Source organism: Doryrhamphus excisus, linkage group LG3 (genome assembly GCF_037039965.1).
Source record: "Doryrhamphus excisus strain RoL-2023G ecotype Guam linkage group LG3, RoL_Dexc_Guam_v1.1, whole genome shotgun sequence".
In the NCBI taxonomy this organism is placed as follows: Eukaryota; Metazoa; Chordata; class Actinopteri; order Syngnathiformes; family Syngnathidae; genus Doryrhamphus; species Doryrhamphus excisus.
In genome coordinates this window covers 9,114,096-9,258,274 of record NC_136359.1, presented here as the reverse complement: position 1 = coordinate 9,258,274, position 144,179 = coordinate 9,114,096, and the positions used below count along the sequence as shown (strand labels likewise).

The window sequence follows — 144,179 nt, the reverse complement described above, 5'->3', positions numbered from 1 at the left end:
AACGAGGCAAAAAGTGCGTCATGGCGTACAGCAGGAAGTGGTGCGTGTTACGTCACATACGAGCTTCAGGGGCTTGTGGGAAATGTATTTTGAGGTTTCAATATAAATGTTTGGATCTTCCAGTCTCAGTAAATATTATTTAGCGAATCCACTGCGTCATAAACTCTGCTTAAACAAATATTAACATGTTGATTTGACATCACGTGATTTAAGAATACAAAATGTGCTTTTAAAACAGCCATTCTGCTCAAATACATTTATTTATTGGCTTTTCCTTACAGGTAACCTGAGCAGCATCTCACAGAGATACATCAGGTGAAATGTGATAACAAAGGTAAATCTTATGAATGAAGATAATACATATACAATGTGTAGTGTATCTTCAGATCCTTGCCTGTGCTACGTTGGCTGTATTATGATTACATTTTCTTGTGCTGGTTAGTCAGTGTTAGATATAAGTGTTTTGTTAGGAAATCACACCATGTTTTCATACCTCAGTCTCTTTCAAAAGATGAGACAATTCAGCCGGCAACATTCTCACAGAGACTCCTTTTACTTACTAAATGTAAGCTATGACAATAATTGCAGATTTCATCATCTAAATAAGCTAGTGTACCATGATATTCAACATACTGTAAATGCCTACTGCTGGACAGAAATGCAATTCTTTTAAATATAATCTAATCTTGCCTCAGATATACAATATATCAAATCCATCGTATCTAGCGTAGAACATCAAGTCACAGAATCACACAGAGTTTGGATGTGTGCTGTAGACTACGGTAAACCTTTAAACGTTCCTTTTTAGCCGGTTTTGGTCCAGATGCTTGTGTGACCATCGGCATGCTCTCCACTGTGCGTCTCTTGTGAGCGCCGTGCAGAAGGATTCTATACACTCCTGTGATGGAACTCCTGCAGTCCTTTCCTTGGTTGTTTAGGATATGTTCAGACGTGATTCCAAGCCTCTCCAGTGCTGCTTTTACTTCCCTCTCCTCCACCCCCAACTCAGATGGATGGCTCTCTGCTAGGTGGGATGGGTCCATCATAAACGACTCCATGGGCCGTGGAAAGTCCACATGACGCAGCCAGTCACTGCCCATCATCTGCTCTATTGAGCAGCGGTCGACCGGTAAAGGCTGGAGTATTCCCCGAATCAGCTTCTGGCATGCGTCTGGGAGCCAGGAAGGCAGAATGTAGGCCCCGTCCAGGATGCATCGCTTCAGTTTGGCCACGGTGTCTGCCCTGAACGGCATGGTGCCGGTCACCATGAAGAACACCATCACTCCCAGCGCCCAAATGTCCACAAAGACACCAACATAGTTCTCGTCGCGGAAGAGCTCAGGAGCGGCGTACGGCGGAGAGCCGCAGAACGTGTTGAGGGTCTCGTCCCGCCGGCTCAGGGTGCTGAAGCCAAAGTCGCCCACCTTGATGGAAGAACTGCTGGTGTAGAAGACATTTTCTGCCTTCAGGTCACGGTGTATGATGTCGTTTTCATGCTGGGGGACAAGGATACTCAATATCAAATACCAAATACCAAATACCAAATATCAAAACATCAAGTCTGCTTATCATAAAACCTGTCCTGCACAGTCGTAGTCATGTACGGTCATATCACACCCTTTCCTTTCTTTGTTATATATCTCTACAGTCATAAAAATCTATCATCAGTATGACATACAGCATTTGCAGCAATTGGCTTTTTCGACACAACAGCACCATCTGCTGGATGCGTTTAATACTGCTGGAATCTGCTGAGAAAGTTCCATTTTAACAGTGGGGCAGGATTAAACGACCCGAGTGACGTAAGAACAACAAAAACGCACGAGACAAAAACAAAAATGATAATGAGAATAATGATAATTATGGAGCACAGTGTTTTATCTGTTGATAGACGTTAAGACATTAACGTTGGGCGTTCAGAGTTGAGTTTGACCTTGGCATGGCTTATGGCCTTGTGATCAGCGTAGAATACATCTCATCACTTCTTTGAATGAGACTTCTCAATGTCTTATTTGTATTTCAATTAGACATTCTTGATGCTTGATTTAGTAAAAATATACAGGAAAAATAGCTTAAATATGTATATTTTTGACTAATAAAAGGCCACAATCAACTACCAAATGGCATGATTTATTAATGAACCAAATTTTGAAGCACAGAGTAGTGAGGTGTGACTGTAGTGAATGATGCAACAGGAGGAAGTTGCCTTTGGGCATGTAACGTATATTAGGGAAAATAACACTGACCATGTGTTTAACAGCAGAGAGGATCTGAGCAAAGACATTTTTTCCGTCCGTGTCAGAAAGTTTCCCTTCGGTGGTAATTTTGCTGTAGAGCTCCCCTCCACCGGCGTACTCCAACACTAGGTGTAACCGTGACAACGTCTCCACCACCTTAGGATTTTGGAAGGTGGGCGGGAGGGCAAGAAATGAGCATGATGTTCTGATGCGTCACTAATTCTGAATGAGAGTGTGTGCACGAGTCAGACCTCATAGAGGCGTATGATGTTGGGGTGATGTAGTTTCTCCATGCTGGAGATTTCTCTGGAGAGTAGCCGCTGGGTCTTTTGATCCAGCTTGGTTTTGTCAAGAATCTTTATGGCCACTTTGTCTGGTTGTAGCAGGGAAACAAAAAAAAGCCATCAGTAGAAATACATTTCATGTATCAAATTAACAGCTGCTTTATTAAAATGATTCATACAGAGGACTGAAATGGCCTGAAATGAAAATCATCTCATGTGGCACAAAATGGTGTTGCGATATCTAATTGTGCATCTGTAAGCATTATTCACAGTGGCGTAGTACCTAATAGAGGCATTTGGAATCCAGCAGGGTTCATATTGTTAAAAGACTAAACTATCAATTTGTGCATAACCAGATATTGTAGACTCAAATAACGAACCATTCACAGGGGAGAACACTAAGGGCAAAACAGACTTGGCCCCCTCTTTAGCTCTGATGACACGCCACGGAGGAAAGTGAAGATCCCTAATCAATCTCTCTTCAAGGTCAGCAGACAGACAATCATGCGGATCATCTCAACATTTACTGATGAGTTAACTGCTGCAAAAGGACACCTTTGTTATGTTCCAACTCGGCAGGAGCTGACCTGTTATTTATCTTGTTTTATTTTTGGATTACAGCAGAGCCTCTACAGCAGAATGCCCCTGAGGTTGCACAACCTGGAAAATGTGTTTGTATGCAGGACATCATGTAAAAGCATAGCAAAAAATGCATTTGTGTTTTGCTTTATCTTTGGCTTTGTGTGTCTTTCTTTCGCAAGGACTAGATTTTAAAAAGCATCACCTTGCATAGTTTGTGGCAGAGGGCTTGTTTATGCTTTAAACGGAACCTATTACCCCTTTTCTGACCTATAAATGTAGTTAAAACATTGTATTCTCGTGTTAAGCCATGCCAAAGTTTCAGATAATTAGGTTTGCGCATTTGGAAGTGAGCCCTGAAAGAAATTTGGGATGGCTCAAAACGCTCGGTTTCAGAGGGTGGGGCAAATCTGCCCCTTTGTGATGTCACAGAGGAGCGGACTTCCTTATATGGGTGTGGCTGTAAGCCAGATAAGCTCTTGATAAGCTCTCTGCCCTCCCCCAAGCTCTGCGTCTGTGTTTACGTTGCTAGCAATGTCTCATAAGGCAAAGCCACATTTGATTACAATTCCTAAAGGTGCCACCATCAGGCAATCAGTTCCTGATTCCCTACCAGTAAAAGAAAAACATTTTAATCTGTCAACGACATTTCACACTGGACCGTTTTGTGAACATGGGCCAGACTGCAGCTGGACTAGCTGACAAACTTGCTGAAGCCTGATGCCTTTCCAACATTACTTGGACGTGTAGAAGAGTCAGAAAGGAAAGCAGTAAGTAACAATTTAGCAGTGTCCTAACTGTGTTTATTTTGTGTAAGTCATGGAGCAAAAGTGCTTGTTTGTGTAGCATTATAAAGTGTGCATACGGGGAGCGAGGTTGCTAATAGCCCGCTAATAGCCAATAATATTGAAAGTCCTCCCTGCCTCTTACAACCCCCGGGCAGTTCACCATGCTCCCCCCAGGAGAGCCCGCCCCACTATTTTAAAAGCACTGCTAATGGTGCTATGATGGCAGCAGTTTGACCATGGAACATTATTTCTGCTCCTTTGTTATCCTGCAATGCATTACCTTTGGTGAGTGCATGTATTCCAAGTTTGACACGGGAGAAATTTCCGCAGCCAATCTCTCCTCGAATTTTATAAAAGCTGATCCTTCTGCCCACTGTAATTTCCCGGACCACCCTGTCACCAAATCACACAACAAAATTGTAAACTAATGTAGTGAGGTCATGCACTGAAATGTATTTCGGGCTTCACCTGTCATCCTGGCACATATCCAGGTTGAGCCTCTCCAACGGAGTAAGACGGCGGACAGTGGTCCCTTCATCATCTGTGTTGATGTCGGAGCTGTCCTGGGTGCTGCAGCGTGCATACCTCTGGCCGTGGGCCACCCCAGCTGTGGCCCCGACAGAACCAACTGTGAAATCTTCATTAGACTCCCCAGTGTCGACCCCGGAAACAGAGCTGTCTCCTGCTGTGGCTCCCGCTGCCCTAGCCCCTGCTTCGGCCTCCTCCGGGCTGCTCTCTGGAGGGCAGATGGCCGTCATCCTTAGAAGGGATACCCGGGGAGTGGAGGGGGACTTAGCTCATGGCTGCTCCTGAGGGTAGACTGCAAATAAATAAATAAAAAACTTGAAGGACCTCGAAGACAACTCATTTTAAGGACAACCCTTCCATGTACTGTAAATTTTATATAATACAACGAGAAGACAATAATTACATAGCAAGGACTACCACACAAGGAAAAAAAACATTAGTAAAGAGTTTAGCCTCACCTTAAGATATGCGAGTCATTTAGTGGGTGAATCCTGTCGAGCATCATAAAAACAAATGGATGTATTTCAACCACAATGGTCAAAAACTCCTCTCAGATTTAGGCACATCTTGCATCACCAAAAAACAACGCAATACATTTCTAAGCATTTAGAATCCTGAGTGATGGAGAGAAGACTTCCTGCTCACTTGATGCATCAGCAAAGAAGCTGCAGATGGATAAGAGCAAGTGCTATGGGAATCATACACACCAAGCTTTCTACTGAAGAGGTCAGTGCAGCCTAAAAATGGGCTCGTTTTGAGTGGCCACGGTTTAAATAGAACACAGATTGAAGAGGAGGGTTTAGAGGGGCTGGGCTGGTCAGAGAAGGGGCGGCGGCGGAGGTGGAACAGACGATAGTGTCAGGGTGCAGACATTGGCAATAAATCTTGGCACAGATGGCTTGTTTTATTTCAATTTGTAATTCGTACATTTGTGGTGTTAGTAGGCCAGGGGTGGTGTGTGTGTGTGTGGGGGGGGGGGTTCAGATTGTGCAGTTTGCATGTCCGCACACGTCCAGCGCAGGCAAAGGTTGCTATGAGAGCCAGAATCAACAAGACATGCATCCTCATCATTCTTATCCAACCAAGACAACAGCCCCAACGAACCAGACAGTCCTTGCTACTGTGTGAGGTGGGCACAAATATATACTGAGGTGACAACTGTACACAACCACCAGTATAAACGCCTATGGAGATGGCTTTTTTCAATAATGTCGGCAGTCTGTACAGCCTGCAAAGTTGTATTATAAGTACGCAACATAACCTTGTTGATACAAACATTGAATGGTGGTTTAAGAGATATTCTCTCATTCATCTCTATATTAAAATGAGCCCATGTTAAGTTACATCTGTGGCTGTGAATCAAAAAAGTGCATCAAACACCGTCCTGAATATGCCAGCATTGATCTCAGGCAACCTACAAGGACATATAAAAAGGAAAACAGGCTTGAATACCAGTCTTTTATGTGTGAAATTCTGAAAGGATGTAAAAGGACACAATTTATTTGTCCTGTCGGATGCAATTTCACAATGGTGGTGTCAAATTGGTCTGCACGGAGTGTGTGCAGATGAGCGGTAGTTGTCTTAGGTTGTATTGTGCTTTTGGCTCTTCCTCAACAACGGGTTGCTTGGTGATGGAGACTGTGTCGGGCTGGAGCGGCGACCATTAGGGAGTGTGTCAAGAAAGAGAGCACACAGTGCCGTGTTTGCACTAGTTAAAGAGCCGCATTTAACCTCACGTTAAATACCAGTGTAAGCAGATAGATGGATGAAGACACACAGACACAGACGATGAGCGCTTGAGTATTTCAACGTGCGACGCCGTTGCGCTTGCCATTTCTTTTTAATGAGCCTTGGAAGACTGAAAACATCCCTCTATTATCAGCATTTGAATCTTTGGTAAACAGTGAACACACAATAAATGCAAGTGGGATTGCACTGTTGGCTTTTACATATTTTTTTAGAAGAAAACAATATGATCTTATATATTGGTGTCAACATGAGAAGAAAAGTCGAATGTACACCAGAAAGTGAGCTGTGCTCTTATATTTGTGTCAGATAACTTTCAGGGGGTGCATAAACTTGGAACATTGTACCATGAAAACTTTTCTTCTCATGTTGCCGTCACTGCTTTAGTAACCAAATGTACATTTAAGTCTAAGACACAGTGGACCCTCGAATAGCATGTTTTTCGGTTAAGCTCCTAAATTTACTACACAAGTTTTGCCCCAATTTGCGTGCATGACTTCATTAGAGGTTCCACATCATCTTTAGGCTGTAAAATGACACCTCGTGATGGTTCACAAGCAGTCCATACATCAGCCCCCAGTAGCAGCTAAGACAAAAAACAAGTGCGGAGTCCTTACTCACCAGACATTTGCTGATTTGTCTGAGGATCCCAGAGGAGGATTTGCACTGCTGAACACACTGCTGGCATCAGCAGCCTCTTCACACGCACTCCACCAATGGAAAACACTAGAGCCCATCCGGCGCAGCTGTGGATCAAAAATAAGTCACTGTTTCCATCTAGACACCATTTGTATTGTCTGTCTTTTGCTTTGCCCTTTTTCCACCACCCCTTCTTTACACTGCCTCAATTGGAGCCATCGCCATTTTTACCGCAGGCATGGCAAGAAAACACATTCAGGTGCTGAATAAGTGCACTTGTGTAAATATAGACACAAAAGTGGTGGTGCACACATGTGGGAGCCTCTCTCCCACACAAAGCTGGCAGGCGTGTTAATTGAGATGCAAGGTTGACAAGGATTAAAAGCTCAGCCGTGCGACAATGGAGACTGTGGGCCCCCTCTGGAATCCATAGGGGAAATATGTCACACACCTTTGTAAGAAATAGATGATGAAACATACTGCAGGTACAAGCGTCAAATATGACTTTTATTAGTCTGCACCATATTGAACTCATATTACAGCTGAGTACAGGATCATGCGTCCTGGACATGCTCTGTCAATTGAAAAGCATGTTATGCATTTCAAAGAGGTCGCCATCAAACAAACACCACCACCAAACACAATAAACCATGTGCTCCAACTAATCAAAAGCATAAAAATCACATTTCCTTCAGGCAGACATCAACGGCTGCCGAAAGGGGGCTATTTTCTGCTTCAAAAAAATATGGAAATGTATTCAGCATCTAATTCAGGCATTTTCTGTAGGGAATTAACACGATTAGAAAAGGGCTTAATGTATCAGTCTCACAGGAAAACTCAACCTACATACTGTGTATATATAAGACAAAGGGTCATATGGTAAAAACTAAAGTATTAAATACTGTAGTGGGGAACGATAAGCTATGATGATAAAGTTTGATGGCACATTTAATGTAATTGAGACTGTAATATCATGCATACACAAATAATACACACAGCCTTGTAACTCTTTCTTGTGCTTTAAACTCATGTTGAACTAAATAAAACAAGTTATTCTTCCAAAAGATAGCATCACTGTGATTTAGTGCCGCCATTAAAAAAAACAAGCATGTGTTTATAACAACATCAGCATCAATTAGGTCCATGTAAAAAATGTACCTTCATAAAATTAGCAGCGTTTGTGTTTTCCTCGGGATATTTCCATCGCTGTGGTTACTAAAAAGATAAAAGAGGAAAAAAAGGTCACAGTGGATGCTGCAGCCTTCAGAGAGCAACAGGTGCTAAATTCAAACTGTTAGCCAGCCAGCTAGCTGAGAAGCTAGCGCTTGAATCACGGACAGTAAACCCTAATTTGATTAGCGCGTCAGCTGATGTTGCACCAATGTGAACGAAATCAACCGTCAATCTAGCAAGGAAGAAACACAGACACGTATACTGAACTATAAGCTTTAAAATATATGTTTTATCTAAATGGATAGCATAGACGTTTTGTCTAGTTACAGTGCATCACTAACGTGATTTAACTATGTCCACTCACTGGCTGTTGGAAACTCGAGAAAGCCAGGCACCGTGAAATTACCATGTTTTATGCAGATGTTGGAATTTGTTCTAGAATAAGTGCTTACCTTAAAAGTGCTGTAAGGGAAAGGGATACAATTCCTTCTCGAAACATCTTTCCCTGTGGTCGGTGACATTGACGCTGCAGGCGCAGCGGCTACCAGGTTGATTTTGTTGTCAAGGGGAAATTTGGAGTGGTAGTCGAATCGGCCAATCAGCGCCAGCTTCGGGGTTGCGACTTTCGACTTTACAACCAATGAGGAGATAGAAAAGACAACCGCGACACCAGCGTCAACCTATAAAAAAAATCACGCCTGTCTGTGATTTTTGCCCTCACATTTTAATCAAATACAACATAATGCATAACTTACCTGTTTTTTTTTTCACAAACTTACATCAATAAATAAATAATAAAGTAGTATTATCACCACCACCTGAAATGTTTGACAAACGCAAGAGTTCCTTAAAAAAACACGCGCGCGCGCATTCTGTAAACGGTTTATTTTTGTTATCTTTTACTACAAAAACGCATTCAGTTAGTTGGTCAAACTAACATTAATACCAAGCAGTACCTGGTGTTTATTATGTTAGTTTTAATGTGAGCTGCAACATTTTACCATTTGGCAAGACAAATGAAATGAACTGATTGAAAAATGTACTTTATCACTGAAGGCTCAACTTAAATAATGTATGTGAGTTCATGATTTCCTCACTTTCATGTGAACAGCCTGAAAATAAATATTTCTTACATGGCAAATACACTTGCTGCACGCAGGCCTCACAGCTAGGAGACCAGAGTACAATTCCACCCTCGGCCATCTCTGTGTGGAGTTTGCATGTTCTCCCCGTGCATGCGTGGGTTTTCTCCGGGGGCTCCGGCTTACTCCCACATTCCAAAAACATGCATGTTAGGTTCAATGGCAACTCCAAATTGTCCATAGATATGAACCACGCCTCTCGCTGAAGACAGCTGGGATAGGCTCCAGCCCCACGACCCTCGTGAGGATAAGCAGTAGAAAATGCATGAATGAATGGCAAATACACATCTCTGTCCATTTATCAGAGTTCAGGGAATGAGAGTGTTGAGTGTGATGACAAAAAAATAATATCTGGATGATGTTCAGTATCCTTCATGCAATCTTCGGTTCTCAGAGTGAAACTCATCTGATGCACTTGTTCATACAACCACCGCTTGTATTGTTTCCTCCACGTTCATATCGCCCTCCACCTCTACTTCCACCTGAGGGATGATCATCTGCGGTTCCACATCGCTGGAGGACAGGCGCACCACCTGGATCTGCACGCCGGCCTGTTTCAGTCTCTCCATGTCCTCCTCGCACATCTCGGCCACTCCCCCGTCCTCCACTACGACCGTAGTGGCCTCTTCCATCTCCACCACTTCTATGGGGTCCACTGTGACGTGTTCCACCTGGATGCCGTCGTCCAGCAGCACAGTTTCAGTCGCCTCGATGTTCTGTGAGGCGATGGTGAGCCCTGCGGCGTCAGTGACCACCAGCTCTTGGTGTGACTTGTCCTCGATGGAGTGAATGTCCTTGAGGTGGGCCTTTAGCTCTTGAGAGTCAGTGAACCACACGTCACACATTGTGCAATGATTGGGCTTGTCTCCAGTGTGGCTCACTAGATGGTCTTTGAACTGGTCCCAGCTGTTGAACACGCTGCTGCACACCTGGAGAGGGAGGAAACCAGTAAGGACTCTTTTTCTACAACTCTGAAGCTGTCAAAATACTCAAAACTAGTCAAATATTGGATGTTGATTAAGCCAAAATAATTACCAATTTATTTAACTACTGAATGAGTTGTATTTTTTCATTAAGAATAGTTTTAGTGACATATTTCCATCAGTTTACAGTAATATAGCAGTTTTATTTACTTGACCAGATTGATATTAAAAACATTCGGTATCTGCTTGCTTTTATCATTTAATTAGTGTGCTTTATGTATTCTTTACAGAGAACTCAAAGCAAATAGACACATTTGATTGTGAAAATCTGTCAGGTAGTTTTTGCATGATGCTGCCAACAAAAAATGAAAAGAAAACACTGACAAAAATAAAACTTAAGTTGTGTTTACTACATGAAAATACAAAACAAACGACACCCATTCTTTACTCTTATGATCGCTCTGACTCTACCTGGCATTCGTAGAGTTTCTTGCGTCCTTTCTTGGCCCCAGCCCCGTTCTGACAAGCCGCCATATGGCACTTCAATGTGCTGTTCCTTGCAAATCTTTCATGGCAGTCTGGACACTCGTATGGTTTTTCACCTACAGAAAAGCCATAAAAAAGGTGAGCTGTGGTTTTTGACAAGACAGCTTCATTCTTGTCTCACCAGTGTGCTTTCGCAGATGCTCCTTAAAATGTCCAAAGTGGTCGAATTGCTTCTTGCAGTACTCACAAACATGTACTCTCTTTTGGGATTTCTGGTGCTGGGCCAGCTCCTCTGCTTCAAAATGGAAGGCGCTCAAGTGCTGATTCAGAGCGCCCTCCCGCGTGTAGCCTTTGCCACAGTGGCTGCACACGTGCTGCTTTTTCAGCATGCCCAGGTGCGTTTTCAGGTGCTGCTTGAGGTGGTAGTACAGCTTGAAGCTGCGGTCACACTTGCTACAGCGGAAGGTGTTATCCACTTGGGAAATCTGGACTTCCACCACCTCAACATTTTCAATCACTTTGGAAGCAGTCACAGTCTCTTCCTGATAGAGCACTTCCTGCACAAACACAGGCACAAACCACTCACTCAAGTCTTGGTTCCATATTATTGATATGACAAGGAATAAATAAAACTACAATCGACTGCACAATAAAGATAAATGTACCTCTTCAATGTCTCCCTTCTTGATCACCTGTAGTGAAGGCTCCCCCTGCTGGTACTTGCTGGTTATGTCCGCTAGCAGCGCCAACGCAGAGTCGTTTGACTGGGCGTCCTTTGCCACATCGACCACCTCCTCCAGTCCCGAGTCCTCCACCTCAACGGCACCTTCACTTATCATGTCTATCTCCACCTGTTGGACACATTCAGGCGATTTCATGCCAGACGTTTGAGAAAGGCCCTGCTTTGTATTGACAAAACACATACGAACCTGTTCCCCTTCAGCTTTCGGCAGGGTTTCTGTGATGACGTAAGATGTCTCAGTAATTTTTCTTTGTCTACTGTTGGTCTTAGCCATGACTGAAGGTGACTCGCTGACCCTGGAATAAAAGATATGCAATTAATGAGGGGCCGTCTACTTGAATAAAGAACCGCCTTCATTGGCTTCGCCCAATAGAGGTGTCTGGTACTCTCTGCGGTTAAATAGATAAATGCCTGAGGCCACAATAGGACAACATTTGGAAATTTAATCGTCAAAACAAAACCCTTTAGAGTCTCACTTGTTGCTGAGGGCCTTGATGGCTTCCTGCATCTGAAGGTATTCCGCAGCTTTCCACACATCGTGGGCTTCTTCTTTTCCCGCTACAACTAACGTGGCGGTGTAAGTGAACTCCATCAGTTGTCGGAAAGCCATGTTGCTCACACCTGAAGTGACAGACAAAGCAGAAGTGGTGAGACTGTCAGCTTTAAGAGATTTACCTACTGTGCTTCCTCAAATAGTGGTCTCTGCATGAACACACATAACTCATATTAATAAACCTCATTAACAGAATTCCAGTACCTTCAATCTCCACTAAAGGCTCCTGGGTAAAATCCTGGAAGAACTTGTGGAAGAACTGACTGCATGCAGCCAACACTGCTTTATGTGCTCGGAATTGGTGACCTACCAAGAGGAAAAACACTTGTTTGGAAGCTCATTGACGCAACAAGTCGCTGCATTTTTCATCTATATGGCCAAACCTACCATCTACAATCAAAGTAATGTCTGTGAACTGGTCCAACTGCCGCTGTTCGTTGAGTTTGTCCATCATGACTTTGTAATGAGCAGGGAACTCACTACCTCCTATTACTTCAGCCGCCATTATCCACCAGATTCTTTCCTATAATCACCAGAAGATGGTGTATTTGTGAGAAATAGCAAACATCGATAAGGCTCTGTGGTCATTTCTGTATGGAAACTGCAGGAACTGATATTGGCAAGGGAAACGAGGAATTTAACGAGAAGGAAATCCAAATGACGGTGCATCATTAACAGGTAGTAAAGCATAAAACTTATGTTAAAAACAGACACATCAAAGCTTGCACATCGTGACTAATGAGGCAGAGGCAACAAGTCCTGCTAGCTATGATCCGACGTGTTTATTACTTGTTAGCACATTTGCTAGTTGCCTTCCATGTTAGCATGCACCAAAGTGCCCCAAAAAGACGCATATAAAAAAAACACCCGGTATCCCCAAACTTAACTTACCCGAGTCCAGTGTGTCTATGTTGCTATCGTTGTTATTCACCGTGTTAGAAATAAACACAGAGAGCCACCTCAGTGTTGCACATAACGTTAACGGGCCCCTTAGCATGCTCGCCATTTCACGTTTGACAATCAACATTACGTCATCAAACCGCGCATTAAAATACACTTTTTCCCGGGCAGTTTTTCTGATTGTAAGCGCCACGGGTCAAAACACACGACGAAAAGCGTCGGTTAGCATACCTGGAAGTGGTTAAGAGTTGTTTAGAGGGTCGTTTTACCGTGATATTTCCTTCGACGTATGTAGCGCTGGCTGTGCTTGTCTCGCTGCTTTCAAAGGGCGGTCGTTCAACATTCAGGCCTCAAATTCCCACAATCCTTTGCGCCTATCCGCTCGTTGCTTAGTGACAGCGGACTGACATGTGATAAAATATCAAAATGTATTCAATCAACACATTATACGACGTACGCATATGAATCTATCAAACTAATGATAGATGAATTAACTAATGTTAGCAATGAAAAAACGGGCTCTGTAAGGCATGCTTTCACAAACGTTTTTGCAGGCATCACCTTAAATATATTTTACCCCATTCCAAACTCAAACTATCATCCATCCATTAAGTTTGTCTTTGTTTGTGATAGCAAATAGGAAAAGTGCAATGCTAAACATAACATTGCAATGACTAAAATGCTAAAATGTTACATTAAAAATCAACTGGAGTGCAAGGGTTGGCTCAAAGTGAGGCTCCGGTGTCCCACGCCTCTCATCTTGCTGGCCTACACGCTAACCACTCGGCCACTGTGACGCCCTCTCAATCATATAGCCATAAGTAATTGAAACATGCATCATTTGAAATTCTCTAAATAAATGAAATTCACTTTCACAGTGAAAAGCTTGTGCACCCTGTCAATGAGTTACACTGAGAGTTGCAGGAATCATCTAGTGTTGGCAGGACACTCTGGATTTCATGCCTTCCACGCCTGGATGTTTGGAAACGGATTCATGCTTTGCAACTCAGTTTTACAACACGTACAGCATGAGCATGAGAAAGCATGTCTAAACTTTTGACCTGTACTTTAGTTCTACTCTTGTTGGCCTATAAATGCTTATTTTGTCACCACTGTACATTGCATCTGTATTGCTTTTTCAGCTAAAAAGAGCGATCAATTTGTATGCGGGAGGCTGCTCAGACTTTTGACCCCATCACTTCATCATTTGTGAACATCACGACCTGTTTTTGCACAGTAACGTCGCTTGTCAGGTCAGACTTTTAGCTTTTTTATTAGTTCTTTTTAAGCAATCTTTACTGCTGTCAGAACCCTCTAATGCAATACTGCACGCATGCACGCAATATCCACTTGCACCCCCAAAACAAAACCAAAATACTGTATTATTATTATGCATAATAGTGCTTAATTTCATGCTGACTAGGGTTCTTTTACATGGACTTTGCTTCACAACATGTTGGCCACTGACCAGAGTTCCACCCTCTTGTTCTTTTCCAGTCCCCCTCTCTTTCCAAAATGGCATTGCACAACCTGTTTTGAACAATCTGTGCACCTATCAAACATTAAAGTATAAAAGTATTCCTTATAAACTTCAATGCAAGTGCATGGGCAATTTACAGCCCTCCATAATAAACCGTCTGTCTTCATTTGCCAGATTGCTAGACCAATAAACATTTACCACCTATAAACTGGTTGACAATTAAGGGGATGTGAGTTTATAAAGTGAAAAGGAAATGGAGGCATCAGCGAAAAAAAGCTCCAAGTGACCTTTGTTTCCCCTTTGGATTGACAAAAACAGCCCGAGTATAAAAAGGAGGAGGGAGCGTCCGAGGGACAGACTTGTTTTTGTTCAAGAAGCTGCTGCAACTCAAAGCTGTGCAGGGGCAGCATTTCAACTTAGGTAAGATTTCACATAATAATACAGTACAAGGTTTAATGGTGTTAGTTATACAGTTTGCGTTACTTCATTACAATTTTAGTTTAGAAAGTGTGTAAAAAGGGGATGTTTATCTCTAGAGTTTCTTGTTTGCTTGATTGTTGTGTGCATTTACATTTACTTTGTACTTTAGATGTAGTTTAAGTTGAACAAGTGTTTGCATTTAGTACGACTTGGATATTCTGTCTTCCAGAAAACAGATTGGGGAGGCGAGGAGGCGTAGGAGAGATGAGGACGTGCCTCAGCCTTCTCCTCGCTCTCTGCCTGCTCCAAGGGGGCGGGGCGGAGAGTGAGGGGGGCGGGACGCACTGTCAGACACCGCCCAGCTGGAGAATCGGGGCGGTGGAGCCCATGAGTGCGGCGATGGGTCGGGTGACGGTGGTGGCTCTCTTGCAGGCTAGCTGATTGTTCTGCTTGGTGCAGGCCTCCAGGTTAGTACCCTTGTCTCAAAGTGGGCCTCGTTGCATGTAAAGGAAATTAACGTGGAGTGGAACTCAGTCAAACAACCCCAAAAGTGAAAAAAAGATAGTTCAGCCAAAAAATGCATGGAAAAATAAAGGGTACCAATCAAGAGTAGAATTGTGATGATAACCATAGAACAAGGTTCTCCAAAGTGGGGCCCAGGTAGCCTCTTTTAATGGCCCTCGGCACATTCTCAAAATACAATTTAAATAAAAACCATTTTCATGATACCAATACAGACCGATATCACATTTTTATGCTGATATCGAGCAGATAATTATTGATCGGACATCCCTACTTAATACCCGTAGTGGATTAATTTCCTTTATATTGTTTACTATAGAAAAATTGTTTTGAAATTTAAGTCATCACCACAAAACAACTTTGGAACTTACACGTTACATAATATAAGATTTGACAACCTATTGACTAAACCAAACACAACACACTCCTCTAGAATGGATGGCCTGCGCCAGAAGATGGAGAGCGCGGGTTTGAGGGATGTGACCTACATGGTCATCAACCAACAGGGGGCGCAAGCACAGAGCCTGCACACCATGCTGGAGCAGAGGCTGTCACAGAACATCGCACTGTACAAACAGGAGGAGGAGCAGCCCGACATCTGGCAGCTGCTGAAAGGAGCCAAGGATGACTTTTTCATCTATGACAGGTTAGAACAACAACAAGGAATCTGTTAAATAATCTTGGGCAAAACAGTCTCAGCTTCACAAAAACGATATATTATGTTCACATTTTTCCACGTTTCCACAATATATATATATCAAACATTAATAATATTTGTTGTGATTCTAACCATTTAAAGAACATTGTATTTAATAATATTTATGTATTTATTGATTGATTTTATAATTTTATAATTTCATAATTGAATTTGATTATTTGATTATTTGATTATTTGATTATTTGATTATTTGATTATTTGATTATTTGATTATTTGACTATTTGATTATTTGATTATTTGATTATTTTATTATGTTATTATTTTATTATTTTATTATTTTATTATGTTATTATTTTATTATTTTATTATTTTATTATTTTATTATTTTATTATTTTATTATTTTATTATTTTATTATTTTATTATTTTATTATTTTATTATTTTATTATTTTATTATTTTATTATTTTATTATTGAACTCCAGTTTTTTTTATTACAGCACACACCATTAGCAGCCTTCACATTGTATGGAGTCAGCCATGGCATGTCCGACATGACAGTGAAAAAAACATTCTCCTCCCATTCAGTGTGGAAGTGCTACATTTTAAGGCTTTACAGGACTCCAATAATGATAAAACAATGTACTGAGAAAATAATAAACAGGTTTCCTATGCTGTAACTATACCAAAATATCAATAGCTACTTGGAGGAAATTGACATGGTCAGGTCTGAAACCAACAAGGGACCACACTGTATGTTGCTTTTTGTGCAGTGTTGCCATTTTATACTTGAAGGAATTCAAGGAACATGACAATACTAAAAATGTTTAAAAATGAATATCCTCAAACACACGACACCTTGTGAATAAAATCTAAGACCACTTTTTGACTCATGTCTTCTCAAAACATCTTTCCCATCAGATGTGGACGCCTCACTCACCAGATTTCCCTTCCATATTCCATCATCGGCCAGGGCCACATCGAGGGGGCCATCAAGGATGCCTACTGCAAGCGCTCATGTGGCGCCTGTGAATATGAGGTATGGACCATACTGTATCTTATCTGTGTGGCATTTCCATGTTCTCCCCATGCTTGGATGGGTTACTTCCTCTCACACTGGGATAGACTCCAGCTAACCCACCACCCTACTAAAGAGAAGCACTATGGGGTGGATGCATGGATGGTATCCTCACTTCTCTATTTAAATTTCCGCAGAGTGTTGAGATCCCGAGTGAGTGTCAAGTGAATGCAGACGAAACGCCTGCTGGACCAGCAGTGGAGACAGACATGGGGCATCATCACGGGCACCATCACGGGCATGGCCACCATCATCATCATCACGGGCGTCACCATGGAAACCATGACCCCAGTGCGGGTCATCACCAGGGTGTAGGTCATCACGATGTAGGACAACAGCCTAGTGTGGACCTCCACTTGCAGGAGGCACAGGGTCCCCTGTTGCAGCGCCCGTGAGCGCCCGAGACGTCCAGGTGAAAGCACAGCTGACTGCGCACAGACACCCCGGACGCCTCCTCGCAGGCCAGCTGATGCTGACACTGACGGAGGCTGTTCGGGGAGGTGGTGGCCAACCAGCCCCTCAGCTTGTGACACTGCGAGCAGGCGCTGCCCGCCTCCTGACAGTGACATAGGCTAGATGAGGTCAATCACGTCAGCGAGTCCTGACAGTGACGGCCGCTTCCTGCTGACTGACAGCCGCCACCTCCTCAGCCAGAGATGTGAGCCTGACCCCCGGGGGTCGTGAGCTGAGAATGAGGCCACCTGTAAGCTGACTGTCAGCTGAAAGGTTAGATGTCATTGCCATGTTCCCAAATGATTGCTTCCCTTTGGGTCTTGCCATGGTTTATGAAGCCAGGCGCAGAAACTACGCTCTAGTGGCGTCTGGCGGAAGCCACCATGGATGGATGGGAGACGGTCATTAAGGAAAATGGCTGACGGGTTCATTAAAATGATTACAATTGGGCACCCCAGAATATTTGAGCAAATATATAAACGATTCATAATGCAAGATAAATGGGAATTTCGCATGGAATCTTTAGGAATGCACTGGCCCATGAAGGGACACAGCTTTTGCTAATGTAAACACAGCACAATAAGAACCTTTTTAAACTCTTTCATAATCACAACCACTTCCGGCATTTACATACAGTAGCTACTTGTTCTTGCTTGCACAATTGCACACGTTTATACGAAGCTTTTTATGGAAAGTCTCCACTGAGGGTGAACGGAATACAGTCACTGCTTAATGATGGTTTCTGTGGGAAGGTGAATGGTCACCCAGAAATCTGATACTTGCACATAGATATGTACTGGAAAGGTTTTTGGATGGACAGTGGAAGAAATAAAAGTCAATTTCATTGCTTCTTTGGATGTGCGTGTGTGTTTCTTTGGATCAAATGGGGACTGGTTTTGACAGAATTTGAATATCTGCAATATAACAGAAATAAGTAAGTAAGTAAATAAAATAAAAAAAACAGTCATTCTAAAAATACTAACAATAATACTAATAAGAAGACTAGACAACAGTCAAAAATAGATAATAATTAATTTGTATTCTGTTCCAAATATACATATTTTTACATACATACAGTACTCTACTGTATTTTGTTGACACGCTAACACGCATAACCAAACTTTACCAGCAGGTGGCGACAAATGCGAATGTGAATGAAACAAAAACACCGGAGTGTATCTGTCCGAGTTTTGCATACTGTATAATAAATCAGACATTTCCACAAATAAAGCAATTAATACAAATAAAAAACAAAACAAAGTTATAAAAAACCCCCAACGATTCCTATCCATATTTCATGAGGTTTAGTCTAGCTTAATTAGCAGAATATATTAATATTGTGGATATAATATGGCTTACACTACATTGCCGGCAGATGTATTTTAAGGTACAACAATTAAATGTATATTAATATTTCAACAGTTTTATTATAAAGCATCCTCACAAATACTACATATTACCAGAAAGAAAGTGATGCAGTTATGTAGCTTTCAAGGTACATAGCCTCATTAAATGCTTTAAATTCTCCAAACTACACAAAGTATATATTTTTAATTCTTCAAGATTTCCGTTTTTACCACTAAAATCCTACTAAATTTGTGAAGGATATGTTTACTTGTGGATCTAATAACGCAGTTTTACCAAAACTGGCCAGCAGATAGCGACAAAGGTCTATAAAAGTTTTAAGCGCCAAAAATCATTCATTCATTCATTCATTAATTCATTCATTCATTCATTCATTCATTCATTCATTCATTCATTTTCTACCGCTTGTCCTCACGAGGGTCGCGGGGGTGCTGGAGCCTATCCCAGCTGTCTTCGGGCGAGAGGCGGGGTAAACCCTGGACTGTGGGAGGAAACCGGAGTACCCGGAGAAAACCCACGCATACACGGGGAGAACATGCAAACTCCACACAGAGATGGCCGAGGCTGGAAATGAACCCTCGTCTCCTAGCTGTGAGGTCTGCGCGCTAACCACTCGACCGCCGTGCCGCCCCACACCAAAAATCATGAGAAAGATTTTTGTTTTTCCTTGAAGACTTCTTATATAAAGTATATATATATATATATTTTATTTTGTAATGTACAACTGTAAAGCTTTCTAATATATTTTCAGCCAAATGTTGAAAACGTTCTCAATATGGTGCAGTTCTATACTACTGCAAAGCCAACTATAGTGTAGTAATGTGGTCTGTAATGTACTTTAGTACAGTAGTAATGCACATGTACCGTACTGTATGTGTAAAAGTAGCAAAAGGTTAATTCCCAGTTTGTTTAGTAATGATATCAACACACAATGCTCTTCCAGCCTCAAAGTGCATTACCTTCAGTGTGAATCGCCTGTCAGACTGTATGTCAGAAAAGGTCAACAAGCAAGCGGAGGTAATAAATTAGGACAATGTGCACTGCCTGTGTGGGCGTAATTGGCCTGAAGATCCAATACAAAGCGGAGGGAGACTTATGGGTAATTACCTACAATGTCCCGAGACCAAGAACTGTGAGTGGCTGTCTCTGTTATTCAATCAACCTCATAGAGAGCAGCAGTACACAGCCTCTGTCTTAATTGGCCGATAAGCTTTCTCCATGCTTGTGCAGTCCACACTTTTTTTTTGACCTCCTTTATGTCAAAGTGAAAGAGTGAACTCATTCGCACTGTACGTTTCTCTGTGGACAACAAATAAGAACAATTCAGACCTGTAGAAGACTTGTAGGTCAAATGCATATTTTTTAATGATTTATTATCTATCCATAATGGCTGCATAAAAAAATCTGAAAAACTGTAGAATAAAGTAGTAGATTTACCAGAATAAGTTGTACATTTAGGAGAAAAAAATTTAAATGAATATGAAGTGGTACAAATATGAGAAAAAGTTAAACATTTCCAAGAAAAAAGGCATAACATTACAAGAATAAAGTTGTAAATTTATAAGAAAAAACTAAGAGAATAATGTCATAAATTTATGAGGATAAAGTAAAAATTAATGCGTATAAACTTTATACTCATATTGTTTTTTTTCTCGTAAATTTACGAGAATATCCAAAATTTACAAAAGAAAAAGGTCTAATATTACGAGAATAAAGTCATAAATTTACAAGACAAAATCTAATATGACTATAAAGTCGTGAATTCACAAGAAAGTCAGAAATTTTAGAAAAAAAGGCACAATATTACTGGAATAAAGTCATACATTTTAAACACACACCATTTGCAACCTTCATGTTGCATGGAGTCAGCCATGACATGCCCGACATGACAAATAAAAACATTCTCCTCCCATTCCGTGTGGAAGTGGTACGTTTTAGGCTTTACATGGCTCCAATAGTGATAAAACAAGAAAGTCATAAACAGGTTTCCTATGCTGTAGCTGCCAAAATATTAATAGCTACTTGGTGGAAACATTTACAAGTTCGATTCCACCCTCGGGCATCTTTGTGTGGAGTTTGCGTCTTCTCCCCGTGCATGCGTGGGTTTTCTCCGGGTACTCCGGTTTCCTCCCACATTCCAAAAACATGCTAGGTTAATTTGCGACTCCAAATTGTCCATAGGTATGAATGTGAGTGTGAATGGTTGTTTGTCTATATGTGCCCTGTGATTTGCTGGCCACCAGTCCAGGGTGTACCCCGCCTCTCGCCCGAAGACAGCTGGGATAGGCTCCAGTACAGTCCAGTCCTATGGTCCAAATAAAGACCCAGTAGTTGTCTGTGGCATATTTACATTTATTTATTAGCTTTTTAATCATAGATACCGACACTGATAAGAGAACATCACATCACAGAAGGCGTAAATTGCTTTTAGCTTTAAATGGAACAGCATTGGATTCAAACATGTATATGAAGGAACACTCTACTGCAGCAAAATGACAAGACACAAAATCCAGGGAGTTGATGTAGGCCTGAAGAGTGCCATTTATCAGAAGTCATGATATTCGGATCAAAACAACAAGAACATCACACAACAGAATTATTTCACCAGCAAAAAAAACCAACAACTCTAGAGACTTCATTTTTTTTTTTAACTTTATTCTTGTAACATTTTCATTTGTTTCCCCCTCATAATTTTGCTATAATATTTGCTTTTTTAGTGAGGCCCTAATTCACCTGTGTATTGTATTGGCCATTGCCTACAGTAACTGAAAAGCGGGTAAACATGAAGGGTAGAAGAAGTACTGTATGTACAGAATGTAACAATACAATGAGGCGTCTACACTGTACATTTAGCACATTTATGTGCTATCCTACTAAATTCTCATAGCGCACATTCTAATGTACGACTGAGTATTTGGGCCACATGGGTAAAAAAAAAAAAAATCAGAATTTCGAGAATAAAGTTGTAAATTTATGACTTAATATTACCTTAACAAAGCTTTGGCCTTCCTGAAGAGCTATGCTCTATTTTCCCTCTGACATGTAAAACTTTAGTCTCGTAAATTTACGACTGTTTTCTCATAACTTTGCAAACTAAATCTTGTAAATGTACTGATTTTTAAAAAAATCTATGGCTTTATTTTACTACTATTAAAACTTTTTTCATCACAAATTTACAACTTAGTTCTTATAGATTTACAACCTTTTTTCTTGCAAAGTTATGACTTCTTTTCATGGCACGTATTCAAACTTTTTTCTTGTAAAGTACGATGTTATTCTCGTAATATTATTTTTTTTTTCTCTCATGAATTTACAACTTTATTCTTGTCGATTTCTGACTTTATTCTCCTAATATTACGACTTTTTTTTGGTGTAAATTAACAGTCATTCTCATAAAATTACTGACTAATAATGACTATTATTGTTGTTATTATATATTTGTTATTACTATTATTATTGACTTTTTCTCATAAATTTAAAATATAACTTTTTTGTCATAATGTACAACTTTTTTTAACTTGTAAATGTGTGACTTTACTTCTGTAATATGACTTTTTCTCGTAAATTTACAACTTTATTCTCTGAAATCTATTACTTTATTCTGATAATATAACAACTTTATTCTCATAAATTTTATTGCTTTATTTTCGTAGATTTACGACATTGTTCTCATAAATGTATGACTTTATTTCTCGTGAATTTACAATTTTATTCTTGTAATAGTACAACCTTTGTGACATAAATGTACAATTTTTTTGCCATGAATTTACAATTTTATTGTTAATTTACAACTTTTTCTCATAAATATATTGTTGTAATATTACATCTTTTTTCTCATAAATTTTCGATGATTATTTTTTTCAGTGTGGCCCTAAATACTCTGTCATACTGATGTACTGTATGTGTTCAAAGTGCTTCTTGTAAAGTGTCTGAAACATTTGGAAAAGTTGAAATGGATTTGATAAACACATGGTGAGCTGTCAAAGAAAGAAATCGACACAGTGACATCTGCACAGAAAGCTTCAAGGACTTAAAAGAAAAAAACAAAAAACAAAAACAGCACCGCATATCCAAACTCATCCTCTCTCCTCACTGATAACATATTCCAGTTTGCACACATTCACAGTGTCTTTTCTGGCATCGCCATCCTTCATTTTCACACAGAAACTTCTGGAAATCTTACAAGTGTTAGGGACTTTTCCGTAAAGAAAACATGTCCTTGCATCCCTGTTCATTCATCACAGAACTATCCACGACACAGTCATACATAGACAAGATCAGGTTGTACCATGAATGCTCCAATTAACACCTCTCCATCCACCTCTTTTGTTGGCTGCACTACTCAGCAGCGGAATTCATGCCGACTGAACAGTTTACTGAACAACATACTTTTGAACAGTTGACCATGTAGTCAAATGGAGCTACTTTGTCATGCACTCAAAGTCATTATTCAAGTTAAAAAATAAAAATTGTAAGATATATTACAAGTTTTCACAAACAAATCCCTCTCCAATCATCGCCCCGGCTTCGGTTCACAAACACCTGGGTTACGATTAAAGCATTTAAGGTATTAGTGATTAGCTTAGCAAATGCTAATGAACACACAATACCGTAACGCTTGGTCTCCCTTAAGTGAACATTCAATCAATGCAGAAGTACTGAGCAGCAATGTATTGGGATTAATTACAACATACGTATATGTATACTGTCCACCTATCTGGCATAACAATAGATAAAACTGCATTCAAAGCATCCAATACAAGCGCAATCGTAAACATATTATTGCATTCATTCATACAAAATTTTGCATTATGTTTGTTTTGTTTTTTTTTACACCTCTTGTATTGGATATCTGTATCATATTTCTGCAACAGCAATACCAATAACATGGTAATACATGATTGATACATGGCACAAGTGTGCATCATATTCACATTAGTGAAATGCGTTCGTGTTAAGGCTCTTTATGGATTGGCAGAGCTTTTTGATCATGGCAATAGAGCAATGTGGTTAAATATCAATATTTTTATATGCAGGCAAAAACTGTTGAAAGATGGATTTCGAACGAAGGGAGTTTCAGGGCCACACTGAAATGAAAAATAAAACCTATTAAACCTAAGACTATATGGGGTTATTACAAAAAACAGGTCATTTTATGAGTATAAGGTTGTAAAATTGCATGATTTGAATGTTGTCATATTAATAAAATAAAGTTGTAAATATTACCACAAAATATTACAAAACATTTTTTGTAATGGTAACCATTACCATTACAAAAAATAATTCTTACTATAAAAATAACTATTACTAAAAATCATTATTTTACAGTGGCAAAAATCATTTGATTTGGGAAAAAATGCCAGCAAAAATTAATTTCATGAGAAAGAAAGTCAACATTTTACGACTTGTATCATGCAATGATAAAACCAGTAATTGTACAAAAATAAAGCCAACAAAATACCAACAAAAGTCATAACTCACATAACATGAAAAATGATGTCATATTTCATATAACCAGAAAAAACTTGCCATGTCTAAAAATAAAAAGTCATACCTTTACAAGGAATAAAATCGTACAATGAATTAGAATAGATTATATTAAAATCATAAAGATTTGAAAAAAAGAAACTTTTTAAATCTGAAAGTCAGACTCCCCCGCCTTCAATAGTTACACTATTCTCCTACCCTTTGTGGTTTGTGCCCATAACATTGCTTTATTTTGTTTCAGTGTGGCCCTAAAACGCGGTGGTACTATGAGGGTTAATAAAATAAAAGAGTGTAAACATGAAGCGTAGGAAAAGGTGAAAGAAAGAAAACGGTTCCAGGTCATTACCGAAGCAAACCCTTTTCTTATACGCTCCATGTATTGTTTGAGCCATGTTGACTTTAACAACATTAGCTAATTAGCATAGCGTAAACACACCTATTATCAGTTACAAATGCATTAGCACAGACACGATTAGCTAGCGACACGTCGCTACAGCTAGCTAACACTGTGTTTACTTTAGAAAATAAAGCTAATGAGCTAATTACAAACCTTCACATTCTTTTTCCACTCGCTCCAGTCGCCATCCCTGAATTATTTTGACGCGTATCAAAACATTACAATATAATTATGTGTAGTTTAAGAGCAACTTGCTGAGTGTTAGCGTGTCCATCTGCTACATGTACAGCACTATTGTTGCTACGTGTTTACAGAATAGAAAAGAATCCTTTGTCATGTGTTAATATGTGAATACACTGATAACAAAAGTAAAAGACAAGACTAGTAAGATATTCCCGTCCATAAACTGCGTTGTGCTTTCCTTTTGGTCAACATCGTCGAGTTCAACTGGCATTTTCCTGAATGTCCGTGACCGCCTCACAGTAGCATCCCGCAAGGCGCCATGACACCTTGATGTGTAGAAGCTTGTTTGTCACAGTTTATGCTCAATAATTCTGTGCATGTGTATGTGTGTCTGTCCTTTTGTGATATACAGTTAAGCACAAAATTATTCATATGTTAAAAATCAGTTTTAATGTTTTAATCTCTTTTGAAGTTGCAGGTTTTCATGACTCTTATAGAAAACCTGGTACCTTTAATTTCTCCAACATGTGTTTTTACCCCAAATTTGTCTAGGGGCATATAATTTTGTGCATAGCTGTACAGTACGCATTTAAAAAAATAAATCTTAATTTAGCTTTGCAGAAAAATAACATAAAAACACTGTAAATCACTGGTAGCTTGTTGCTCTGATATAGCAGAATATTAGTAGCACGACCCAAAGGTGTGCAAAAAGTGGGTCAGTTATAAAGAGCTATACTGTATAGAAACAATGGCAGATGGTGCTTCTTTATGTGGCAGGGGAAAAAAAATCTCATGATGGCTGCATTATGCTTCCCTCTGCAAGGTTAAGACTTCAGCAAAACATCAAACCGATGCTTATTGCTTCTTTAAAAATGTCTCTTCTTCTCTGGAACAACATGCTTTGGGTTGTGAAGCATAAAGTTGAAGATAATTTAAGACAGTGGGCATATAAGCTGATTTAACTCTTTTTGCTTGAAGACAAACCTGCAACTACACATCGGTTTGGGTTGCCACAAGCTGTTTGGGTTCCAGTAGCCCTCACCACGCATCCTCAGGGCGAGAGCACCTCCTGTAAGTCAGGGGTGACGTACCCGACGGGCATGGCTGGGAGGGCTTTGAGAGGGTGTTGTGACAGGCACGACGGGGTGGTGGACTGGGAGGCGGGAGGCGGATTGAGCAGAACACTGTGCTGACTGTCTAGTTCTTGAATTACAGTGTAGTCTGCGACGGGGGCAAGGAGCTGGGGGGATTCCGGAGGGACGTAAGGCGACTCTGCTGCTGGCTGAGGCTCAATGGACTGGTAGCCCTCGTTGGGCATGGTGCAGTAAGGCGGGGTGTCATTCTGAGCGTCAGGATCCAACACCAGCAGCTGAAACTGAAGCTCCTTCCGCCTCTTCTCCCCAGGTTCCTCCTCGCCATCGTCCTTTTTCTTTGCGTCTTCGTTTGAAGCCGGGCCGCCCTCCTGGATGCGGGGCTGCTGGCCGGGCGACAGCACCACACCTCCATAGGGCATGACGTTGCTGACCTGGGCGTAGAAATCTGTGTTGACCCATGTCTGAGGTCGTCTGCTTTGAGAGGGGACAGTTGGCCTCTCCCCCCTCTCGGAGTCAACGCTAGGTTCTCTGTCGTCAGGTTGGCCCGGCAGCAGCGTGGACAAGAGCATGGCGGCATCTTCGTCCGGCTGGTCTGAATCGTAGCTGCCAGCCTGGTCGGCGTCATCATCAGGAAAGCTGATGAGGAAAAGATCATTTCTGGATGTTTTAACTCATTCAATCCACAGTACCCACCATTTTAGACTATTTTGACTGGTATTTCAAGGGACACAGATCATTGTTTTATATGACCATACTGTATAAAAAATGAACCTATAAGAAGAAAGATTAGACTCCTGTCTTTCATCAGAAAATAAAGTTTGTTTCAACCATTTTCTGTTCTTTAGTAACCAGGGAAAAAGCCGAAAGAAACAAAGTAATCAACAGTGGAGCATAGTAGGTAAGTTTCAGGAAAATATCAGTTCCCGTCAAAAAAAAAAAGGGAGAAATTAATTTACAAATATAACACCATGGAATATTTACAATTTTCCCATTTGGAAATGACGCACGTGTTAAATTTCCCTACGATGCATAACTTTCCGCATACTACACTCCTCCACACTCTCTCACTCCATCTTTCCCGTCATCCTGAGTGATTTTTCCATCTATGATCCCTGCCGAGCTCTTATCAAATTCACTTCTGCCACCTTGTGGCCATTTTCATGGCTTAAAATTGCTCCGAATGTGACATGCATTTGTGGAGAGCTGCATCATCACCTCTTTTTGCATCTTGCACAAAAAAATGTAAAAGTTATAAAACCGTATAACTACATCTTTGCTTAAATTCAATCTCCCTCGTGTCCTTGTGTTGTGCAATATACTGTACTTCATATATGACCATTCCGAATTATACGACTTCAGGGGTTGCACTGTAATCGGGGAACATAGGCATACCTAACGTTGTTGGAGCAGCCAGCTCGGTGTTTGACAGGCTGCGAGGACCCCAGGAGCCTCTCAGTATCGGATGCATGGTTGTCTTCCTTCTCTCCAGTGTCAGGATCCTTCACATCTACCTCAATGAATTCCACCCAAGGCTCATCCTGGTAGAAATCTGGTGAATACATGGGGCCACCAACCAAACCTCCACCACTCAGAATGAAGTTCAGTTCATCCAGCTTCCCTTTCTGCATGGAAACAGAATTGGATATTGCACAATTTATTAAAATCCAATGCAATATACAGTATGAATATACAATTCTGCCTTTAGAACGATACCAATGCTCACTTCTGACTGTCAAGAGATGTATTAATTTACATGTGGAGAGGAGGACTGTAGGTGCAGGTGTGTGATTACAATAGAAATTCTATATACAGTATTTAAGTAAAACATTGCTTATGCAACACTAAACATGCTATGTTGTTAATGTTGTGATGGGGGACCTAAAAATATGTAAAATTAAGTATAACATTCCATATAATGTACAGTTGCACTACAGATGTGTATAGTGTAGGTTTACAATAAACTGCTCCAAATGTAAAAACATCGCAAATCAATACAATTGTAATATAATCTAAATTAAAAACTACAGATATACAGTACATACATAAAATAAATTACAATTGTAAAAAACGGCACTAAGACTCTACCTTTGTACCTTATACGTATGTCATGTAAATGTACCTTTAACAGCTCTGAATCAACGCCTTTAATTTTGGGCGCTGGAACCGGTGGCAACAGAATCATCATTAATCTGCAAAGGTAGAGACACCATTTTATTCATTATTAACAGGGTTAAAGTGTGAGAGAGAATATGTATATACCTGTGCTGCTGTGAGACAACAATCAACATGACGAGTATGATGGTGCCCAAAATCCCTAAAACTATGACCAATGTGAATAGAGGAAATGTATCTATAAAGAAAAGAACAACATCATCTCATTACATCATACAAGAAGACAAATAGATATGTATGTTGTGCAACAAGATCACACCGTGGGTCTTACCTTGGCTGGGAATCTCGGACACCTCAATGAAAATGGACTCACTGAAGTCTCCAAACTTAGTGAAAGCTTGCATCCTGCAGCGGATGTGGACCTCGTATTCTTTCTCTATGTGGAGACCGTAGATTGTCTGCTGGGTGTGAGGCTGCACCTCCAGCTGAAGGAACACAGACACACAATTTTTACTAATTGTTTTACTAATTTAAAGTAATTTTTTATTTTTCAAGTTTTTAAATCTTTAATTTTTATTTATTAAATCCCAGGCATTCTTGAAGACAACCCCTTCAGTACCGGCCATTCTGACTGATTTTTCAAGGCATACGGCAGTAGAACATTGGTAAGTTTCAGGAAAATATTAGTTCCCAACAAAAAAGGCAGAAAAACAGCAATAAACCTGGAATAAATGCCTGTTCTGACGAGCATGTCTTGTGCCTGTCTCAGTTCCTGACACCTCGTGGCCAATGTAGAACATTACATTCACAATTAGAACGCTTCTTCTAGCTTCTATTTGTATTTTACTTCAAAAAATACTTAATGTAGGCCAGGAATAAGTAGAATTTAAAAATAACATGCATTTCTTTTACTAAACAGCAATCATTTACTAATGGTCAGTGTGCAGGCCTCACAGCTAGGAGACCCGAGTTCAATTCCACTCTCGGCCATCTCGGTGAGGAGTTTGAGTGTTCTCTCCGTGCATGCGTGGGTTTTCTCCGGGTACTCCGGTTTCCTCCCACATTCCAAAAACATGCTAGGTTAATTGGTGACTCCAAATTGTCCATAGGTATGAATGTGAGTGTGAATGGTTGTTTGTCTATATGTGTCCTGTGATTGGCTGGCGACCAGTCCAGGGTGTACCCCGCCTCTCGCCCGAAGACAGCTGGGATAGGCTCCAGCAATCCCGCGACCCTTGTGAGGATAAACAGTAGAAAATGAATGAATGAATGAAGTTTTGATGTTTGAACCACAATGCAGCAATACATCAATATATATCAATACATACACATGAATTTTACACGTGTCACTACACAGTGCCATCTGTTGGATGCAGTTGGAAGAACTCCATTTAGCAAAGCAGACAGGAATGCCACAAGGTCCCCTGACCTTTGACCTTCACCTCCCTTCCTTTGCGTCCTCCAGTGTTTCCCAGGGGGCTCTGCTCATGCTTCCAGTACAACAAAAGCGACACCACTTTGGGGGAAGGAAACGTCCCGTCTCATCTACCGCTGTTCCACTTTTAGCTTCACAATTCATGTTGGGATTGTGCACTAACTATGTGCTGGGCAATGTGCCCGTAAAAGACAAACGAAGTCGGGAAGGTATTTAAAAGCCTTGAGCAAAAAAAAAAAAAAAAAAAAAAAAAGACAGGAGACTCACTGCCTCCCAGTTGGTGCTGTTCCTCTCTCTGTACTGGACCTCGTAGGCCAGGCGCATCCAACCCGCTGCAACGTCTGCAGAGGGGGGCGGCTCCCATGTGACCATGACATCATAGCTGAGTCCAGAAGGGCTGACATTCAGGCGGGTCCAGTTAAGGGACACGGGAGGGTCGGGACGTACTGAGAAAAGAAAAAGCCAATATTTGTTTGTGAATTTGTTAAATAAAGCAAGTAAACATCCATATCCACATACTATGCCAATGTATGCATGGAAGAGGATTCCCATAAAAAGTACATGTTGACTACAAACCAATGTTTTCCACAGTGAAGCAGTCATCCCCGTTGAAATAGGTGATGTTGTCTTGGCTACGCAGTTGCAAGCAGTAGGTGGTCCAGATGGACGTGTGGTTTCCATCAAAGAAGCACTCTCTTCTCGAGTGGAGATACTCTGGACACTCTTTCCACTCTTTCTTGGTGGGGTAGCTGAATAAACAATAGCAGTCACACAAAGAGTATATGACGGATTAGAGTTTTTTTTGTGTGTAGTAACGCTCACTCTCTCTTCAGGTAGAAGACTCGGAGCGCTCCGGGAGCCGACAGGTTGCGGAAGTTGCCGGGACTCCACCAGCAGCGGAATGTCATCTGGTCTCGGGATATGCACTCAGTGAAGTGAGGTTCAACAGGACCTAAGGAAGGGACAAGCAATCCCCATTGAGATTCATATTTAGACTATTTCCCTCATTGGGAAATTTATATGACATATAGATTTACTCCTCATCACCACTGCACAGTTTCTCATCAAGTCGAGAGTCGTGAGCTTTGGTGCAGCCATAAATAAGTAAGCGGAAAGCACCATTGATTTCTCCAGCGGTCGCTCTCTTCTCAGTGGTGGCAGCGAGCATGAATCACACATTGGCCAGAACATAAACATTCAAGAGGAGCCACTAAAAGAGCAGAATGTTGCTAAAATCTAAATTTAAGTTGATAAAACAGCATGAGGATGTGTACACAAGCAGCATGGATCTTTGTACTGTAAAACCAGGGTAATGTTTTTTTTAATATGGACATCTACAGTACTCTTCCAACAACATCCTTTGTCATTCTTTACAAAACTCAATTTTAGCTCTTCTTTGTCACATTTTAGTGACTCCACTTTTTGTTATAAGCTGACTTATTTATGCCTGAAACTCCCCTACACAAAAATGGACATATACATACATATGTATACATGGACCCAAATATTCCAACTGCATTCGGTTTATTTGCTCAAACAGAAAGAATTGAACCTTTGAACCTCTGAGTTTAATTATAAAATATTAGCAAGATTGAATTTTATCTTTTCCTGTTTAAATTTATCCCGGGTGCTTTCTTTCAGCACATGCTCAGATATGATGTAACACGCAGCTCAAGACGGTCTTCAGTTTTAAAAATGGAGGCAAGCAATCGGCACTGGACTGCTGCGGAAAGTTTGTTTTTGATCCAAACTAAATTTCAAGACTGGACTGGACGAACGAAAAACTGGCAATACTTAGTTATTTCAACAAGTGAAATAACTACATGTCCAATTAAAAAACACACAAAAGTTTTCTACACGATTGAGAAAAAAAAGTGAAAAAAACAAATGACAAAATTTGGAAGTACATGCTTTTCATTATGATATTTTCTTGGAAGGACAGGAAGAGCTGACATGAACATGTCTGACAACCTAATAAAACAATCAGCATATTGACACACAATGTTTAAAAAGACATTTTGTAGTTTTTGTATTGTATTATATTTTTACTGCAAGTCACTACATTCCCAGCCGCTATGCCATACCTCCTCTTTGGTTCCCGCCCCCTTACTCAAGTGGTTCACAGAGTTTTGCTCTTCCCACTCCCATCCATGCAACAAATTCCAGCTGCTGCAACCCAAGGACTCTGTTGTGTACAATCTCGATGGTGATATGTGGCTTATTTATGCACTGCGCATGAAGTTAAGCACGTGTCCTCTCACTGCTTCGGTCAACAGTTGACCTCTGCAAGAATGTATAGACCTGTCGGTTAAAAGGGTGAGCATGGCTCTGGATAACTCAAGGGTGTCAGAGGTGAAAAGGGTCATGCAGCACGTGGAGACGCTCCCACTCTTGCTTTTCTCTCTCACTCCAAACATCCCCAACACTGACATCTTTCTTTTCTTACAGTCTAAACGAATAATTCTCACAGAGCTCTTACAGGTGCTGTCGCTTTAATGTCGCGTTTTGTTCAAGTTCAAACCGGCTCCACCTAGGGGGAGGGTAGACAATGTCAACGCCTTGTTAGTATGATCACAAGCCAACTGCCTAGCGGGTTGAACCTGTTCTCACAAGAATTTATCCCAAAAAAAAGTGAAGCTTGGAAGTTTAATATTGCTTAAGCGCTACTATTCCTTGGTTTGGAACAAAGAATAAGACAACATGGAGGAGAATGAGCGTTTCCTGTACGAAGTAAGGACCCATGCTTTTACCCTAGAGGAGATGCAGGGCAGCAAGAAAACTGGTGGCTGCAGCAAAGTGGAGACTGTGGATTATAATATAGTGAGTGTCGTATATATATATATATATATATACGTATATATATATATATATTATAAAATAGTGTGCACAGCTAAGGCACAGTAACAGGGTATGCTAATAATAGCATGTGTGTTTATTTTTGTCATTCATAGCTGTCACAAACTTTAGATTGAGCGATGTCATCTTCATTGTTTAGACATGTCAGATCAGCTATTGGAATAGTATTTTTTTAATCATTTACACTTATTTTACCAGCATAGTGTGTGTACTTAGTAAATAAAATGATAAAATGTCTGTTAATTAAATGCAAAGATCCTTACATGTTTTGATGCAATACATTATTGGTCAAATTTGCCCAGTATTTCAGAAACAGTGTTGTGGTATAGTTATTTAGATATCTGGGGGGGGGGGGGGGGGGGGGTTTAGTATCTTCGATGATTACAAGAGGATGGAAGATCGAACCTGCAACCTTCAGGTTGGGAGATAACCACTCTACCACCTGAGCCGCCCCTAATTTTGTGGAGTTTCACATTTTATTTCCACCAGCTTTTGCTGTTGTTTCAGGTCGCCGTGTCAACCTGTTGAGTTCGGTAGGGGGTTGGCTCGAGTTGAGCGGTCCCTCCGGGAAACACTTCTCCACACAAATGTTCCTTCTCCTCACTTTATTGACCAATTCTGCAATTCTGTTAATGTGGAAATCAAAGGGCCCTAGAATCGTACCTGAAACATACTGTCGCTCTCTTTTACCATGTGGTCATATTTATTAGGTATATTGCACAACACAGCAGCAACAGAACCAATGTGGTAATAGTGGTAAGGAGCAAACTAACAGCTGTAAATCTCTATCTTCTGGCTAATGCAATATAACGCTTTAAAGGCACCGAAACAGGTCGCGTCAATCGTCCTTGCAACCGGATACAAACAAACAAGGCAATGTAAACAGGTGATGTACTGTAAATAACCGTCATGTACTCCAACTTTAGCATGCAAGTCAACTTCCATCTTCTGAACGAAACATCACCAAGGACAACAAAAGTGTCATTGTACAGTTAACAAGGACGCGCGGCCAGGAGAAGCAAACAGGGCAAATGCCTCGGGGTGGTGCGCTGCCCAAAAAAAGCTCCCTGGCCCACCAAGAGTCCAGATATATTTTTAGACAGTGTGTGTCCCAATACATCTGGCGTAAAAACATCATACTAAGAGTAAAATATGGTGGCAGAAACTGCTCATGTGTGAGTCATTGTTATCTTATTTATGTCTAATGTGTCTTATTTTCTTTGATTATATCTATTATATGGGGTAATACAAACGTAAAGGTGACTATAGAGGTGTTGTTTCATGTTGTGAGTGCTCTAATAAATGCGTGAATGCGTTTATAATGCATTAATAATGCGTTAATAAATGTGTTTTCTCTTGTTGTAATGCAAGAACCACTTCTCTTCAGACATCCTGGTGAACTTCTACAGATGCACAATCGAGAGCATCCTAACCAGTTGCATCACAGCCTGGTATGGGAACTGCTCTGTCGCGGACCGGAAGGCATTGCAGAGAGTAGTGAAATCTGCCCAACGCATTGCCGGAGCCCCACTTCCTGCCATCGGGGACATCTACAAAGACTTTGCCAATTGCCAAAGACTCACACCACCCAGCGCTGACTGTTTGCCCTCCTACCCTCAGGGAGGCGCTATAGGAGTTTACGGACACGAACCACCAGGTTCAGAAACAGCTTTTTCCCAACAGCTGTCTCCCTGTTGAACTCTGCCCCCCATTGCCCACCCCTTCCACTACTTACGTCCCCCCGCTGATCTATGCCCTCCCCCATCACTTCATTGCACTACTTCATTGCACTATTGTACAGATTGCACTATTGTACATATTACTGTAATATATTTTGCATTCATACATCATACTGTTTATAATGTATATAATCTGAAATAGCCATACTCTAGTCACTCCATTGCAATACTGTATATATTACTGTTATTATATATTGTCACATCCATACTGTTTATAATCTGTATAATCTACAATAGCCATATTATAGTCATTTATATCCCTGTACATATCCTCACTGTATTATAGTCATAGCCTGTCATAGTTTTTTTTTTTACATAGATCTGTCCATATCTTTTTTTTCTACATTTACTTAATACCAAGGTACTTATATAATTGCACTTCTGGTTGGATGCTAACTGCATTTTGTTGCCCTGTACCAGTAACATGAGCAATAACAATAAAGTTGAATCTAATCTAATCTAATTTAATCTAATCTAATAGAAAAAATAAATAAATATGCTTCATGTTTCATTGTCAACAAGGACTGTCGATGATGGGTAAGATATTCGGGTCTGGAATCATTTTACCGCGACAAGGGACGACTTATACTATACTTACTATACACACACGCACACACACCAACTTACTCCACAAAATTGTGCAGGAAGATGTCATAAGTCATAGGACCTATTATTATCACATTAACACTGTGCAAACATCTACCGTATATTATTTGTGTACCGGTCAAGTCTTGCTCCAGGACACTCACACTTCAGTGCAGAATGCCTGATGTTAAGACACGGGTCTAGAGCATATTTAATATCCACCCAAACCCTAACGTATGACTCCAAGTCCCTCCTGAGAGTGTTTTATACTCTTCCCACCGCAGCTTCATATATCATATATCATATATCTAGTTGACGTTCGGCTTCTGATGCAATGTCGGCCCAGGGGTGTCACTTCCAGGCAAAAGTGTCACGGTTCGGCATGTCTGTGTTGGGATGCGACCCTAGGACCAAATGCAGGTAAAATATTTATTTTTTACAATTGCAGCAGCAGGAAAAAGGCAACTCAGGAAGCAGAAGGACAATGATCCCACACAGGGAGACGCACACACCTGAACTAAATAGACGGGACAAATTAGGTGTGGGTGGCTTTGGCAACGAAGGCAGACGAGGCAAAACAGGAAGTCCAATACAAAATAAGAGCGTCAACGACGGAAACCAAAGCCCAAGAAGGTAACTCAAACTGTCACGTGGGAACCCACACAGGGCGTGACAAAAACATTTATAAAATAATTAATAAATGATCACCTGAAAACACAAACTATTTCAATTATTGTGTTAATTGAAGTGGCTTGGACTGGCAAAATAGCCTACATATTACCGGTAGTTACAATTTTTAGCATATCAGAATCATTTATTGACAAAAATTTAACTTTTTAGATAATTATGGGTTAGTGAATAAGACTGCCTTCAGGGAAGAACTAGAAATTACCATCATATTAGCACTTTACACAATACAGTACACACAAAAACAACTGTACACTCTGGTGTGGTAACACCACATCTTTGGTCATGTGTCAACGTGATAATCCAAAATGTTGGGTCAGGTCAAATCCTGTTGCGTCTTAGTCCGCATGCAAGTGAACTCTGGTACAGCTCGGTTCACGTGAGCTCAGATGGACCAGTGTTAAAAGGACAGCAATAAGAATGCAGGAATGATACTGTAAATAAGTAAGAGAAAATGCATTGGAAGTGTTGTCTCTTTTATAAAAGTATATTTTAGAAGCTATTCAGGAAATCCAACCTGTTAAATAGGGTCAGGCAAAATGATCTGACACATTTGTAGGTTAAATAAAATGCAAATAAAGTAAAGAATCAAAAAAGTCTTTTTATTTTCGAAAAGTACATATAATGCCATTTTTTTCATATAGTGCCATTTTGTCAATCCCACCCTTCGCCATCTCTGCGTGGGTTTTCTCTGTGTACTCCGGTTTCCTCCCACATTCCAAAAACATGCTAGGTTAATTGGCGACTCCAAATTGTCCATAGGTATGAATGTGAGTGTGAATGGTTGTTTGTCTATATGTGCCCTGTGATTGGCTGGTGACCAGTCCAGGGTGTACCTCGCCCGAAGACAGCTGGGATAGGCTCCTTCGACCCTCGTGATGAAAAGCGGTAGAAAATGAATGAATGAATGAATAGTGCCATTTTGCTTTGTTTCCTTATAATGCCATTGTTTTTTTCGGTTCTTTTTCAGTTGCTGCCATGAATTGGACTGGTGAGCATGGCGCTTTCATTGTGGAAACTTTTATCAAAACAAACAAATCTGAAACTGCAACACAACGAGCGTTCTGTTTGCACTTCAATCTCAGTAGACATGATCCCGTACCAGCTCCAAACACCATCTTGTTATGGGTTACCAACTTCAGAGCTACTGGATCTTGAACTGGAAGGAAAATCAACCGGCTGACCTTGCACTGCCAGAACTGATTTAATTTTTAAAACATAATGAAACAGAATGCCATTATGTGTACTCTTTGAAAAAAAAAAAATGTTGATTCTTTACTTTATTGGCCTTTTATTTAACCTACAAATGTGACAGCTCATTTTGCCTGACCCTGTACATCAGAACATACAGAATAATTGAATTCACCTAATTTGTTACAAAACCCACTCGGTCTTTACTTTATGTACAGTATGTATTATTTACTGCACAGCCTTTGGTCACAGAACAAAAGTACAACTCAATGCATTTGTGAAATAATTATTGTAAGATATTGCAAATTTGTACTACAATTGTCGTCTGCTTCTTGTCTGTGATATATATGTCTGTGCATATGCAGTGGCCAGGCGAACTGAATGGCTCCGGTTGCTGCTGGTTACCAACCTCTGTGCTAACATCAATCATTAGGCCTGATACATGGAGGCAGTGAGGGTTAAAAAAAACGCCGCCTTGGAAATAAACAGACCTTAGACACATCCTCTTGCTCCACAACAAAACACTTAGACCAGTGGTGTACAAAGAGTGGCCCGAAGGCAATTTGCAGCCCAAAGCTTGTTCTTTAATGGCCTGCACTGAAAAAAGTGAAATGACTGTCTCATTCCTTTACATTCATTCATTTTCTACCGCTTATCCTCACGAGGGTCGCCGGAGGTGCTGGAGCCTATCCCAGCTGTCTTTGGGCGAGAGGCGGGGTACACCCTGGACTGGTCGCCAGCCAATCACAGGGCATCAATTAGTTTATAACAAAGCAAAATCTATAATTATATGTAATAGTAAAAATTAGTTTTTTCCAAAATGAAAAATTAAGTTGTAACAAAGGATAAACATTGTTTACAGTCTTTGTTATGAATTATATTTTTACTTTGTATGAATGCAGTTTCTGTCTTTTTCTTAAGGTCAAAAATGAATTTCCAGTAAATCAAAATGTATGGTTTCAACCACACCATAAATTTAATTTGGGAAAATTAATAAATTTAGGTGTAACAAATTACAGTAATTTTTTTTAAAGTTGATCCAAAGTATCATTTTTTTCAGTGTGCGCAACAAACATAATTAGGCAGGAAAATTCAAAGAAGAACAGCACAAATATGAATTGATTATGATGCCACTATCTACTAAGCAAATACAGTAAACCTCGGATATATCGGACTCGGACATATCGGAAATTCGCTCACAATGGACAGATAAAAAAGAACCAATTTTTCTGTAATGCATTTCCAATAAAAATTCATTGCATATATCAGATTTTTTATAACGGATTTCGCCTATTTCGGACAAAATCTCCAGTCCCGTTCCAATTTCCCTCGCATATATCGGATGGCCGCATCGTGGCCTTTGATCCATCTTTGATCCATGTTCACAGCCAAAGCTGAAGATTATAACATCTTTGTATGAATTACAGACATGTACATGTACAACGAAAAAAAAAAAAAATCTCAAATCTGTAGAAATGCTTTGGCTGTGGACATGGATCAAAGAAAGTTCCCCCATGGCATTGCGCGTCTGTGTAATGAATGTGGCAGGAAGGGTGGGCCCTAGGTCTACATGAGGCCAAATCCCAAAACAGTAGTGAGGTTAAGATCACGTAGGCCTACGTTATGCTAATCTTGTTGATGTCACTGGCTATTGTCTTTCTCCTGGCTCCAGATTTAGGACAAATATAAAAGTGAGTGACGTCAATAATACTAGCACAGCAGTGAATGAGATCTTAACCTCACTATTGGAAATAACGTAGGCCTGACGGGCGTAACTTAGCCTAGCTTAATTAACAATTTGTTATGCTCAGAGTCCAATAAAGTTAAATTCTCATTACCTTACGTCTCTTTTCATTGCCCAGTCCAGGTACATTGGAAACATAGTCAATGAAGTGCCTTTTTATAACGGATAAAATCCGATTTAGGCATATACCGGATATAAATCCGATATATGCGTAAAACGGACATTTTCCGGTATACGCATATAACGGATTTTGCTTATATCGGACAAAACCAGTGGGAACAATTGAATCCGATATATCCGAGGTTTACTGTAGGTGGACACAGGCGTAAGCTTGGGAAAGACACAAGCTGTTCGTTTGTTTACTTTCCGTATCAGTGCCCACTTTGTGTTTACTGACGCTTAAACCAGGGGACGAGGCTATGGCGGTGGACGTGTCCAAATGTTATCAGCTGTTGTCTGAGAGCTTATCAAAAGAGTCAACACAAACTGAAGATAAGGATATGTGTTCTGCATTTTAGGGAACACGTACAGGAGAGGTGGGGTTGAAACACTTTAGGGGAAAGATGTGCATGTGTTTCTTATGTGACGTCTAGCCACGCCCATTTTGTACATCAGCCAAAACATAAGGCACACCTGGACAATCTCGTGAGAATCAATACAAGAGTTCATAAGAATGAACACAGCTTAAAACAAGGAAGATCAAATAAAATCTAATGAGAAGACATCATAGACTGTAGCGTGGGTCGAAGGGAGTTCCATAGCTTGGGGGCAAAGGCAGCAAAAGAGCATCCCCCCATTTATTGGTCGTCATCGGGACTTGTGTGCGTGCAGGGTGCTGGAGTGGTGACGGACAGTTAAAAGTTGAGCTAAGTATGCTGGGGCAGTTTTGAAAATTATTCCAAATTGTATCAGGAGCCATTGCAAAGAAGATTTTGGTTTTTGTTTTGGAGCATTAGCGAGAAGGCAGGGAGCTGCATTTTGCACCAACTGGAGCTTGAGAAGGAAGGACTGATGCAATCCGGTTTAAGCCTCGAGCTAAAACAATCAATTGAATCAATTAAAAAAGTTATAATATGAGAAAAAAACTATGGTTGCAATTTTAGAAAAAGTAGGTTGGGTAAAAGTTATAATACTATGATATGAAGTCAAAACATAATATGAATAGAAAAATGTATGAGAAAAAAGTAAAAAAAAAAATATATGCAAAAAATGTACCATGAAGAGAAAACTTCATAGTAATATTGTGCTTTGTCACCAATAACATTAATGACACAAATATACAAACACCATATCTACATGGGTTGGTTTAAAAAAATGAAAAACTGACCCCACATCCTTTGATTTTTCAGCAAGCGGCCCTTGGTGGAAAATATGGACACCCCTGTTTTAGCCCATGGCTGAAAATGATTTATTCACTACCACAATGGGCTCTGCATGTCTCGGTAAAACCACAGTAGCCAGGACTGTTTTATTTTGACAGTTCAGACCAGGCAAGGAGGAAAACACACAGCACTGAGAGAGTCTGCCAGTCTTTCAAAAGTCCATCACTATAGCCCAAATGCTCAGCCGTATTTTAGAACACACCCATGAAAAGTAACGGGTCTGGCTGTAATATTCCTTCACAGCTGCAAAATCTGTAGCCTTTCAACCAGTCTTTAATCATAAAAAATATTCATACCTCCAAAGAACGCCCAATCAAGAAAAACCTGCACATTCGTTTGTAATAGGATCTTTCGAATGCAACAATCCACAAGGTACAGAAGTGTAACTCCTACTACCACAACTACTGCGTAAACAAATACAGTTGAGCACAGTTTTTGGCTAGCGGAAGTCATCGTTAGCACTCGTGTCAAGGGGAAGACGGAGCATTATTATGGCATATATTCATTCATTAATTTTCTATCGCTTATCCTCACGAGGGTCACGGGCTGTGCTGGAGCCTATCCCAGCTGTCTTCAGGCGAGAGGCGGGGTACACCCTGGACTGGTCGCCAGCCAATCACAGGGCACATATAGACAAACAACCATCCACACTCACATTCATACCTATGGACAATTTGGAGTGGCCAATTAACCTAGCATGTTTTTGGAATGTGGGAGGAAACCGGAGTACCCGGAGAAAACCCACGCATGCACGGTGAGAACATGCAAACTCCTTCAGGCCTAAACAGAACTTTTTGTGCTCTCAGGCTCCCTATTCAGTTTCAAAGTCCTAAAGCTGCATTTTGACAATGGAAATCCAGCCAACAAATTCAAGGAAACATGTCCGTGTTCTTCTATTTGTGCATACTTCAAATCAAACATTACAACGTTCAGATGCCCAGAACCCTTTTGGCACAATGGATGCTGTCCATTTGGGCTACTCTGGCATCGTGGCAGCCTGCTTGGAGTTGGTTTGGAGATCTCCCAGACTTCTGTCTCATAGCATGTGGATCACTGAGACACACACACTTACAGAAATCAAAAGACAACTTTGTCTTGCTGATTGTCAATTGGAGCTGTTAAGTGTAATGGAATTGAACCCTCATTTATTTTTCAACTGGAAGCAAAGAGACAAACCCCAAAGAGGTAACAGAAAATAAAAGAACAGCCAAGCCACTAAAATGAACGACTCTGTTTTTTTTCCTCCTCTTTCCCTCTATGTCCAACAAATTCCATGAAAATTGCCCTGGTGAGTTTGTGAAATCCTACTGTGAGTCCAGCAGACAAACAGACAGACAGACAGTTAAAACAACATAACCTCCATGGCGATGTAGTCATCACTGACATTGATTTTCTACATTTGGGAAAGGACTATACTCTGTATTATAATAATTTATTCTTGAACGGACGTCTTTTGTCTTCCACTAAAACAACAAAGAATCCAAATCTTCAGTGTATGTTTCAAAAACCTGAGTAATGAAGCTTATAAGCTTCCCCAAGGCTAAATTCAAGCACTTTTCAAGCTCTACAAACATCAGTTTTCAAGCTTTTTCAGCACCAAACAGCCATATATCCTCATACGGTACGTTTATTCACTCAACTGCAGGAAGTACCAGGGATTTTTTTCAGGTATGACGGTCATTATGGGTATTTGGACATATGTATTTTAGAGTACAAATATTTTTCATAGATAAATTATGGAATATTACAATTACAATGGGAAAAATACAATGGGTATTGTTAAATAGTAGACTAAAGTTCAACTAAACTCAGTGTTTTGCTTCCGTTGCACTTTTTTCTTTTTTTTTTTTACACCATGTAGTGCTTGGGGGTTGCTACACAATTCACCCTGGAACTATTACAGTTGAGGATGTTGCCACCCGAACAGTTCAGGCAGTAGGAAGAACCAGATTGTTGCATTTTCTGGCCTCTCCTATGAATTTATTGAAACAAAAATAAAAAAAATCTATCAGTCAAAAGGTCAACCTCTCCCGTCAACTTTTGTTCTTTGATTTCCAAATCACCGCAAGACTTTTTCTGCCTTTAGCATCCCATCATTCTTTCACCTAAATACTTCAACTGGTTCACTGGCAGCTGGACTCGCTGAATGGAGTTGTCCCTGGACTTTGACAGTGCAGGCTTGAACAGCCATCTGTCTGTCCATCCATTCCCCCGCCCCCAGCTCGCCACTGCCCTATTATCGATCACGAGCCTAACCAGGGAAAAACGCTGCGTTCGCTCAACAGTGAACCTTTCCACACACATCTGAGCAAACACAGCATTCTGCAACTCACGTCTGACATAAGACGTGATAAAGCATCAGCCTTAAGCTCTCTCGTTAATGTTTTATAAGTCACGTGTATACAGACTGATGACTGTTGATTTCAACTGACTGTTGATTTAGGAAATGACTCTTTGTCACCTCCAACAAGGAGGTTGTCTTTTCACCTTGCATGGGCTTCTTTCGTCTACATTTTTGGGATGTCAACCTGGATTAGTAGATTCTTTGCAGTTACTCAAGTAAAAAAAAGTAATATATTCATACCGCATTGAATTGATGGCAACTGCAGTGTTCAGTTCATGCTCATAGACTTGATTGGACATGATCGATTCAATTCTTAACAATACCATTAGGGATAGTGTGGATCTTTTGACATGACGTTGCAACAGATTTACTGACTTACCTCCCACTTCGTCCCGTGAGCAGAGGTCTGGTTGGATTTCGGTGATGAGGAACATAGTTCTGGTTAGTTGGTGGGGCCATTTAAAGGGCTATTATGCTAATTTTCCGGCCCTTTGTTTTGAATTGTGGACCTCTACAGAGCAGCTACACACAATAACCCACACAGACAGCTTTCTACTTTTTCCAGCTTTATTACCTTGTCTTTACAAAACAGTCTGTTTTAATTTATTCCACCCACCAGGCATACTCCCACTCCCAAGTGTTCCTGAAGACTTCTGGACGACTGCCGAACCCCACTTTCTAATTTTGTTGAAAAAGGAGTTGATAATAAATGAATAAACCCTGTGGCGCGACTAGTAGTTTTTGCAGGACTACCAGTGTTTACAAAAAACTCAGGCAGACGTTATTGGAGCAAAAGTAAAATATTTTCATCTGTCATGAACATGAACGTGAAATAACCGCCAAACTCTTGCTGAAGCCACAAGCAGTGTGCTCTCGCCAGGAAAGGTATGATCATGTCGGACACACTGTGCGTCTACATGGTGCCCTCATGCCCGGCTTCTGAGCTCCACAGCGCCAACTGTGCCTCTGACAACAATGACTGTTCCTCCTCAGGCAGGCCAGGTAGACACAGCGCCTCCACATCCCTGGTCTCCTGAGCTGCAAGGCAACAGCAGTGCCTATGTTCATATACGGTAAGTATAACTTGAACACCTGAGTGTAGCGCTACTGTAGTAGTAACAGTCTGTATGTACTTGTTTCTTCTAGTTAATTACAATGAACTCCATAAAAATGTCCTACAATCACCAAGGCAGACAATCAGGCAGCAGATAGCTACTTCTCGTCAGGAAATGGAGATCTAACTAAAGTTGCCAAAGAAATGCAACACGAAAGGCTCAGTACCATAAACTTAGCATAACTGTTTAAGTTATGATACCTAAAGGAGCATCCTTAATCTGTATGATCTGTCTGATCTCTAGTAGTTCCTCTCCTTGATGATACATGCGTTCATAATTTGCCAGTACAATGATCACGACAGCACAAATGAAATCCCTTTAGATAAATTGTGAAATGAAATGTTTTTTTTTATTAGTACTATAACAAACTAACTGGGCATATAAAGATTATGATTAGTTTTTGTACTCTGAGTCTCAGAACTACAGTCTACCACTAGTCTATTTCTATTGTAAATAAATCCATCATAAGATGCTAACTGCATGTACCTGTAGGCTGCAAAATGAAAAAATGAAAAGATACTCACATGAAAGTATCTGTTTGGTGGGGGTGGGGGGACCTCAGAAATTCGGTCAAGGTGGAAAATTAATTAAAAGTCATTTTAATCACGTTTTCTCAACTTATGAAAGGAAAATGCATTTAAATGAATTTAAAATATTAAGTTTATGTAATTACCAGCATTAAGTTAATACAACTCATAACAATTAAGTAAGAATGTATTTAATTAAGTGATACTATTAGTGTTTACAGTACATGGGAGAACATGCAAACTCCACACAGCGATGCCCAAGTTGAGATTCACACACTCCATCTCCTGAATGTGAGGCCATAAATGTAAATACAAAAGAAAAACAAATAAGTAATTATAAATGTATTATGCTTATCCAAAATCTGATTACTCCCTTTGGGTCCATTAGTAGGAGATCAGTGTTTAAGCCTTGGAGGAGTTCTGCACAACAAAACTGGTGCGTCACCTACCCGATGCAGTCATTTGGTCCCAGTCTGCAACAAAGGCCAACCCCGGGGAGGCCATCCAGGCCAGGAAGGACGCCAGGAGGAAGAGCATGAGGCTGGAGCCATGTAAGGACGCCGCCATGATGCTGGGGAGAACAAAAGAGTGAAGGAGTGACAGAGCCGCTATGATTTTAATTATCAAGTGAACTCTATGATGGCATGTCAATGTGAAAAAAGAAAAAGCCAATTCGGCCTTCCCCTTTCCTGTCCCTCTCTCTCTCTCTTCTTGTACAATGCCATTTTTCTTCCACTGTTTGGCCTAAACATGTCTAACTTTTAACCTTTTACTTGCCTGAGTGGATATAATCAACTGGCTTATCAAAATAAGCCATTAAAGACACAAATACAACTCCTGCTTTAGCAGTGTCACAATAAATGTCTTCCTGAGGGAACCTTAGTGATACAGTAAGTCTGGTACAAGTCTCACAGAACAATTACTGACACCAAATGGCAAATGTAGATTATATTACTACTTCCAAAATTAGTATGCTTTTTCTACCTTGCACAGGTATTTGTATTTTAGTTAATCTAGTTATTTTTATGCTTGATAACTTCAACCGCTAAACTGTGATAATTTTTTTTTCCAAACCGTGCTGGAGTGAGGCGATGATGTTTGAACCACGATGTGTACATTTTCCAAGATCTAATTCAATAACAATAACAGTGGGCCTTATTTTACAAAGTGAGAATCGGGTTCACCTCCAATTAAAAGAGATTAAGCTTCACTGGTCATCACCAACAGTCCCTCTATGGTCCAAGTAAATAAGCGCCTGCTTGGAAGTTCAATCAGTCAAGTCCAAATATAGGCCAAACTCGGTACGCAACCACAAGCTATTTACAGCTGTGTGTCCACTTAACTTTTTCTGGGAGGCCAAAAAAAAAGAGGCTCCATCTCTTCTCGTGCCACTGAGAATTTATTTAACGGAGTATCTTACATGCAAGAAACACTACCTTATTAGTTTCTTCTCCGAAGTGACAGTAAGAGATATGGTTGTAACGATATGCCATAATCACAGTTTGGTGTCTGCTTTGGTTCAAGGGAACAAAATGCTAAGTAAACATAAATTCAAACATAAAAAAACTGTAACCTGCTGGCATTTATTTCTCTAAAATTGTCAAACTAAAAAAACCCATAAAATAATACATAAAAATAAAATAAATACATTTTTTAAATAAAACGAATAATAAATGTATCAAATAAAAAAAAAATCTGCAAAGTAGGATTCAGCATTAACAAATTGAATGTTTTTGTAGTTAGGGCAGAGAAAAGCTGTAAATGACTTTCCAAATACAATTTTTACCCTTCATAGAGCCCTGTAGACATGAAATAACACTCTATAGTCACCTTTACATTCCTATTTTTCATTGTTTACAACACACTGCTCAACTGTAATGTGTAGACTATGGGATAACTGCAGGGACATAAGTTCACACAAGTAGCCACAGCTTCAATCATTAGCAAACTAACCAGGTAACTAGTTAACCTCTCATGTATTTATTCGAAACTTAAGAAAGGGTTTCAAAGGGTAAGCCAAAATAAGACACCAAAAACATACCACTCCCACACAGAATGAGAGGAGAATGTCTTTTCACTCTACCATGTTTGCCATGCCATGGGCGACTCCTTGCAGTGTTAGGTAATCTTTGTTTGGCTTTTTAATCTAATGTAATGTCTCAATAAGGTAACATTACTGACACCAAGTGGTCAAACTCCATACTACAACTTGTCTTGACTACTTTTTGACTAATAATAGGCCATTGTCAACCACAAAACAGCAATCCTTATAAAAACATTTTTTGGAAAAACACGAGAGAGCAAGGGCAATGTTCGAACCGCTGATATTGATCTGACATTGACACAAATCTGACACACTTTTGCTACTTGTTTAATATCAAGGAAAAAGTAACGAAGCTCAACGTGATGACTAAAACGATTAAACTCGACATTACAATTACCACCGACAGTGGCTGGCTCTTTTCTGTTAGGGCCAATTACTTTTTGCCGTCCCGTGGGAGTTTCTCATGCTTTGCAAATGTGTGAAACTGTGGTGTTGCGAAAATCCTTTTTTTAAATGCGCCATGAGGTTCAGTTGTATTAAACTTGTGTGCCACCTCTGCAAACTTGTGCAGGACAAGTTTTGCACTCAGACATCAACGAAAAAGACACACAGATGATCACTCTTACTCTTTGCAAAACATGCGAGCATGCACCTTTGTTGTGATCACGTGGGTTCTGCATGCTGAATAGAAGCACTGTTGTGAGTTTGTACTGGACTGAATTCAATATACTCAGATACTATTTTTTGGCTGACATAGAATCAATATTTCAATCCCACCCTCGGCCATCTCGGAGTTTGCATGTTCTCCCCGTGCATGCATGGGTTTTCTCCGGGTACTCCGGTTTCCTCCCACATTCCAAAAACATGCTAGGTTAATTGGCGACTCCAAATTGTCCATAGGTATGAATGTGAGTGTGAATGGTTGTTTGTCTATATGTGCCCTGTGATTGGCTGGCAACCAGTCCAGGGTGTACCCCGCTTCTCGCCCAAAGACAGCTGGGATAGGCTCCAGCACCCCCGCGACCCTCGTGAGGATAAGTGGTAGACGGGCGAGGAGCAAGCCGGAATAGCGTACGGTGGCAGCTGTAATCCGGGCTTGATTACTGTATCAAAAATAGACATCTTTATGAGCGTCTCAATTACTCACGTGTTATTCCAAAGGGTTCTCGCAACGTAACTCCCATGAATACCGAAGATTCACTGCACCATTAATGTACATCCCTAATATGGTTACAACACACTAGTGTGTGAAAAATATGCAAAAGAAAAAAATTGCAGTGAGTGGGCAAAACTTCCAGAGGCCTCACAAGGCAATTGAAGAATTCTAGCCAAGAAGCTGTCTTGAGCTCATAAGGCCCAACAGAAAAGCTCCATTTAAGAACAATTATTCACAAATTAGTGGCCAGCTCTTTCCGACTTTAGAATCTCACTGCCAGTCAAACAGGCTGATGAACCAAAGAAAACCTGTATGCAATTCAAGCAAGCCAGATACGGTGAAAAAGAAAAGAAGACAACTAGCACGACCCTCAGTATTTGTAGAATTATCCATATCCTCATCACAGCTAGTTCTGTGCCATGGCTCCACGGAATTTCATGTCAATTGGCTTTACTTAATGCCCAAAGGAAAGTGGAAAAACAACCCTTTGGTTTCATGTGTAAGTTTGTTGCATTAGCACATATAATGACAAGGATATATTTCTTGCATGCAAGAACGAGCCAGCGAAAAACCCACACTCCTGAAAAAGTCGGTGTGAACCAATTACAGAAGAGGGAGGCTCAAGCAATGGTCTCATGGGGGTACTTCTGCAAACATGCTGTATGGTCAACTTTACTCTACCTCTTCTACACACACACACACATATTCATGCACTTTAATTAATCATGTGTTTGTCAAATACAAGCATGCGGAGGAGGAGGCTACCAACGGGATGTTAAGATGGAGTAACGGCGTAGAGATAGAAAGGTTAGGGGGAAAGAAGTCACATCATCTGGTGTGTACACACTCACACAGGGCAACACTGCAAGTAAGCTAGAGTTTATTTTGAGGTTTCTGCACAGAAAAATATTTGCATTGTAGGGATTAGCGCGATAAGCCCCCTTTTCCATTCTATGGCATAAACGACAAGAGGATGTCCGGTGGCATACATTGTGGTCGCCTACAACCATAACAGGGTTGTTAGCAGGAGTGTTAGCCTGTGTTCCATAGTGCATGCACGAGGTGATAAGCCACCAGCTTCACACTATGCCAGTGAGGGTGTTGCTAATGTGTGAAAAAGTTGAACAATGTGGCAGTTGAGGCGGCAAGGTGGAAGACTCCTAGTGGATTCTTTGCAATACTGTAAATACTTACATTATTTATAAATAGAATATTTATAAATATTTATTATATTTATATATATATACATATATATTTATATATATATATATAAATATATAAATATTTATTATTTTTAATAATATTATTATTAGAATATAATATAGTTAGAACACAGCATTACTAACATTACAAACATTATAGAGACCTCATGACATTAAACAGCACCCCTATAGCAACCTTTATCCTCATATTACCCAATGTAGTAGACATAATAAGAGTAAATAAGTCATTTAAGACTTAAATAGTGTGTGTTAATATAAATGTGTTCCCTGGGGGAGCTGAAGGTGGACAGGAAGTGAAGAGGAGGGTTCAGAATGGAGTTTTAGCTTGTCATGGATTAATGCAGCAGTAGTAGCCCTCGTTTTTATTATTGTTGTGAGATCAGGAATTGACCTGCAGTTTGAACATAGCCCTGGTGACCAGTGTAGAAGGCTATAGTCCAAATCATTCACAGTGTCTTTGAATGCCTCTTCTGAATGACTTATATTTGAATTTTAGTCCATTTAGTCATTTGTATATTGGAAAATGCTTAATTTAGGCAAAAAAAATATTTAATATCAAAAATATTTAAATACTTAACAACCCACAAACCAGCATGATTTATGAATTCATATATTTTTTATAAACGATATAGAGTGAAACTGTAAAATTGAATTTAGACTTTAGACTGTTAACAGTGTTTTTAGTAAGTTCAACTGGTCCCACACCGTTTTGTGTTTCTGTAAATGACAGACGGATCATTTTAAGCAGTGTAGTGAAGCCTTTATTTACTTTTTACAAATCTCAGTGAAGCATTGGGTCTACCTATTTGGTGTCGGTGGATATTATGTCCATGAATGTCTTGAAAAGGCATGTTGTTCTCCTAAAAGTGGACCAAACAAGTGAGGCAGATGAAGTTAAACAAGCACAAAAACGTTGCAAGCCAGTTTACATTGTTGCTCTTGTTCAAGTCAGGTCATTTTAATCATGCAATTTTGGACTTAAACTATGCAACGAATGAAAAGACATACTGTAGCAGTTTCCTTATGAGTTGGTTCGGGTCATTCATCAAGATACTATGGCGTCATTTACGTGCACACAACAAAAGTGAGACGAGAGTTATGACACGCTGTCAGCTTTAATTTGTGGGCATTTCCAGGGATACACACAAACATCTTTATAAATGTGTTGAGGTACACTTTAGTCTGGATAGAGCGGGGTGGGCAAATATTTTGACTTGTGGGCCGCACTGAGTTAACAAAATTGTCCGGGGGACCAGAACATATATTTAACACACAAACTAACAAGTCATGTTGCCAGTTTGTATGTTAAAAGTTGAAATACTTGGAAAGCAACTGGCGGGCCGGATTCAAACACTTGGTGGGCTGTATGTTGCCCCCGGGCCGTAGTTTGCCCACCCCTGGAATAGAGGCTTGAGGAATTGATGTACCATTAGTGATCAGCATCCGGTGACTTTACAGTATCTACCTCTGCATGCGCTTTAAAACATTGCTTGTGCTATTCATTACTATACTGTTGTTAACTATAAAGTCATCGTCTGTATTAATGCTGGCTGAGCTGTTTGCCTCTCACCGCAGTTACAACCTTGGTTCTGTTCTTTTTGTGTTGTGCATTATACTTGTTAATATTAAATGACTGTGGTCATAAAGCTACCGCACAGTTTCCATTCCACTTTCTCATGCATTCCAAAACATTAATAAACTTTTCAAGAAAATGGACCTTGCATTGTTCACAGAAGACGTCTATCCTTGGACTGCTCTGAAAATGTAAAACTAAGATTCACGGTTGAAAGGGTGTAGTCCAACCCAACTGATTCATTATTTTATTAAGATGTGTTTCTCTAACTATAACTGTAAAAATGCATGCAGGCACGGACACCAACATAAGGCTCCACATAGGCAGGCCTGCTCCAGAAGGGGGCGGAGCCCAGAGGAGAAGCAGCCAGCAGCTCTGCCCGTTCAATGTATTTACCACTCCCTTCATACATGCATTAGACCTGTATTTAGCATGCATATATATTATGTGTGTTGCACACAGACTGCCACACAGGAAGAGCATTTTGAACCCACTCTCGGGCCGTTACATTTGGATGGAAGGAGGCTCCGATGTCTCCTTCCAACTCCTGTGTCAAGAGTGGAAAATTCAGAGTCAGCAGACTGGTATGAGAGGAGCCTCAGCTGGAAGGAGATCAGCACACACATCTGCACTGCACCCTGCAGTGTGTGTCAGTGTTTAAAACCAAGTGTGTGCATCAGAGCAAGAACAAGACAATGAGTGCAAGAGCGCAGCAAGCGTTCACTCCTCTGAAAGATAACTTTGCAGGCACGAACTTGCAACAGCCAGTGTCAAATTTTCAAGCCGCAACTGTCAAGTTCACGTAAAAACAATCACAATAATTCCTCTCTCTCTCTTTTTTTTAAGCCACTGACTGACATGGTCTGTAATTTCACAAACCAGTTATTTCAACTTGAGCAGTCTGACCTGAGTGGAATTTTAATTTGCAACAAATTCACACTGCGCAAAGTGGAGTTACTTAGTGTGCACGCTGAAGTGCACTGAGGACTAATGCTGCATTCAGGACAACTGGGGAATTTTGGACTTCTGGCTAGGAAAAGTGCATTGCAACAGTACTTTTTGGGAGTTCCTATTCGTGTATCCACATTGATGGCAGAACCCCGTTAAAACGTCAATTACTGTGTAAATGTTTCTCCTTTTATCGGTTAAAAATAAGTTCTGCATGGTGTGAAAATACATTCATCACGCTATCATATCTTTGTGTTACGTTATTTGATAAGGTTTTCACTTGTCTCAAATTCGACAACAAACATATTGAGGTTGTCTGCCATGTTTTCATTTCTTTTAATTTTCTTTTTTTTACTTTCTTTTACTTTCTTTTGCTTTCTCTCTAATTGGAGCTAAGGCTATCGAAGTGAGATAATACCTCCTTTCTCCTTTCCCAGCAGTTTGGAAGGCAGCATTAGTGCACAAATGTAAAAACTCAAAACTTGTTTTTCAGACGCCCCAGTTTTCGTATAATTACATTTTCGTCAACAATTTTCACCAAAAATGTAGCCTCGGGGAAGACCCAGGACATGTTGGAGAGACAATGTTTCTCAACTGTCCTGGGAATGCCTTAGGATCTGCCTGGAGGAGCTGGATGAAGTACGTAGCTGGGGAGTGGAAAGTCTGGGCTTCCCTGCTCAGGCTACTGTCCCCACGACCCGACCTTGGATAAGCAGAAGATGGATGGATGGATATTGTTTATCCATCCAGCCATCCAATAAATATCGGATATCTCAAAAAGCCCATATTGGTCAGGCTCTAGTTGGGAGTACCAATGCCAGTGCCGAGACAAAGAAAAAGCATGTGGCTTATGTAGCGTAGTGTAGTAGCATAGTCTGTCTTGTCTCAACTGCAGGCTTCATTTTGGAGACAAATGAGATGCTAACACGACAAAAAAAATGTGGGTCAACTTCTTCCTGCCTAAATCTTTGCATATTGAAGCAAATTAATGTTGGGGGGGGGTGTGCCTAAATTAAGCGTTTTCACGCATAAAAATGTATAAGGTATTCATAGAATGCACGCTGTGAATTATTTGTAGCATTCTACACTGGTCACTGTAATGTTCGATGAGACACACAAGCACCAAACTTGATCGCCAGAACTACAGGCTTTTATTGCAGGTATTATTAACAGGCACAGCAATACTTTCTAAACATCCCTAATAAAAACACGGGCTACTGTTGTGGCTGTAACCCATGCCAAGCTGAAACTCAACTCTGAACCCACTTCCATCACTTCCTGTCTCGACCTCACCTGTCTGGAGGGCTCTGATAATTAAAAAGCATATGTAGAAGATACAAAAATAACAATTGATAAATATACACCTCATTCACTAGTAAGTTGTTCACCAAGCAAACATTTTTAACAACAGTATGGACATAGATGTTGGTACAGTTGGTTACGTTCTAATAGTTTGTTTTGCACGGAAACATCATCACTATCAACATAATGTAATTGATAAGCCTTTAAGACCATTAACTATTTCAATTTGGAACTACTGCCACTCTATAAATAACATGACAAGTCCAAAAATAAACAAACACGTGTAATATTAGGCAACTTTCTCACTATTTCGTAGGTTATAATAAAGGTCTGCAAGGGAGCATCGACGTGAGGCGAATATAGCAAAGTTTCCCATGCATTTTTGTTGCTAGCTGTCACTCAAATGTAGCAAGAATCATACGCTTACGAGGAGTTTGCAGGCAGCCTCGAGCTCACAATGCAAAGTTTTCCCACGACAACTCCGTGGAGGAAAAATCGTTATCATTATTCTAGCTGAATGAAACAGAAACATATCCATAAACAACATAAACATATGCTTACTTTGCACGACGTCCTAGGCTGGAATCCTGCAAGGAAACAGATGGACTTTTTCACGGCAACACAACTTGACCATCTGCACGTACACACGTACACACGTACACACAAGCGGAGGACTTCTTGGGTCCAGGAGGAATTCCTATTTTACTTCCACTCGCCTTTTTTGGTGTATTAAAGGAATCTTGTGAATCCTTCCTGTGTGCTCCTCGCACTGGGAGAGCCCACGTCCACGTACGCACGCACACGCATACGTTCACGGTGAGAGTCTCACTCACATGGCGGTGAAGCGTCCTCATCCGCCAACAGCGTCCAACCTCCTCCCCGTAGGAGCAGCCAACTTCCAAAATACATCCGCCTCTTAAAGAGCTGCACACACAAACGCACACGCTTGGTTTAAATAAAATTTAAAAAATACATGCGACCCTCGTGAGGATAAGCGGTAGAAAATGAATGAATGAACATGCAGTAATCAGTTCGCTCGTGACGTCACAAAAGCCGCCACACTGAGATGAACACAAATATCACAGAATGAAATTAAATATGATAGACAATAATTCTAGATAGCTGTTAAAAGAATGTTAATTATAGTTGTTAATAGATAATGGTAGCAAGCTAATTTGCTAGCTAGCTAGTTTTTATTATAGTAATGGTAGCCAACAATAAATAAATAATAGATGCTCATGCTGGCTATGAGCTAGCTTGCTAGCGAGAAACAAAATGTTCAAAATTTTGCATTTTCCTTAAAAAATTATAAAAATTTAACTAAAAATACAGAGGAGGACTAGTTGAAAATATGATAAAGTGCGAATAGACGTAATCAGAAATAATATATGTTGCTAGAAAGCTAACTCTTTACCTAGCTAACTAGTTATTTGGATACATGAATTTGTTTAGAGCGAAACCAAAAGTGAAACAGTCCAAGTACAACAAAGCAAAAATAGTTTCTACTTTTTATCATGGTAACAGTTAATTATAATCATAATAATGAATGAAGAATGAAAAATAATAGCAGTAAGAAAGTAAGAAATAGAATATATGTCCTTATATATGTCATTTGTAATGAAGGTGAAAAAAGTGAAGTAAGAAGTAATGATTTTTTGATATTTTTTTCATTCATTCATTTTCTACCGCTTATCCTCACGGGGGTGCTGGAGCCTATCCCAGCTATCTTCGGGCGAGAGGTGGGGTACACCCTGGACTGGTCGCCAGCCAATCACAGGGCACATATAGACAAACAACCATTCACACTCACATTCATACCTATGGACAATTTGGAGTCGCCAATTAACCTAGCATGTTTTTGGAATGTGGGAGGAAACCGGCATACCGGCGAAAACCCACGCATGCACGAGGAGAACATGCAAACTCCACACAGAGATGGCCGAGGGTGGAGTTGAACCCTGGTCTCCTAGCTGTGAGGTCTGCACACTAACCACTCAACCTCCGTGCAGCCCGATACTAGGATACAGTAGTAGTATTATTGTAATGGCCGATAATGATAATAACCACAATAATTGATGTTAAATCTAGTTAGGTGGCTTGTGGATCAAAGCTGTGTTGCAGGGCCGACAAGGAAGCCAGTCAACTTTGGAAGGAGTTGTCAACAGGGACATAAGCTAGTCAGATCTGTGGAAGATTCCACAGGCTCATTCACACCTCCTACGACACTTCCCTGTCCTCATAAGCGCTACCAGTGTTTGAGGAACAAGGAATGCTGTTACCTCGTCAATTCCCACAACGCAAGCCTCCTGCACATCCTGTCAGCCTTTAAGCCCATGCTGAAGATGGTACCAAGACCAGGTCCTGCGAAAGCTAGCTAAGGAACTGGAGAGGAGTCCACAGGACGACAAGAGGCCTGGCGCACACATCATCAAAGTGATGATTCCACAGGAAGAAGAGAGTGAGGCTGAATGAGGTGGAATGTTGGGGCTGTCAACCACACTCCTCTTGAGAGAACAAACTAGCAGAGTTGCCAGAAAAAGGGAGCGGAATGAACGACTAACCCCATCAACAGCCTCAGGGTGCAACACCTCTACACGGAGTGACAGGGAAATGTCTCTGCACTGGTGCACAATTTATCAGGAAATTCCACCCACCTGTATGTTAACATTGGGAATAATGAGTCAAATCAAATATTGGGAGAGAGAGTTCCACAAGCTACCCAGCTTGCCTTATGGCAGGACTATATGGGTGTCATTTTGGCATTTGTTCATTTTGTTTGTATAGATATTTATTTGTATGCATGGTGCAGTAGGTAGGCTGCGTTGTCCATTGTGTTGTGTCTTGACGTGTCGTGTTGTTTGGACCCCCTTTTTTGTACAAGCTACAGATTTTTTTTACAGAGTATTTTCTGGACTACTCAAGCGTGCCACAGTAGCACTACAAGTCATGTTGCTGGATACAGCTTCGATGTTAAAAGTTTAAAAAGACATTTAGAAACATTCCGTGGGCCAGATTATGCCGCTTGGCCGCAGTATGCCCGCCCCTGTAATACCTGATAATCCTAATTGAGTAGCTTTGTAGCGGTAAAGATGGATGAAGTAGAATGTTTTGCGTGTTCTAATGTTATAAAGTTAGATGAGTGTGCAGACATGCTTAGTTAGTGGCTGGCTATACAAATAGATACGTTAATATGAATATGTACCATAGTGGTAAGTTTAGTCTGTTCTAAGTGTGCACATCCAAACAAAGCACTTAAACAGCAACTATTAATTTGTGCAGTATTCCCTTACTCAAAAGACTTTCATTCACCATCTGTAAGGTTTGGCCTCTTTTGATGCTGGCATGGAAGATTCTCAGCACCAGTGACGCCATGAGAGGCTCGCCCGGAATTTCAGCTGTCAATGGAAGTGCAACCACTCCCCCATGACCCCTCCTCGTCGAGCCAGAAGCCATCCATTAGCATGGGAGGTCCCGCCCATGACACGTGAGGCAGTACAATTCCTCACTGTGTGGACATAACTACATAGCATAGCATCCCATAAAAACACAACACCAGCACCTATCAAATGTGCATTGTTTCATTAATAAAACTGAAGAATTATGGTTGCACTTGTCTGAGATCCTCAAAATAACAGAAGTGCTCTGATTTGATGTTTTTGGCTCTTAATCATAAAAAGTTTCCTTTAAAAACTGCATTTCGTGTTCAGTTGTGTTGTCATTGACTAATATATACATTTGACTGGTGATCTGAAACATTAAAATGTGACAAACATGCAAAAAAAAAAATCAGGAATCAGGAATCAGCAATGCTTTTTCACACCACTGTATATCCCATGCTCCTGTTCCAGCCATAACAACAATCTGGCAAGGTTTTTCTACTATCACTAGGTATTGTGAGCCTATCATAACCATGCAATACTATTTGAATTTTTTGTGTTTAGACATACTCTATTATTTAGCGTATCTGATTTATATGCGCTATTGATGGTCCATTTTATTTTAACTACAAAATGACCTATCCATTTTTGCGGGGGTATGCCAAATTGTCCATAAGTATGAATGTGAGTGTGAATGGTTGTCTATGTGTGCCCTGCGATCCTATTGAGGACGGTATAGAAAATGGATAGATGGGTGCAAAATTAGTATATATTACATGTTGAATACAGGAAGTGCACAAAAAATGTATTATATACAATTCATGTGAACATGTCCATTGGAACATGTATGCATGTTCGATATAAAATTAAACCATGGCCTTTGGTACCATATGTTTGCCGGTGGTGGTGTTTTTTTTTTGGTTGACGAAAGACTGACTGAGCCAAAGACTGACAGCACCATTAGTATACAAGAACGGTTCTGACTATGATACAACATTCTCTCTTTTTTAGTTGAGACATTCTGACATTTGAGCTGGTCACATCAGCCTGTATATTCCAGCAAATTGGATTTTTCTCCGAAAGAACACACCTTTAGCTCCCCACATCAGATGTTTTTTGCTCCTCTGTTTGTGTTCCCAGCGTAATGGGAGAATGGCCTTCGTGTCATCCCCCTTCACGTCACCCATAATGCATTTAGGGTACTTTCACATCACACAACAGTTCACAGCAATGTCAAAGGCCCTGCTGGCAATATTATACCCAAGTGAGGGGAAGGCTGCAGGGACAAAAACACAAACATCCTTTAAGAGACATTCAGTGTTCCAACTTACCCTTTTAAATGTCACAAATTGTCCATAGGTATGAATGTGAGTGTGAATGGTTGTTTGTCTATATGTGCACTGTGATTGGCTGGTGACGAGTCCAGGGTGTATCCCGCCTCTCGCCCGAAGAGTTGGGATAGATTCCAGCACGCCCGCGACCCTTGTGAAGAAAAATGAATGAATGAATGAAACTAAACATCTAACACTGTGGCAACTTTAATTTTGGGGCAACACCCCACCAGATGGTGCTGTTTGTCTTTCACAGAAACTCTGAAGTTGAGCTCCCCTAGGGTTGTGTCAGACGTCAGAACCAATGTTGTATACTGCACCTCACAGAACCTCAGATCAAAGAGCATCAAAATTTTCACCCTTATTATAATGACTTATTCCAAAAGAGAGGCTTGCACTGAAAGCAGGAAGACTCCAAAATTTACAGTGCGGAAACTGGCCCACTGGGCGATTCCAAATTCTGTTTTTAAAACCCTTAACATCGAAGCTGTATCTGGCAACGTGACCTGTAGTGGTACTGTGGCACACCTCAGTCGTACAAGAAATAGTAAGATGCAATTGGTAGCTTGTACAAAAACGCAATCCAAATAACACGTCAACACACACTTGATGCATAACCCAACTACCTCTACGCAAAATACCCATGCCAAAATTACACTCATAGTCCTGCTGGAAAGCATGCTGGGTAGCTTGTGTTAATATCTCTCCCAACATTTTGCCGTATTTGTTCCATGTTGCTTAATTGCAAAACATCCTGAGGAGGCCGTCAGGGAAGTAAACAAGGAGTGACGTTAACATACTCTTGAGAGCCAATGTTTTATTGTTCATAGCTTATATTGCTGTTGCCTCTGGACTACCCAGCATGCCTTGTGGCACTTGTAAATAACAGTTTGCATTACGTGTTATGTTTGCCACTTAGCTGTTGTTTATCACCAATGTAGTAGGAGTAGTTAGTAGTAATACAACGATGCGTTAACTTGCTGTAGATATGCTGTTTTCAATTTGTTGCACTGTGAATAAGTATGTTGTTCTCTTTGGTGACCACACATATATGGACTGCCCCTCTGCACATTTTTTAACCCAATGTGGGTGTTCAAAGTGCAGCCTAGGGGCTATTTGTGGCCCACGGTTAGTTGTTATTATTGGCCCGCAGCGCATTGTAAAAATAAAATGGTAAAAATAAAGCAAAAAGGCACAAGTAGAAAGAAAAGTCTGAAATGACAGGGTCGTTCTTTGAGCCTTTTTGGTAAATGATACAAAGCACATAAAAATAAGTGAGCCCTCACATCTTTTTGATTTTTGTCAGTCCTTGGTGGAAAAAGTTTGGACACCTCTTGAACCATGACCCACTGTTTCAACTCAGTAGCCCGCCATGAGTCTGACAGCAGGGGGTGGATGTGAAAGACATGGATGAACGTGTGGAGGAAATTAAAGTGAATTGGTGAGATGACGTGGTGTGAGCGAGAACCACTATGAGTATCAGCATGAGAGCCCCGCCATGTGCAAAACAACACAATTAAGTGGGAGGCTTAAAGCATAATCAGTGAATGCATAATGCAAATGATGTCCCCCCGGCCTCCAGTGGCCACGCTTAATGTCGCTGGCCATGGCGGAATACAAATGAGGAACTTAAATCTGATGAAAAGACGAAAGAGTGAGAGGAGTGTACAATGAAGAAGTGATGGAGGAGGACTGGGGAAGGAGGATGTTTGAGAGGGTTCTTTTTAAATACAGGGCACAGATGAATATTTTGGCTTAAACCTATTAGTATATACAGTATATAGGTGCAAAATAAATACCATAATAAGACTGTTCCAGATTTTGGTAGCATAAATCTAACTCTAAGTCCTGACTCTGGGCACCTGCAGGAACGCACTCCCCGAGCTTCTCAGAGCCCGAGATGGTTCATGTGACTCTAACATGTCAGAGGTGTACTTTAGCGCAAAACACTGAATCCATCACAGCTCTGTTGCGGCCACCTGAAGCATTCCGCAAGATTGAAATCTCTGTTGTAGCATCACACTAGCTATGTGTGGTGCAGTGCGGCCAAATTGAATGAATTTACAAGAATAATAATAGACATGGCTGCACGGCGGTCGAGTGGTTAGCACGCAGCCCTCACAGCTAGGAGACCCAAGTTCAATTCCACCCTCTGCCATCTCTGTGTGGAGTTTGCATGTTCTCCCCGTGCATGTGTGGGTTTTCTCCGGGTACTCCGGCTTCCTCCCACATTCCAAAAACATGCTAGGTTAATTGGCGACTCCAAATTGTTTTTAGGTATGAATGTGAGTGTGAATGGTTGTTTGTCTATATGTGCCCTGTGATTGGCTGGGGACCAGTCCAGGGTGTACCCCGCCTCTCGCCCGAAGACAACTGGGATAGGCTCCAGCACCCCCAGGATGCGCGGTACAAAATGAATGAATGGATAATAGACATATCGATGAAAAATGTGTCATAACTCCATTTACAGTAGTTATTGGAAATTAATGAAGTAATGAAGTAAAGAACTAATAAGTAGAGTAGTTTCTGAGGAAATGAGGCACATAAATTTAGAGGAACTAAAGAACACATTACACTGAGGTAAGACAACAGGACAAACATATTACAATATGTGCAAGTTGTTAACAGGCTGTGCAACAATGCTCACATTCTTACATCTTTAGGTCAAAGGTTGACTAAAGGATCATGTTGTCTTCTGCACAAATATTTCCCAGACTGCATCTTGGTTGTCTATAAATCCGTCTGACACCCATGCGTGGTATGTGTCTGTGTAAAGTGGCCGAAACTGGGTGAAGCTTGGGTCCATCTTCATTACATAATCATTGTCCATACCCCTGGGGCCTCTGTTGTTTTGGAGAAGACAAGCAGCAGCTGCAAGTCTGCTGCTCATTCATCCATTCATTCATCCTCCATGCTAACATTGCTGTTAAAATGCAAAGTGAATTCATGTGTTCCAGGTTTTTTTTTTTTGTCCCGTCCAGCCATTGGGGCAGATAGTATTGTTGATCTAAATGCCCTTACATGCTAGACAGATTTGCTCTGTGTCAGGAAAGGTGTTTTTGTTATGCCATTTGGAGCGACTGGACCGGAGCAAGAAGAAGAACAGAAAAGAAGAAGAGAAAGGTGGGGGGGGGGCAGTAGAGGGAGAGACAAAAACAGCAGCAACAAGAATTCTCATAACAACAACAGTGACAAACAGAACAGTTAAATGTCAATGATGGCTAAGGGTCACACTGGAGATGATATCAGTGAAATGAAACAGTTCAACTTACCAGTCATTATTACTGTAATAATAGCATACCAATAGCATATAAACATCAGGGATAAAATGGTCGATTGTATAGAGAAGCACCCATGTGCTGTGAGTGTTCCAGGTTTGAACCGTCACCATCATACACGATTTTACAATTCTTCACTGTCATACAAGTATAAAAACAAGTTAACTACTGTTTAGTGCAAGTTAATACAACCAAATGAAAGTAAAATCATTCCGTGCAGTCAGCTGCACACTCTCACATGTATTATCTCATGCTCTATTCCTTAGTGTTTTAACACGTTAACTTCAATTGTATATGCGTAAAACCAAAGCAAGGCAATGTTTTAAGTAACATTTTAACATTCCTAACTGTCATACATGAATAAAACCAGGTTACCAACTGAACAACACAACTAAAATAAAGACTATTGATCCACTTTAGTCACCTGCTATTTACGCTGTAGCATCTGCTTGGTACAATTAATTTGTGTATGCATGTGCTATTTATTATCTGTATTGACCTCCCAGACTCTTTCATATGACACAATAAGTTCCATTTCTGGTTTTATGGTTATCATCATACTTTTCCTCTTTGCCATAACAAGTGCCCTTTTGTGGTTTGCATCACAAAAAACAAAAATGTCAAAGTTTTAAACAGCATTTTAACAATTTTTATGATAGTACAGGGCTCTACATTAAAAACAAAAATTACTTGCTCATGGGTAATCCTTAAGGTGAGAGCTAATTGCCCGAACTTGCCCCATTTAAAATGAAAAGACTGCCATAATGATATCATCTAATTTTTGTGGCATCACATGAGAATCTCAAATAAAGATTAAATGATTATCATTTCTTGTGGTTGTTTTCCTACATAGATCATGACGTTGCATGGAAATCTGGATTGTCAAGAGACTTCTAGGCACTTAGCCTTTTATAAGTTGTGCACCACAATGAAACATTATTGAATCGTCACATTTGTGTACTAGTAAAGTGTTTTTAATCCAGAAAAAAAATGCTTAATGGTCACATGGTCTTTGTGAAGCAAAGGTGAGAAAAATGGAGAAACACAGAGAAATGGAACCCCTAGATTTTGTAGCTTGTGCAAAATCAGCACTTCATATTGGGTCTAATCGGTGGTGTTTCATTGTGACCACTTCAAATTGTCACAGCAATGTGATTCACTCACCTGTGCCATCATTTGATTTGCTGCCGCTAATAAAATACTTCTTTAGGAGGCACTGTTTCATCACTTTTTGGTGTTTTCCTTCAGAAGTTGTTGAAGAATTAGACGACAGGCAGGGGACGCCATGATAGATGTTTTCGTAGTCAAACAATCGCTGATTGGTTGAACGCGAACAAGAACGGGTGTGGGTAAAACGTGGACTGTGGACCATGGTCTAAATAAACTTTTATTCTGATTGGTCCATTTCAATATTTGCAAGGATTGGTTTGCAAATTACCATCGGAATTACGCAGTCCGTGTTTTACCAACACCCAACAAGAACCGCTTAAAAAAAACTCTTCGCAGTATGGCAGAGCACTTGCCTGACGGGTATATCACTGATTGGATTTACTTGCCCGAATTTTGTTTTAACTTGCCCCGGGCCATCTTTACATCGTTATTGTCGAGCCCTGTAATACGAGTATAAAGATGAAGATAAGCCAAATTCCATTTCTGATTTATGCGGCTATCATTACACATTTGCTCTTTGCCATCATTGTTGCTGTTAAAAAACCAAAACATTTTGGCATGTTTGATTTAGGGGCCATCCATAATTTTCAACATTTTCACGAGCGTACAAACTGTACGGGGGGGGGGGTTAAGACATCAACTTACGCTTTTTTGAAAACCAGAAAATGTCGATGTCTGTATGTTCGAACCGCGGGACGCAGTCAAAATTTAGCGCGAATAGACTGGTCCCCTGTCGTCGTATGCTAGCGCGAGAGCATACCAGTCCACGCGATACTCCACGTAGCTCTGCGTGCTTCGCATTCCAACAATCAGACAATGGCCGACCCCGGTGATTTCGATTACCTATTTTCGTTCATCAAAAAGAGAATTGCTGCCATTCATCGCTCACCGAGCAATGCATACGAACAATACATCAATGTGTACTGCTTTGTGCGTTCGGACAGAAAGCGGAAGGACGCTGTAGCGGCTGGCCAGGCGGCTTGGAAAGGTTCCAAATCGAAGGAATCGAGCAGGGCGGATTTGTTCCAAAGTGCCGTTGCGAAAATGGAGAAGATCAAAACTAAACCGACCATCCTGAATCTATTCGCCAGCTCTGTGTTTATTTTCTATATTTGGGCATGGACCTGGCTGTGATTGCCATTTTCTGAATGACTCTGTGGTGGTGAATTTGACTTTGTGGACAATGCAGTAACAATCAATGTGATTTTCACTTCCTGTGATACACTGACTAAACTATAGGTGTGATTGTTAAGCCTTTTCAAAACAGTTGTGGCATCTTTATTGCATACTTTGCATTGAGTTGAGTTCAAGGGTTGTGTCCATCATTTCAAAGAAGTTTTTTTTTTTTTTTTTTTTTTTTTTTGGTCCCGTCCAGCCATTGGGGCAGATAGTATTGTTGATCTAAATGCCCTTACATGCTAGACAGATTTGCTCTGTGTCAGGAAAGGTGTTGGCTACAACTTCCCTGTACCATGAAATTTTATTTGCCGTTATTTGATGTTTTTGTTATGCCATTTGGAGCGACTGGACCGGAGCAAGAAGAAGAACAGAAAAGAAGAGGAGAGAAGAGAAAGGTGGGGTGGGGGGGGGGGGCAGTAGAGGGAGAGACAAAAACAGCAGCAACAAGAATTCCCAACAACAACAGTGACAAACAGAACAGTTAAATGTCAATGATGGCTAAGGGTCACACTGGAGATGATATCAGTGAAATGAAACAGTCCAACTTACCAGTAGCAATAGTAACGGTGAAGACATGACCCATGATAGTAAACACAATTGGAACCATACGGTTACAGTAATTAAACATCAGGGATAAGATAGTAGATTGTATAGAGAAGCACCCATGTGCTGTGAGTGTCCATATGGAGGTGTGTTGTGTATGTGAATGCGAGTGTGTGAATTGTGTAATTGTCACTGAGAATGACAAAAGGAGAGAGACTGCCTTCTACCACCCAGCAAACCCCGCCCCGCGCAGCCAGGTCAAGCCCCCACCGCCAGAGATCCTCCGGCCCCGTGGGTGCGGGCAAAGCCAGGGCCGACTCCCCAAGACCCACCCCCAAAGCAACTCCCCGAAGAGACCAGCAAGAGGCCATGGAGGAGCAATCCCAACCGGCAACAGGGCGCCAGCAGGCCGGAGGAGAGCCGCACCCCCGAGACCAACGGGAGACCATACCCCACTAGGGCAGAAGGGCATCGAAGGCCACACACCCGTGGGCACAGGGGCGCCCCCGCCGGCCGGAAGGGAGCCCGTCCACGGCCGGAGGCACCGCCTCCCGCCCCCCACACACCCCCAGGAAGCAGAACCAGGCCCGCCCCAGGCAACCCCAGGCCTGACCACCGACATAGGACCGCCCAGGCCAGGACAGAAGAGGCCCGGGCACACTGCCCCATGGAGGACCGGGCGGTAGAGATGGAACGCCCTACGCCAGACCCCCGCAGAGCCCCCCCCCCGTATATCTATATGGCCATATACCCACATACGCACCCACACACATATATACGTATATATATATATATATATATATATATATATATATATATATATATATATAATTATAATAAAACTAATCATTATTTATCTAAGTATTTAAAACAATAAATACATAAAATAAACTCAAACACATGCACACCCCATCCACTCAATACACACACATGCAAGCACATGCTGTGGACGTCCCCGGGTGGGGCGTCCGGGGCATCACAGGGCGGGGGACCCAGGGGTCCCAGACCCACAACCAGGCCCCGAGCCCAGGGAGGTACGGACCGCCAAGGCATAGCACCCCCAAACTCCCCTCGACCACGGCATCCGGGCTACGGCAGTGTGGCAGACAAAGGAGCGGGCGAGGGGGGGAGGCCCGCATATGAGCAAGCGGAGGGGGCGAGCAGGCGAGTGGTGAGGCGCTCCACTGGGCCGGCCGACACCCGCCGGGCAGCTCACCCCCGTGAGTCACGGGGAGGCCAAGCACCAGAGCCGAGGAGTTAAGACCAGCGCAAGGCCACCGACGGACCCCACCATCCACCGGGAGGGCCAGCCCCCCCCCCGCCCCCAGAACCAGCAGCGCTCCACCCACGTACCGGAGAACCATCCCCGACGAGCCCTAAGGCAAGACTGGGGATGGGCAAAGACAGAGACAGCGATGCGGCAGAGCATAGGACCAGTGGCAGCAGACACCCAAACGCCCGGAAGAGCACCGCCCCCCCCAACAGGCCCCACCCCGAGGAGCATGCTCCCCATCCCCACACGCCACCCAGGCCCCCGTCCTCATGAGCAGGATCAGGCCCCCTCCCAACACACAGCCCGGTCCCCGCAGCAGCCACCACAGCGCAACAACCCCAAGCCACCACCGTAGACTTCCGGCTACCAGCAGCGCGGACCCCTCTGCCTGGAGGCCGGTGAACGCCCCCCCAAGGGCACATTGGCACCCGCGACCCAGGACAGACCCAGGGAGGTAGCGCCAACCATGACACCAGGGCAAGCCCCGGCGTCAGCTGGTTCCAGCGGGACCCCCAGGAAGGCCAGGCAGACCAGACCAAAATATCCTGCAGCCCAGGGCACCCCGAGCGAGCCGCCAAGCCCCAGCAGCCAGTGGGCCAATCGCGGGGGTAGGCAGTAGGCTCTCCGGTCCAGCCCGCTACACCTGTGTGTGTGAAGATGGTATTGTGTAGATTGTGCAATTAAAAATAGGCCTGCCCCGTATGGCTGACCTATGTGTGTGGTGTATGTGTATGTGTATGTGTGTGTGTGTGTGTGGAGGGAAGCTGAGCAATGGTGGGTCCCATGCCTGCCCAGATCCCCCCCAGAACTGAGTGTCTAAGGTGCGGTTAAAATTGAAGGGTGACCAAGCCAGAGGAATGCCGAGGACAAAAGGGCCTCCGCAAGGAAACCCTTCGCCCCCGGCAAAACCAGTTGCAGGCCACCCCCCAAAGTCCTACATGTATGTGAGGTGGTGCAGTGCAGCAGGGAGGATCGGGGCCCCACACACGCCCACCCCGCACTACCGGCCAACAGAGCCGGGCAAGCCAGCCGCCCGGAGCAAGCCCCGGGCCACAGGACCAACCACGAGCCCCATCCAGCCCATCGTGGCGGCCAGTCCGGCCCGCCAGCTCCCCCCCGGAGGGCCCCACCAGAGATTGTGCCAGCTACGCCACCCCCGGACCACCAGGAGCCGCGGACAAACCACACGCCCCGAGGCAGCTCCTACAACCACCAGAACAGCAGGGACCGCGCCCCGGCAACACATCCGTCACCATGGCAGCCCAGGGAGTGACACCACAGAGACCGCAGGAGAACCGGGACCCGCATGGGGAAGAGCCCAACCCCGCCCCCCGGGCACGTGAACCAAGAGTGCCAGGGCGGGACAGAGACACACACACCAGGCAGCAGAGCCCACCAGGTAGACGACACCCCAACAGCCGCAAAAAGTGAATGCCCCCCCAGTCCCACCCTCCACCACAGCGCCGACCCGCCTCCACCACATCTCCCATCCACCCACGGACCCGCCGAGTAGGACACCCCGGAGGCGGGAAGACCGCCACCAGACCGGAGACAGAAGGGGCCAACCAGACACCGGCAAATAGCAGGGGCCGCCCGTGAGCCACCGGCCAGCCCCACCTCCCAACCCTTGGTCGAGGCCCCCCCACGACCCAGAGCCCACCACCCCGCCCCCCAAGCAAGCCCCCCGCTAATCCCGGCCTGCGCCGTGCAGAGCACCACCCCCACCGCTATCCGCCCCGCTACCCACGCACCCACAGCCAGCCCCCCCACCCGCCCGCCCCACATCCACCACAACCCAGCCATCCCCCTACCGAAGGGAGGGAAGCAGGTAATGCCCCACCCCAGCACCGCACGTCCCCACCCAGAGCCCAAGCTGCACAAACGAGACCCCCCCTCCCGTATGAGCTTACCAGGCGCCCCACCCGGGGCCACACACCATACCATACACAAATAAATAAATAAATAAATAAATAATAATAAAAAAAAATAAAAAAAATTAAAATTGAGAATAAAAATAATAAATAAAAAATAAAAATAAAATAAAGTAATTGATAATAACAATAATAATAGTAATCATAATACTAGTAATCATAATAATAGTAATAATAATAATAGTAATCATAATAATAACAATAATAATAATAATGGTAATAATAATAATAGTAATAATAATAATATTTATTGATAATAGTTATGGTTATGTATGTATAATAATGATACTACTATTGATACTTAATATATAATAATTTATATATAATATATTTTCTAATATTTAGATCTTTTAGCTATTTTAGATATGATAATAATAAATATATACATGCATACCTACACACACACATATATAGCCATATACATACCTAAGGGGGAAGGCTCTGCCAGGGCAGCGGGGTATAACCACCCGTGCCCACACCAAGGGCAGGGCCAAAGCCTCCCATGCCCCCACCCCACGGTCCCACACAGTAGCCAGGCCAGAGCACCCAGGGCAAACCCGGCCCACCCCCAGGGGTGAGGGAGGCCGCGGAGGAACCAGCGCCACCGGACGCACACAGGCCCCCCCCAGCAGCAGCAGGCGCCCACCACCCACAGGATGCGGCTCCCCGTCTACCCACCCCCCCGAGGGACGGCCTGCACCACCCCCGGGACGACCACCACCACCCCACCCACGCCCCATCCCCAGATCCGGACAGCCCCCCACCAACCCCCACCAGAACCTCCAGGGGGTCAGCCCAGCAGGAAGGGACAGAGATACACGGCACCCACCCGCTCACCCCCCAGACGCCAGGGCAACCCGGCGACCAAGACCATGCCCCAAGCCAGAGGAACGAGACCGCCAGGGGCAGAGACAGGCACACTCAGCCCTTCGAGAATTACATTAAGAGATTAATTTAAGAGATTAATTATTGGAGCCCATATAGATTGAAATTCTGACAGTTGATCTTTGGATTCAGCAGACATTCTCTCAATTGCTATATGATCTAACAGAAGATTTTTGTAAAAGGCTATGTTCAGTTTTTTTTTGGATTTCCAATTGATAAGAATGGTTTTCTTGGCAATGCTTAACGCTGTGATGAGGAGTTGTGTGTGATTTGTTTCTACGTTGACTGTAGAAAGATCACCCAACAAGCATAATACAGGTGAGGAAGGAATAGAGGTCCCAAGTGCCAAAGAAAGGTCCTCGCACACTGCTTGCCAGAAATTACAAAGAAGATTTTATCTCCTCAGGCTTTTGGAAACCAGGGGCAACTCTTCTGCTCCTTGAGTAATCATGTGTGTATACAAGAAGTATTCCCTTGTTTAAAAAATCCTGTGGAAAACAGTTGTTGCATCAAGACCTTTCTACGTGTATCATTTGATAGAAAGAACAATACAAAAAGACCAAATTTGTAATACATTTGTATTTTCTTGAAAGAAAAATACAAAAAAGAGGCATTTGATATAATTTTTTATCTTGTTCGTGTTCAATACAATGTTGATGGGCAGTGACTGATTGACCAGAGTCCCAAAATACAGCCAGAGAACACTATTGGACATGTTCGAATTTCCTGGCTGTATTGGGTCAGTTGGTCATGGACCTATCAACATTTTTCGTTTGGGATTGTACTCTTTTTTTTTGGGGGGGGGGGGGGGGTTGCTCAAAAGAGTACTCTTTGTACTCTTGTGAAAATGTTGAAAATGATGGATGGCCCCTTAGAAGAGATTTGCTGACTTGCCGATGATGGTTTGATTTGACTTTAGAGGCATACTATTAAAAATATATTTAGGACTTTTGGGGTGTTCCACTGTACTCCACCAGTGTCACAGTGCAATGAAAAAGAAAGAAGCGTCATTTCTCCACATGCACACCTCAGGAAGAGGTGGTAGTCCCGCTTCATTGTTTACACACATCCACACACACGGGTCAAAGTCTCCATCATATCTCTTTAAAATTCATCTAAAAACAAAACTGAACCCAGCCAGCCAGCCTTAATGCACCTAAATTACATCAATCAGCGCTATATGTTCCCAAACCTAGGCTGGGGAACATTTTGATAAACAGGATGGTACTTTAGATTATTTGCGGTTACCCAGGTAACAAGAACAAAAGCGCATCAATGAAGCACATTATCTTGTCAGGACCGCCGCGGTGGTAAAATGATTGTGAACTGTGGATGGAAGGAGGGCTCGCCTATGTAGCATAAGCACATACTCACAGCACAGACAAGCCTGCATGATATGGTGCATGTATTCTGGTTCAGTGAAAAAGAATAATGACAAAACACTGATTTTGTTAGAACATCTCTGACCTGGAATGACTCGTGTTTCACTTTGTAAACTATACAGGATCACCAAGTCTTCTAATATTGCAGGGATGACAATTCAAAACACACTCAGGAAATGTTGTTGATGTGTTCATGTCAGAATAAAGTTATGAGCGTCAGACTCTTTGGGGACACTATTGTGCCCGTGGATGTCATCATAACAGGTAGGAGTGGCTAGACAAGGTGTATGTGTGTTAATTACATGAAAATTTGAACGTAATTAATTAAATAAATTAGTTACTGTTGTTAACAGGCTATTTTTACAGCCTTTTTTTAACAATAAAAGAAATCAATATTTTTAGTGGTGTGTTCCCAATAACCAAAACTCGGTACACAACACCATGCAGCATATGTATATGCACTGCACTGAAAATACTAAACCTTGCTGCTTTTAAATTTAAATTAATATCTACACTTCTAATATTCTATAATAGCCTTTACCAGTCTGGGCATTGATAGCAATGCCATATAACATGGATAATATGTCACCATACAACCAAATGCATAACCCTTCAGGTCCTAAAGTCCTTACTTGGCTATAGTCACTGCTATAAACCCCAAAATTAAACTAGAACTATACACAATTTTCTCATTTTCTCAATAGGAATTCCTGTTGAGAAATGCTTAAAGTCTTAATTTCAATACTTTAAAACTAGCTACCATAAACTTTGACTCCAGAGCATCTCAGCAGCCAAGAAATGCCGTCCAGAAGACCCAATAAAGATTCAGCAACTGCATCCTGCACCTGATTCAAAACACAAAATAGCAGGCCGATGCAAGGATATTCATACATCATTCAATCCATGAAATATGTGAAATATGTACTAATGTTTACCATCCAGGGATTAGGCAGCTTGGGAAGTCCAAGTCTTTTTGCCATATCAACGCATGAGGTCCTGTTCTTCTTAACACCACTTTGCATGCCGGCTGTTTCACTTTCCTCTCTGGAGATACACGAGAGCACCAGCAGGGGTTTGGATGTCGAGCTCAGCACGGCCCGGATCTGAGCCACTTCAGATTCTCCTTCACCTTTTTTAACACACGTGTGTGATGTAGAAGAGGCGCGAAAAGAGGGGCTACGATTAAAGCTCTATAGTAATCATTTTAATAGCTTTAATAGTCTCACCTCCTTCTGGCTCAGCATTGGCCACATAAATGACCCCATCTACTACCTGGCACACCTGCTGCACCTGAGCGGCCGGCCTGTAGACTGGCTGACCAGACTCATCGTGTCCGACTAAGGTGAAGAGTTTGCTGCTCATATACTGCTTCTGCACTCTGGCTCGCTCCCTCTCGGCTCTGCACAAACACAAAAACTAAAATAAGCATCAAATTGTTACAGCTAAAAGACTATTCTGGGTATGCTTACTTGTTTGAGGAGTAAAGCGTAAGGATGTTGAACTTGTGCTGGTTGTTGAACAAATAATTGATCCCTGAGCCGATCCCTAGGATGGCGAAAAGGAGGGTGGAATGACACTTACACAGGCAAACACAGCCACCTACTGGTGGATTCAGCATCCTGCAACACGAACAATATGGTCAATTGTAATCACATACAGTACTGTAGTGTCCAGGGGCGTCACTAGGTTCTGAGGACAGGGGGGCCTTAGCCCCCTGGAGAGGCACAGGATATGAATGAATGTAGTAAACATTCAAAAAAATCCAAAAAACAAATAAACAAGAACCGGGATATAACTTTCCCACTTTTGGACAGATTTAGTAGAGATACTCAATAGTTTTAGGCCACCATTAAATGTGCAAAAACTATGTCTCTTACATAGTTGAGTCTACCGCTCACACTTCAGGAACCACTTTATTAAATCTAGCAAAGAAATTATATAACTGTCAATATACAGCTTGATACTGCCAACTTTTTTGACAATAACTGAATAGTAGATCTATATCGCTATACAGGTTGTACACTGACTACTCTAAAGTATATAGAAGTTTTATTTGTGTTTATTATTGACCTTTGAGATGATATAGTCAAACGTGAGGGTGATAGTGTAATAGACTAACCCCAGGTTCAGGGGTCAATTATCATAGCCATGGCTAGCAGATACCACCAAATAACTTTTTAAAGTTTGATGTCAAGAGAAGACTCCCCCACCATTGATCTGTCTGTTCGGGATACCAGACACAGGTAGGACATGAGGAGCGTGCATGAGCCTTGTGACCAAAGAGACATCCAGTTGCTCAATTCCAGGACCAAACATGGCGTAGCGAGGTTCTGCAGAAGGCACCAGAGACTGCAGTAAGGATGTCAATACTTTGTAAGTTGGACGTGAAGGAAGCCATTTCTGTCTGCATGAGGGGCATCCTTTCAGATATCTGTGGGAACACACGTGTGTCACTGCATTGTGTCCAAAGTTCAGCCAACTTTGAAGTAAAAAAAAAAAAAAAAATAAGAAAAAAAGAGCACCAACTCTGCCATGAAGTCAATATTTGATGCCAAGGCCTCTTCTGCATCATCACAGAGGCGTGGGGCGTCTAGCGTCTCAAGTCTGGGCATGGTTAAGTGATCGATTGAGTGCCAGTTGGGCATGTCTCTGAAGAGAAAATACCTCCACAGCAGTGGATCTCGAACCACGGCCCTCCAGTAGTGGCTGGTTGCTCCCAGGCGACATATGTCCACAGGAGACAAGAAGGTCATGACGTGGAACTGCACGTCCACCTTTAGGATGGAATGAGTAATTTATGCCTAGATTGACCAGTTTAAGGAAGGTCGACAGTACATGTATAATGAATTTAGTAAATTCCATACCACATACGATTAATTATGAAGTAATTTTTAAAAATGTCAATTTTGTCACATATGAACACCGTAGCTCTCTCGCAAAGAACTCACCGGTAAATAGTCCAGAAAGTTCGGCCCTTCCTCTCTGTTGTCCAAAAGATCTGCTTTCACACCGGAAGAAAAATATAAGTCACGAAAGCGTCTGAGACTTCGAATAACGACTGACTCGCTAAGAAAATTTGTCTTCCATGCCATGACTTATTAGAGGTGGTGAAATCATGCTGTATGACAACAAACGCGACGTGCCACTTTGTCACATTTCCGCATTGCTGACAAGCAGCGGTGCATCATGGGTTGTGTAGTGCCACAATATGGCGCCCTGATGAACGAGATCGGCATTTAAAACAAAACTCGTTAAAACAACACGGGCTTTATTGTCACCAAGGACATAAAAAACAGAAAATTCCATCCAAACACTTTCTCTATTAAAAGCTAGACAAATAAAAGTTAATTACATTTTGGGAAATTGCAATAAATGATGGGAATAAGAGTGGTGGATCATGAATAACTGCACAAATGCGTTCCAACTTTCTGAAAAACTTGCCTTTGCCTTGTGTGTATTTCATACACATTTAAAACGTGTGTAAATATTGTATGAACAGATGTCAAATAATAAAACCATACCAAAATGGCAACTTAATAAATAAAAATGTTACTGTGCAATATTTCACTTTAGGCTGTTATTGATAAACTTAAAAAAAGAGCATATTTTATTAAGAATCTTTTTTCTTTTATATTAATGTTATAATTATAACACATTCTTAGAGCAAAACAAGTGCCCTAGTCAACAGTCTGGAATCGTGAGCACTGCTTTTTCAGCAGAATGGGTAAAAAAAAAAAAAAAAACAACTTCACTGTCAGTTTTACATCACTTGCCGACCTTTCTTCCCCATAGCAGAGTGAGGTGGTTTTGACACCCTAACTGAAATACAATTTCTCCTCTCACGTCCTCTTATTAGCCTTTCATTACACTGTACCTCACCTTTTTTTTTTTAAATGGGGGGATTGGAAAAACACTCAATACTGATCTTAGATGTGTGTCCGAGGAAGGCCCAGACACGACAAACGCAGCAGGCTTCACTGTAAAACACTGAGTATTTCCTTGGCATTCTCTGTGTTCCAGCCCTGTCCCTGCAAAGGACCCTCACAGGCAAGCACATACTTGTTGAGTATCTGTGTGCCAATGTCCCTAAACTGAAGGCGATCTTCTTTACAATCCACCATGTCGCTGCTGTAGTCTTCGTACTTGACAGCCCAGAAGCACATTTCCCCGATGTACATCATTGTCAACAGGTGCGTGTCTGAGAAAATGCCTTGGAAACGAGTGAAGGGATATATTATAGTCAAATCAATACAAACGTGTGTATTGCCAATATTTGCACCAAAAAAAAACAAAACAAAAAAAAACATACCTTCAGCTAGGAAGCCTGCAGTAGCAGTATCGTGGAGCACCACCCCGTCATTGAGCTTCACTGAGTTCCTCACCTGCAGCATCCGCATTAGGTAGCGCACTCCTTCCTGAATACACTGCATGAACAGACCAGAGTCACATGATGCATACAGACAAGCATGCCAAGTACAACATTCCTTCAAATAGTGGTTTCAGCTCTAATAGATCCTTCACCTAATCTATTATAATTGACATCACCATGTGTCACTTAGGACATATTTACCATAACACACACACAGACCTGCAAACCCTAAAGACATTTTATGAATACTCCACCCCCATACGATTTCTGGGTTCCATGTAAGCAAGCGCTAATCTAAGCGCTAATTTAAAGATAAACACACACATTATTGTACATCTAATATCTCACTGTTGATTCAGAGATGTAATATTCTATAATGCGCCAGCAAGTCTGCCGTGGTAGATTTTTTTGTCTTCTGTACTGAGTCAAATATAAGACATTATTTATTTCCTACAAAAACAATATGAAAGAGACGGGGGTCTTATATTTGGGGTCTAGAGGCTATTGTCGTAATCACCCCCCTCCCCCTGAACAAGCAGTTTTACATTCAGGGTTGCCTTACATTGGGGTCTATATTTTAATCTGATTATGTAGCATTACTTCCTGAAGGAAAATGAATTACTTGGGTAAAAATATAAATTGAATCACATTTTATCCCCCAGTACTCTCTACCACTGAATAACTAAACACTATAGACCTGTACAAACTTTATAAGGAAACTTGCCACGAAATGCAAATTTGTTACCTTCAGGAATGTCTCTTTGTTCTTCTTGATCCATTGCTTCCTCTGGTGAAGGGTGTGGCAGTACATGTAAAGCAGTGCCCCACGTCTCCAATAAAGGCATTCTAACAGCTCCAGGCCCAACACAGCTTGCACCTTATAGACCAAACACGTAACCGTCACAGACTGACAAGCACAGTATGCTGGTGCTGCACAGAATTAACTCTCATTCTATGTCAGTATTGCACAAACACAGTGACTTTCATTCGGTTTCACATCTTCTTTATATGCAAGATAAGCCCACGCATTACACCGAGAACATACAGGAACCACACCTCTTGAGATGGTGCAAGTCGCCCCACCAACACCTCCGGCTCAGTCAGATCTTGCAGGAGCTGCTGGATTTTAAACGGAGAACATTCCTCTGGAAACTCTTGATCCACCAGTTTGTTCTCTTCATAAAATGTAATATCTAGGATCACCTAGAACACAAACACAATTGTTATTTATTTTTAGTTCTACTAATTGCTGTTCCACTACACATGTAATCATTTTACGATGTTACGTACCTGTGTGTAATCCTGAAGTAGCTTGGAGAGGCTACTACTCTCTCCTCCTTGTCTGTAGTAGCTTTTCAACTTGTCTAGTATGGCAGATGCATTTTGTAAATAGTCGTCATCTACGGAAAAGAGATAAGTTAGACTATTGCTTGACTGGGTCACCGACAGCTGTGAAAAAACAAATGTGCAAAAAATGAATAAAAACACATTGCGGTCATGTAAATACCCCTTACTTTTGACGGGAAGCACATAAATGACTTGACAGAAACGTTAATGGTCACATTTACGTTAATGTCACCGAAGTGTTGCTAGCCAAAACGGCGTGAATGTTTACATTTATAAACTATCGTGAGGGGTGAATATTAATATACCTTTCTGCTATATTTACAACTCACACCACGGTATAAAACAATTCTGCGCCATCTGTTGGTTAGAATTCTGAAATGTCAAACCATTAAATTGGATATGATTTGTGGTTGCACGGCTGCACTTGATAACGCTAACAACAGCTAGCGTGCTAGCTAGCTAAAAACGATATATGGCTGTCAGATACTCCCACGACGGCGATGGTGACCAACAGGGGCATTATTTCCCAAAAGTGTTCGGTGTTACCTTGTTTTTCAGCTTTGAGAGCAGAACACTTGGCATCTAACTCGAATATCCGTCTCTCCAACTCAAGGCCTTGTCGCCTGTAGTCGTCGGCCATGACTAAAACTAGTAGTCACGTGATGCTGAGTCACGTGCCCAAGCAATGCCAATGCGGCAATGCGACACTATTTTTTAAATTGGATATGTTTTATTATTTTGAAAAGCGGGTTAAATAATACCGCACAAACACTATAGTAACTGAGTATGAATCCCTCGTCAAAAACATTTGTAAGGTCGGAATACGACCATTAAAAATGTAGCTCGCAACGACGTCATGCCTGTGACGTCACTCTATGTCTATTCTTTGTTTACACAGACGTGAATATGCGTGCGGGTGTGTATTTTTTCAGAAAGGAGCCAAAGATGTCTTTGGTACACGTCGCATTAAAAACTACAATTTAGTGTCATATTTGCCATGGACTCACATTTAAATTTTGTAAGATTAGAATTCAAGTTATCCATTATTATATTTGATATAATATAGTCATACATATAATGTAGTCATACATTTAGACACTATGTTTATGCTGGTCAAAGATCCTATCGATAGTATATGACAGGAGCGCTCAGCTGTTTTTAAGGGCCTACTGCCAAAACACTATATAGTGAAAGATCTTTTGATAGGACCACTCAGTGTCCAAACTTTCCACCGAGGTCCACCTTGGTGTTCTGAACTGCTTCCTCAATAAGCATTTAATGTTGATAAGCATATTGTTTAATGTTTCTATTTGCTATATATATGTATATACAAAATATATATGTATGCTAATATATATTATACATTCACAATTAGATAAATATAGAATATGTGTGTGTGTTACAAATGACATTTTTGTGACAAATGTAGTGCAATGCCATAGACCAGGGGTCGGCAACCTTTACTATCAAAAGAGCCATTTTACCCCCTCGCTCACTGAAGAAAAATAACAGCAGAATATAGGGGCTGCATAGCGGTCGAGTGGGTAGCGCGCAGACCTCACAGCAAGGACACCTGAGTTCAATCCCACCCTCGGCTATCTCTGTGTGGAGTTTGCATGTTCTCCCCATGCACGCCTTAAGAAATGTGTAGCAACATGCTCACATCCAGAGCAATTTGCTAGTCTCCCAAGATTTTGATTGAGGGAATTTTGGGATATCACAGTAGAGAAAAAGTGGAGTTGATCAAGTACTCTTGCTAGTATACGGCCTCACAGAAAGTCGGATTTTGTTCAAAAGATGCATATTTTCCTCATTTGGGTGTTAAAACAAATATTTGAGCATTGCAAAGGGAGCCACAACAAAGAGGCTGAAGAGCCACATGCGGCTCTGGAGCCGTAGGTTGCTGACCCCTGCCATAGACAGTACTGACGCCGCATATAGTGGGTTTCTCCCCTGCCGCCATGCTTCAACAGCGCCGCCATATTGGATGTGGCAAGGCTGCGGTGTCAATGAATACATTTCAATAGACGCATATTGATAAAGCGCGTTTCTACACAGAAATATACGTGAATTCCTCTCCTTTATACATTCCCACACGTACTCATATACAGTGAAGCGCCACAAACAACCACAATCACATTGTGCAGAAACAAAAACAAGCAAGTTGTTTTTGGAGCCCAGCTGTTTCTCAAGTATATTAGTGCGCGTGTGAATGTATAAATAAGAGGAATTAACTTACATTTCTTTGTAGAAAGGCGCTTTATGAAAGTAAGTATATTGAATTGTGTTCATTTACAGCGTAGCCTCGTCACATCCAATATGGCGGCGACGTTGTCGTAAGGCTCAGCGCTCGATGAGGCGTCTATCAATCTGAGAGCGGGTGCATTCAAGGCCTGGCAGAAAATGGGAAAATATTATACCACCGATTTAAACGTCGTTTGAATACGCCTATATATGATTTGGCAACGTTAAAGCAACACTGGTAAACATTACACGCGTAAGTATATGTATGTAATACCAGCTACAAACAGCAAATGTATGAACTCCAGCTTTTAGAAATGGACACCTGTGCATTCCGATAACACAAATGCAGCAAAGCCCGAGCTCTTGATGTGCCAGCCAATGTGACAACAGCTAAAGCTAAGGCTATTAGCCACATGCTAACAGCTCAGTCTACAAGTCGGCGAGTGCCTCTTGTTTTTACATCTCTCCTCTCCCCTACCGTCCGGCGTGTGTGCGTCTAAACATGACGACCTTCAGAGCCTTGTGTCGAGCGGACACTTTAAAACACCTCTCCGGTCCATGCAGAACTGCTTTCAACTTCGACAAGCCTCAATTGAGCAAGGTTGGTATGTGCATGTATTGCATTTGAAGATGGTTAGAATAGCTCCTGCACAGTCTTTCTATTAGTCGCTACAATTTTGCATCACTGTACATACCGACCAACTTTATCACGGGGTTTGTCAAACTATGCAATGTTATACAGTTACATGACAAGGATGATTAACAATAGTGCACAATAGCTTGTGGGAGTCAAGTTATGCTGTTGGAGGTCACACGTTCTTGCATAATTCACCTCCACTGCCTCTTACAAATTAACTCTCAAGAATGTTTTCCGTCATGTTTGCCTGTACCACGTTTGCATCCTATTTATATCAACTAGTCCCATTAAAGACCTGTCATACATAGAAGCAATTCAGGGGACACTGACTGCGAACTTTATAAAAGGAGGGAGGAAATCAGTGATATTGACATGGAAGCATAGGCAGGGCAGCATGTAAATAGGTCTTATTCAGTCTTGTATCTTAATAAAGTAGCTGAAATCTTAGAAGCATCCCGCCCTATGAGTGCAGTTCAGGCCCCCTTTGTTGCAGGATTTGTTCACCTTATCTACCTCTTTCTCCATTGTATAAAGTAATCTATCAGCTCTTTACACTGTGCACACATATTAGTGCCCTAATCCATTTAAACCTGTCGTATTTTACAGTGTAAACATCACTATTGTTATGCAGTTTTACAGAATGTTTTTTCTAAAACTTGCCCCTTTACTCTACCATTCACAGACGTGTACCTGCTACTTTTCGACCTCCAGCCAGAGAAGATCGCAGTTCTATTTCGATCCAACAGAGGCCGTCAAAGACATACCAGACGGTGCGACTGTATTGGTTGGAGGTAAATCCCACTTGAAAAAGAAACCCAGTTCAAGTGAATAGTGTAGCATTTAGCTGAAATCACATGGATTAAGTGTAAATTTTAACATTTGAGGGCTATTGGCCAGGTTGTGCCGTATAGGTGGGGTGGGGGGTTGCACCACTCTGAGGCCCCCAAAATAGGTAATTATTTCCAAATATAATTCTTTCATCATTTGAACGCAGAAACTGGAGTCTAGTATGTCTCAGAGTCCTGTATACATACAGGTATTGACGGCAAGTTTGCTTTTCTAAATGGTAAACATCTGCTGGTATGTAACATTTGTTGACTTTGTTCATTGCGCCACCTCTTTATTGCAAAGCGAGCATGAACTATGTCCTACACAAATTCTCCAGTACATATTAATAGTCAGGTCATCTGAGACAACTTCAAACATTTTCCATTGTCCTGTCCTGCATTGAAGGAACACCATGCAGGGAGAAATCAGCATGACATAAGACAGAGATCTTGCAAAATATTTTCCATTAGGAAAAGATAGTAGATGAATTGGATTAATAATCTTATTTCTCTTTATGCCTGTGGCTGTTTTATATGTACGAAGAGAAAAAAAGTTGTAATTTAATGATCTCTATGTGTTTCTTGGTAGCCATAATCCTTTGTAATTTGACCTTGGAAAAATGGTATGCAAACCCTGAATGTTTCTGTTTGTGTTCTAACACAGGCTTTGGATTATGTGGCATTCCAGAGAATCTCATCAATAGTTTATTGAAGACAGGCGTGAAGGGTCTCACTGCAGTCAGCAACAATGCCGGGTATACTGATATACATTATATTGCAGTTTTCCACTTTAAAGTACACTCTTATTGTGTCTATACTTGCATCTGCATAAGGTGTTTACACTTTTCACTTAGATATTTTCCTTTAAAGCCCTCATGCTTGTCTGGGACACATTATAAGGTCATGAAAGGGGCAAGCCAGTGACAAAGACTCTCCTTAGTTGTGAAGATTGGACTGTCATGAAAGGTTCTTGTATGGTTTGGGATAATGTAATCGAAATTAATGATGCAATCACAGTGATGCCCATTACATTGTAGTTTTCTTCTCTACGCAGACAAAACAAGAGTCATTCCACCTTACCTAAAACAGGGCAAGGCCTCCACTCTGGGTGTTGTTTGGTATGCAATGGACTCAACTCGACTACCATCAAAGACTTTCAACTCGACTTGAACTTTAACAATGATACTTAAGATGTTGAATTAAATCAAAGTATCGAAAAAGATAATTATTATGCCATTTCCAGCAAGACACCAAATTTTTCCACATTGAATGCATCTGTTGATGTTAAATCAGGGAGTGGCTTACATTTCTGTGAGACTTCTGGAGAGTGGAAGTGATTAACACAGGGATGTGTTAACATGCTACTGAGGGTAATTGCGAGAATGCTGATTGTAAAGGCATACCATTTTGTTCTTAACAATGACAGACTGGAGTAGGCCCCTTTATATGTGGTGCTAACAGAAGTGTACTGAAGTGTATGCTAATCACACGTCAAGCAGAAGGGGGAGAAGGGAGGACAACTGAACAGAACACAAACTATAGTCATTCATTCATTTTCTACTTTCTTTATCCTCACGAGCGTCGCAGGCGTGCTGGAGCCTATCCCAGCTGTTTTCGGGCGAGAGGCAGGGTACACCCTGGACTGGTCGCCAGCCAATCACAGGGCACATATAGACAAACAACTCACACTCATACCTATGGACAATTTGGAGTCGCCAATTAACCTAGCATGTTTTTGGAATGTGGGAGGAAACCGGAGTACCTGGAGAAAACCCACACACCTAGCTGTGTGGCCTGCGCGCTAACCATTCGGCACCGTGCAGCCCGACTATCGTCATGGTGTCAGCCAAGCAGAGCTCCACGTATAATTTTTGCATTTTGCTATGAGTTGCTTCTTGAATTCAAGAATGTTTTTCACCTTCTTTATCAAAGTGCTGGCACTTGCAACTTTCCTTGGCTCCATGGTCTGTTATTTTGCAGCCGTGAACAGTCAAAAAAAAAAAAAAAAGTCGATCGCTGATGACGTCCTAGACGGGTAACAGAAGTGGGGGGACAATGACGACAAGACGTACGCCATATTGTACTTGAACTGAGGCATAATTTTTGCATACATTTCTGACGTAGTCCATTATATTAGACTTTTTAAAGGACTTTGTTTATGTACATGTTGTATAACTCTTCTGGAAGTCAAGTATGCACTTTTTCTTTTCTCAGAGTGGATAACTTTGGCCTAGGCCTGCTCCTTCAGACCAAGCAGATCAAGAGAATGATCTCGTCCTATGTGGGGGAAAATGCAGAGTTTGAGCGACAGTATCTATCTGGAGAGTTGGAGGTGGAACTGACCCCACAGGTAGGTTGAAAAACATAATTTTTATTTATTTTTTTAAAGGATAATTTGACACTTTGGTACACTACTTGCGTTATGACACTTGATTAAATGATAAAACAGTACCAGGGCTGCATGGCAGACGAGTGGTTAGTGCGCAGGCCTCACAGCTAGGAGACCCGAGTTCAATTCCACCCTCGGCCATCTCTGTGTGGAGTTTGCATGTTCTCCCTGTGTATGCGTGGGTTTTCTCCGGGTACTCCGGTTTCCTCCCACATTCCAAAAACATGCTAGGTTAATTGGCGACTCCAAATTGTCCATAGGTATGAATGTTCCCTGTGATTGGCTGGCGACCAGTCCAGGGTGTACCCTGCCTCTCGCCTGAAGACAGCTGGGATAGGCTCCAGCACCCCTGTGACCCTGGTGAGGATAAGCGGTAGAAAATGAATGAATGTTAGCACCATTATTTAAGCCATGAAGACCTTTTATGAACGCATCAGAATCAAATATTGTTGGAAAATCTAAATATATTTTCTATAGTATAGTAATTTATAAGATTTAATACAGTTGCTGAAATGTAAGGTGTGTACTGTAATCACTTCTGCAAGATACTGTAATGTGAGCTAAGTCTCATATTTTCCTGTTTCTTTCTTAATATGCTGCACTTTCTGCACAGGGCACCCTAGCAGAGAGAATTCGAGCTGGCGGTGCAGGGATTCCCGCCTTCTTCACTGCTACCGGTTATGGCACGCTGATCCAGCAGGGAGGCTCTCCTATCAAGTACAACAAGGATGGCAGCATCGCCATTGCCAGTGAAAAACGAGAGGTAAAATTGTCAAAATAGATTTGTTAGGCTACGATTGGGTATTTGTTTAGTCAGAAGTTGTTGCAAAACTATTCATAAATTACATTTTTATTACATTCAAATTTTTTGTATCAAGTTTGTGGTCTTGTTGCCAATTATTGACCTGTAATCATCTAATTATGAAGAAATTATTCATGTAATAAAAAATTCCACTTTTTTGGAATTACACATTTTTGGAATGTTGAAAAAAAAAAGGTAATTATGGGGATTACCATATTACCTGTGGCATAACGTTAAAAACAATATGTATTTTTTAGGGATGACCAATTATATCGGCCGCCGCATGAGGCTTTCATTTTAATGCAAACCTACCAACAAGTACACATTTATAGTACTCAACATTGATTTGACTCCTGAATACGCATGTATACGCTCAATTTTGTTGCATTTTCCTGGTTTCAGTTTCAGACAGCACAGATAAATGAATAGATATCAGTTTCTCTAGTAGTTGAAATATTGGGAAAAAGATTCTGTCAGACATGAATAATAATAACAAATGAAAAAACAAAAATAGACAACAAAATGAATAACAAAAATAGCTTTAGATACATTTTACTCAAGAAAAATATATGTGTGTTATACACATTGGTATCGGTTGATATCGGAATCGGAAATTGAGAGTTGGACAATATCAGACATCCCTAATTTTTTTTTTCCTAATGAAAGGCTGACTCTTTCCAATCCTGAACACAATTGGTCCCTACAGTCTGTTCATCCTCAACTGCTGTGTTTCCATCCAGGTACAGGAGTTCAATGGCAGACACTACCTCATGGAGAAGGCCATCACTGGAGACTTTGCTCTGATCAAGGCATGGAAAGCCGACAGGGCTGGAAACGTTGTTTTCAGGTAAGGGACTGACACAGAATTATGTGTGTTTGACATCCACAGAATTTCAGTGTAGTTTGAACAGCATCAGCACTGGTGGTGCCGCTATTTATCCTGTCAAGAGCCAGCAAAGCTTTCCTTGGGGCATGTTTGTATGCCTCGGTTGTGTTTGTGCAACACTGAGCACACACTGCATGTGACGTGTGGCCAGAATACACCAGCAAAAAATAATCTGGATGGAAATGTACCTTGTTGTACCTTGTAAGCTCCCAAGAGCCATTTACTTATTGATTTTCTTTTCAGTCTGTGTTCCCTGAGTGCTCTTATTTTTGTAATGTCTTTGCAAACTGGATTTCTTTAGACTTTGACTAGAGCAGTCTCTGTGGCTGAATTAAATCAGTTCAATTTAGTGCAATTTACCTGCAGTAACTGTGATCTTTAATCAAAGTTGACATGCTGAACCAGTTAGACCGCAATGATGAGGTTGGAGATGATGTAGACTTTCAATTAAGCAATAGTCTTTTCATGAAATTGCAGAGAGTTTCAGAGGTTTGAGAATTAAACCTGTGCTCATGTCGATTGCTTTGTGTAGTCTCCTCAGCGAGGTCATGCGAGTCCAACTGGTGGCAAATGACTATAAGCGGTAATGTTGCAAGTAGCTGTAGTACCACCTTTAACCACAAGAGTGCAGTGTCTAGCAGAGAACTTCATGGTATCTTAAATGTATCTATTTGGCTGAAAATGAGCTCTAATGTATATTTCATTGCTTTTTACTTGCTGTCACTTGTAGGAAAACGGCCAGAAATTTCAACCAGCCCATGTGCAAGGCAGCCAAAACCACTATTGTTGAGGTAGGTTGTTTTGCCTTTTCACCTGCCGTATTAAAGTCAAAGCATAGAAGAGATAAGTGATATTTTTGTGAAGTGCAAATATTTCTCGAGTGATAGAAAAGCCCCTTCTGACAAATCAATTCTTAACAGATCCCATAACTGCAAATATTACTACATATCGTTTGTATGCAGTGTGTACACTCAGGAGGGGTGGAATTATAGATTAATTGTTACAGATGTGGTCGATGAATGACGGCTTGAAGCAATTGTTTGCAAAAAACAGTGCAGTACTAACAAGCATGCAAACAGGAACTTAGACGTTTAATGTAGCTATCAATTAATCGATTGCTCATGATACCCATAATCACACAGATGTGTGATTTTATAACAGAGGTGCAGCTTTTGTGAGCTTTTGTGACTTTGCTGATTCTCTGGCTTATTTTGAGTCTGTTATGCACCAGCATGTGTTTGTTTATACATACCAAACAATAACAACAATGGTGTAGCCCTTAGTATGATATTTTTGTCCAGATCAACAACAGTGTAGAGTCAGTTTTCACGAGACAAAGGAAAAATCCCTTGCAGACGTCAAAAGACACAAAAGCAGCACTGGCCCATATAGCAATATAGAAATATAACAATCACATGTAACCACCTACACAGGTAGAAATCTCCTTTCTTACTTTACTGAAGCCAAGTTGGGGAGTCATGTTGTAATGCTTGGATATTGGACGTTTTAATGTCTGGATTGACCCGCCGTCTCGGCTCACTTGCGGTGTCAGGTCGCTCAGCTCTGTGTCATATCTCGTTTCAATCACCCTGTCTGGTTATCCACTTATCTAGCATTTGACAGTGAAGAAATATGAAAGCTATCCTCTATTTTGGTGTGTACAGTATGTGCGGTCTCGGCTTCACACCTCCCAATAGGCACCCTTTGGAATCTCTTGTGAAGAAAACTTAAATCACAAGCTGGAAATAGATGAATAACTCTTGTAAGTTCCACAAAATCATTATCCACCGTGCAGGGATTGCTCTCCCTTCCATTGACGCAGTTTAGAACTGAGGTAATTAAAATGTTTTGTCACTCCACAGCTGTAGTAATAATGAACATAGGTGATGATTAATTTGAAACAGTGACCGTAATGAGAATGAGTGCTACTTGGAAAGTAAGGGCTCCAGTTGCCAAAAAGAAACAGCACCAGTGTTCTGCTACAGTGATAATGAGAAGAGTTGCGGCCACATCAGCGACGGCGCCAGGAAAATGTGTTAATGCCTGCAGAAAGTTGCGAAGGTGACGGTAGTGACATGAATGACAATGCTCCTCTAAGTCGGTCAGCTTTTTAATATTAAATCGACTGCTTTGACCCATTGTCAGCTTAAAACGTTCGGGAGTGGAGATGATGAGTTGGGCACGGTTAAAAAGTGTGCCGCTTGGAAACGGTGCCTGAGCATATTCACTGCTGATAAGCCATCACTTAAATCAATCAGACTAGTGGGAGCGCAGAGGAGAATGATGTGACATGTTGTGGGCGAGATTTAAATCTCACAAGCAGGCTGCACCTGCCATCCTGGACATAACAAGGTCTGACAACAGTGATGAACGCAACAAACGTGTGCTTCGGCTGTGTGAGGAAGCCACCGCATCGTTGTTCAGTATCGGAAGAAGATACAGATGTGTTAGCAATGACATCCATTAGAGTTTCATTTCTGGGTTTATTCTAGTAAGGAGGAATAATTTGCTAATGGTTTGCACATTTGGAAGTAAGACCTGAAAGCTGGGTTTCAGAGGGCGTTGCAAAACTGTTCCTCTTGTGATGTCACACAGGAGCAGGCGTCCTTATGGGCGTGGCTGTAGGCGCGATATGCTCTCTGCCCTTCCCCAAGCTGTGCTTCTTTGTTTACGATGCAATCTCAGGCAGAAGTTATTGTACTTGATGATTCCCAGCAAGAGAAAAAATGTTTTATCTGTGGATGGCAGTTCACACGGGACTGTTAATATAGGCCAGAAGCAATGGACTCTTGCTGGCTAAGGTGCATTTTTGTTGGACACACTGTGCGTCCATGGAGTTGGAGAGAACCACAATGCTCACCGATGTCTGGTAGTCTCGCAAAAAACGTGTAATTTTCACGACCGATGTTGTGCCAAAATTGTCTGCAGTTAGCAGCACCCTCACGTCCAACTTCTGCACTCCACGGCACCAACGATGCCTCAGACAAAGTTTGTCCGACAATGAGCGCTCCTCTTTAACCAATCACAGCGGAATGGGCGTGGGTGGAATAAATTAAAACAGACCTTTTTGGAAGGAAGCACAAATCTAAGGAAACAACATATGTAGTCAAATATCCATCCCCGCTTTGCATCTTCATTACCTCACTGTTAAAACAACACATCTAATGCTGTTTGTGCTCCACAATCTAAACGTATTAGTGACATTTAGGATAAGGACCTTACACCCCTAGTTTAGGTGTCTAATCCCCCGCCATTCAGTGAGTGTTCCCACCAGCTTCTGATAGTCCCTATTTATTTTAGGATTTGAACATTATCTGTGTCCGACCCAAGCTAATCTGTGACAATAACGCGATTAGGGAGCGTATTGCAATACCCATTAAGAAGCTCCTGTCAGATAGTGAGGCAATTACAGTCAGGCTGAAAATAAATATATCTTCAGCATTCAGTGCACGCCCAGCTATAAATTGGCTGACAATATTGACACCGCGACCCTGGTGGGGTAGTTGAAGCTGCAAAAGAACAACAGATGTTTTGCTTGTTGAGCTTGTGTTTTCAGCCCTCAATCAGTATGCATGTCGTGCACAGATGACCCAAATCATTGTACATGTGCTTGACTGGATTCAAGTTCTTTTAAAAGATGGATTCATGAGACAGTGGTCATATTATTCATTGTGACCATCGTACCTTAAACTGTTGAACTAGATGAAAGACATTTATGGTACTCAAATATATCACCCTCTTCCTTCTTCGAGCATGTAAACGATGTCCCACGTAAAACACAGGCACCCATATTAGTGAGTGTTTGCCCTGTCCGTGACACATATATATATATATATATATATATATATATATATATATATATATATTAGGGTGCATCAGAAAACACAATTATTGAATTTTGATATGGCTATAATATATGTAGAAATATTTTTCCAATACATGATTGCTAATGACAGTTAGCTAATAGCTGAGCAAGCCTAACATCAACAAGAGTAATAGACAGTATTACTGATGCCTCATATTTATTGAGTAGTACTGTAGTCCTACACAATCTGATATACACTTGTCCATTTAGTATTTTAGTCTTCATTCCGCCTGATATCCTCAGCCGATCAAGTGTTTTGTCAATGGCTGCAAGGTTGAAGATGTCACCAATGCAACAGGCTACCTTCACTCGTGGCCTGGTCGTAGAGTCAGGTGGCAATTATACACATCTCTCTGCCTCCTATGCAAAAGCTGACCGAGAATAGAATGGGCTATGTATGCTGCGTTCAAAATAAGTCCAGTCAATGTCTGTGCGATGAATGTGGTGTGCCGTGGACTATGCCGAGCGTGGCGTCAAACTCGCATCCGACTTTGTCGCAATGACCAGGAAGGAGCAGCACCTGCATAATGTGCTGCAGACAGTTGAACATGACCACAGCCAAACCTTCGTCGCTGCAAACGATTAGGAGGGTTACTCCTAGGTGGCAGCTGGGATGGGGTTAGATGCACTGGTGAGGTTCAGTTCAGATTTCATCTCTCCCTTGTGATGTTCCTTAGTGGAGCGGACTCTGGCACAATAGACTGAGCAATTAAGTTCAGTGAAGTTTAGTTAGTTCTTATCCCTGTGAGTTTCTAGTGAGTTTGCCAGTAGAGAGAGTTTGTTATTTAAATGTGATACTATTGCCCCTTGTGTTTACAATAAAAACAAAAATTAATTTAATAAAAAATAAACTTTATATGTATGCCAAATATCCATCACTGCTACATAAAATTTTGTCAATAGGACAAATGAATGGAGAATCTTGAAAGTTGAATTCTTGGGAATACCCAATCTGCCCAAAGAGAAAGAAAAAGAAAAAGGAGTAGGAGGCCCTGATGCACAACTGTGCAACAAGACAAATATCACCAGCCAGTCACTTTATTTGCCAGACAATTTTTATTTAATTTGTAATTTAAAAAATCTAATCATTCAATCAGGTTTTTTTTAACCGCTAGTGGTAACATATGTTTGCCAATGGGGGTGTTCTCTTTTGGTTGAAAAAAGTAATCTTGACCCAGTTGCAAACAGTCCCTTTAATGTCTAAAACCACTTTGGATTATTATTATAATCCATGAGGAAACATTTCCAATGACAGAAAGAAAAAGACAATACAAGATAAAACAAAGCACTTTGAAAACTGGCAGATCACAAACAGCTCTTTCTATGGTTGCCTGGCAACCAAGGGCTGCCATTCAATTGTTGAATGCTCCATGGTATCCAGCTGGTCCAGTTATTCCTTATCACAGGTACACTGAAAGGCCCTGGTCCTTGGTGAGACACAGGACAACTAGAGAACAGATCAAAGCAGGGCGGGAAACCCACCCACTCTCGTTGCGCTCTAATCTGTCATAGTGACATACGGTGAGGTTCATGGCTGGTGAGGCATGACTGGAGTTTTTTTTTATGGTAATACAAGTTGATCATTAAGGTCATACCCAAAAAAATAGCAGAATAAATCATTTTGTTTAAAGTAATTTGAGATACTTTTTAGACCCATTTACCCAATACAGCCAAGTGGATTAATGCACCTTGCCTGGCCACCTCGGGCGACTTCACCCAGCCAACACTGTGATTCTCCCAACCTCCATGGATGCACAGCGGCTGTTCACAAATGTATCCGACCTTAATGCCCCTTTCCCGGCCATGGCGGGTGGCTTTTCTTGGCCAACATTCTGGTTCTCCTAGTCACGATAGCTGGCGGAAGCCAGTGTGCCCATCTTGCAATCGAACTGCACGAGCCTTGTATGATGCCCACACACGTACGTCCCCAGTGAGAGAGACATACGAAATGTAAGTCCCGCTTTGCATATACACTGTAACGCTCCACTTGTGTGACGTAATAGATGCCATATACTTACGGCACAACATGGAGGAGGTGAGAGCCTGTTCAAGAAAACAAAATGATCAAACATACAGCCCCCATGTCTGAAGTTGGATTATTTCACTCCAGGCTTTATTTTAAGATGTGTTGCAAAGCCTGCTTTTTTTTTTTTGAGGAACATATGACAAGGAACAAGCACCACCTTTCTCAAAAGTGAAACAAACAATGATAGATTGTTCTCAAGTCTGGTGCTCATTACTGATGGATACAAATTACTGTTAGAACATTGTTTTTTACAATAGGGGGCCTTTTAATGTCTTGCAATACCATACAGCCTCCACAGAGGAAACAAATTGCTCGTGTTGATAGATATTCTGGGCAGGAGGTGACAGCCGGGAGACCCTCCAAAAGTGACAGCTCAGCCCTGGCCAATTGCCTGCACACAAATACACACACATGCATACTCGGAGTAAAGATGGGGGCGGCTATAAATACATGAAATAATGAGTGTAGTGTCGCAGTCCCCCCCCCCTCATCCCCATGTCGCCTGCAGCCACACCATCTCTGCCTCCCCCAACATGTTGCAACTCAGCAGGGCTCGTCGCTGGTTTCATATACTGGGCCAATACGATTCATAATGAAAGACATAACGCAAGTGTATTGTAATTACCCACTATTGCAGTTAAAGCAAATGTGTAAATGGTGAATAAATATGCGTGACCAAAAAGTTAGTACCAGGTTATTTTAGTGCAGACCTGTGTGTGCATGTGCACGTCATGCAGTCACAAGGGAGGTGGATGCAGACACCTGGTGTCAGCATCACGGTCTGGATGTCAAGATAGAACAGTTTTGTGGATGGACGCTTTCTTCCCACTTGAGTGAAGCTGCAGCACGACGTCTGACATCAACACTTCATTCACGTGTTTGTGAAAGTATACACTATGTCTGGTCTAGAGCTGCAACTGTTCATTGATGAAATCGATTAATTTGATGAGAAAAAAAGCTTCAATTACTATTCTGTGCTTTGATTAAATTCATTTAATCGTGTACCTAATAAAAAATCCGGACCTCACAGAGTGACAAGAACCTAAAATACGTGGAAATTGACTGCACGAGTGCCGTGTTCTGTGGAGAGAGGTGGCTCAAATGAAAACTGCAATGAGCGGGAGAGAGCCCAAAGGAAATGACAGAAGCTGTCAAAAGTTTGGTATTGTTTCAAACTCAAAAAGAAGGACAACGTGGGGCAATGTTTGCACTGTTTAAAGGAGCGAGCATGACAGTACAACACTTGTCTTCTGCGTTTTTTAAAAATGTATTTTATGATTGCTTTTTGGCAGTTGACTATGGGCTAGTTTTAATTAAAAAAAAATGATTGAAAGACAAGTATGTAGTATTCTGGTCACTAGGTTTCAGTATGTTACATTAATAAGACTTCACCTTTAGATTACATTACCTTAACACTGCATGGCGATGGGAGACTCCGTGGTTCATGGAATAGATGGGAGTATTTAAGGTACTGGCATACCTTCCTAGTTTTGATTATATACTTTGCAATTTTCATGCAATTTATGCTGAAGTCTCATGATGTCGTGCAATTCCCAATGGGACGACCTCAGGGGCATGAGAGATTTCGAGGTTCCACATGTTTGTAATCGTGCGAATCGTGGGATCTTTATAGAATGAGTGAATTACAGTGCATCCGGAAAGTATTCACAGCGCTTCACTTTTTCTACATTTTGTCATGTTACAGCCTCATTCCAAACTGTATTAAATTAATCTCTTCGCTCAAAATTCTACACAAAATACTCCATTATGACAATGTGAAAAAAGTTTTTTTTTGACATGTTTTGAATTTATTAAAAATAGAAAACAAAAAAATCACATTTATATAAGTATTCACAGCCTTTGCCATGAAGCTCAAAATTGAGCTCAGGTGCATCTTTTTTCCACTGATCATCCTTGAGATCTCTTTACAGCTTAAGTGGAGTCCACCTGCAGTAAATTCAGTTGATTGGACATGATTTGGAAATATAATAACTGTCTATATAAGGTCCCACAGTTGACTGTGCATGTCAGAGCACAAACACCAAGCATGAAGTCAAAAGAACTGTCTGTAGACCTGCGAGACAGGATTGTCTTGAGGCACAAATCTGGGGAAGGATACAGAAAAATTTCTGCTGCTTTGAAGGTCCCAATTAGCACAGTGGCCTCCATTATTCGTAAATGGAAGACGTTTGGAACCACCAGGACTCTTCCTAGAGCTGGCCGGCCTTCTGAGCGATCGGGGAAGAAGGGCCTTAGTCAGGGAGGTGACCAAGGCCTCGATGGTCACTCTGTCAGAGCTCCAGCGTTCCTCTGTGGAGAGAGGAGAGCCTTCCAGAAGGACAACCATCTCTGCAGCAATCCACCAATCAGGCCTGTATGGTAGAGTGGCCAGACGAAAGCCATCAGACCAGAGAATTTTGTTTCTCATGGTCTGAGAGTCATTCAGGTGCTTTTTGGCAAATTCCAGACGGGCTGCCATGTTCCTTTTACTAAGGAGTGGCTTTCGTCTGGTCACCTCCCTGACTAAGGCCCTTCTTCCCCGATCGCTCAGTTTAGAAGACCGGCCAGCTCTAGGAAGAGTCCTGGTGGTTCCAAACGTCTTCCATTTACGAATAATGGAGGCCACTGTGCTCATTGGGACCTTCAAAGCAGCAGAAATTTTTCTGTATCCTTCCCCAGATTTGTGCCTCAAGACAATCCTGTCTCGCAGGTCTACAGACAGTTCTTTTGACTTCATGCTTGGTGTTTGTGCTCTGACATGCACAGTCAACTGTGGGACCTTATATAGACAGTTATTATATTTCCAAATCATGTCCAATCAACTGAATTTACTGCAGATGGACTCCAATTGAGCTGTAGAAAGATCTCAAGGATGATCAGTGGAAAAAAGATGCACCTGAGCTCAATTTTGAGCTTCATGGCAAAGGCTGTGAATACTTATGTAAATGTGATTTTTTTGGTTTTCTATTTTTGATAAATTCAAAAAAGTCCAAAAAAAAACTTGTCATAATGGAGTATTTTGTGTAGAATTTTGAGGTAAGAGATTAATTTAATTCGGTTTGGAATGAGGCTGTAACATGACAAAATGTAGAAAAAGTGAAGCGCTGTGAATACTTTCCGGATGCACTGTATAGTTAAGCAACACTAGCATGCGTAGATGGGCTGCTACTTATCCTGTACAATCCAAGGACACTTATCACCCTCATGTTTGCATATACAGTCAGCGCCTACTGATTAATTTCCCTTGGAGATTAATAATGTATCTACCTCAGTCTTGTCGAATTACCGTGGTTCACTTGTCACAGAGGATGGAAATTACAAACATGATTTTTAATAGTGAATTCTTGGAAACCACTGTACCACTCAGGCTCACTGACAACGGGAAATAAACCCCCCACAATCTCTAGAAATGCTTGTTGAGTCTCCAGAGGACACTTTGATTCCCATCGTCCTACTGTCAACACTCTTCATGCCTCATTCTCATTTCATTGATGTGAAAATTGTCACAGAGATACAGGAATATCAATGTGAACGTCCCCTTTTTTTGCTGGCTGTCTCCACACACCTGCTCATTTGTGTGTGTGTGTGTGTGTGTGTGTGTGTGTGTGTGTTTTTTTTTTATCATTCATTGTTTTTTTTCTAAATGCTTTTACCATTCTACGTGTGTTGATGCTGCTGTCTGAACTACATCTGAGCGCACCGTTCCAGCTGGAACACATCTCACAGATGAAAGGGGGATTTGGTTTTTTAATGTCCACGCTTATTTAAATTGTATGAGCTTGTTACTGTGCTGCGACTTGTCTAATTGAAGATGGAGCCAGGTAAATGCAGTTTAGTTGAAGACAGACCAAGTGTTACCATGTTGACTAAATTGTCGCCATATTGTCTCCCTTGGTCCTCTCTGCCCTATTTTAACGTCTTTAAATGTGATGAGCTCAGTCTCGCTTGATGAAGGCGTCTATGCAAATTCTCACAAAAGATGGATCGGCGCGCCAGAGGAAGATGTGGGAGGATGTGTGGGACTGTGCTATCACTTCTTTGCCACCACCAATCTCATCTTGCACAGCCGAGCATTGGATTTACCGTATCCCGATCAAAAGAAACACGGAAAAAGACTTGATGGTCCTGAATGAGCGGGGCCCTCCCTCCCGACCAAAGCCTGCGTATCCATGACAACGCCAAGATCCGCTCTTTGCTGTTGACTCTTCTCAGTCAGTGCCGAGTGTTGAGGGAGGAAGTGGAGATAAGGAGGGATTAAATTCAATTTGCTCTGAATGGCTGCTTGCCCCTCATGTAAATGGAATAAGTAGGTTACATTGGGGAGTAGATGGGTGGGTAAGAATGATGTCATGGTTAAGTCCTCTTTTGCTCCCAGGTGATTTGTTGTATGTGCACTTGTACAACGGAGGGAGAGACACCACTTCCAATGCATTTTCTCTTACTTATGCAGTGGAACCTTGGTTCTTTGGTGGGTTATTTTACAATACATAAACAGAGACTTGGCAGCGTAACGTATCAGACAGTTGACAGAGCTGATTTGCCTTTATGACTGTATTCATTCATTACCGTAATTTCCGGACTATAGAGCGAACCTGATTATAAGCCTCACCCACTACATTTTTAGAGGAAAACCGATTTTGTACATACACAAGCCGCACCTGTATATAAGCGGCATGTGCCCATATTAAAACATATAAACATATTTACAAAGAAAGACGATACACAGAGAGAGTTTTCAAAGTTTTAATAATATAACTTAACAATAATAAAAATATAACTTTCTTCACAAACGGTGCCTGTGACGCGGCAGTAAAACGGTAGCAACATGGTAACAACACGCTAGCAGTATAACAGGTCTGGTAAAAGAACATACTGGTAAAAATCGTTTCCAGTGTCTCACCATTGATTCGTTTATGCCAAGTTTACGTGCAGCAGCTCTGTTTCCTTCTTTATCGGACAGCTCGATTGCTTTTAGCTTGAAAGCTGCATCATATGCCTTTCTTTTTGCATTTTCCATGATGAGGGTATGTTCACACTAATTTAATTTATGCACAAGACAAGAAGTTGCAGTCTTCCTCGACGCATATATTCCACTGGTCTTAATCTTAGCTTTTCTACTCGAGAGCCCCTGGCGGCCGTTAGAAAAATTACATAAATTGGCCGCATCACTGAATAAGCCGCAGGGTTGAAAGTTTGGGAAAAAAGTAGCGGCTTATAGTCCGGAAATTACGGTAATTCATTTTCTACTGCTTATTCTCACAAGGGTTGTGGGGGTGCTGGAACCTATCCCAGCTGTCTTCAGGTGAGAGGCGGGGTACAATCCAGTCACAGGGCACATATAGACAAACAACCATTCACACTCACATTCATACCTATCGAAAATTTGGAGTCGGCAATTATGCTAGCATGTTTTTGGAATGTTGGAGGAAACCGGAGTACCCGGAGAAACATGCAAACTCCACACAGATTGCCGAGGGTGGAATTGAACTCTGGTCTCCTATCTGTGAGGCCTGCGCGCGAGCCACTCATCTGCCATGCAGCCGTTTTCTGATACATTAAGAACATAGTTGCACTCACGCAATGTATTAATAACATAACAAAACGCTAACTAACTGGAAACTTAAATGAAAAACATGCTAACCTTACTAGGTTCCACTAGATTTAATTTCTGTATGCCTTTTGCTGTCATTTTTGTCACGCCTTGTGTGGGTTCCTAAGTGACAGTTTGGGTTTGAGTTTCCGGTCTGGGTTTTGGTTTCCTTTTTGCACGCTCTTATTTTGTCTTTGACTTCCTGTTTTGCCTCGCCTGCCTCCGTTGTCATAGTCACCCACACCTGTCCCTAATTTGAGTGTCTATTTACGTCAGGTGTGTGCGGGATTATTGTGGTTTGTCCATCAGCAGGTTGAGTTGCCTTTTCTTCTGCTGCTATTATAGCCAGAATAAATATTATTTTACCTGCATTTGGTACTGCTTTCTGCATCCTGGGGTCACACCGCAACATAGACATGCCGAAACGTGACAATTTTAACAGTCCATTTCATTGGTTTGTGCAACAGTCACATTTGAGCTCAAGTGAACCGAACTGCAGTTCACTTGCAAGCGAACCGAGACCCATTTCTCGAGCCGTTTGTGCAGAGCACAGTTTACATGGTCGTGAATGTTCCAGCACAGCAAACCAAAGTTAATTTTATTAAACTCTTCCAAACATAACAAGTATGAACACAGCCTAAATGTTAATACTACGTGTCACCGTACATCTCAAACATACTTACCTGAGGAGAAAGGAGCAGGTGCATTCGTGTCTGGACTTGTATCGCCTTGACCCAACTCCGCTCAAATCAGTGTCCCTTTCTGGGGAAATGACCTTCCTGAACTCACTTCTGCCACTTGGGGTCTCTGTCAAGACCATAGAGTAACAGTTTGTGTGTGTGTGTGTGTGTGTGTGCCTTCGGTGTTTGATCCTTTTCAGCTCCAGGTACACAGTTTACTTTTTCTGTTGTTAGATAATAGTTGGATTCTCCAATGCTGTCTCCTACAAAATATTGGTATCGCATATTTGCTAAGTTTAGTCATGATCAAGCTTCAGGTGTACTGAACAGTTTAGTGTAATTTAACATGTAGATTAATTTCCGCTGCAGAACTCTTCACTTACACCACATGGGTTAATGTTTTCATATTCCTGTGTCTATTGGTTTATGGACTGATGATATACCTTTATTCGTCCCTCAGTGGGGAAATTTGCATGAAGGGGGAGAAGGGGGGGACAACACTAGGAGAGGGGAGGGGAAAAAACAATTCCAAACTCTTAGATGAAGGAGTACAGTGTGGGACTGTTAAAAAAAACCTCGGCATACAAATCGGCATACAGGTAAAAGACATTGTTCACACCATAGACACAAGACCAGTGCCACGAAGGGAAAATAGAAGCGAGCTCTTCTGCTCCTGAACTTTTACTGCTGCACACAAAAGGGTAAAAATGTGTCAAAAAATGCACTCCTACTGTGTTTCTTGTGCTATTACTCTTCTGGCAAATACACTATAGGGGTGCACTTTTATTAAACACCAATGTTTGACCTCACAAGTCAGATTGACTTTTACTTTCTCATACAGTCATTGAAAAAAAAAATGATTGGACCACCCTTGTTTCTTTGGGTCTTGTTCATTTTAATGCCTGGTACCCTTTTGTTTGGACAAATATAACCAAAAAAAGTTAAATTTTTTTGGCAGTGCCTCTTATGCATGACCGGGTACTCCGGTTTCCTCCCACATTCCAAAAACATGCTAGGTTAATTGGCGACTCCAAATTGTCCATAGGTATGAATGTGAGTGTGAATGGTTGTTTGTCTATATGTGCCCTGTGATTGGCTGGCCACCAGTCCAGGGTGTACCCCGCCTCTCGCCCAAAGACAGCTGGGATAGGCTCCAGCACCCCCGCGACCCTAATGAGGATAAGCGGTAGAAAATGAATGAATGAATGAATGAATGAATGAATGAATGAATGAATGTATAACTCAAGTGCAATTGATGCTTCCTCTGCTCACGAACCAACCTAGTATGACACTAAAAGTGTTGACCTCCACACACTGCAGCATTCACTGGCCAACAGACAAGGGGAAATTGAATGGAAAGTACACAAAACATATAATCCTTTCTTTTAGTGTAAAAAAATACCCTTCTGCACTCCGAACTCTTGGACGTTTCTGACATTTTCCAGGTAGAAGAAGTGGTGGACGTTGGGACTTTTGCCGCAGAGGACATCCACATCCCCAGCATCTACGTCCACAGGGTTGTCCAGGGAGGCAACTATGAAAAGAGGATTGAGGTACCAAGGGTTTCAAAAATACTACTTTAAATACCACCACAAAACAATATTTAAATATTATTATTATTCCAGAAACGCACAGTAAAGAAAACCCAAGAGAAGCCCAAACCAAAGAAGGATTCCGATATTGTCCGGGAAAGGATAATACGCCGAGCAGCTCTGGAGTTTGAGGATGGGATGTATGGTATCCTTTTTCCAAAATGTCAAGCCATGCACTCATTTTGTATGCCAGCATGGTTGCTGTCACTCCAGTTCAGTTGAATTGAATGAAACCCTTTGTCTAATTAATTAACTGTCCGTGGCACAACAACATTGTATGGACAACATAAATGTTAATGAGTTAGTAAATCAGTGTATTGAATGAGGACTCTTAGTCCATCCCCTGCCCACACCTTCCCTCCTTATATATTTATTGGTCAAGGTATTTTGCACAGCTTTTAATTTTGTGGGAATAGTTTGATTTTTGCCTTGTTATCATCTTTAAATTACTTTTCATTACAGATCTCACCCTTAACAATACACTGACCAGCTAACCTCGGTATTGGCATCCCCATGTTGGCCAGCAATTTCATCAAACCAGACATCACTGTGCATCTGCAAAGCGAAAATGGAATTTTAGGACTGGTAAGATGTCTGAGGATCCAGTGTTTCAAGCTTTTAAAATGGGATTTACTGCAGCTCTTTGCATGCAGCAGGAATAATAGCCACGAGGGGCCTTCATTTCCAATGTGTTCAATTTGTTATGTAACGTGGTGGCGGCTAGGCTCGTTTTCCTCATTTTTCTATTTTTTTCTATTATTTTTTGTCTGAGTCTCTGGGAAATAATGCTGCTGGTGCTGCGATGGTACGACTCTCTAATCAACTTGTGTTGACAGGAGAGTGTAGGCGTTCGTGTCAGCGCCTGATTTGTCAAAATTTCTTTTAATTACGAGTGTTTTTGAACAAGCGACAACGTCTGTGCTCCCCCTCGAAAATCAAAGTCTTACCTTGGCATCTGAGGATTTTCAGTGTGTCCAGCTGTCTCGTATGTGTGTTTGCGCACATCCCTGTTTATCTTGGTCTTATCTTTGCAGGGCCCATACCCCACTGATGCTGAAGTAGATGCAGACCTGATTAATGCTGGTGAGGCTAATCAATATGTACCAGTGTTGAATTTAATGAGGTCCATACCTTAAACATAAGACTCATTAAGACTCATTAAAGTCAAATATCATAACACTTGTTGAATGTTAACATTAATGCATGATCCATTTGTGGCATTTAGTCCATTACACTATTAAATAATTTAATTTTATTTTTGATGTTCTGCAGGCAAGGAGACTGTCACGGTGCTCCCTGGAGCAGCCTATTTCTCCAGCGATGAGTCATTTGCCATGATCCGAGGGTAAGACTTTGAAAGCAGTTAGTGAAAATCAGATGTGTGACACATGCAAACTTGACTGACTGCTGAGTTGTACTTGCTAATAATGTCAAATTCTCCTCAATTTAAAAGTGCAGTGGAACGTTTGCAGTGGAATTTGAACACAACACACGTAAACCAGGGTTGGGGAACCTGTGGCCCATGGGCTTAATACAGCAGGCTGCCTTGCAGTTCTAAAAACAAAAGCCTCAAAACATTCAAGCCGCAATTGCTCATCTATATATACAGTATGATAATACAGCACATTCCAATCATTTTTCATAACATTAGTTTTGATATACGTAGACACAATTTCGACCATAGGACACCATAGGCCATTAGTTTACTAACTTATTCACAGGTTTTGTAAAATAAACCATCACACATCATCCTTTTCTTAATATTCTCAAAATCCTTAGTGTCGTATTGATTTGACAGCTGTGTGAGATTGCCCACCTGAACTCTCATCAGTTGTGCGTGTCCACCCATTGGAAATCCAATAATGCTCATAAATAGCACTGTCCAGTCACACTGGCAACGACCACACATTGAACCGTGGCCTATGCCTGTATGGAAGACTTATAGGGCTTGACTTAAAGGAGTCACTAAAGATAACTTATAGTCTAACAAAGGGACTGTAAAATGAACATTGTGACCTGTTCAAGATCTCTGTGGTTACTGTATCAGTACATAAAGCAATGGAAGTCTTACCAGTTGACAAGTGTGCAACGTTTGGGTCAGACCAATTCATCCAAATTTGTACAATCCCTTCAACGTACCTGCACATTTTGGTCAATCATTGCCATTTTACCAGTCAGATTTGTCCTTGATTAGTGCTCAAACACGCTCGTCAACTGTTTCACCCAGTGGTCGGCAACCTTGAGCATCAAAAGAGTCATTTGGGCCAATTTCCACCATATTAAAACCCACTTGGAGCCACAAAACCTATTTGACCACTATATTGAAGGTAATGCTACGTATAATCACATTCTTTTTCTGTCTTCCTGTTCCTCCTGGCCGAGTGACAAGCCGCACCTGAAGTCATCTTGCAATTAGTCAAGCATTCTCCACCGATTTTGGATCAACATTTTCAGTAAAAGTACAGTACCTCTCTCTGGGGAGCTTGCGTTGCCATTGTTCATTAGCAACAAAGGAAGCTAACAAGCAAAATATTTGATTGGCATCATGGCTTCTCACCAAGTTGCTTCATCAGATAGCACTGCCCTAAGCACTTGGAAAGGAGACAGCATAGCCACGACCAGCTGGAGCCACAGCAGAAGGATGAAAGAGTTAAAAAGGGTTGCAAACCCCTGGTCAAACCAATGAAATGCATCCCTGTAATCCATGCATCACCCACCCATGTCATCACATCCTTGTTGACGGTGTGTGTGTGTGGTGATAGTCTCTCAAATCACAGCTGTAGGTCGTTCACCATTGAAAACGGAGGTAAACTACATGCAATGTGTTAAAACGTAAATGAAAATTTAAGATTGACAAGCACTTTTCAACACACACACGGAGAATGACTTTGGGTACAGGCCCATTTTATGAATAAGGACTATACTGAAAATGACCTTAATGGGCATATGTGCATATACTGTGTTTCACATACCGTAACCATTTTATGTGTAAAAGAATATAAATAAAATCAGGATTTTATCAGATGACAGTAATAGAGAGATATTATTCAAGAGCTCTGATTCAGACATTGACAGCTGTCTTCCGTTGTCTTGCTTCAGCGGTCACATCAACCTGACAATGCTGGGGGCCATGCAGGTGTCAAAGTATGGGGACCTAGCCAACTGGATGATCCCGGTAAGTTTGTTTTTCAATATGCACTCATTTTAACAACAGGCAAGCATGCTGCATAGTGGAGAAAAGTTTCGACAATTCCAAGCAGGCCACCACAAAAATTGACATATATAGTGAGACAGCTGCCAGGGGGCCCCAATGTGATTTATTTATAAAATAATTTCATGAGGCACAGAATTCCTGGCAGTACCCCTGGCCAGTACGTTACAGCTGGTATTAGTCCGGCAACCTTGTTGACTTACAGTGCATCCGGAAAGTATTCACAGCGCTTCACTTTTTCTACATTTTGTCATGTTACAGCCTCATTCCAAATTGTATTAAATTAATCTCTTACCTCAAAATTCTACACAAAATACTCCATTATGACAATGTGAAAACGTTTTTTTTTACTTTTTTGAATTTATTAAAAATAGAAAACAAAAAAATCACATTTACATAAGTATTCACAGCCTTTGCCATGAAGCTCAAAATTGAGCTCGGGTGCATCTTTTTTCCACTGATCATCCTTGAGATCTTTCTACAGCTTATTTGGAGTCCACCTGCAGTAAATTCAGTTGATTGGACATGATTTGGAAATATAATAACTGTCTATATAAGGTCCCACAGTTGACTGTGCATGTCAGAGCACAAACACCAAGCATGAAGTCAAAAGAACTGTCTGTAGACCTGCGAGACAGGATTGTCTTGAGGCACAAATCTGGGGAAGGATACAGAAAATTTTCTGCTGCTTTGAAGGTCCCAATGAGCACAGTGGCCTCCATTATTCGTAAATGGAAGACGTTTGGAACCACCAGGACTCTTCCTAGAGCTGGCCGGCCTTCTAAACTGAGCGATCGGGGAAGAAGGGCCTTAGTCAGGGAGGTGACCAAGTAGAGTGGCCAGACGAAAGCCATCAGACCAGAGAATTTTGTTTCTCATGGTCTGAGAGTCATTCAGGTGCTTTTTGGCAAATTCCAGACGGGCTGCCATGTTCCTTTTACTAAGGAGTGGCTTTCGTCTGGCCACTCTACCATACAGGCCTGATTGGTGGATTGCTGCAGAGATGGTTGTCCTTCTGGAAGGCTCTCCTCTCTCCACAGAGGAACGCTGGAGCTCTGACAGAGTGACCATCGGGGCCTTGGTCACCTCCCTGACTAAGGCCCTTCTTCCCCGATCGCTCAGTTTAGAAGGCCGGCCAGCTCTAGGAAGAGTCCTGGTGGTTCCAAACGTCTTCCATTTACGAATAATGGAGGCCACTGTGCTCATTGGGACCTTCAAAGCAGCAGAAATTTTTCTGTATCCTTCCCCAGATTTGTGCCTCAAGACAATCCTGTCTCGCAGGTCTACAGACAGTTCTTTTGACTTCATGCTTGGTGTTTGTGCTCTGACATGCACAGTCAACTGTGGGACCTTATATAGACAGTTATTATATTTCCAAATCATGTCCAATCAACTGAATTTACTGCAGGTGGACTCCAATTAAGCTGTAGAAAGATCTCAAGGATGATCAGTGGAAAAAAGATGCACCTGAGCTCAATTTTGAGCTTCATGGCAAAGGCTGTGAATACTTATGTAAATGTGATTGTTTTGTTTTCTATTTTTAATAAATTCAAAAAAAGTCAAAAAAAACTTTTTTACATTGTCATAATGGAGTATTTTGTGTAGAATTTTGAGGTAAGAGATTAATTTAATACAATTTGGAATGAGGCTGTAACATGACAAAATGTAGAAAAAGTGAAGCGCTGTGAATACTTTCCGGATGCACTGTATATTATATACACTTGCAGTGATTCTAGGCTGGTGGGTCCATAGCCAAAATTGGGTCGCAGACTCATTCTGGGTTGTTCAGACAGCTAATCAAAAATTACATTAAATCAGGCAATATACGACCCATGTCTGACTTGTTTTTATATATGTACCAAAAAAAAAAATCTGAATGGGACACTGTAGTTTATCTGGGTCCCCAACAAGCATAGTGATGTATCACACAGCAACCGGTAACACAATCAGTGTTATTTTTAGTACCGTAAACATTTGGAAATGCGGTAAAATGTGTACCAAACTGAGACAGCTCTGTCTGGGATTGGGAATAAAGTAGTCACTGAGCCGCAGGAGTATTTGGTGTCCAGATATTTACAATAAATCCAAGGTAAGTCCAATGATCCGACTGGTAAGTGCTCTCCTACTAGAGTACTTGATGGTCGACACCCATAGTCACGCCATGGGAATACCAGATGAGACAGATTAACTGATATGTCCTTGGGGCTTGAGCAGTCGCTTTTCATGCCTGATCCACAGGTCGACATGATGAACTTAACCGTACTTAACTGAATTTTGACCCTTGGTGGAAATGAACCGTTATTCATTCAAATGGAGACAAGCGTCACCATCCCAATCAAGCGTAGGTGGTTTTGCAGAACAAGATGCAGTTCTCCCTTAGGTAACATCTTTGGGGTTCCTTGCCGTATAAACGCATGCTAGCCGACATGTCTGTAGATGTTGACTCCCACAAGAACATGGCTGATTGTTCTTTTCTGAGGATGGACTTGTAAGCGCTTACGGTGTAATGGGTGGGGTTGAGATATGAACAAGATGTTTGATCAGGTCAACTGTTCTCGAGGCCACAGTAGCTGCAGCCCTCCTCAGTGATTACCAAGGTCAAGAACCCATTAAAAGCCTATGGGGTGGGGGATTGACACAAACATCCTCCAGACACATTGCGGTATCTGCTTGACTGAAGTGTGCATGTTGCTTCAGGCGGTACGTTATTTCAGAAGACTGGCCAACAGATGGACATGCAGAAATGTATTTCCCACTAACTGTGGTAGATCGGGTTGTTTATAGTCATTCTTAAATAGCATAGTAGTACTTGATTTTGCAATATAGGTTTTACTCAACGGTTACCTTGCTTGGTCATACTGGTGTTAGACAGCGGACTTGCACAGCACCATCCTCACCTACATTCTGCCTCAATCCTCATTATCCCTGCTTTTGAAAGGGGTGGATGAAGCAAATTACAATCCCCACATTCTGCGATAATGAAAATTATTCACTATCTAAAGATGGGCGCTTAGCGTGAAATTGGAAATGTTTTAACGTAGGAGTCGGGATGCGGGGCTCTCTGTGATTATTTAGATTTTGAACGCTCTCAATATGCAAATGAAGACGCACGTTTTCCAGTTGAGGGCTTTGAAATGCTTTTACATCTCCACTCAGGCTGAAACATCTGGATCAACAATGGCTTGAGAGAAAGCGCCTGCAGTAGAGTAAAGGATTTGCTCTGCTTGTTTTACCATTGAACTCTTGGAGCATGATCAAGCTCTCCTTAAATGTGGGGGTTTGGCACCCAACTGTTAACACATAATACAAATATTCATGCCACCCGCCATACTCAACTAGCAACTGCTGTGTTTTTACCTTTTGATTCACTATTTTTGACATGCTCTCGGAACAGTCTTTTTGCATCGACGTCTTCCTTGACATGTATGGTAACTATTGACATAATACTTGACCGAAACAGTCAGATGATGAGGTCATTTAGGATCCTTTTAACGTGTTTTGATGTAACTCATTTTAAGGGGGTCCTATTATCCTCATTATCTGTACTTTGTATTGAGCTGTGGATTCCTCTAGAGCAGCTAAACATGAAAACCTGTACAGAAACTTTCTAGATCTTCCAGATTCTGCACCTCTTTCTGCAGTGTTTCCTTGGAGATCCTGCTTCTGACCCAAACGGTCTGTTTTTTTTTTTTTTTTTTTTAAACGGTCTGTTTAATTTACTCCACCCCTAGCCCTCTTCCAGGTTCGCCCACTCCGCTTTGATTGGTCACACTCCCAAGCTTTGCAAAAATTTAGCAAAAACCGAAACCATTTTATTTTCAATTTAGAGGTTTCATTACATTTCAAAATAAGCTGCAAAAGCATCTTATGAATCTTAAACTACAACTTTCCTCAAGATGGAGGTTTTTCTACATGTTTGCATTGCCATGACAATGCAACAAATCTGTGTTTTGTTAGCTTGTACACATTGGCGGAGACCCTACACACTACACAAAATGACCCGCTTCACAATCCAACAGTTCCTACTTGTCCAGTGGCGAATGTTCTCTCTCACTTCAACATCTCTGGCAATCACCGCTGTCTGACACAAAAGGCTCGCCATTTAATCACATAGCGACAGACTGATGCCCGCCTCGGTTACCCGGACGACAAAAGTGTTTGGATGAAAAGTGGGGGATGTTTGGGAGGGGAACTGTAACTGCTCTTATACCCAAGTACAGGGCCTAGTACACCACCGCTGCTTGATTTTCTTTTTAGGCGGCAGTATATATATATATATATATATATATATATATATATATACACACACAGTATACGTATATCTATAACAGTAATGGTAAGTGTAAATTACAGATGTTTGTTTCCACCCACATCTGTGTCAACAGACAACAACGACTGAAGATAAGCGGGGGTACTGATAAGCTTTGCGTTTCACTCGGTGCTGTACTTCCAATTCCTGCCTTCAAATGAGTGATGTAATGGTTTTTGATTAGGTGCCAATCTAGTCTGTGTAAACAGTACAGACTTCAGGATGGGCCATGGTTAAATCTACTCTCATCCACATGAAACAAAGCACACATCAATAAGAGAGCCGGTCAAAATGCATCCAAAGCCACAGGTAAAAGGTACGATTTGTAGCAACCTCACTAATTGGATGCTGTCCAACCATACATTGGAATAGTTGACATTTTTCTCCCAGTGAAATAATGAATGAAGTCATTCAGATGCAATAAAACCAAAATTGGCAATGTTATAAATGTGTGATTTTCAAACTTTTTCCATTAAATACCACCCAAAAATATTTAGCTTTGTAAGTACCACCATGTTTGCTTCCTCTACCAGTAATCATGGTTTGTGGGCCGCGGGCAACAGCGTTTGTTTGTAACATAACATCTAACATTTTGGGATGTCTGGAACAGATTAATTGGATTCACATTATTTTCTATGGGAAAACTTGCTTTGGTTACAGTCTGTTGTGGTTTAAGTTAGACGAACTAATGACGCTAACCAAGGCACACATGTATAAGTTGCACTGGACAAGTCACGTTTATTTGGAAATCACAAAATTCAATACCAAGAAAAGACATTTAATCTGGAAAGGAAAGAACTGCAACAACAGGCGTTGGTGTCTGGTATGTTAACGGAGTACATTAACAGTTATTCAGCTACACAATAGTATAAAAAAATACATGGGAAGGTGAATAGGCTAAATTAATATAAAGTGCTCAAGCTAAAATTAGTATGCGGATCAAAAGATCCGCTGTGGCGACTCCGAAATCAGGAAAAAGCAGAAAGAAACAAAAACATAAAAAGCAAGCTCCTGATTTCAATCCATATTAGTTGTTGTCACAAGCCTATGCAGCAGCTCCTCTTGGTGCTCATGTTCACTCCTTGGTTTAAATTATATATATTAGACATATAGACACTTATATATGTATACATGTATATAGACACATATAGTAGACACAGATATACAGTATGTTGCATCTGATTGGAAATCAAAGGAACAAAAAAAGTTATAGTCTGGAAAATATGGTAATTTGTTCCTAAAGGTCAGAAGCAAATGGAAAAGTAGAACTAATCACCAAAGCAATTAATAACAGAGATTGAACATGAATGTATTTTGTAGGTACTATTGTTAAAAAAATCTGTTTATATCCTGCTTCAGAATAAGCCTCTTTAACCCATACTGCATTGATAAAGTTAAGACCTCTTGCAGCAATTTCCATTAGCTTTCTAAAACTCGTCTTCAAATAATTCTTAAAAGGAGAAGCATTAGCCGTGTCTTTGTTCGTTGAGTGGCAACTGACCCTGGCCTCATGCCATGAGGGCCGCCATCCCAGTACTTCAACATCAGAAGTCTCGTGTCATCTGGGTTCCGCACCACGGATCCAGCCTCCTGCAGTCCCACATGCTATCTCTCACTCAAAAACCCATTATGCCACAGCTAACATTTTTTCCCAACGCCTATTTAACTAGCACAAGCATAACTGCCGTTGGCAAGAATTCATTTAAAGAGGAAGCAAGTAAGCCATTAGTACAGTATATGAAATATTATTTTTTCCTGTGGATGAAGCTACTTTAATAACTATAAAATGCACTCAAGGTTATCACACTTGATGCAATCACGGGAGAATCACATTTTATGCAGAGAGAAAGTGGAAGATCCCATTCTGTATACGATAGTTGACGTTTAAAGGTTAATTAAACAGCAGCGGCATTGAAGAGAAAAATATTTTTTGTTTTCCAATGGTTGTGAAAAGCTTTGGTCAGAACAGTAAGGTTATATCATTAAGGCTTTAAGTACCTAAAGTCGTCCATGTCTTGGTCGGACCCGAACAGCCCCTCAATTCCCTCGCCACACACGCCGCCAGCCTATCCCTCTTTCGTTGTCGCTCTCAGCACCGCCCCCGCCTATGGCAAATCAGTCCCTGAGGGTGTGCTGTCCTCTTTAGCACGCAGCAGTCCTTCCCCTGTTACAATGGGCCTCCTGACACTGCTCTATGCTGCCAGGATCCACGGGTAGACCCGAACAAAAGCCGCAAGATCGATCACCTTCAACCTGAAAGCCGCATCACGTGTACCCCCCCAACCGTTCTCCATGATGAGTAGATATGCAGATCGATACTGAAATCGGTAGCTCAGATACAATGTTTCTTCTAATTTTTCTCTTGTCTGAGCATGCACACAAATTACCTGAGCATTCTTTGGACCTCTGTGAGTGCCATCACACATGCACACTTGGAGTATTATACCAGTCCAAAACCTGAGAACTTGTGTCTAAGTGGGTTGAAAAGGTCAGCAAGGTGTATTTCACAAAGTAGCTTGTGCTTGTGTTTGTAAGCACAATAAATGTCTTCTGAACGCAGACAGGAAGTGACGTTGGACATTCAGAGTAGAATTTGAGCTGAATTTAGCTCAATTACGACCACAACACTAGCCCGTGTTGTTATTATATTCTGATTAATAATGGAGTTTTTGTTATTGTGCCTGTTGTGAAATAATTTAAAGGGAACCTTTCATCATTCATTCATTTTCCACCGCTTATCCTCACAAGGGTCACGGGGGTGCTGGAGCCTATCCCAGCTGTCTTCGGGCGAGAGGCAGGGTACACCCTAGACTGGTGGCCAGCCAATCACAGGGCACATATAGACAAACAACCATTCACACTCAGTCATACCTATGGACAATTTGGAGTCGCCAATTAACCTAGCATGTTTTTGGAATGTGGGAGGAAACCGGAGTACCCGGAGAAAACCCACGCATGCACGGGGAGAACATGCAAAGTCCACACAGAGATGCCCCAGGGTGGGATTGAACTCGGGTCTCCTAGCTGGGAGGTTTGCGCACTAACCACTCGTCCGCCGTGCAGTCCTAAAGAGAACCTATTATGCATTTTTTTTTACCCTTTGTTTTGAGTTGTGGACTCCTACAGAGCAACTACACACAACATTTATGATTTTGCAGAATCTGCACCTTGGATTTGTGCGTCCCGCCAAAATGGTCTGTTTTAATTTTCACTTCAGATATTTCACTTCATGTTCACACAAACTGCCCCGTGTGAGATGTCTTGAAATGCTACAACATCAAAAGCAAACATTTGAGAGCGCCTCTTCTCTCAAGTGGAGCAAACAATACTGGCAGATGATAGATTGTTGCACAATATAGACCCTTGACACATACTGTACGTACAGATTATGATGATCTTGAATCAAAGCCTGCAGATCAGAGGCAGGCAAGTGCCAGTCTTTCCTGTTGTATAGGTTACTGACAATGGTAGACCCATTTAAGCATCACATTTGTCCATGCACACACACACAGGCAGATTTGCAGCAGCCCGGGTCACTGTGAAGAGTATGTGCTCGCAGGTGTCTTCATCATCACAAATCAGACTCGCTAGCATCAGGTCAGACGTGGTCATCCCAGAGGGCCTTTGTACACATCAACCAGCTCTTTGAATGTCAGAAAGTGCATTACCATCGATCGCATGAAAGAGGACACTGTTTCCTGCCGCAGTATCATGTTAAAAGGCGCTGCCTGTTAAATAAAAGCCAAGGTGTAAAGTTGAATAAAGCTGGTGGGGTGGATTGCTTTAGAAGGTTAAATGTCAAAATGGGATGGTGTTGGTTAATTAAACAGATTTTGGGGAGCTCATTAAAGCGTTGTTTTCAGTTCCTGACATAATGCGTGACGGTGTATTAAATAAAATCAAAATTAGCCCCGCGCTTCTCTCACCACCCTCCCACTCCTTTGGGTTGATATCTTTCCCACCCAGCTGGCCTCCCTGGAGGCAGTCTGTATCCTTATGATGCACAACACTTGGCATATATATCCCCTGGTTATCGAGCAGCGAGCGAAGCAAAGCAACCTCTTCACATGATTGATGAGCAAATGGGATTTTAATTCAGTTACTCAGCCGTCACCCCATGGCCATATCTTCATGTCAGCCTCCTCTTTTTTTGGAAGCTTACTCTTGCTGAGAAACACTGAGGCACTTGAAGTAATTTCTTTATACAGACAGTTGTGTTGATGAAGTTTTATTGTATATCCTCTCTGATCATTTTCATGTAGAATTTGATACTTGACTAACAAGGGTAGCCGCTCTTATTTGAAATGTGCACAAAGCCCTTTTTAAAAGACCTTTTCCTCCTGAAATAGGTAGAGAAGTGCTTATCTTTTCCTCTCCCCAACCTCAAATGTACTCATACTTCCAGGTGAAACAATATCAGTGATGTTGACACTCTGCAAATATTGTTGTTTGTCCATCTGTTTTAATATTTTGTTGAAGCATGTTAGGTTTTACTGAGAGTAGGCTGTCAGTGTTGCCTTGGCAATATTGCCATGCAAAAACGCTCAGAATGTGTAAGATGTGTGTCAGAAGGGTGTCTCTGGTGTATAGCCACCCTTTAACTCACTTCAAACATTTTGATTTATATAGCGGTCTGGGTCATTCCAAAACTTAAAAATTGAATCTCTTTTGCAAAGAAGAGTGGGCAAAGATGTCAAGATGGTCCCTGCTGATAGACTCCTACCCAAAAAGCTCCAAAACAAAGTATTTTTAGGGTGTACGTCCATCCATTCATACATTTTTCATGCAGCTTATTCGAATTAGGTTCGCAGGGGTATGCCGGAGCCTATCCCAGCTGTCTTTCGGCAAGGGGCGGGGTCCACCCTGGACTGGTTGCCAGCCAATCACAGGGCACATATAGACAAACAACCATTCACACACATTCATACCTATGGACAATTTGGAGTCACCAATTAACCTAGCATGTTTTTGGAATGTGGGAGGAAACCGGAGTACCCGGAGAAAAGCTACTCACAAGGAGAACATGACAAAATTTTAGTGGTTTTGAAACTGTGACTTTTTCATGCTCTGATGTAATGTGAAACCAGTAACCATTCAACCATTCGTTATAGTTTGGCACCATCCTTTCTTATTTTACTAACATTCACAGGTGTTCTATTGGTGCAGATAGATTTACTTTGGTTTTCTCAGGCTTTGACATGCCCTCAGTTGACATTTATGTCCGACTAGCACAAAAATGTAATTTCACATTGGAGACAAATGCCATTTAAAACGAAAGCGAAATCGTCTTTACAGCTATGCAGCTTGTCCAGTTAAGATAAACTTACGGCACACTGCAACATTAATTTCTCCACTGGAAATACATTTCAACAAGGGCCATATTAAAAGTTACCGTATAGAGTTTTGCAACATAGTTTTTGCTGGTGGTTGGGGACCCCTGCTTTAGAGTAGTCACTGTATTGCATCTATGGATAATTGTTCTACATTCAAGCATGGTGGTGGTAGCATCACAGGCTGCACGAGTGCAGTTCATTCATCACAATCACACATAAATAAACACAAATATCATCTGTATTTATCCTCTAATTACAGGGTAAGATGGTGAAGGGAATGGGTGGAGCCATGGATTTGGTGGCCAGTGCTGGAACCAAGGTGGTGGTCACCATGGAGCATTCGGCAAAGGTTTGTGTTTGAGGATTTGTTCTGCTATTTGGAATTCAGGATACCATTTAACTTTGAGCAGTGCACTCATGAATATGTGTGTTCTGACTGAATAATGGCAACTCTAAATGGTTTGCTTAATGGCTGTTAAGCAGGAAGGTCGTGTTTGCTGCTCATTCAGATGATTTAAATACTACAATTGGAGTCAAGTGTTGGAAGTTGGTAAGAGCCGATTCGTCGGAGTGGTGTTGCCCACTTTGACTTTGACTTCCAAGTCATCGTGATGCAAGGGCAGCCAAACATCCTGAGCAAGCATGATGAACTGTGCTTGTCGCAGCCTATCTGGCGCCCAGCTAAGGTCCAGATGGTGCAGCAGGTGAACGTGAATTCACGGCCCTCAAGCGTGATGTCATTCATAATGCAGGGTGTGTGGGTTGCATGACATGTGCTTCTTAGAAAGCATTTGATGCTTAAAGATGAAGCGCGGGTAAACTCAGATTGACGTGCTTTGGCTACCCAGGGAATAAAATATGGCCGCGTGGCTTCACATTTTACAATGAAAATCACATCCATTAAAGGATTGTTGCACTTAAACGGGAACTGTACTTTTTGGGGAATTTTACCCATCATTCAAAATCTTTATGTGAAACATGAACACACATTTCTTTCCCTTTTCTGTGCATTCTGGCGGTAGAAAACAAGTTTATGAGCTATGGGAAATACCTATTTTGATGCAAAAACTCAAAAAACCATGAAACCATTATTAAACCATTATATTATTGTAGCAGCTAACATGGAAAAACTATTTTTATCTTACAGACTGCTGTTGCTGCTGCTGTTGAAGGAACTAGCATAAGTATGTGTATCAATGCGCCTCGAAATTAAGTTCCGATAGTGTTTTAAATCATCGAAATATGGCAAGTAACAATGATCTCAGTGTGTATATCAAACGATGCAGCGTTAGAGGTTATTTTTTAGAGGGCTTCATAGTCAAAATAGGTGTGCCCCAATGACAGCATTGTAAGCTAGCTCAAATTAACTTGTTTTCTTGTGTAATAATTTACGTAAAAAGGAAAGAAATATGTGTTCATGTTTCGCATAAGGATTGTGAATGATGGGCAAAATTGCCAAAAAAAAGGGCAATTCACCTTTAATGGATACATTCATTTGCTAACCACATGCTCAGTTTGTCTTATAAACTTGCGATTTATCTCTTTTAGGGGGGTAAACACAAGATATTGGACAAGTGCCTCCTCCCTCTCACGGGCAAGCAGTGTGTGGATCGGATCATCACAGAAAAGGTGCGTATATGTTTGACTTTTTTTTTATTGCTTGGATGCACAGCTTTCGTCTTTTCCATTTGCTGGCTTCTCATGGTTTCTCACGGTTTCTCCTTAGCACTGTCGCTAACCAAAGACATGTATTTGTTTACGGAGCAGGCGCATTCCACAAGGGATCTCTATTCTATATGAACACTAATGAACTCCAATTGTAGACAAGTGACATGTCAGCCATGTTTTAACATAACATGGCCGACATCAGGAATTTCTGTTTATCAGGAGACGCTATACACAGAATGCTCTCTGCAGACTGAAATCTGAATAAAAGTACAGCTCTCAAGTTGAACAGACATACAGTATGTGGGTAAAGTCTTGCACATGTATATTTACCCATGCCACAAATAGCAGGCTGTCAAGTTGAAGTAAACCTGTTCTCAGGAAAGTATATACGTAACTGCTGTCAGAATCATCATCTTGCATTGCTCATCCAAACTGACTGCAATGTTATGATCTAAGCTCGATATCAAGCTGTACGGTACAGTACTCCTCCATCAAGTAGTCTGACCATTCAATGTGTCCTGTGTCCATTGCATACTATCAATGGCGCTACATTTTTTTGTACAATTTCTCACAAATTTTGGATACATTGCAGATACTGTATGGTTAATACGATTATAAATATAATCAAGCCTTTATCGGTTCAATGTAATTGTAGCATAATTCCATTTTCCATCGGTGTAATAAGCAATTTATGACTGATGCAGCTGTGATTACATGTGAAATGAAATGACACCCACAATAAAACAATCTTGTGGCACCTGAATGATCGCTATGATGCAACAGGGCTGGACGGAAATGACTTTGATTCAATCAGCATTAATTGTCTCTTTTTGGAGGCTGGGTTATTATTATTGATTTTGTTTTAGTGTTTTCATTTTCACCCTCGGGCTTGGCTCGTCCTATAATGTCATTTGTTGACAGATGACCTCCCTGCATTAAGGCCTCCTGCTAAATATGACTTCAATATTATTGTCCTATTAAGGCTGTGTTCTTGTAGTTTGATACTCTGGTTCTGATCATTCATTCATTCATTTTCTATACCGCTTATCCTCACGAGTGAATTTCACTGTTCACTCGAATGTTTTTTCTAACATATTAGGTAATAAATCATGCTGTTTCATGGTTGAATACGGCCTATTAATAGTATTTTTTTAAATGCATATTTAAGCAAATGGTATTTTTTCCTTGAATGAAGCATTCAAGTGGAGGCTTTTATTTGATGAAGTGTGACAGATACAGCAATGAAACAGACTTCACAATGAAAAAAGTACTTTGTGCAGTTCCATTTTTGGCTCTTTTACAGTTTGTGCTTCTTGTGTAAGTCTGCAGAATCTTTGTCCAAAGATAAGTCAGGAAAGTCCACACTAATTCCTTCCAATAACAGAAGTAGTAACAACACAATGCAGTAATGTCACAATAATAATGAAACTATGAGATGCCTTAAGAGCTCAGAGCTGCTGGAGTTTGTGAATCCTCATCTTCTCCAGTCCCGTGTGATGTGTAGCCACCAACATTTCTCAGCAAGCAGTTTTCTTGCCATAAAGGTTAAATCACTTTCTCCTACCCCAGTCAGCATGGTGCTGTCTCTTTGCTACCTTTCTTATTTCATCTCCTGCTGCTTTCTCGGCCCCACAAACCACGTCAGACATTTATTTCAAATTCTCTTAAGGTTTTATGCAGTCTTTCCTGGGGTGCTGTTTTTTCCTTGTCGGAGGTCATGGAAGAAATGTATTTAACTCACTCAATCTCAGCCATTTTTCAAAAGCCATCCCTCTCGGTACCAGCCATTTTTGATGTGGACAGATTTTTCAATGCACATAGAATATTGTATTCTAGGGCTTTAAAGACATGGCATATACAGTGCATCCGGAAAGTATTCACAGCGCTTCACTTTTTCTACATTTTGTCATGTTACAGCCTGATTCGAAATTGTATTAAATTAATCTCTTACCTCAAAATTCTACACAAAATACTCCATTATGACAATGTGAAAAAAGTTTTTTTTGACATCTTGAATTTATTAAAAATAGAAAACAAAAAAATCACATTTACATACGTAAGTATTCACAGCCTTTGCTTAATACTTTGTTGATCCACCTTTGGCAGCAATTACAGCCTCAAGTCTTTTTGAATATGATCCCACAAGTTTAGCACACCTATCTTTAGGCAGTTTTGCCCATTCTTCTTTGCAATAAGTCTCAAGCTCCATCAGGTTGGATGGGAGACGTCTGTGCACAGCCATTTTCAGATCTCTCCAGAGATGTTCGATCAGATTCAAGTCTGGACTCTGGCTGGGCCACTCCAGGACATTCACGGAGTGGTTCTGAAGCCAATCTTTTGAGATCTTGGCTGTGTGCTTCGGGTCGTTGTCATTTTTCAGCAGGACAACGACCCGAAGCACACAGCCAAGATCTCAAAAGATTGGCTTCAGAACCACTCCGTGAATGCATTCATTTTTCCTTCTATCCTGACTAGTCTGCCAGTTCCTGCTGCTGAAAAACATCCCCACAGCATGATGCTGCCACCACCATGCTTCACTGTAGGGATGGTATTGGCCTGGTGATGAGCAGTGCCTGGTTTCCTCCAAACATGGCGCCTGGCATTCACACCAAAGAGTTCAATCTTTGTCTCATCAGACCAGAGAATTTTGTTTCTCATGGTCTGAGAGTCATTCAGGTGCTTTTTGGCAAATTCCAGACGGGCTGCCATGTTCCTTTTACTAAGGAGTGGCTTTCGTCTGGCCACTCTACCATACAGGCCTGATTGGTGGATTGCTGCAGAGATGGTTGTCCTTCTGGAAGGCTCTCCTCTCTCCACAGAGGAACGCTGGAGCTCTGACAGAGTGACCATCGGGGCCTTGGTCACCTCCCTGACTAAGGCCCTTCTTCCCCGATCGCTCAGTTTAGAAGGCCGGCCAGCTCTAGGAAGAGTCCTGGTGGTTCCAAACGTCTTCCATTTACGAATAATGGAGGCCACTGTGCTCATTGGGACCTTCAAAGCAGCAGAAATTTTTCTGTATCCTTCCCCAGATTTGTGCCTCAAGACAATCCTGTCTCGCAGGTCTACAGACAGTTCTTTTGACTTCATGCTTGGTGTTTGTGCTCTGACATGCACAGTCAACTGTGGGACCTTATATAGACAGTTATTATATTTCCAAATCATGTCCAATCAACTGAATTTACTGCAGGTGGACTCCAATTAGGCTGTAGAAAGATCTCAAGGATGATCAGTGGAAAAAAGATGCACCTGAGCTCAATTTTGAGCTTCATGGCAAAGGCTGTGAATACTTATGTAAATGTGATTTTTTTGTTTTCTATTTTTAATAAATTCAAAACATGTCAAAAAAAACCTTTTTTCACATTGTCATAATGGAGCATTTTGTGTAGAATTTTGAGGTAAGAGATTAAATTAATTCAGTTTGGAATGAGGCTGTAACATGACAAAATGTAGAAAAAGTGAAGCGCTGTGAATACTTTCCGGATGCACTGTACTGTACAATAAAAAGATTAGACTCCCATCTTTCATCAGAACAAATACTTTGTTTCTATCTTTTGCTGTTCTTTAGTAATGAGCAGTGGAACATAGATAAGTTGCAGCAAATATAACAATTTTAACTATTTACAATTTTCAATTCCAACCTCGGCCATCTCTGTGTGGAGTTTGCATGTTCTCCCCATGCATGTGTGAGTTTTCTCCGGGTACTCCGGCTTCCTCCCACATTCCAAAAACATGCTAGGTTAATTGGCGACTCCAAATTGTCCATAGGTATGAATGTGTGTGTGAATGGCTGTTTGTCTATATGTGCCCTGTGATTGGCTGGCGACCAGTCCAGGGTGTGTCCCGCCTCTCGCCCGAAGACAGCTGGGATAGGCTCCAGCACCCCACGACCCTTGTGAGGATAAGCGGTAGAAAATGAATGAATGAATATTTGGGACTGAACTGTGTGTCTAAACGCGTTTCACTTACTGATTGCTGTGAAGCATGCATTTCTATGTGAAAGTTGCAGACAGAGTTCTTATAAAATGCACTTCTCCCACCTTGTGGCCATTTATTCGGGCTTAAAACTGTACCAAACATGCTCTCTTCTATTGTGGAGTTACGTCATCACCTCTGTTTGCTTCTAGCGCAAAAAACGGTATAACTACAGTATATGTTAGGTAGCAAATGAGTTCCAGCGTCAAACTGTCACCATCACATAATTTTATGAAACCGTACGGGCAATGTTTGGTACCATTTTAGCATCAATTGTCATGAAAGTGTAAGAAGTTCACTACTGAATTGTGTACTCATCTGTAACATTGAGCATGACTGACAATTTGAGATCTTGTTTTGGCAGGGGAGTCTCCGCACGTAATGACTAAATGCACCTGACTTGGTGCACCGTTCATCTTCCCATTCATTTTTGCCTATTTATTGTTGTTTTAGCCACATTGTACTGAGCAGCCACGACAGAGATGGTGTGGACTGCTTTCCGACCTCACAGTATTTTTTATTTGCTCTTTTCCAGTTGACATGACTTTTTTTGTCCCACTGCTTTTATTCCACATTTTGCATTCTCAGAGGAATTTGAATTTTGACTCTATAATTATTCACTTCACTTTACCTTAACTGTTTTTTTTCATTTCCTCTTTAAAAAAGGCTTATCTTTATAGTGAGGACCGGTGAGAGTGCGAGTGAGCGCTTTTCAAAATTACTGACACATGATTGTCAGCTTGTTTGGCTCTTGAATGCTGAGTACTTCTTTTTTGGCAGCAATGTGAGAAGACCATTTTTTTCACACACACACCTCTCCCCCCAGCTCTCAGCTGACGTCAGTTCAACCAACTGTAAACATTTTACATTTCATAAAGTGCAGGTTTTTACTTAGCACAAATACTGTATATGAAATTTTCAATGCTGTATACTGAGGTTGTGGTTTTTGCACTGGCATAGATATCAATAATGCCTGGGCATTCGTTAAATAGTTAGGAAGTGACAAGAAGCAGGGTGGACACATTAGAAAGTTCAATGTAGTTCCTGTAATGACATATAATAGTACAATGATCCTCGACTAATATTGAACTGTGCACTCAAGACTGAACAAAGGGATTTTTTCATAGACAAAACAATATATGGACATCATATTTTGACATCAAAAAGTTTTCTGAAATCACATATGTAATCAGCACTTGGTGTTGACTTTTTGCCTCAGTGATCTTAAACTGAGTAGGGATTTGACATAGAGAAATTATCTCCATAAGTAAGTCCAACCAATAACGTTGCGTCACATTTTGGGAGGTAATCGCCAGCGGAAACGGCCCGAATGCTATCAGCAGTAGGAAATGAAAGCCTACTAACACGATGGCAAACGATTCCTTTAATGAGTCTCGTAATGCTTATTATCTCCTTGCTCATATCTGAGCTCAGCTCACAAATGGGCCCTTGGTCACGCTGTATAAAGGGTGCTATCTTAAAATGAGAGCCAATAACATGTTGCCTTTTGTGTTTACTGCTTGCTACGGTTAGATTACTTGTATAGGCTACATATTGTTGCCATTTGAAGCCACTGACAAGATAAAACATGAACTTTTTGACCCTGACGCTTCTGCAATGACACAGGCAAAATCTCTGTGTTGTAACATCTCGGGTGTTTGGGGAAAGAATACAAATACAAACGTACAAACAAATGAAGCAGAATGAATTACTGTTACAACTGTTTAGACGAAATGATTACCTGTAGCTTTTCCAGCAATGGCAGCAATTATCACTCCAGCAATTAAATAGGAATTCTCTCTTTGTACTACAATGAGTTTGGATTTTCTTGAAATCTACTGCTTAAAAAGCATGAACCTGGGAATAAATATTCCACTGTTATAAATGCTGCTGACCAGCAGTGCGAAGTAAGATTATAAAATAAACCATAATATTTATGGTCATTACATAAGTAGTTTAAAGGGGACCTATTATGCTTTTTCCAATTTTCTGACCTATAAATGTAGTTAGAATGTTGTATTCTCGTATTAAACCATGCCAACGTTTCAAATAATGAGGTTTGCATATTTGGAAGTTTGGGATGTTCAAAAGGTGTGGTAAAACCACCCCTTTGTGATGTCACAGAGGGGCGGAGTTCCATATATAGGCATAGCTGTAAGCCAAACAACCTCTCTTCTTTCACCCAAGCTCTGCTCCTCTGTTAACGTTACGGGGAAAGACACATTTGTTTACAATTCCTAAAGATGCCACCATCAGGTAGTTGGATTGGTTTGAATTCCTGATTCCCTACCAGCAAAAGAAATGCATTTTCATCTGTCCAGAAACCAGAAGTTCTTGTAAGCACTCAGGATTCTGACCAACCGCAGCGGTATGGGTGTGCCTGGATGTGGTCCGTAGGTGGAATACATTAAAACAAGACAGTTTTTGCCGGAAGCACGAAATCCAAAGCATTCCATCAGATTAGGTGCAGATTCTGGAAGAACTAGAAAGCCTTCTCTGCTGGTTTATTGTGTATAGCTATCTATAGGACTCCACAATTCAAAACAAAGGGTCGGTAAATGGGCATAATAGGTCTCCTTTAAGCATATCTGCTTATGTTTATGCCACCAACTTTCACAAACTAATCTCTAAGTACCAAAGTGAACGTTTCAGAGACAAGAATAATCTCGTTTTCCATCATGGTCTCATCTCTTCATCCTGAGCACTTTACGTTAAAGGTTTAAGTAATTTTTGATGCTCTTGTCATGCATTGATTATTGTTTGCTAGATGATGATTTTGGGTCACATTAAGAGATCAGTGCTTATTTTCTGCTTATCCTCACGTTGCCTGTGACGTTCCATCTGTCTTGCTATTTTGGAGTGAGATGTCAGCCTGCTGCCTCGTTGTGTGCACGTGCACGCTTGTCGATCTAATGAGCTGATCGGTGACAGGAGTTGTGTGGATGGGGGCCTCGGCCTGTCAGTCCCTGCTGGGACAAGGAACAGGAACGGGTTCAGTTTGTCTTCTCCGATGCAGTCAAGTTTATTATGACGGCCCTGCACAATACATACTTCATGTTAAATGGGATTTAGAAGGATGCTGTGGACATTTTGGGGGGCTGTTTTTTGGTGCATTTCAAATGTTGTTGGTGTTCGACTGGGATTATAATTGGAAATACATAAGCTGGACCAAATACGGTTGGGTCCTAAAAAGCAGATTTTATGCGTCATACTTTGTTCACACTTGACTGTGTACTCTTTATTTTGCCTTTAATTATGTTCAGTCGAGCTCGTTTAACAGGGTGGGAATTTTTTTCCAACTGTGAAATAATATCTGAGTAATATGAGTCAGTTAAACAATGTATTCTATTTGGAGGGAATACAAGCAGTGGTAATGCCAGTGCTGGTGAGAACGGTCAGCCAACCAGCCAAGGTCTATCGAGGTGTCAGCGGTCTCTAAATTAAAACTGTGCAAAAATGCGCATGCATATGTGAGACAATTAAAAACAACAGGTGAAAAATGTTTGAGTGTTATATCTCTCTGATATGAACAAGCGCACATAGTTTGAAGTACTTGATGTGGAAAATAGAGTGAAAAAGATTCTAGAACTGATGTTAGTTCAGCAGATTTGAAACACATGTATTCTGTATTTTTTTAAAGATGTTGCAACTCCTCAAATGTCTTCTGATGTCCGCTTCTCATTTTGAAAATGCTGCTACATGGGAAAAAAAACATTCTGGGAATCCACACTTAAAACACAAAACACAAGAAAAGATAACTGACAATTAACAAGGAACACAAAATACATCAAATTCCTAAACAAGCTTGGATCAAAGTCATTTTGTCAGAAAATAAGGTGCTTTCTTGATGTTATAAATAATTAGATGCCACTGTCTTCATCATAAAACCTTTATTAGAAGTATAGGTAATATTTTAAGTAAGACGTTTAACCACTGGGAAATAAAAAAATAACAAAACCTTAACTTTGATAACAAGCAAGTCTGCTTACTTCACTTAACTTAGTTTCCTCTCTGGAGCATCCAGCTTTGGATGTTCCCTAAATTACAGGCCCTCCTCAAGGAAATAATCAGATTTAATCAGAATGGTCAAAGATTTACACTCCCTGGGGCACAATGAATCTATTCTTCCTGATGTAACCCTGGCCTGTAATTGAACCCATGCTACCAAGAAATCCGAAATGGGGCACCACTATATCACCAGGGATTCAGCTTCATGTAACTCTTTCGATTTTCTGTTTGTTTAGTTCATAAATTATTTAAGACAATAATGATCCTTGTTGCTTTGTCTCCTTGTCATAATTTAATTAATGACCTTTTTATGTTTCTGTTAATTGCTTAATACTATGTCACACACAGGCTGCACAGGGGCTTAGTCTTGAGCATGTTGACCTCACAGAGATCAAGGGTTTGAATATCCATTTGGGCATCCCTGTGTGGCGTTGGCAGAGATAGAGGATGTGTGTGGCGCGCACACACACACACACACACACAGAATTCTGCCACCCTTTTTCACCATGGCTGACCTCATGTTAGTCTGTTTCCTCTTGGGATTGATTTCTTTTTGAAGAGCCTGCAGGTCACCTTGATAATTGAGGCCCTGGGCATCCTTGTCTGTGACCCATTCCTCGTCAAGTACATCTATTAAGCAAAATACTCTGGCTTTTTTCTTCTTCTTCTTTTTTTTAAATCTTATCACCCGCCCACATTATTTTTCTTCTTTTCTCCTTAACGCCTGTTCCTCCTCTCTCAGGCCGTGTTTGATGTGCATAAGACAACAGGTCTTACCCTGATAGAAGTGTGGGAGGGACTCACTCCAGACGACATCAAGGGGTGTACTGGTGCAGATTTTGAGGTGAGTGGTGTGACTTTTTAATGAATTGTTTTTAAAGGTCCCATGTTATTATTTTTCAACCGCTGCAAACCACATGATGCTAGGTTAGTAAGTAAGTTAAGTAAGTAAGTTTTATTTATATAGCACCTTTCTCAGACAAAAGTCACAAAGTGCTTCACAAAAGGCAAAACACAGGGTTAAAATACACATAAAAAATACAATAAAACAATGTACAATAAAAATAGACATAAAACAGTACATAAAAACAGTATACAATAAAATAGACTAAATAAATATATGATGGTCATAATACCCTAAATCTACTGAGCTGGGTATGCCTGCAAAAACAAGTGAGTTTTAAGGTTACTCTTAAATGCATCGACAGAGTCAAGCGAACGCAGGGAGGGTGGAAGGTCATTCCAGAGCCTCGGCGCAACAACCTGAAAAGATAGGTCTCCTCGGGTCCTAAAACGACTACGAGGGACCATGAGTAAATTTTGATCTAACGATCTCAGCCTCCGAGAGGGGGTATAGGGACGCAACAAGTTAGACTATTTTCTAACAAAAACAAAATGATCATGCTTACAACTCCCTTGTCTGTAGCTGACTGACAAATAGGTGGCAGAGCTTTATTTTAAGATGTGTAGCAAGGCCTGTTTTTTTTTTTTATTATGTTTTTACAAAGATGTCTTCCATGAATGGTGGGCACATACAATATCGGCATTTCCGGACCGGTATAACCTGCACCCACTAAATTTAAGTAGAAACAAGAATTGTACCCGAGTCTATAATACGCAGGTGTCCATGTTGTCACACAGGATTTTTAGTACACAGAAAGATTTTTTAAACCACTTTAAACCTTTAAACAAGTGCTTCTAAGATGGCTACTTAAGCAGTAGCCTACCAGAAAAGTAATTCAACACCATCGTTATCCTCGTCCAGGCAACTAAAACTAATTCTTCTTTAGCGTCAAAATTGAACACCCTCAAAATTCCTTCATCACACACATCAGTCTCTCTGTCTCAGTTGTTGTTGCTCTGTGTCACATTTAATTATGCCATTAGCTTGAGCTGTCCTCTTCATTACACATTAGTCCAGCCTTTAAAAACTCATCAGTGAATGGTGATAGTGGATTTTTTGACACACTATAAAGAAAGACACACTATAAACCTTGCAATTCCACCTGCACTTGATGCTCCCAGTTGATCAGATTCACTTAAGATTTGTCAGATCAAAACACAAACGCTGCATAATACTTTAAAATGTGAATTAAGAGTCAGGCAGTCGTCCAATTCACCACTTCTTGAATGTTTGCTGTAAGCATCATGGGAAGTGTCATTCTTTTAGCCATAAATTTGCCTCATCTGTGTAAGCTGCAGGGTTCAAAGCATGCTTTAAAAAAGAAAAAAAGTAGCGGAAATTACGGATGTAGGGGTGGGTCACAGGTCATGTCTTGTCAACGAGGAAAGTGAGATGATTGATGTTTCTCCCAGGCGTACACACTACTTTAAAACATCATTTAAAAAGTCAATTTTGCATAATAGGAGACCTTTAATCACGTTGCTCATTTAACGAACCATTTTTAATCTCTTTTAGGTGTCCTCCAACCTGCGGCCCATGCAGCAAATCTAGATGTTCATCTTTCAGTGTGTTACGTTTGGTGATCAAATAGCCTACATACAGGTCAAAGCCCTTTTTATTAAACACCGACTCAAGCAATCAGAAGGATTAGTCATCAAATAATTGTAATTTATTAATTCCGGTTACTGAATAATCCTTCTGAGACTGCCTTCGCAGGCAGAGATTATTTTCATGTCAATTGAAATGCACCTGTAATAGTGCTTATGATGCAGTAACTAGACTAAAAATTGAGAGAACTATGTACCAATGAACGAGTTATTTGAAAGAGTTGCAAAAAAACATACTCCGTCTCAGGTGAGTCCTCATCTGACACACAATGAAATGTAAATGTAGCGTTCTGTCTGTGAGGTTTCAAATTCTACAAAAGTGGAAATGTAGGCCAAATACTTGGCAAGAACCTTTTGCCTTATATCCACTCTGCCTCTGCTTTTGTACAAGCAATAAAACTGCTTGCTTCGGGGAATAACTTTTTTTGGTGATTTTTTATTTTTTTTTAAAGATGTGAATGTGTTTTACCAATTAGTACCTAAAGTGCTGCAGGTTGGAGTCCTCTATAAATGGACAGTGATGGTGGTGGTGGTGGTGGTAGCTCACATTGACATTCTGGATGTGATTTCCTCACTCCAGCATCATCACCTGAGGGCTGTTATGTAACTGGAAGAATTCTGCCCGCAGGTGCTTTTTTCGGTTGAAGAAGATCAACCGGGTTAGATCATCAAGCCGGAAATATGGAGCAAAGTGACAGGGCCGCTGGCGACTGGCAGTTGATGTTAATCCAGCACGCCCCCCGTTCAAGAGTCGTCTAGAACCCCCGTAAAGCCTGCATATTGCAACATAGTTATTCAACAATACTGGAAAGCAGAGGAGCCGGTACTTTGAGGAACATATTTAAAGTACTTTTACACAATAGTAACAGTATATACTAAAATAATAATAATAATAATAATAATAATAATGCTGTTTTTTATGGACCTTTTTGAAGTTTTGTGCGTTTAAGGTGTCCTTAAACTTTTCAAGTCAAACACCAAGGCAGCCATTTCAAGGTCATTGAAAGTCGTCAAAAATATGCAAATTGTATGTATATTTTGCCTAAATTAAGCACAAAGATAGCTAAATTAGCTAAAATACAAATATAAGTTATTTCGATGATGCTTTCAAAGATGTTGTAAATCTTATGTAGTATTCTACACTGGTCACTTGGTGTCAGTAATATTACTGTAATGTTTGGTGAAGCACATATGTATTATTGTGCCTATTCTATAGACACAATAATAATAATAACAGCATAGTCGTCATCATAATAATAAGCATAATACTGTTGTGGCCATAATCCCCTCCAAACTAAAAGTCAACTCTGAATCCCACTTTCTGTCCTCCACACATCCGGAACACATTTATTGAAACCCACGTGAATGAGTCTTATTATGTCTTAAATTGCTTATTCTCTATTCGCTAATACTAATAATAATAAGTGTAAAGGTGACTTTGGGGTGTTAGTTCATGTCTCGCGTGCCCTATGAAAATATTTTATGAATTAGGATTTTGGAACAATTTCTTATGGTCAAAATCAATAAACAGAGATACAAGGAATCTTGTCCAACATTCTGGGGTAAAATAGGTCTCTAAAGGCAACCTATATTACTACGGTTTTGCTTTTTCTTTGGCTTATTTTGATTTTTTTTTTTGGCTTGCCTTCACTGAAGAATGGCACCACTGATGGTAATGTTGAAAATTGTAATAATAACCAACAAAACCACAAATTACAATTGTAGGAAAAGCGATATGTTCTGACTGCTCAGTACAAAATGGTGAGTACACCGATTTACACAACGTAATAGCAGAATTTATTTGGCTTTCTTTTTGATACTTATGGCAGTTAACCATGTTACAATGTTAGCTAAAATCTTGCCTGTACACTTAATAAAGGATTTATGACCCTGGAACAGATCAATTCAATTTCCACGATTTCCTATGGGAGACATTAATGAATTGATTTTCTGGCTCAAACATCATGGTTGTGTACAGTATGTACAGCAAAATCTATGGCCATAACAAAATGATATCAAACTTCATGTCACGTTGGGGCTTCAGAATCACCTTGCGATAGACTCCCCTGCAGGTGCCGTTCTTGCACGATGTTGATACTTCATTCATGGAGGATGAAGTAGTCATCAAAGCCACTTGGGACCTTTTCATATAATTTGTCCCCTCCTTTGCTGTAACATTTAATTGTATACCATTAGTCACTTGACTCATGAACCATACACACTAGATGAAATGTTTTTAAAAATCATAGTATGTATTAGAGCAGGGGTGGGCAAATATTTTGACTCGTGGGCCGCATTGAGTTAACAAAATTGTCCAGGGGGCCAGAACATGTATTTAACACACACATTTTCCTTGAATGATTTGTCTAATTGTAGCTGTATGTTCTCATGTGGCTTTTTTCAGGAGCACTTTAAACATCAAACTATGTCACTAAATTTTACATTTTAAAAAAAAATGACTAAATAAGACATGTTGCCAGTTTGTATGTTAAAAGTTGAAATACTGAAAAAGCAACTGGCGGGCCGGATTCAAACACTTGGTGGGCCGCATGTGGCCCCCGGGCCGTAGTTTGCCCACCCCTGTATTAGAGTATGTATCTTGTATAATCATTCCATCCATCCATTTTCTATGCTGTTATCCTTATGAGGGTAGCACGGATGCTTGAGTCCCAGATGACTTCAGGTAAGAGGCAATCAATCACACCTATGGACAATTTGCAGTTGCCAATTAACATAACATGCATGTTTTTGGAATGTGGGCGGAAACCAGAGTACCCAGAGAAAACCCATGCACCCATAGGGAGAACACAGAGACACCCAAATGGACATTCAAACCCATCTCTTCCCAATTTTCTGACTGTGTGGTACACATTTGAAAAAGAATAAATCCTAAATCGATGCATTACCATAATGGGTGTATGTAAACATGTGACTTCAACTGGATCTATACAGTACTACTACATAGATTAGTGCTGGATTGTATTTCATGATAATGTTCTCGAATCTGCTGGTATTTAACATCCTTCAATAGAGGAGACACGTGTTTCAGTTCTTGACAGAGTTAATGGCTATTGTGTTGCATTTCTTTCTGTAAAAATGCAAATTTATTGAGATGTAGTGATGCCACAGTAGGCGTTGGGGGCGTCGACTGTTGCTTATAGTGCGTGTGCGTAAAGCGTGTGAAGCGTGTGAGGATGTGTGTCCAGAGAGGGAGGAGGAGGAGAGTGCAGCAAGCAAGCAATCAGGCAGGCTGGTCTGGGGAAAAGCGAGTGTTGTGCACGGCTGTGGCGGCGGCATGGCTTCGTCTCACGGGAGAAGTGACCTGCGCTTCGCCGACTGGATGTCAAGTCTGCCACAGAGCATGCACACCATCCCGCTCACCAACTTGGCCATCCCGGGTGAGTAACTCCAATCGCTCCATCCGCCCGTTTGCGTACTGTGTGTGCGCGCATAATTGGCCATTCAGTTTATGTTTAATAGCCATCCAAAACATAAAGACCTGTTGCACAACCTGCCAAGTATGTTAAAACCTCTCATCCATCGGGTAGTTGTGATTGGATATATACTATACATATTAAAAAATGCATGATGGTTTATCATGATGGTTACGGACCATGTTGAAGATAGACTTGTGAAAGGGGTGGTGGCCACTTCAATCTCTGAGATGATCGCACTGCGTGCATCACACCTTACACTGTTAACAATTACATTGCTCTCAATTAATACCACTTATTATGGGAAAATATTTATGCATGCCGAAAATGTGTTAACATTTTTTGGTAAAATATTTATGCATGCCAAAAATTGGTTAAAATTATTTTTTATCTGATGCCCATTATTATCACCATCTCTAGGATGGTTTACCAATGACTTTTTTAATGGTGTAAATCGGACCTTCTACAAGAGATGAAATGTGCAAGTGCCCGATGTCACACCCAGTCATTTTCCTCACATCCACTAGAGGGCATGCGTGCAAGATAGCGGCTATGATATGCTGTGATGTACAGTATTGACGAGCATTTATAGTTCACATTTAAATCCTGATTGCTTTGAGCACACCTCCGATTTTTATGACCATATGCTTGAAATCGTATCTCTACAAGATCATGGAAATTACTAAAGGTCCAATTAGATGGCTTTATAGCGTTGACGCGGATAGTTTAGCTGAGGAAATAATAAAGTTTGGGCACTTATAGTATTTTTTTTATTTTTTTGATGGCAATATCTGGGGTATTTTTGTGAAATTGTGTGCAGACATACAGGGAAAGTGTATATTTCTATAATTGCATGTACTGTACAATGGCATATTTACAGTATAAATTGGGTTTACTTACTAAATGTCCAATCAGATAATTAGCAGGGTTGCAAAAAAGTGCGGAAAAAATACATTTAAATTTGTGGCAGTTTATGCACAAGCTGTCAGGGGGGTTGGGTGGCTGCACAGTGACCTCAGCATGTTGGCCGCACAGTGAAGAGATCTGGAAGATTTGGGTTTGTATCTACACTTGGGAATCTGTGTGTGATGTTTGCATGTTTTCCTTGTGTGTGTGTGTGTGTGTGTTTTCAGGGTACTCCCATTTCCTCCCACATTCCAAAAAAAAAGTATGCTTGTTAGGCGAATGTAGTGGCTATCGATTATTTTCAGACTGTTACAGACTGAATTGTTTGCTTATATGTGCCCTGTGATTGGCTGGCGACCATTCTAGGGTGTACCCCGCCTCTTGCCTGAAGTCAGCTGGGAAAGACTCCAGCATACCCGCCACCCTAGTGAGGATAAGCGACATAGAAAAAGGATGTACAGGCTAAACTTGAAACTGAAACCAGCAAAATGCAACAAAATGGAGAGCAGTGAAGCATACAAGCATATTTAAGAGTCAAATTGCATGCTGAGTAAAATTGTGCCGTCCATAAATGGTTGGTTATCAAAGAGAATGACATGCTTACTCACGGTGCAATAAAAACAGCAAGTTAACGCATCACATGTATCAACAACTATGACTACTACATGGTTGATAAACAACAGCTAAGCGGTCAACATAACACGTAACTTAAACTGTTATTTACAAGTGTCTACAAGGCATGCTGGGTAGTTCAGCAGCAACAACAATATGAGCTGTGAACAATAAAACTTTGGATGAGTATGTTAGCATCCCACCTTGTTTCATTCCCTGACAACCTCTGAAATATTTTGCAATCAAGCAAAAATGCAACTAACATTGTGTATAGATAATTATTTGAATGCACACATTATGGATTATTTGAATGCTCCAGATGGCATCTGACTAGTTCTTGTACGACTCAATCGTGCCACAATAGCACGGTTGCCAGATACAGACACGGCGTGCCTGAAGTGGCCTGCGGGCCACAGTTTATCCACCTCTGTTCTAACTTGTCTGTTGGCATGAATGTGAGTGTGAATGGTTGTTTGTCTATATGTGTCCTGCAATTGGCCGGAATGGGGAGTCCAGGGTGTACCCCGCCTCTTGCCTGAAGCCAGCTGGGATAGGCTCTAGCATGCTCCTTAAGCGGCATTGAAATGAATGAATGAAAAGGGATTGTTTAACTGGGGAATTTGGTAAACATTTACAATCGGGGACTGAGAATGAATGACAATTATTTTTAGTTATATTTATTATTAATGAAAAGATAAAACTATTTAATTATATTGTATTTAATTATGATATATGAATTTAAGTATTTAAGTAATTATGGTAATTATATAATTATTAATAATTATTATCAATAATTATTGTTTATTATTATTTATTGTTTTATTTTTCAGTAAAAAAATATAATAAAAATTTATAAAAACTTATGCATTGAAACTAATCTAATTTTAAAATTGACTTAATTTGTAAATTTTTTTGTCATAAATGGACTGGGAATAACCTACATTTTTCAGTTTATTTCTTTTTGCAACCATAATTGTTCCTGCTCCACACCCTATGCTGCTCACAGCCACCAGGGGTCTACTGTAAGCAATGTATCTTGGAATTACAATGAGATGCTGCATTATTCCAGTAAAAGAGGAAGACATGCTGTATATATATTGTAATGGTAAATTGCCATATATTTCTCATTGTTCCTCAGGGCTTTATCTTTTGCCCCTGTTTTTTTGGGGGGGTAAAACTACCCATTGCATCTGTCGATGACTGAAAATACGTTTATGCTAATAAAGCACAACACAATACAATGGCCATTATACTGTATTGTATTAGCATATTGCCTGTTTCCAGAAATAGGAACAACAAATTGCACGTGTCATCCCCTATGCAGCTCACAGCCATTAGAGGCCATATTGTATATGTGTTGCACTCCGGAATTGTTGAGATATGCTGCAGTCCTTAATCTGTTGACCTTTATTTTTGTTTAACAACCTTTCTTGGCATTCATGCACAATGTTGAGAGTTAATTGTAATAGATTCAATAAGGCATGCATGACACCCGCACACTAATATGTCCAACATGATAAAGACAGAAGCTCCACAGCAGCACTGCCATGTCATCATTTGCTGAATCACAGGCTGTATTGTGGCGAGGTTGATTCTTGCCAAGGCAGCAGCATGGGAGCATGCTCTGTCCCATTTAATTAGCTATCATTACTAGCTTGTTGCCGCTGTGGTGCTGATGGTGCTGGTGGTGGTGCAGCTCAGATGCTCTCATCCTAGCTTCCTCCTTTTTTTGGATCCAAGTTCTGTATAAACACATTCTGACGCTATTCTTGGTCTGCACAGTTGGCAAGATTGTTTGTCAAGATTTCATAATCCAAAGAAAACTTATTTAGCATCAACCATGTGCTCCAAATGGATTTAGCACATCTAATTCCTCTCACAACCAAACGTATTGTCTCTTTTTATTCAGGTGGGACCAAACTAGGACGGACAGAAAAAAACAATGCCAGTATCGCCTCTTCTGAAACCTCCATTATTGCTCCTTAGATGGGAGAATGTTTATATTTATGAGTTTATAGTCTACAGTCTTATGAGACATCCCTCGGTGTCTGACGACAGCTGCCTCGCACGTCTTATTTGTTTTTTTGGGAGGATTGGGAAATTTTTCGAGACGACACAGGCTGATCCGGACTCAAGTGTTTTGTCAATTTGGAGTACTCGACAATGTGAGCTGGCAAGTGGGGGATGTTGCCAAAAGAGATAAACAGTCTCCTGTTTGCATGCACTGCCAGTGTTGCACAACTGTTCTTTCTGTTCTTTCTTATTTAAGCCTTGTTCTTTATGATGGCAATTAGTAAGGATTTGGCTGCAAATGTTTAGTTACAGATATCTTTAGCATCTATTAAATCAGTGATACATGCTAATATTCAAGTATTCCAGTAGAACAGATGACATACAGTGAATTATTGTAGTTGTGTAGTGCCACATTTCCATTGTGCTCATTTGGTCTTCTGTTTAGGGTTAGTTTATTACACATTTCTTGCAGCCTGTTGCTTCAAATGGGTGTAGACCAAATAGACCACCGTGTGTGGTCTATTTTATTTTGTTAGCATACTGCCCATTTCCATTTATAAAAAGCTGGAAAGTGCACAGCGGTTACTGGTTAGCGCACAGGCCTCACAGCTAGGAGACCCAAGTTCAATTCCCCCCTCGGCCATCTCTGCGTGGAGTTTGCATGTTCTCCCCGTGCATGCGTGTGTGTTAGGTTAATTGGCGACTCCAAATTGTCCATAGGTATGAATGTGAGTGTGAATGGTTGTTTGTCTATATGTGCCCTGTGATTGGCTGGCCACCAGACCAGGGTGTACTTCTCCTCTCGACCAAAGACAGCTGGGATAGGCTCCAGCACCCCCTGCGACCCTCGTGAGGATAAGCGGTAGAGAATGAATGAATTAATTAATTAATGAATGCTGGAAATTTTATTTTGCAACAAAACATATGGGTCCTAAAACAGAGCCCTGTGAATCTCCTAATGTGTAATGTATTTATTTGTATAATTACACTATAGTACGAGTTTGTCTAGAAAAGCAATACATTTTTAGGGTCCTTGAAAAAGCTTAGAATCAGGAAAAATATATACATATTTAAATAATTTTAAATTATAGTCCCTTCATATACTTCAATTGACATTGTGTAACAACCAAAGATTAAAATTTTAATTTTGTATTATTATCAAATGCTGCAATGTTTGGCATACTCTGATGTGAATTTAATAGGATTTTGCACAAAATGAGTAATACATGAAAGCAATCTCAGCCATGTAATACAACCTTACTATTTTGGTGCAGTTGTTTTACTAAATCATTTTTGAAACCATACTGCGGATTGCCTATTACATGAAATCGGAAATTAAAGCCAAGTGCTTGCCATGACTCCAGATCTGATTACTATATATTAAAACCATTCATTGTATTGTCACCATTTGACCCCACACAGGCACCCCAGTGGGGGGAGATGGTGGGCTGCTATCTGCAGCTGCAAGATGATTGCTGATGCAAACTGGCTTTTTGTATGACTGTGGCGGCCCACAGAGACGTGATATTGTGTGAATTTACATCTTTTGTGTTTATGTTGGTGTGAAACAAGCCAATGTAATGGCTTGTAATGGCTTGGCTTTTCTCTGCCAATGTAATTACACTGCATTGCATTTTTGTTAGTTGTTTGGACATGCCTTTAAACCCAATTGGAGAGACAACTAATTGAGAGAAATGCTTTTTGCTTTGTTTTGGGTCTATTCACATCGACAATTACATTTGTAGTTATTTCAAGACATGTAGCGAAGCCTGCTCTTTTTGCTCTTTTTTTCCTTTTCTTTTTTTTAACAAAGCTGTCCTCGGTGAAGTGGAGCGTATGAAGTACATGCAGCCTTTCCTTCTCCAGGAAGGAGTTGCAAAAGCGTGATCACCTCCTGGTTTGTTTGGGTATACAATCATTCATTCAGCAGAACATAAAATATATTGTACACATTTGATTTCCTGCCAGTGACAAGCACCTTCCAGCTCACACGCACAAGTGCCTCTCATATCATTTCTAGATATTTTATTGTCCGATCAGCAAGAATAATGATGCCACACTTACACCACAGATATTACACAGGCTGTACAAAGTCATGGTGCATAATAAATGTTTCTGCCGCATAGTATTGGTGACACGCTGACAGAAACTGGCAGGTGCCATGAGGCAACTCGGTGTGGACTTTGAGAAGTGGCTTCACGGTTCGTTTCTTCCTATTTATCCTGAAGAAAATGTTTAAAAATGATGGAATCAAAGTACATTTATAATGCAGATCAATGGACAAATTTATTTTATGTTAGTGTTCAGCCTCCACTGACCGCACGTCACTGCAATACACATCCAGCTAAGGGCAGGTCTGAGGTCATCATCTCGACGGGGATGGGAGTTTCATTACATAATTCATTCATTCATTTTCTACCGCTTATCCTCACGAGGGTTGCGGGGGTGCTGGAGCCTATCCCAGCTGTCTTTGGGCGAGAGGCAGGGTACACCGTGGACTGCTTGCCAGCCAATCACAGGGCACATATAGACAAACAACCATTCACACTCACATTCATACCTATGGACAATTTGGAGTAGCCAATTAACCTAGCATGTTTTTGGAATGTGGGAGGAAACCGGAGAAAACCCACGCACACACGGGGAGAACATGCAAACTCCACACAGAGATGGCCGAGGGTGGATTCAAACTCGGGTCCCCTAGCTGTGAGGCCTGCAGGCTTACCACTCGTCCGCCATTCAGCCCTTGATCACTTAATCAAAACCAGAATCTCCAAAAGCAAGGGAGATGATTTTTTCTTTATGTAAACATTAAAACATCCTTTAAAAATACAGTGCATCCGGAAAGTATTCACAGCGCTTCACTTTTTCTACATTTTGTCATGTTACAGCCTCATTCCAAACTGAATTAATTTAATCTCTTACCTCAAAATTCTACACAAAATACTCCATTATGACAATGTGAAAAAAGTTTTTTTTGACATGTTTTGAATTTATTAAAAATAGAAAACAAAAAAATCACATTTACATAAGTATTCACAGCCTTTGCCATGAAGCTCAAAATTGAGCTCAGGTGCATCTTTTTTCCACTGATCATCCTTGAGATCTTTCTACAGCTTAATTGGAGTCCACCTGCAGTAAATTCAGTTGATTGGACATGATTTGGAAATATAATAACTGTCTATATAAGGTCCCACAGTTGACTGTGCATGTCAGAGCACAAACACCAAGCATGAAGTCAAAAGAACTGTCTGTAGACCTGCGAGACAGGATTGTCTTGAGGCACAAATCTGGGGAAGGATACAGAAAAATGTCTGCTGCTTTGAAGGTCCCAATGAGCACAGTGGCCTCCATTATTCGTAAATGGAAGACGTTTGGAACCACCAGGACTCTTCCTAGAGCTGGCCGGCCTTCTAAACTGAGCGATCGGGGAAGAAGGGCCTTAGTCAGGGAGGTGACCAAGGCCCCGATGGTCACTCTGTCAGAGCTCCAGCGTTCCTCTGTGGAGAGAGGAGAGCCTTCCAGAAGGACAACCATCTCTGCAGCAATCCACCAATCAGGCCTGTATGGTAGAGTGGCCAGACGAAAGCCACTCCTTAGTAAAAGGAACATGGCAGCCCGTCTGGAATTTGCCAAAAAGCACCTGAATGACTCTCAGACCATGAGAAACAAAATTCTCTGGTCTGATGAGACAAAGATTGAACTCTTTGGTGTGAATGCCAGGCGCCATGTTTGGAGGAAACCAGGCACTGCTCATCACCAGGCCAATACCATCCCTACAGTGAAGCATGGTGGTGGCAGCATCATGCTGTGGGGATGTTTTTCAGCAGCAGGAACTGGCAGACTAGTCAGGATAGAAGGAAAAATGAATGCATTCACGGAGTGGTTCTGAAGCCAATCTTTTGAGATCTTGGCTGTGTGCTTCGGGTCGTTGTCCTGCTGAAAAATGACAACGACCTGAAGCACACAGCCAAGATCTCAAAAGATTGGCTTCAGAACCACTTCGTGAATGTCCTGGAGTGGCCCAGCCAGAGTCCAGACTTGAATCCGATCGAACATCTCTGGAGAGATCTGAAAATGGCTGTGCACAGACGTCTCCCATCCAACCTGATGGAGCTTGAGACTTATTGCAAAGAAGAATGGGCAAAACTGCCTAAAGATAGGTGTGCTAAACTTGTGGGATCATATTCAAAAAGACTTGAGGCTGTAATTGCTGCCAAAGGTGGATCAACAAAGTATTAAGCAAAGGCTGTGAATACTTATGTAAATGTGATTTTTTTGTTTTCTATTTTTAATAAATTCAAAACATGTCAAAAAAACCTTTTTTCACATTGTCATAATGGAGTATTTTGTGTAGACTTTTGAGGTAAGAGATTAATTTAATACAGTTTGAAATGAGGCTGTAACATGACAAAATGTAGAAAAAGTGAAGTTCTGTGAATACTTTCCGGATGCACTGTATATATTTTGCATAATAGAGGACCTTTAAATGTCAAATAGGAAGTTGGTATTTTCCAAAAGAGGCATTTTACCTGAAATTCTGAACCCAGGGGGCTTCCACTGTAACTCGCTTTGTATTTGATGACTCCATCTTAAAAATACTGCAATAAAACTGTGAGATGAACATGAACAGTATGGAGGACTAGGGAGGAAAATAGCCTGTGTAAAACTGTATTATGTTGAAATATCAGCAGCCATCAAATCAAATCCACAGAAGCAGAATGGGCATCTTGTCTCTGCCCAGCTTGCTTTAGAAAAAGGACCAAAATCCCTGGATCACTCCGTTGCCACTTAATCCCCAAACAAGGAGGATGATGGTTGCTATGATGTCAATGTGCCAGTGAGATATTTGGGAAGGGGGCTGGAAATAGATTATTGGATGTCAAATCCAAACCAAAAAAAGCAGTACCCGGTATTTTTACTGCATCCCTGTAACATTTCTACTCAAACCCTGCATCCAGATGTCTTACAAGCTGAATGACAGAAATTATTCTTTATGGATTTTCGACACAGGCAGCCTGGTCCGCAGTGTTGGCGGTTAATTGAGTTTCCCTGCAGGAGGACATTTGTCTTGATTCTAAAAGTCGGATGTGGTTTGGGTGGGCAAAGAAGGAGCATAGCTTGAGTCAAAGAGAGGAAGGACAGTCCAGCCAGGTAGCGATACGCACATCCAAAGCTATTTTTAGGCCGGGAGGGGGATAAAAGTGCATATGGAGATTTGGAGGGAATACATGTCCACATAATGGATTTATGTGCTTCATGTGTCGACGAAGCGATGCTTATTCCCCCTTCTCATCATCTCACGCATCTGACTTTACCTCCTCAACTCTTTCCTTAATTCATCCCCTCATTTCATTACCTCTCTTCATTTTCTGTCTTTCCCACTCCTCATCTGCTTCGTCTGTTTTGGTTTATCTGCTCTCATCTCCCCCCTTTCCTCTTATCAAACCCTCATTTCATTGAGCCAACTCCACTCTTCATCTCCTCAAGTCCTTCACTTCATCCGTCCCCGTGTCTCATTTCCTCCTCTCATGTCCTAACACTTTTAAAATGTATTCTCCTGATTGTCTCCTTACATTTCCGACTCATTCAGTTCTCACCGTTTTTCTATTTTTCTGTGCATTCTAAAGATACAGAGACACTGCTAAGTATGCCTGTAAAACCTTCTGTGCACCATTTACATATACATACATATTTACCAAGCTACAGCGTCATTATTATTATTATTAACTCATTCGCTACCAAAGGCGTGTTTATATGTTTTTTTTCAACCCGACGGCTCCCTCCCAAAGACGTATTTACACCTTTTTTTTTACACAGTTTTATTGTGCGAGAGGCACAAAGCGGTGATGATGCCACTCCACAATAGAAGAGAGCATGTTTGGTGCAGTTTTAAGCCGGAAAACGGTCACAAGGTGGCAGAAGTGCATTTTATAATTTTGTAGGAGGTGTTTTAATAGTGGTCTTTGTAGGCGGGAATTAATTGCCTTAATGAACCGTTTTTTTTCATTTGTTTTTATATCTTTAGAAAACAGAAAAGAAACAGACATATGTGCTCATGTCTCATAAGTCCCCCCTTCGTTACTCCTCTCATCTCCTTGTCTTCCCCAATTAGATTCCCAATCTTCTCTCATGTTCTCCCCTTACTCCTCATTTCTTCTCTTTCTTGTCTCTAGTCTCCTAATCTCCTCCTCCTCTTATTTTCCTAACCTCCACTCTTCACCTTACTTCATCCTCTCATCCTCTTGTATCTTCTCAACTCTTTCACACAAAATTAAATCCTCATTTCCCCCTCCATCTTCTCTCTCATCCCTCACCCACTGTCTTTCTATCATCCCATCCCTAATTTCTCCCCTTATCTCCTCAAATCCTGTCTTCATTTTCTCATCACTTTCTTTCACCATCATCTGCTCTTATCTCCTTAAATCCCTACTCATTTTCTCATTCACTGTCTCCTCATGGCCTTGCTATCGTTCCGTTTTTTCCCTCCACAGGCTCCACTCATCTTCTACTCTTGTCTTCTTAAATCCTCCTCTCCTCCTCCTGCTATCATTTTCTCTCACAATTCCATATCATCAGCCACTCAAACCTCCTCAAATCCTCGCCCATCTTGGATGTTGCAGAAGATGTCGTGTTTTAATTTTAATTTTTTTAATGAAATATTTTCTACCTTGTGGCACATACTCAAGAGGTATTTAACGACGGAGGCTGCTGAGATTTCTTCTCATCTCGTTGTGGATGCTCTGCAGAATTGGCAGAATGTTGAGTGAGAACCCTCAGGGCTCATGTTGGCCCACTGAGGTTTTGCTGTTTTTCTACATGATCGCGCAGGCTTGATGGCATACTGCTTCATTTGTAATGCACTTTTATTTGTTTGCCTGTGGGGGAGATTGAGCATTTATTACAATCTGTTCGTATGCACTTACCTTCCTAACAATTAATTTTGCTTCCATGTGCAACATGGGATGAATAATTCAACTTTTAGCAATGGTTTCATGAAGTGTTACCCCAGGATGTGAGAACAGCTGGTACGGTAGGCTTACTCGGAACGGCACAAACACTCAACAGGTGGAGACACAAAAGGGGAATAAATCCAGGTACCCAACTACGACATCCTACTGTGTTGCCTGTGCTGTTATTTTTCTAAATACACCACATGGTGACGACCTCCTTTCACTTTTGTATGTTTTTTTTATCGTCCGCTTTAGGAGAGTGAAGATAAATCCTTCCTGGCGGTAACTTTAGCTCCAGCTGTTGCAGCTGGCCGAGGTCACGCCCCCTTTGCTGTTGTGACCCCGGCGGTGCCGACCTGCTTCGCCTGTCAACACTGCTTTGTCTGTTGGTGCCGAACAACTTGGAAAGCTTTGCCATGGCACGAACAGCCACAGCGGTGGCTCGATTCATTTGCATGTGTTTTCAACTGAGAGACAGATCAGACAATGAAAATGAGAAATTGATTGTAGAAATGATAACAAACAGGCGCATGTGTGTAACATGACGCATACACACACACACCGTGGGACATACTGTATAAGAACACCCAATTATTGTCCCCATTTATTGTTTTATTTGTACTTTGGTAGCGCCCATTTGTGGTTAAAGGAAACTATACCCTGCCAAAATATTCCCGGTGAGCCTACCAGTGATAACAAAGGGGAAACATGTGATAATAACCATAGAACAGGAATTTACTACACTTACACTGCCATACACCAACTTACACACATTTAGTCCAGCAATTCCAAAAACACACCACTAGGGGACAATATTACTCTACAAAAACCTTCTTGTGAGTTGTTTTGCTTTATTTTAGTTTTATTATACAGTGGTTCACTCAGTTTTCTACTTGCATAACATGTTAAAATATTCAAATATTGCTTAAAACATCGCCTGTGTACTTAATAATGGTTTTAAGACGGCATCAGTGAAACAAAATCAAGTTTAAACAATATTCATGTGGAATGCTGTATGATAATCATTCTATTTTTTACAAACCCTTGTTTTTGCTCTATTTTCTTAATTCTTATTCGTCTTTAATGTGAATAAAGCTGACATATTGAATATTTACAAATTTACTTTTTAAAAAAGAAATTTATGTTATTTGTTTATATACACAATCTTCTAAATGTATTTATTTCTAATATATATATATATATATATATATATATATATATATATATATGTATGTGTGTGTGTGTGTAGTATATATAATATATATATAATATAAAATTATATCTACATTTGATTTTTAAAATAAATAATATTTAGGATATATTAATGAATAAATATATTGGCTATTAATGAGTTATGGCCTATGTGTGTAAGCCTTTATTTCTCTAAGAAATAAGCACATAGAAAGCACACAAAAAGCAGACTCTTAACTGAGAAGCAGGATGTACTGATGATGGTGCTTTCAAAAACACTTTCATGCTGTCAAAGTTTATGACTTATCAGCCCCGCTGTTGTTATTCATAAACTTGTTGCCATGGTGAGGGGGCTGCTTCCCCGCTACAGCACTGACCCATCTCCTTTCATGCAGACCACACAAATACTGTACAACAAATATCAATACCGACGCTTCTGTTTGTGTGCTCCTCCCTTCAGGTTCCCATGACTCCTTCAGCTTCTACATTGACGAGGCGTCTCCCGTGGGGCCCGAGCAGCCGGAGACGGTGCAGAACTTTGTGTCAGTTTTCGGCACGGTGGCCAAGAAGTTGATGAGGAAGTGGTTAGCCACGCAAACCATGAACTTCAACAGCCAATTGGAGGCCGGCATCCGTTTCTTTGACCTGCGTATTTCCACTAAACCCCGTGATCCTGACAACGAGCTCTACTTTGCCCATGGACTCTTCAGTGCCACCGTAAGTCCATTGTGTTTCCTCTTACCTTAGGCACCGCGAAATAATATATAATTATATATATAATATATTAATATATTATTATAAATTATTTTTGCATTTTAATCTGTTCCGTACTCACTATAAAATATATAATGGTCTGTTGTGGCACTATCCTGCTTCATCATCATGTATGTACAGTATAACATTTTTAGTTTTGTTTTTTTCTAGATTTACATGATTTCTTATGGTAAAATGTAATTCAGTTAGTCATGAAAGGCTTATATGCTCCTAACGCTAACGCTCCTAACGAAGATATTGAGGATTGATTGAGGTCTGCACTGCATTGTGTGCTGTGTCTGTTTGTGAGCCATTTTTCAGCATTGTGCTTCATTTCTCACTGAATAATGTATGAATGTAAATGACAAAATGCAGACACACTCAAAAGGTGGATATCTGTAAAAGTGAGATTTGCTGATGATCCAAATTAACATTCTTGGGCAGATATCTACGTCTAGTCTATTTGTTTGTTGAGTTGCCTGGAAATGACTGATTTTCATGAAACTTTGTCGGGAAGTAGAGAGTGGGCTGAGGAAGAACACATCAAGAATCCAATTTGTCTACTTCGTAGGTTCTCAAAATCGAATTAAATCACAGCCAACATAAATATTCATCTTTTAAAGGGGAGCTATTATGCTTTTTCAACTTTTCTGAACTATAAATGTTGTTTGAATGTTCTATTCTCGTGTTAAACGATGCCAAAAGTTTCAGATAATGACACCTATGGGCGTGCTCAGGTACAAGCAGTACAATCTGAGCGTAGAATAAATTAAGATAGACCTTTTTGGAAATCCCAAGAAAATACAGCTGGAATAGGTGCAGATTCTGGAAGATCTAGAAAGCTTTCTGTGTGGGTTATTGTGTATAGCTGCGTATTGTGTATATAGTTTTAACCGCTCTTATTTTCTGGAGGTCCGAGAAGGTCTTGAGCAGATCAGCAGCTTCCTGTCAGCACACGCCAGAGAGGTAGTCTTCCTGGACTTCAATCACTTCTACGGTGTGCAAAACTTGCACCATGAGAAACTGGTGGCCATGTTGAAGGACGTGTTTGGAGAGAAGCTGTGCCCGGTTGTCTTTGCCCAGGAGGTACCGTGAAGTTTTCACGCTCACAGATTAGCATTAGAAACAACCAGATGTTAAATCTGTGTCCATCCTTAGGTGTGTCTGCAGTATCTCTGGGAGAAGGAGTACCAGGTACTCGTCTTCTACCACCACCCCATGGCCCTGGAGGTGCCCTTCCTGTGGCCTGGCCAGATGATGCCTTCACCCTGGGCCAACACCACAGACCCGGAGAAGCTGGTTCAGTTTCTCCAGGCCTCTGTCACTGACCGGAGGTTAGCAAGTACTGCATTCATCTTTTCTGTGCTTGCCAGTACAGTACTTGGGTATAGTTGTCCTTCCTTTATAGCTTTCCAATGAAGATAATTTTGGTGAGTTTCAATGTTAAATATAATATTTTTTTAGTTAGTGCATAAAAAAAACCTGTTTACGACTTTCTAAATGAGCTTTTTTAACATAATAACACTCTTGTTATTCACTGTTATGCAACTCTTATGCTGCTGGGACTTGATACAGCCGCTAGCTAGCATGCTAGCAAGCTACGAGCTAACACGCTAGTGAGCTATACCTAGCGCATAAAAACAAACCATTCACACTTTCATTCATATGGACAATTTAGAGTTGCTAATGAACCTAACATGTATGTTTTGGGGATATGGGAGGAAGTTAGCCTTGAATTGATTTATTCTAAGGCTGCACGGTAGCTGAGTGGTTAGCATGTTGGCTAACAGGAAGAGTGAGTTTTCCCCGGGTACTCCGGTTTCCTCCCACATTCCAAAAACATGCTAGGTTAATTGGCATTGGAATGAGGCTGTAACATGACAAAATGTAGAAAAAGTGAAGCGCTGTGAATACTTTCCGGATGCACTGTATTTTTAAAGGATGTTTTAATGTTTACATAAAGAAAAAATCATCTCCCTTGCTTTTGGAGATTCTGGTTTTGATTAAGTGATCAAGGGCTGAATGGCGGACGAGTGGTAAGCCTGCAGGCCTCACAGCTAGGGGACCCGAGTTTGAATCCACCCTCGGCCATCTCTGTGTGGAGTTTGCATGTTCTCCCCGTGTGTGCGTGGGTTTTCTCCGGTTTCCTCCCACATTCCAAAAACATGCTAGGTTAATTGGCTACTCCAAATTGTCCATAGGTATGAATGTGAGTGTGAATGGTTGTTTGTCTATATGTGCCCTGTGATTGGCTGGCGATCAGTCCAGGGTGTACCCCGAAAATGGATGGACGATTTCTTCTGAACTTAAGAAGCCAAAAACAGACTTTTTTGCACTGCAGTGTTAAGGTAAAGTAATGTAAGGTCATATTTTGTGTCATTTCTGCCACCTAGTGACCAGAATACAACATATCATTTGTATTTTGATATGTTTTGAGTAATAGCAGATCAGAGTCTACCACAAATCAGCGAAAATTTACTAATTAATTAATTTCAGAAAAAAACATCATATAGCGAGGGAGCGATAATCAAACCGTGATATTGCAAGGGACGACTGACCTTCGGGAATGCTTGTGTCCTGCAGGAGGAAGGGGACCTTCTTCGTATCCCAGGTGGTTCTCACACCAAAGGCCAGCACCGTGATGAAGGGTGTGGCCAGCGGACTCCGAGAGACAATCACAGAAAGGTGTGTAGATAGCCTGTTCACATGAGGAATTCAGTAGGGCTTAGTGTAATAATAATGCAAAATAGTAAGCTATTGAAGGTTATATTGTCATGTCGTCAAAGCTGCTTGCTAAGTCTCTTAAGTCGTTGGCTTGAGCCTGCAACCCTACTGTTGAAACCATTCGGTTGGGCAGCCCTTTCTCAGAGTACAAAGAGAATTATAATACAAAAGAATAATAAAAAAATCAGCATTGTGCAGGTTGGGTCATAGGCGAAGGAAGAACACATTAAATTTTCATGCATTTCAGATAAAAGACTGAACCACGTTTTTTTTATTTGACATTTGTTCCTTTTTCTGTGAATGCTGCATGACTCAGGTGTATGGATGGTGTCCAAAATGTCCAAATTTGTTGTTGAATCCCAACCAGGGAAACGTTTAATTTCCACTATGATAAGTCAATACAGTGTTCCCTCATTTTTATTGCCGGGGATATGTAACCAAAATACCCAATAAGTGAAATCTGCAAAGTAACCACCTTTTTTTTTTTTTTTTTACAATAATTATATGTTGTCGAGTGGTTAGCGCGTAGACCTCCCAGCTAGGAGACCCGGATTCAATTCCACCCTTGGCCATCTCTGTGTGGAGTTTGCATGTTCTCCCCGTGCATGCGTGGGTTTTCTCCGGGTACTCCGGTTTCCTCCCACATTCCAAAAACATGCTAGGTTAATTGGTGACTCCAAATTGTCCATAGGTATGAATGTGAGTGTGAATGGTTGTTTGTCTATATGTGCCCTGTGATTGGCTGGCCACCAGGGTGTACCCCGCCTCTTGCCCGAAGACAGCTAGGATAGGCTCCAGCACCCCAGTGACCCTCGTGGTAGAAAATGAATGAATGGATGAATGAATAATTATATGTTTTAAAGTTGTAAAATCCCTCACCATACACTTTATACACTTCTCAGACAGGCATTTGCATTTTCTCACATTTGTCTCTTGTTTAAACCTCAAAGTTACGCGTATTTCACTCCTATGACCATTCTTGGCACTGTTTGGCTGTAGTGTTTTTGTACCTTGTTAAAACATATTGCTCCTGTTGTCGTATTTTCCTTATGTTTTTTCTGTTGTTTACAATATTGGCGGTTAGCAAGCAGCTCACACTGCTAGTTTAGTAGCCATGACCACAAGAAGAGATGGAGATTGATTGATAATGGTCTATAGCCAATCAGGACTCAGAAGACAATGGGCAGTGCAGACAGAGGAGAGATAATAAAGAACGACACCGCTGCCACTCAACTTCCCATAATGCCATCTTCTTAAAGGGCCAAAAACAGCGAGTCGGCAATAGGTGAGCCAAGGAACCCTGTATTCTAATTCATTTCACATTAACACAGATAATAAAATGGAACATATGATGCTACAACTTGTTTCCCCAGGGAGACAATAACCTCTGTCACAGCTGCGCCATATCATAACACGAGTGGATGAATGAGAGTGTACTCATGGTATCACGAAAAGGCTCTGGGAGTACACAAGACAAAAACGGTTGGCTGACACTGGTTGAGTGAGTTAGCTAGTTAGCAGGCTGCAGTTGAACAGTATTGCATCATTAAAGTTAACATACCAGTAATACAGATATCCTTAAAGTTGCAAAGACCTTTTCCTTGATGTCAGCCATGTTTTTAAAGGTGTGTGCCTTTTTGTAGAGCTGTGTGAGAAATTTCAAGTCATTCTGAATTATGGGGGTTTAACAACGGCGTCACCCAGAAAATAATTGCACAGGCAATACAAGAGAGGTGTGTGTTTTGACAACTTTTCATCCAAGGAGTCATCTTTTCTGAAGGTTATACAGTCATACAAGCACACGCACACACCAACAGTAACACTGAGTCATGTAATCATGAAACGGGCCTGTTACTGTGTTTCCTCAGGCGTTTTAACTCTGACCTCATTCTACCTTTGTTGTGCTGCTTTTTACTCATTTCAGATGGTCTCATATGTTTGCTAAAAGCCTCTGCAAGAATTATTCTAATTAAATTACGGGTCCCTCTGCTATAGGCATCCTTTTATTGGTTTGGGCTACAGCGAGTGTCTTTGCTGTGTTTGCTCAGTTAGAAATGACAAAAATAAACACACATGCTAGGTTTAGCCTACCCTGTTGCAGTATTACTATACTCCACAGTCTCCACTTGGCTGCAGTCCTCCATTTCTATCTTGTATCAAATAGTCAATAGTTTTAAATTTTATTATTATTTTTCTTCACCCAAAGTCAGCTGGAAGGGGCTCCAGCGTACTCGGGACCCTAATGAGGATGAAGTGGTATAGAAAATGGATAGATTGATATACTTTTCTTTAACTTACTTGTTATTTACGTAAACATAAACATATATAAAAGTATAACTATAAAAGTATGATAGTTTTTCATTTATTGAAATCAGTCCTACTCGTAAATAATAAAAACAACATTTCTTATTTGTATTATTATTTTAATACAAATAAATACATTAGATGACTGTCTAATTGGATTTAAAACATGTATTGATGAAACAAAAAATTTAATTTCAATTTTATTAAATTTATTTAATTAAATCACTAGCTGCCCTCAGTCTCCTCTTGGATAAAAGAACCGTCCATTTTATTTTGCAGGGCTTTGCCAGGAATGATGCAGTGGATCAGGTCCCAGAGGCCCGGTGAGAGCGGCATCAACATCATCACTGCAGACTTTGTGGAGCTGGGGGAGTTCATCAGCGCTGTCATCACCCTCAACTACCACCTGGACGACGAAGACGACGACGACGCCACCTGAGAGCCATCAGCCGGGGAGGGGGGGCCGTCGGGGAGCACTGTCGCCCCTCCAACCTCTGCTGTTGCTAGTTGGGGGGGGATGGCTTTGTGCTCCACCTCTTTTCTCCTTGCCATTTGTTTGAAAGGAGGAGATGTGCTGCTCCTTTCACTTTATTTAGGGCTCGTGTGGAGTGATCCATCACATGGCGATGATGGCGTTGAGAGAAGCAACGATGCGAGGATGAGTTAGTCGGAGTGCGATGAGGGTGACGATATCTGCTTCCTAATTTTGGGTTTAACATGCCCCTCCTCTTTTCAAGTGAGTTGTACATTTTCTTTACTTTCCTTTCGCGCTGTAAAAATGACCGCTTTTGCGATACAAATGTAAAGCTTTCTGGCATCATCACCATGTACAGTATATGCATTACTGCTAATGTGTACCGTGTGACATCTAATCATTCTATGTAGGCCACAGTCAGCAGGCGTACATTCAAAGAAAATGGAGCTCTTTTATCATAACACGTTCATTCAACACATTGACGCCCACTTGTATTGTTTACGTTTTGTTTGACTTTCAACTTATACCATTGAGGATATATGAGCAATTAACCACTAAGATTTCAGTACATTTCCTATTTAATTCAGATTTATGATTTAAAAATGTATATATACATATATACATATATATATATATATATATATATATATATATGCATAGTTTTAATTTATTCATTTTTAATTAATCATTTGTTGATTTATTAATTTATTCAATTTATTGATGAAATTGATGTTGAAAAACTTCCAAAAATAGTCACTTAACATATCACTGTTATTTATTTTTCATGAATTTTGTATGATTTATTTATCATTTATTTTCTTTTTTATATTGATCATTTATCAGCGAAATCCATCCACATCAAAATTAATCATTGAAAGATCTCACTGATTTTTATGTATTTGTCATACATGTGTTATTTAAGAAATATATCTATTTTATATTGATTAAACACGGCCCATACCATTTATTAATTAAACGGTATTGCTGCAAAGGTTTGTGGCCGAAAAAGTGTCTCCATATGAATTCATGGTGGGTGCTGAGTCGTGATGTTTAAAAATACTGCTCACAAGAGTCCATCCACTGTCTGTTTATCCTCTCAGTACTCCCCCCCCCTCCTTGTACTTCTGTATTTACTGCTGTGGCGCAGTGTACATGAGTCACTGTCAGTGTTTGGTTGTCTTTCTTCTAACGCATACCTTGGAGGTGGACTTTGTTTCAAGTCAGAGGTCAGAGGACAGCCGACATCAGGGGTTGAGGATCTTTATTTTGCAGCTCTTCTTCAACTTTAGCAAAAAATAGTGCAGTAAATGTTTCGATAAGCCCTAGCAGTAGAACATTTGTCTTTGAATGTCTCCAGAGCTTGGAATTTCAGTTCTTTTTATCCCACATCGTGCAAGATAGATCAGTAAATTCAAATGTCAACTAATTGATTGATTGGTGTTTGTTTTACTGAATCAGACATGATAAGTGTGAATGCAATCGTCCGAACCCTGATTGCCCCAAACTAGCGGCCCGTCTCTGAAGCGGTCTTGCACGTGCAAGTATATTTTAGACGCCTACTGTCAACTCTAAGCTGGGAAAATAAAGCGGAATATAAAAATGATAAACATATTCATGCAGGTGAAGTATGCCAAGTATCAATTTTCAATGTCGGGTTCAAACCAGAGTACTGAACCACAAGTGTGAACACAGCCTTAAAGGATTTCTGTTTGTATGCTTCCGTGTTTGGAAAATCAACTGTGTGCTTTCTGTATGTTTTCTATTGTGCTGCGTTTGTACATACTGTAATTGCAAATAATATATTGCCAAGAAATTGTAAAGTATTGAAGTTACGGCGAAGGTTCATGACACTTTCTTAAATATTATGATTCAGTTCTTTTTTTAATACAAATTTCTTAGTGATGTGCATGATGGGTTTTGGATGCACATCATTTGTGCACCTGTTTTATTATTTTCATACACTGCAGCCTCCCCATTGCAGTCACTGGTGAACCAATGACTTGAAAAGGGCGTTCAGATTGTGCTGTGAGGTCATTATTGTATCCCCTGGTCAAAGCTGTTGTTATTGCCTTTATCTTCTGATGTACAAAAATGAGCAAAAATGAAACAAAAAGAGTCATTTGCTGTTGTAAAACTAAAAGTGGCAGATAAATAAAGCCAACGCCATGTGGTGTCTTTCCCTCACTTCACGTCTCGTGTCTGGCTTGCATCATATTTCAAGGCATTCAATAATAATCAAGTGACGAGCATCTTCTTAATCTGAAGTAGACAGTCACAGCTTTTTGGCTTGGATTCCTGCTCCGTGCTGAGTAGCATCCCAAAGAAAATATCCAGTTACCACGGTGATGAGAATGGAGTGGGTGGGCGGCGGCACACGGGG

At 41.1% G+C, this 144,179-nt stretch overlaps 9 protein-coding genes across 18 annotated transcripts in view; 3 read left to right on the top strand and 6 right to left on the bottom strand.

Annotated features, from left to right (window-relative positions):
* Window positions 1-44, bottom strand: part of creb3l3l (cAMP responsive element binding protein 3-like 3 like) — a 9,152-nt gene extending 9,108 nt beyond the window's left edge. Inside the window, exon 1 of one of the 3 annotated variants that reach the window (XM_058070455.2) lies at window positions 1-44. This exon is cut by the window's left edge and continues 117 nt beyond it. In XM_058070455.2, the coding sequence (XP_057926438.2) occupies window positions 1-22 (22 nt within the window). In that variant the 5' untranslated portion in view covers window positions 23-44. The other 2 variants (XM_058070458.2, XM_058070459.2) reach the window with 2 other exon arrangements.
* Window positions 45-90: 46 nt separating this feature from the next.
* On the bottom strand, window positions 91-8,558 carry nim1ka (NIM1 serine/threonine protein kinase a). Of its 4 annotated transcripts, none has more exons than XM_058070465.2 (9): window positions 8,427-8,556; window positions 7,960-8,016; window positions 6,784-6,908; window positions 4,875-5,081; window positions 4,357-4,708; window positions 4,169-4,281; window positions 2,489-2,610; window positions 2,247-2,393; window positions 95-1,496 (listed from the first exon to the last, which is right to left on the bottom strand). In XM_058070465.2, exons 5-9 carry the CDS (start codon window positions 4,644-4,646, stop codon window positions 741-743), a joined length of 1,428 nt encoding a protein of 475 aa, XP_057926448.2. In that variant the 5' UTR covers window positions 4,647-4,708; window positions 4,875-5,081; window positions 6,784-6,908; window positions 7,960-8,016; window positions 8,427-8,556; the 3' UTR covers window positions 95-740. The 4 variants fall into 4 exon arrangements, with proteins under 4 accessions (XP_078645730.1, XP_057926448.2, XP_057926446.2 ...); XM_058070463.2 differs by having other exon boundaries at window positions 4,875-4,907; XM_058070464.2 differs by lacking the exon at window positions 4,875-5,081.
* Window positions 8,559-9,454: 896 nt separating this feature from the next.
* Window positions 9,455-13,107, bottom strand: znf131 (zinc finger protein 131). Of its 3 annotated transcripts, none has more exons than XM_058070460.2 (9): window positions 12,990-13,107; window positions 12,208-12,343; window positions 12,025-12,126; window positions 11,744-11,888; window positions 11,455-11,563; window positions 11,191-11,376; window positions 10,707-11,082; window positions 10,511-10,641; window positions 9,455-10,045 (listed from the first exon to the last, which is right to left on the bottom strand). In XM_058070460.2, the coding sequence occupies exons 2-9, from the start codon at window positions 12,323-12,325 to the stop codon at window positions 9,536-9,538; spliced, it is 1,677 nt and encodes a 558-aa protein (XP_057926443.2). In that variant the 5' UTR covers window positions 12,326-12,343; window positions 12,990-13,107; the 3' UTR covers window positions 9,455-9,535. The 3 variants fall into 3 exon arrangements, with proteins under 3 accessions (XP_057926443.2, XP_057926445.2, XP_057926444.2); XM_058070462.2 differs by having other exon boundaries at window positions 12,952-13,090; XM_058070461.2 differs by lacking the exon at window positions 12,990-13,107 and adding an exon at window positions 12,712-12,854.
* A 1,397-nt stretch (window positions 13,108-14,504) lies between these two features.
* selenop (selenoprotein P) lies at window positions 14,505-18,181 on the top strand. The gene is made up of 5 exons (XM_058070467.2): window positions 14,505-14,620; window positions 14,850-15,087; window positions 15,576-15,788; window positions 16,721-16,838; window positions 17,015-18,181. The coding sequence occupies exons 2-5, from the start codon at window positions 14,885-14,887 to the stop codon at window positions 17,270-17,272; spliced, it is 792 nt and encodes a 263-aa protein (XP_057926450.2). The 5' UTR covers window positions 14,505-14,620; window positions 14,850-14,884; the 3' UTR covers window positions 17,273-18,181.
* A 4,358-nt stretch (window positions 18,182-22,539) lies between these two features.
* Window positions 22,540-52,717, bottom strand: ghra (growth hormone receptor a). Of its 2 annotated transcripts, none has more exons than XM_058070428.2 (10): window positions 52,653-52,717; window positions 44,023-44,144; window positions 30,226-30,355; window positions 29,980-30,152; window positions 29,671-29,849; window positions 28,300-28,453; window positions 28,116-28,206; window positions 27,976-28,045; window positions 27,249-27,478; window positions 22,540-26,492 (listed from the first exon to the last, which is right to left on the bottom strand). In XM_058070428.2, exons 2-10 carry the CDS (start codon window positions 44,138-44,140, stop codon window positions 25,814-25,816), a joined length of 1,824 nt encoding a protein of 607 aa, XP_057926411.2. In that variant the 5' UTR covers window positions 44,141-44,144; window positions 52,653-52,717; the 3' UTR covers window positions 22,540-25,813. The 2 variants fall into 2 exon arrangements, with proteins under 2 accessions (XP_057926411.2, XP_078645727.1); XM_078789601.1 differs by having other exon boundaries at window positions 52,381-52,716.
* A 15,530-nt stretch (window positions 52,718-68,247) lies between these two features.
* On the bottom strand, window positions 68,248-71,346 carry fbxo4 (F-box protein 4). Of its 2 annotated transcripts, XM_058070739.2 has the most exons (8): window positions 71,117-71,346; window positions 70,833-70,942; window positions 70,695-70,772; window positions 70,379-70,599; window positions 69,638-69,713; window positions 69,395-69,567; window positions 69,104-69,297; window positions 68,248-69,013 (listed from the first exon to the last, which is right to left on the bottom strand). In XM_058070739.2, exons 1-8 carry the CDS (start codon window positions 71,258-71,260, stop codon window positions 68,921-68,923), a joined length of 1,089 nt encoding a protein of 362 aa, XP_057926722.2. In that variant the 5' UTR covers window positions 71,261-71,346; the 3' UTR covers window positions 68,248-68,920. The 2 variants fall into 2 exon arrangements, with proteins under 2 accessions (XP_057926722.2, XP_057926721.2); XM_058070738.2 differs by having other exon boundaries at window positions 70,695-70,942; window positions 71,117-71,344.
* A 73-nt stretch (window positions 71,347-71,419) lies between these two features.
* rimoc1 (rab7a interacting mon1-ccz1 complex subunit 1) lies at window positions 71,420-74,581 on the bottom strand. The gene is made up of 6 exons (XM_058071127.2): window positions 74,431-74,581; window positions 73,828-73,937; window positions 73,594-73,740; window positions 73,283-73,414; window positions 72,478-72,592; window positions 71,420-72,378 (listed from the first exon to the last, which is right to left on the bottom strand). Exons 1-6 carry the CDS (start codon window positions 74,522-74,524, stop codon window positions 72,143-72,145), a joined length of 834 nt encoding a protein of 277 aa, XP_057927110.1. The 5' UTR covers window positions 74,525-74,581; the 3' UTR covers window positions 71,420-72,142.
* A 1,700-nt stretch (window positions 74,582-76,281) lies between these two features.
* oxct1a (3-oxoacid CoA transferase 1a) lies at window positions 76,282-122,287 on the top strand. The gene is made up of 17 exons (XM_078789600.1): window positions 76,282-76,729; window positions 77,448-77,556; window positions 78,257-78,347; window positions 79,807-79,942; window positions 80,595-80,744; window positions 81,524-81,630; window positions 82,400-82,464; window positions 95,280-95,383; window positions 95,456-95,567; window positions 95,913-96,007; window positions 96,457-96,505; window positions 96,695-96,767; window positions 98,522-98,597; window positions 108,535-108,624; window positions 109,824-109,904; window positions 118,666-118,767; window positions 120,343-122,287. The coding sequence occupies exons 1-17, from the start codon at window positions 76,631-76,633 to the stop codon at window positions 120,376-120,378; spliced, it is 1,575 nt and encodes a 524-aa protein (XP_078645726.1). The 5' UTR covers window positions 76,282-76,630; the 3' UTR covers window positions 120,379-122,287.
* A 1,322-nt stretch (window positions 122,288-123,609) lies between these two features.
* Window positions 123,610-143,894, top strand: plcxd3 (phosphatidylinositol-specific phospholipase C, X domain containing 3). Its single transcript, XM_058071742.2, has 6 exons — window positions 123,610-123,832; window positions 136,004-136,260; window positions 137,209-137,382; window positions 137,455-137,630; window positions 138,880-138,981; window positions 141,604-143,894. Exons 1-6 carry the CDS (start codon window positions 123,730-123,732, stop codon window positions 141,761-141,763), a joined length of 972 nt encoding a protein of 323 aa, XP_057927725.1. The 5' UTR covers window positions 123,610-123,729; the 3' UTR covers window positions 141,764-143,894.
* Window positions 143,895-144,179: the final 285 nt, after the last annotated feature.

Bases quoted from the DNA above. Each gene is read 5' to 3' on its own strand.
- fbxo4 (XM_058070738.2), bottom strand. From the start codon at position 71,260: ATGGCATGGAAGACAAATTTTCTTAGCGAGTCAGTCGTTATTCGAAGT. The intron at 70,600-70,694 runs GTTGGTGCTCTT...GTGTTCCCACAG, and splicing joins AATATTGACTTCATGGCAGA to ATATCTGAAAGGATGCCCCT. The intron at 69,714-70,378 runs GTGGGGGAGTCT...TCGCCATCCTAG, and splicing joins CCCGAACAGACAGATCAATG to GGATCGGCTCAGGGATCAAT.
- ghra (XM_058070428.2), bottom strand. From the start codon at position 44,140: ATGGCGGCGTCCTTACATGGCTCCAGCCTCATGCTCTTCCTCCTGGCG. The intron at 28,454-29,670 runs GTGAGTCTCCTG...GTGTTCCTTCAG, and splicing joins ACAGCACCAACTGGGAGGCA to CTGGAGGTGCAGCCTCACAC. The intron at 28,046-28,115 runs GTATATACATAT...CTACCTTTGCAG, and splicing joins GTTGTCTCACAGCAGCACAG to ATTAATGATGATTCTGTTGC.
- znf131 (XM_058070460.2), bottom strand. From the start codon at position 12,325: ATGGCGGCTGAAGTAATAGGAGGTAGTGAGTTCCCTGCTCATTACAAA. The intron at 11,889-12,024 runs GTACTGGAATTC...CTGTCACTTCAG, and splicing joins GCCTTTAGTGGAGATTGAAG to GTGTGAGCAACATGGCTTTC. The intron at 10,046-10,510 runs GTAGAGTCAGAG...CTCCCTCTCCAG, and splicing joins AGAAACTCTACGAATGCCAG to GTGTGCAGCAGCGTGTTCAA.
- rimoc1 (XM_058071127.2), bottom strand. From the start codon at position 74,524: ATGGCCGACGACTACAGGCGACAAGGCCTTGAGTTGGAGAGACGGATA. The intron at 73,415-73,593 runs GTGTGGTTCCTG...TTGGTCTATAAG, and splicing joins GACTTGCACCATCTCAAGAG to GTGCAAGCTGTGTTGGGCCT. The intron at 72,593-73,282 runs GTAACAAATTTG...CTGTTCATGCAG, and splicing joins ACAAAGAGACATTCCTGAAG to TGTATTCAGGAAGGAGTGCG.
- oxct1a (XM_078789600.1), top strand. From the start codon at position 76,631: ATGACGACCTTCAGAGCCTTGTGTCGAGCGGACACTTTAAAACACCTC. The intron at 78,348-79,806 runs GTATACTGATAT...TTCTTTTCTCAG, and splicing joins GCAGTCAGCAACAATGCCGG to AGTGGATAACTTTGGCCTAG. The intron at 81,631-82,399 runs GTAAGGGACTGA...TGTCACTTGTAG, and splicing joins GCTGGAAACGTTGTTTTCAG to GAAAACGGCCAGAAATTTCA.
- plcxd3 (XM_058071742.2), top strand. From the start codon at position 123,730: ATGGCTTCGTCTCACGGGAGAAGTGACCTGCGCTTCGCCGACTGGATG. The intron at 123,833-136,003 runs GTGAGTAACTCC...TCCTCCCTTCAG, and splicing joins CACCAACTTGGCCATCCCGG to GTTCCCATGACTCCTTCAGC. The intron at 137,383-137,454 runs GTACCGTGAAGT...GTCCATCCTTAG, and splicing joins CGGTTGTCTTTGCCCAGGAG to GTGTGTCTGCAGTATCTCTG.
- nim1ka (XM_058070465.2), bottom strand. From the start codon at position 4,646: ATGACGGCCATCTGCCCTCCAGAGAGCAGCCCGGAGGAGGCCGAAGCA. The intron at 4,282-4,356 runs GTGAAGCCCGAA...ATTTGGTGACAG, and splicing joins GATATGTGCCAGGATGACAG to GGTGGTCCGGGAAATTACAG. The intron at 2,611-4,168 runs GTAATGCATTGC...TGCTACAACCAG, and splicing joins AATACATGCACTCACCAAAG to ACAAAGTGGCCATAAAGATT.